Source organism: Caretta caretta, chromosome 9 (assembly GCF_965140235.1).
Source record: "Caretta caretta isolate rCarCar2 chromosome 9, rCarCar1.hap1, whole genome shotgun sequence".
Taxonomy (NCBI): domain Eukaryota; kingdom Metazoa; phylum Chordata; order Testudines; family Cheloniidae; genus Caretta; species Caretta caretta.
In genome coordinates, this window is record NC_134214.1 from 5,333,561 (window position 1) to 5,475,607 (window position 142,047).

The 142,047-nt window shown below is 50.8% G+C and overlaps 3 protein-coding genes and 1 pseudogene across 6 annotated transcripts; 1 reads left to right on the top strand and 3 right to left on the bottom strand.

The window, feature by feature from the left end:
- Positions 1–26,149: 26,149 nt before the first annotated feature.
- On the top strand, positions 26,150–96,536 carry MASP1 (MBL associated serine protease 1). 3 transcript variants are annotated; one of them, XM_048865494.2, is made up of 16 exons: positions 26,151–26,426; positions 29,420–29,645; positions 44,904–45,081; positions 46,981–47,112; positions 47,964–48,160; positions 48,851–48,998; positions 50,608–50,726; positions 51,775–51,853; positions 66,799–66,936; positions 70,055–70,129; positions 84,566–84,700; positions 87,984–88,097; positions 88,612–88,797; positions 89,995–90,062; positions 93,957–94,056; positions 95,728–96,536. In XM_048865494.2, exons 1-16 carry the CDS (start codon positions 26,422–26,424, stop codon positions 95,916–95,918), a joined length of 2,091 nt encoding a protein of 696 aa, XP_048721451.1. In that variant the 5' UTR covers positions 26,151–26,421; the 3' UTR covers positions 95,919–96,536. The 3 variants fall into 3 exon arrangements, with proteins under 3 accessions (XP_048721449.1, XP_048721451.1, XP_048721450.1); XM_048865492.2 differs by lacking the exons at positions 84,566–84,700; positions 87,984–88,097; positions 88,612–88,797; ... (1 more) ...; positions 93,957–94,056; positions 95,728–96,536 and adding an exon at positions 77,538–81,000 and having other exon boundaries at positions 26,150–26,426; XM_048865493.2 differs by lacking the exons at positions 66,799–66,936; positions 70,055–70,129; positions 84,566–84,700; ... (3 more) ...; positions 93,957–94,056; positions 95,728–96,536 and adding an exon at positions 57,151–57,620 and having other exon boundaries at positions 26,170–26,426.
- Positions 96,537–96,678: 142 nt separating this feature from the next.
- LOC125643208 (receptor-transporting protein 1) lies at positions 96,679–110,276 on the bottom strand. Of its 2 annotated transcripts, none has more exons than XM_075132052.1 (3): positions 110,005–110,276; positions 104,555–106,235; positions 96,679–98,024 (listed from the first exon to the last, which is right to left on the bottom strand). In XM_075132052.1, the coding sequence occupies exons 1-2, from the start codon at positions 110,163–110,165 to the stop codon at positions 105,710–105,712; spliced, it is 687 nt and encodes a 228-aa protein (XP_074988153.1). In that variant the 5' UTR covers positions 110,166–110,276; the 3' UTR covers positions 96,679–98,024; positions 104,555–105,709. The 2 variants fall into 2 exon arrangements, with proteins under 2 accessions (XP_074988153.1, XP_074988152.1); XM_075132051.1 differs by having other exon boundaries at positions 103,242–106,235.
- Positions 110,277–112,049: 1,773 nt separating this feature from the next.
- Positions 112,050–116,081, bottom strand: LOC125643207 (receptor-transporting protein 3-like; annotated as a pseudogene).
- A 1,956-nt stretch (positions 116,082–118,037) lies between these two features.
- Positions 118,038–121,819, bottom strand: LOC125643209 (receptor-transporting protein 3-like). The gene is made up of 2 exons (XM_048865501.1): positions 121,609–121,819; positions 118,038–118,727 (listed from the first exon to the last, which is right to left on the bottom strand). The coding sequence occupies exons 1-2, from the start codon at positions 121,752–121,754 to the stop codon at positions 118,175–118,177; spliced, it is 699 nt and encodes a 232-aa protein (XP_048721458.1). The 5' UTR covers positions 121,755–121,819; the 3' UTR covers positions 118,038–118,174.
- Positions 121,820–142,047: the final 20,228 nt, after the last annotated feature.

The window sequence follows — 142,047 nt, forward strand, 5'->3', positions numbered from 1 at the left end:
TATTGACAGAAAGGGTTCCGGAGGCTTAATAGCAGCCGCATGTTCTGACACCTCTGGGGCTAAGGGGTGAAATTAACCTCTGTGCAGAGGGCTAGCACAAAGTCTATCCATCGCCTGAGTCCGACATGCTGGGAAAAGGAGAGAGTTTGAACCCAGATCAGGATTCCGTCCTCTTCCCTCTCCTGTCTTCGCTTTGAAGCAGGGAGAGTCTGAGTGCGTCAGGATCTCACTCTCCTATTTCTTGCACCGTGCTCCCAACCGTGCCCCCGCTCATGTCTGTCACTCGAATGAATGTGCTATAATCACCCAGAGCTCAGAAAGTGTTTCTCTCTCAGGCGAAGGTAATGAGACCTGATTCCCCCAGCAGCCAGCAGCCGGAATACTAAAATCTGTGCACCCTGCATTCTGCTCTGGAACCATCGCAAAGAGGAACTCCAGCATCCAGGGGGGTATCGTCCTTCCTGGGCATCCAGCTGCAGCGCGCCCCATGGCTCTGTCTAAGCCACTTGGGCAACTGGAAATGAGCAGTATTGTAGACAGAGAACAGGGTAGCATGGAGGAAGAGGAAGTCACTGCTTAACCAAAGCAGTGGTCCATCCATTGCAACATCCACCTACCCGTGAAGGGAGACCTTACAAAACCAGAGCTCTAATTGGTCAAGTGGGACCAATTTGGGGGGAGGGATAGCTCAGTGGTTTGAGTATTGGCCTGCTAAACCCAGGGTTGTGAGTTCAATCCCTGAGGGGGCCATTTAGGGATCTGGGGCAAAAATTGGGGATTGGTCCTGCTCCAAGCAGGGGGTTGGACTAGATGACCTCCTGAGGTCCCTTCCAACCCTGATATTCTATGATTCTATGATTCACTTGCTAGAGCTGAAGAGACTCTAGTCAGCAGTGCTAGAGACAGAGCTCCCCGGCCCCGGGGACGATGGAAGGCCTCCTGTTACTCTGCAGCCCTTCTCTCTTGCACACACACCCCAGGCACACCAGGAATGGTACTAGCCTCCCTTGGGTTTTGGATCGAACCCTGAGGCCTGGAGAACAAAGAGGAGGAGACTGAAGGAATCTCCCAGTGCAAACATTGAGGACTTCATGTTCCACTCTGGTCACTTTCCCCGCATACAAGGTGCAAAGACAGCACTGATGAATCCGGCAGTTTGGAGCGGCGGAGTTGGGAGAGCCCCTCCCTGACTGTTGCCAAAGGGCTCGGGTACCCGTAGCAGGAACGCGGGCTTCATGGGGAGCAGTCGTTCCGCTAAGCAGAGCTGAAAGTCAGTGAGCTGCAGCCCCACAAGAGGGGCCGGACCCAAAGCCCACTGGCATGACCAGAAAGCTGCCAAGGCAAAGTCAGGAGTCCTGTGTTCTAAGCCCGGCTCTAGCCACTCTGTGGACAAATCACTTTTCTGCTCTGTTTCTCCTTCCACCCTTTGGCTGGCTTGTCTATTTAGATGGGAAGCTCTTTGGGGCAGAGTCTGTCTCTGGTTAGGTGTTTGTAGCGCACCTACCCGAATGGGGGCCCTGATCTCCCGTGGGCCCTCAGCGTGCTACTGGAATAAAAATCTTCCACTCACACATCACCAGGAGCTGCAGCAGAGGATGAGCAATGAAAGCATTAACTCCTGCGAACAGCACTAGAGAAATATCTGTCTGCCATAGCAGCAGCTTCATCCTTTATTTATGCACCAATCTCTTCTCTACAGATTCTCTTTTGAATTTTTCAGTGAGCCCCCTGGACGCCCCCATCACCCAGAGTGGTTTAAATTTTTACCGGTTTCCTCACACACATGTAGAGGCAGGAGGACTGTAATTAAAGCAGGCCAGAAGATTCAAAAATCAGGCCCCAGACAAGGAGATTTATTTTACCCTGATGGGAAATGCAAAAATGTCTGTTTTACAAGATGAAAATGACCATCCTGTTGGTCAACTCGGTGACCTACGAGAATTAGAACAGAAAAACAAAATTAGTTTTTCACTAAAATCGCTTAACAGACTTTCCGCCAAGGAGACTTGCTGTTAAAAACAAACTCCTAAAGGATGGCAGTTCCCATGGAGGGGCTACCAGGTTTTAAGAGGACACACAATAATACCACCTAGCTCTTACATACAGCTTTTCATCACTAGATCTCACACCACTAGTCACTCATTTCAATGTATTTATGTCCTCTGAACACACTTATAAAGTTGGACAGTGCCCAACTCTTATCCCCATTGCACTGATGGGAAACTAAGGCGCCAAGACTAAGAGACTTGCCCAAGGTCACACAGGAAAACTGTGGCAGAGAAGAGAACTGAACCCCAGTCCTAAACTGGTGCCTAACCCTGGGCCATCCTTCCTCTCTGATGTCCAAAAGTTCCTGAAAAGAGAGCTTAAAAATATAATAAATTAAGGTCAAGGTTTGCAAACTGACTAGTCACTTGGGGTGCTTCAACTTTCAGGTCCCCACTTGGGACACCTCAGAGGGCTCTGATTTTCATAAGGCAGATCTGCAGCACTTTCTGAAAACCGCGCCCCTTAAAGTGGCTCAAGCTGGACCACCCAAAATCACGAGTCACTAAGATCTTGGCCTAACCCTGTATTAGGTCCCATTCTGCAACTGGATCTGCTAGCACTGACTGCTCAATTTCCTGTACCCGTGTCACATGAGAACCTACAAGTCGTGTCGCCCTCTAGTGGCTGACCCCAGTAACTATAACAGCCTACCACTCACTTGCAGTTTGAGGAGTCCTCCTGTGGCAGGGACTTATGTATTTGAGCAGAAGGACCCAGGTTCAATCCCCAGGGACAACTGTGGGGTCTGTAGGTAGGTGGCCACGTGTCTCCTAGACACAGTCATGATGGCAAACCTATACTGAGGGCTCTGGGTGATCTGGTTGTTCATGTAAATAACCAGCACAACTCACTGACTTTGCTGAAGAAATTTACAAGAAATTTACATCGGATGAAGTGAGCTGTAGCTCACAAAAGCTTATGCTCAAATAAATTGGGTAGTCTCTAAGGTGCCACAAGTACTCCTTTTCTTTTTGCGAATACAGACTAACACGGCTGCTACTCTGAAACCATTTTCATCTTAGTTACCTCATTCTTATTCATTGTATTGCAGAGCTGCCAATGGGCTAGGGACTGTACAAATACGAAGCAAGGCAGAGCCCTGGCCCCAAAGAGCTTACGATATAAGAAGACAGGACAAAGGACGTATTATGAGCTCCATGGGGAAACCGAGGCACAGAGCGAGCGAACAAGTGACGTGTCCAAAGCCACACAGAGAATCTGTGGCAGAGCTGGACCTGAACCCCGAGTTCACAAGTCCCAGTGAAACGCAATAACTAGAAGACCCGCCTTTCCCCCCCATTCTAGAGCAACTTTGTTGAAGTAAGTGGGGTTACTCACAATTCAGTCCAGTCTCACGGAGATTAGAATCTGCCCCTTGTGTCTTTAATATCCTTCGAGCCTAGCCTGGCATTATAGACCTCCATCTCTCCGCATATATGGCAAGAAGACAGCAAGATAAAACAGCACTGACAGGTCCTAAAGACATGTCATCAGTCCCAGGGGGCACCGGGGGAGGGGGGGTTGCTTCAGGGGCAGAGAGGGAAAGTTTATTTGTTTTTTAACACACTGGAAGCTCTTTAATTGCACTAAGTTGTTTACCAAAGAAGGATGTAATTAAAAGTGAATGGATGTAATTTCTTTATCATCATGAATATTAATTAAAGATAAACACCGCATCAATATTAATTGAAGAGGGAATGGAAGATGAAAGGCAGGACTCGATCGGGGGCTGGCGTTTAAACCCTTGGCAAATGAAATTACCCAGAGACAAAGCAGAACAACAGAGACCTTCGGAACGAAAGGAGGCGCTGCCAGACTGGATCAGAGCCGTGGCCCATTGCGACGGAAGCGGAGCTGAAATGCGCAAGGCTTAGGAATAGCTATATCTTAATTCATGAGTATTGATAAGCAATATTGGTATGGGCTCTGTATAAGACCAGGTCAGTATATGGGGTTCTAAGGCTTTCCTGTGGGTATGCATTGTTCTAACTTGGATTGCGCTTAGTGGAATATTTGTTATACGCCTGTAATGCTTGTTTCCCATGGGAACTGTATAGGAAGGCAACACAATGGCTTCCCAGAATACCCACATACACACAAGAAAAATAGGGCGGGGGGGGGGTCTTGCTGATAGCTTCAAAGATGCTGGATCTTGTCTCCAGCACGCTGGAAAGCTGGGCTGGGAACTAGGGGGCAAAAGGAGACTAAAGAGTTAAAAAGGCACTCAGAGGGGGTGAAGAGGGTGGTCAGTTTCCCTTGTGAGCAGCTGTCTAGACAGACAGCCTGGGCCTCCCAGCCCCAGGGCATGGTGAGCCTTAGGGAAGAAGGAGGGATGCGTTCGCTATTGCTTTCAGAGGTCTTCACTGACGTGCTTTTGTCCTACATCAGTGATCCTTTGGTTTAAGGAAGCAGCTTGGTCGCTAAGTACAGCTGTCTTTGCCCCAGAAGGAAAGGAACTGCAGGGCCTGGGCCCAGGGCAGACCTGCTCTGGTGCTCACGGTTGCTACACAGGGGACTGCCACCCACCACCTGGTCTGAGAGTAGAAGAAGCCTGTGTTTCCACCCCAAGAAAGAAGTGATCGCCAAGGCCTGAGACCTAGCGGGGGCGCACTCAGAGTCCAGGAGGCGCAGTTAACACAGTAGCAGACACCCATCCAGTCCAATAACCTCTCTCTAAGAATGACCGGCATCAGCTGCTTCAGGGGAAGGTGCAAGAAACCCCCTACTAGACAGTTCTGGAATAACCTGCCCATGGGGTGAGTTTCTTCCTGACCCCCATTAGTAAGTGGTTGCCTTAGGCCCTGAAGCATGAAGGTTTCTATGTACTGTTCTGTATTTTTTCAGTTCTCCCTGGCTGTTCTCATTGGCCTTATCAAGGTCTCATTCTTTCCTGAATCCCACCAAGCCTTGGAGCTGCCACGGGCCAACCCAAACTACACTGGACAAGGCAACCCTAGTGCATTCACGCTCTGAGCACTGCTAACATCCCAGACAGGTCCAGGTAACCCAACCTTTCCCACGACTCCCACTGAGAAATGGCAGGCAGACAGTGGAAAAATGGATCCAAAGCCTGTTTCCTATGCACCATCCCCTTCTCTCCTCTCCTTTTTAAAAATCTTCACTTCTTAATTAATCTTCAGATCCTCATTTGAGTAACCAACACAACAGTGACAAAAATACATGGTCAATAGCCTAGTATAAGATCTATGTATCTCTTCTGGGTATATTAGCTAGCTGTTGCCTATGTATTTTGATTTCTTTATGAATTATTATATGTATTACAGTAGTCTCTAGATACCCCACTGTGGTAGGGGCTGTAAGTATACATCGCACACACAGATCTACATTAAAAGAACATTAAGGCAGCAAAGCCAAGCACTGCAAAGTTAGCAATGCCAGTTTACAGTTGTCTTTGAAATCTGAATTCCCCCCACTCAGATGCAAACCTAATACCAAGAGAAGGGTGTGGGGTGGGACACAAAGGAAGACAGAGAAGACATGAGGCTTTTTCCCTTACAACACTCTATGTTCCCAGCTTGTAACTAGCATCATCGTACAGCACAACGGAAGACAGAACAGCCCACACTCCCCCAGAGATCTCTCAAACCCCTTTGTCCTCCAGGTAGCTGTTTATATAGAACTTCCTGGGTTCCCCCTCTGATTGGGCCTTGGGACTGCAGCCCTGCCTCGTTACCCCACCCTGCATAGCTGAGTGAGATCTGGGGAGGGACTTAACCCCCTGATTGCTGGTAGGCAGCCTCCACACAGTTCCTTAACACTACAAGAAATCCCCAACCTTACAGAAATGGGCTAGGGGCTGAAAATGAAACTGACCGGGGGGAATTTCACCATTCAGACTATAGCCACAATCCTGTAATGAGCTCTGCACAGGCCCAGGGGGGAGCTGGGCTCTCCTTTGTCTGAGCTGTGCAGCTGAAGTCTTAACCTTTCTAGTCCCAAAGACAAAGGTGAGACTAGCCCAGTGCCCTGATTACATTTCAGTTCAGGCATCCACCGTCGTCTTCCTAAAATTCCCCTGTGACATTCTATACCTTGGGGGAGCGTCCTGTAACCCCCATATTCTTCATTTTTATACAATTGTGGTCTTACATATAAAGCATGCCTTGTAAGGTACCACGAGAAAGGTTATGATCTGTTGAAAGTCATTTCTCTCTCCATAGATGTGTATCATTGATGCATATGAAGTTATGAGAAGTGTGTTGTATGGTTGTCACTGAAACATGCTGTAAGTTGGGGAATCAGCCAGATATTAGCTCCCCAGAGGCAACAGCAAGGAAAGTCACCAACACCCAGGCAGGGTGTCAACCCATCAACAGCCATTGTCCAGCAAGGGAGCTACAATGCTATGACTCACCTGCATGAGCCACACCAGGGGAATTGCTCAACCTTGCCTGAAGACTCAACAATGCCTGCAGACAGGCCTGGACTTGTGCTCCCCAAGCACATGGGACTGAGGGTATAAAACTGAACACAGGGGGCCCATGCTGTGCCTTTCTCCTTCACCCACCTATGCTGCAAACAACAAGGACACTCTGAAGACTTCACCTGAGGGGACTGGCCCAGATTTCAAGGGTGAAACCTGTGTACTATGAACTGCAATATCCAGTAGGGTGAGAAAAACTGCTTAGTCTAGCTGTTGCCCAGTCTAATAGGGTTCAGAGTTTAGACTGCGTGGTTATATTTTATTTCTGTTGGTAACTAACTCTGACCTTTTGGCCTATCACTTAATAACACTTAAAATCTATCTTTTGAAGTCAATAAATTTGTTTAACTCTTTATCTTTACCAGTGAGTTTGTATGTCCACTTTCCATTGACGAAGTGGTGAACCAATTAATAAATCTGCACTGCCCATCTTGAGCAGTGCAAGACTGCATATTCCTGAGGTACAGTGCTGAGAGCTGGGGGGCTTTGGTTCTGGTGCCTTTCTCTGGGTGATTCATGAGTGAATCTGGGAGCATTCATGCAATCTAGCTGGGCATGGGATCTCCCCATGCAGTTGTGCTGGGTGATAACAGCACCTGGAGGGGTTTGCTGCTGGTCACTAGCAAGGCATTGTGAGAGACAACCCAGGCTGGAGAGAGTTCAGGGGGCACAGCAGTCCCACAGTTCCAGGATGCACCCCGGGGATCCCGTCCCATCCCCCTTCACTTTCCATCAGACACTGCTTTCTTCTTCCCTTCCTCTCTTAAAAGGTGCTGTGCTGCCATGTGTTGTTGTGCTCTGCCCCAGAAGTATCTGCATTTCAGGGATGGGTGAAATGATTACTGTATAAATCACTTTGAGATGAAAGCTGCTGTATAAACACAAAGTATTGATCTGTTATGATGGAATGTGCCACTGAGAATTCACTCCTGAAAGATGAGGGAAAACATCGCTCACCCTGAATAAAACCTGGAGCATCATCTATTACTATAAGCCACTAGATTGCCTTCAAGCTTGTTGTTTTTCTCTGCCTCTGAAATGCACTGTTAATCTTCGGTTTCATTTATATGTCATGCTTTTTATTTTGGAGGGGTGAGACACAACAAGCCTTGTGGCTTGAATGAGATTGTAAATACTGCACCGTGTCACATCGGGGACTATACGATAAATAATTACCTGCTACTAGATTTAATCAATGCAGAAAGGTCCTTAATATCAACCCAACGCGCCTGCCATCGGTTCTGTAATCCATAACACAACTTTTCCCCCCAGAACATGGTGTGGGTTGGCTGTAGTTCATAATGTTTCGCCTCAAGTTCCAATGACAGGCGGTTGGCGATCGTTTAATGGGTTATTAACGAGAAAGGAGCTGATGGCTTATCGATCATAGTCAGCAGCAAGCAGGCGAAAAGTCCTGCATGACGTATACGAGGAATGGCCATTTGCTGTCAGGTATGGAATAATACACGATGCTTCCTTGGACAAAAATGAACGGCATCCAGTTCATGTACAGTCCCTGACTTTTATTCATTCGTTTCCTATCCCACTCTTTGCCCGTCTATTCCCTCGATGCCTGGAGCTTTCATGGCTTTGTATTTTGCTTCAGGGGGAAAGTCAGTGAAAGGCTCACTAGAGGCTCTTAAGCAAAGTAAGCAGTCCTGGGAGAACAAGGAAGGACCTCTGGTGGCTCAGTCACTGGTTAAAAGATAGGAAACAATTGGGAGGAATAAATAGCCAGTTTTCACAATGGAGAGCGGGTCTTGTGCTGGTCAGTATGTTCATAAATGAGCTGAAAAGAGGGTGAACACTGAGGTGGCAAATTTCCCGGTGATGCAAAATGATTTAAGATAGTTAAGTCCAAAGCAGACTGCAAAGAGTTACCCACACAGAACTGGATGATGGGGCAACAAAATGGCAGGTGACATTCAACACTGGTAAGTGCAAAGTAATGCACATTGGAAAACATAATCCCAACTACGCATATATAAGAATGGGGTCTAAATTCGCTGTTAACATTCAAGAAAGAGATCTTGGAGTTATTGTGGATCGTGCTCTAGAAACTTCAGCTCACTGCACAACGGCTGTCAAAAAAGCAAACAGACTGTTAGGAACCATTAGGAAAGGGATAGATAATAAAATAGAAAATATCATAATGCCACAAAATAAATCCATGGTGCAGTTCTGGTCACTCCATATATATGAACTGAAAAAGGTTCAGAGAAAGGTAACAAAGATGATTGAGGGTATGGAACAGCTTCCATGTGAGGAAAGACTAAAAGCATTAGGGATGTTCAGCGCAGGAAAGAGATGACTAAGGGGGGATATGATAGAGATCTATACATTATGAATGGTGTGGAAAAAGTGAATAGAGAAGTGTTATTTATTCTTTCCCACAATACAAAAAACAGGGGTCACCTGATGAAATGAATAGGCAGGAGGTTTAATACAAACCAGAGGAAGTACTTTTCCCATGCAACACACAGTTAACCTGCGGAACTCATTGCCATGGGATGTTGTGATGGCCAAAAGTATAACTGGGTTCAAAAAAGAACTAGATAAGTTCATGGAGGATAGGTGCATAAATCATGGCGATTAGCTAAGGTGCTCAGGGATGCAACCCTAAACATCTGACTGCCAGAAGCTGGGAGGGGAAGACAGGTGTGAATCTTTTCAGTATTTCCCTGTTCTGTACACTGCCCAATTCTGGCACTGGCCACTGTCAGCAGACAGGATACTGGGCTAGATGGACCATATGTCTGACCCAGTATAGCCGTTCTTATGGTTTCAAAGGGTTAAATGGATTCAGTTCAATTAAACTGGGGGAGTTTCTTGTACCTCTGAGGACCAGGGTACCAGACCAGCTGTGGGGTGTGTTACTCTCTAGCTACCTGCTTCCACTCACAGCATTATAAGGAGTCTGTTCTGGAAAATGCATTTTATTCAAAAACTGATTAAAGATTTTTCTCAATTCATTTTTATTTATAGGCTTTTTCCTGGCTCCATCACCACCCTATCTGAGCATCTCCCATGCACTAGTGGGTTTATCCTCAGAGCACCACTCAGAGCTAGGGCAGTGCTGTTATCCCCATGTGACAGAGAGGGAAACTGAGGTAAGCTGAAGTTAAGTGACTTGTCTCCGGCCACACAAGGACTTGATGGCAGAGCTGGGAAATAAATCAAGCTCTCCTGCATCTCAGGGCAGTGCCCTAATGTGTCCCCAATTAGCAACATGGGTTTGGGAGCTTAGCTAAATATATCCCTATTTGAGCCAGGAAATGATGGGAACTCCACTGTGGGTTCTTAGCTAGTTCTGCTGCTACAGTGCAGTGCATTGTGGGTGCTGACCTGCAGAGATGCTCAGCCTAGGTCCCTCCTATCCATCCCTGCTGGTGGGCTAACTGCATGTGGTAAGCACTGATAAGCCAGTAGATCCACTCAACTAGCCTCCCTTTTGATATAGAAGGGTTCCCTACTAGATAAGGGGCCAGGGCTACTTAACTTGTAAGGGACCCAGGTTCCATTCCCATCTAAGCTACAAAATTTCTGAGTGACCTCTTGCCAGTAATTTAGGCCCACATCCTCAAAGATATTCAGGCTTTCAACTTCCATTGCAATCAGATCCACAGAGGCACTTAGATTTTTATTTCAATGGACATTAGGAACTTAAACAACAAGGAGTCCTTGTGGCACCTTAGAGACTAACAAATTTATTTGGGCATAAGCTTTCGTGGGCTAGAAACCACTTCATCAGATGCATGGAGTGGAAAATACATAAAAAGATGCACGTTGCCTTACCAAGTGTGAGGTCAGTCTAATGAGACAATTCAATTAACAGTAGGATACCAAGGGAGGAAAAATAACTTTTGAAGTGGTAATGAGAGTGGCCCATTTCAGACAGTTGACAAGAAGGTGTGAGTAACAGTAGGGGGAAATTAGTCTTTGTAATGACCTGTCCACTCCCAGTCTTTATTCAGGCCTAATGTGATGGTGTCCAGTTTGCAAATTAATTCCAGTTCTACAGTTTCACGTTGGAGTCTGTTTTTGACGGGTTTTTTGTTGAAGAATTGCCACTTTTAGGTGTGTTATTGAGGGACCAGGGAGATTGAAGTGTTCTCCTACTGGTTTTTGAATGTTATAATTCCTGATGTCAGATTTGTGTCCATTTATTCTTTTGCATAGAGACTGTCCAGTTTGGCCAATGTACATGGCAGAGGGGCATTGCTGGGTATGGGTTAGGGTTATAGGGTTATAGATCTGGGTCTTTGACTCTCTCTGCCTCAGTTTCCCATCTGCAAACTGGCACTGCCCTACCTCCCAAGGCCATGGGTGAGTACCAGGCACTCTGGGGCGGAAAGCCATATGAGCAGATAGATAGAACATTCCCTCTGTTAGTAAAACAGGTTCTAACATCCAGAGCTAGGGCCGTTGCCTTTGCATCAATGCACTCGCTGCATTACCAGAATCTAACTCATTACTGAGTAAAGTGCTTTGGGAGACCTTGACTGTGAAAGGCACTAATACATACAACTCACTGATTTTCTGCTCTCCTCGCTGACTAAATCTTGGCCAATTTGGTGCCTAAGGATCTGTAGTAAAGAGCAAATAAAGTGCACATGAGAAACACTCTGAAGACAGGACTGGAAGAAAGTTTGACATTCGAAAAAAGGAAATTTAAAAGAGTGAGACTGGAGGAAGCTGCTAAGAATGTTTCCGGGCACAGGCTGAGGAGGGGTGGGGTCAGAGCAGCCTGGGGAGGCAGATTAGGAAGAGTAGCTCCAGGGAAGGGTTATGATGCATCGTCAGAGTTTGCACATGAAGAATTTGAAGCTGGAACAGAGATTCTTAGCCCTTAACCAGGCTGTCTGGGCGACAGATCTCACAGCAGGGTGAGCACTGTTATTTCAAATCAGGGACCAGGAGGCCCAGTGAGACAGGAAAGGTTGCCCGGTGACTGGCAGAACTGGGAATTTTCCCCCATCCATGTGCCTCATCCCTGTTCTAAAGGGACCAGGCCTATTGATCCAGGGGGTGCAGTCTGTCTATCTAAGGTACATACACGGCCCCCATGACCTCAGCACCTCACAATCCTTAACGTATTTATCCTCACAACCCCCCAGCAGGCAGGCCAGGGCTCCCATCCCCATGGTACAGCTGGGGCTCAGAAGCACAGAGAGAACTAGGGCCAGATTTTCACCTAAAGGTGCAGACTGGCATTTTGGAAAACCCCTCTAGCTGCCAGGCTCTCGGTGGCTTATCCAGGGTCTCACACAAAATCTGCAGCAGAGCCAGGGGTGACGCCCCAATCTCTCAAGCACTAGGACCCCTGGACCATCCTCCCCGTCAAAGGCTGCCTGGCCAACTGCAACCGTGGCGTCTCTGCTGAGCATGCCAGTGAGGAGACCAGCGAGTGCTTCACAGAGACAGCAGGAACCTGAGCGAGACGCGAACGGCCAGGAACCTCCTGCCCTGGCGCCTGATTCCCCAGGGTACGGAGCGACCCACTGTCCTGCAGCTGCTACACAAGCAAAGGCAGTAGACAGGAGTGTCTGAAGAGCTGGAGATGTTTCAGCACCTGTAAATGGAGATAATGAGACTCATGTACTCTGGGGTCCGGGCCAGCCCTCTGATTATATGAATGGATGGATCTGAACCTCTCCCCTCACTTCAGAGGTGATGGGTGTGTCACATGACAGGGGACACGTGATCTCCCCTGGATTGGCAATATGGTCTCGGATTGGACATGTGACTTCCATGTGCCCTGCTACTAATCATCTTCCAACAGGTAACGAACAAGCCAGGGAGTCAGGATTGTTTTACGGCTTTGCTAGAATTTGGCTTAGTGACTAGGAGGAAATTAGCAGAACTCGTTAGTTCTTGAGTTGTAATTGACACCCCCTACCACCGGCTGGCTCCTCCTGGGAAGGGGAAGATGAGTGACGGGCAAAATGGGGAAATAAATACTACTGGCTTCAATCCCTGGCTTCAAAACCCAGGCCATCTCCCAGGCCCGGCCCGCACTGACTGGCTTTGTGGTCCCCTCTTTGAAAGTTCCATGACTCTTGAGTCTGTGCTGCTGACGCGAATGCTGGCACATGCAAGGCCGTGAAGCTCGTTAAGTCCCGCCGACGGCAGATCCGCTTTGAAAACACATCGGCTTTCGCAAGCCTCTGCTGAGCTTCTGCCCAGGAAGGTAACAGACATGGCAGGAGAGCGTTGGGTGTAGGGTCCTTCCGTCAAAGCCACAGTCACGTCAACTTGCATCAATGCCTCTGAGCCCTTCCTCAGCAGGCGCTATTGTGTCTCCTCCGGGCGGCTGGTTTCAGCTCCGAGGGGATGGAAGAACCGGGTTCAATCCCTGCTGATGTCTGCATGAATGCTGCTAAGCGGTGTGTGATCTTATCGCCCCCTTGTGGCTGGCCCCAGTGAGGCTAAGCTCCTGCTACCTGGGCACAGCTAATGGGATTACTCCTGCAGCTCAACTGGCGGGAGCTTGTGGCGAGGAAGGTCCCTGCTGATTACGGGTCTTGGCGGGCAGGGGGTCCTGGTGCATTAGGGAGGAGTAAAGCGCTTACAAGGGACCCAGCCGAATCTCTAGGCTGGAGATGCTTTGGGCACATGCCTGAACAGTGAGAACCGAACCCACAGAGGGTCTCCCATCCCTGACTCAGCAGCTCTCCAAATCAGCCAAGCCAGGGCCTCGGCACGCGGCGAAGGAACTGGGCTGTGCTCTCCAAGGGGCAGCCGCTCAGGTGAGACAGGAAGCCACGGTCCTGCCCAGGTGTGGCCATTCCTAACCCCAGGGCACTGGGGTATGCTGGTGCTGGCGGACACCGGGCTCGTGCTAGTGACTTCGCTGAGCTCCATTCTCCCCCTGCAGTTTCAACAGGACACGGTCTTCTTATTAACTTCCTGTCGTACGCTGCCACGTTGCATTGCACTTCAGCAGCATCCCCGTTCCACCCCAGAGGGGGCAGCGTTTCAGAAGCGAGCGGGACGTGATTCCTCCAAGTCGGGCTTGTGAAGCGCTTCGGAATGGAAGGTCCTGCACATGTGGAGGGCACGACTGTCGCTGTAACAGCGGGGCTCTCCTTCCCGGTCTCAGTTAAGAGTAACTTCTCCTGCTGACGGTGATGCTCACGTCTCCAGAGGGGGAGTCAAAGGCAGGGCTGAACCATTCAGGTGCCGGGAGTTTGCCTCCACGTTCCATCTCCTGAATCTGAAGCCACATGTCACGGTGACAGTTCAGCATGTGCCCGGCCCCCTTTATGTCTCTTTCCATACAGGCCACTTTGCTCAGAGGTGCTTACGCCATTCGGAAATGACACCAGCTGTTTTATACGCTGCCTATCAAAACCACAAGGGCCTGCTCCAGCCCCAGTCCTGTCGGAGCAGGCTTGTGACCAGTTCCCAGGTGCTTGAGGGCTAACAGCAAATGAGCCACTCAGGCCAGTGTGAAAGCCACACAGACCCACCCAGCGTCGCGGGAACCCTGTTGATTTCAATGGGGATCAATGTCTTCCATCGTGCTTCTAAGAGCCAAACATGACAGCTAGATCGTAATCTTTACCTGTGACGTTTTCCCAGCACCTCTCCCCATCTGGAGCCATCAGACAGCTCCCCCAAGCAGCCATGTTTCTCAGACCCAGAGATGGATCAAAGGTCACTTTGCAGCATGCCCCCCACTGCGGCGGTGTGGTCCCCAGTCCTGCAGAGTAAAGACCCGCCCAGCCCAGCCCAACCTCTCCATGTTCCAGGAGGGATTTCTGCCATGTGTTCTCCAGGGCCTCGCCCAGTTACATTTCAAATGTCCCAATGAGTGGGGCTCCCAGCACTTCCCTTGGGGGTCCAGTCAAGTGTGTAGCAGCTCATGCTGTTAGCAGCCATGCCACTGCACATGGACGAGATGGGAGGGGTCCCTCGTCTGTTCGCTGCCCAGCCTCCAAGACGTCTCTCTAAGCCTCCGCGGCACGACTCACAGTCGGAGAATGGGCGTCTTTGTCCCTCTCTGGTGGCTGCCCTTCGAGGATAAAAGTCTGCTACAGCCACCAGCAACACTAGTTACTCCTTCAAGTCAAGCATCAGCAGAGGCCTGTTCTTTCCGTCCTGAAGGTCGAGGGTTCAGGCCCGAGCGAGGACACAGGTGGCGTTAGTTATGCATACAGGCAGCTTCAGAATGGCAAGCCCTCCTGTGGTGGGAGGCTGAACCAGTCCCCTGGCTTAGCCAAAGGAAAGGCAGGGCAAACAAACTGTTGATCTAAACAGAGAGAGGGGTTTGACTAGCAACATCATGGTCTGCAGCCGGAAGTCGGTCCCTTGCAAATGCTGCGGCTTTGCTATCATCCCCTGACACCCGAGTAATTGCATCGGTCACGCCACGCTCTTCCACTGCCGCAATTTCACGGCTCCTCAGCTGCGGGAAATCGTTATGATTTGGGCTTGTCTTAAAGTATTAAGGCTCTTGGCGCTTCCCTTTAAAGGGATGTAGACGTGGGCGGGGAAGGGGCTGAGCAGGGAGGGGGGCGTCTCGCTCTGGCCCCCGGCCGAGCCCAGCACTCCACGGTAATACACTTTCAACGCAGACAAGGCACCATGCATCTCAGTGCATGGCAGGGAAGAGAAAGGAGCTGGGTGGGAAGCTTTGAGCCTGCCCCATGTGTTGCATTAGAGGAGAGGGAGGGAACTCGTGTGTCACAACCCAGGATTGCCTAGTGGTTACAACACTAGCCTATGACTTAGGTGACCTGGGTTCAATTCCCTGCTCTGCTAAAGACTTCCTGTGTGACCTGGGGCAAATCACATAGCCAGTCCGTGCCTCAGTTTCCCCTCTGTACAATGGGGTTGCTAGTACATTGAAGACTATGAGATACTCTGATGGCATGTAGTGTAGAAAGACAGGGGCGTTAGCCAGGTATTTGACCAAACTTAACTAAGAGGTGGCTGCCTCCTTGCTCCCTGGATGCCATCCTCTTGTTCACTTCCTGGCCTAAACCATCATGTGGCATTGCGCTGTTAAGCCGCTACCACCTTCCACCCCGGAATTAGCTCCATTAAGATTCTTCTCAGTAGGTACAAACCATAACAAATCTTTGGCCCCCAGGACCTAGCATTCGGTGTGTCTGCTGCCTCCCACAGCCACAGGGAATTGCACCATGGCAGTGGGAATAATTCAGCTCCCCCTGCTCCAAATCACAGGTTGCTGCCATTTGTGGTGAAGGAGAATCCCTTTCGACTCTTACCAGTGCAGGGCCTATGACACACATAGGTGAGAAAAGCTCCATGCCGGGCCCCCTACCAACACGGTTTTGCTGCAGAGGGTATTTTATCAAAGCACTCATTTAGAAAGAGTTTGCAAGGTTTGAAATTGCCTCTTTCCTTCACTGGGCTTCTCATGTCTGCAAAATCAGAGCCCTGCTAGATGGTGCAGGTCTGGCTAAGGAACTCCCCCTATACTCCTGGCAAGGAAGGGATTGAGAAAGTGCAGATGTACATACAGTTTATGTGTCTATTCTTACCCCAGCTGACCTGAGCAGTTTGCCAAACTCCAGCTGTTGCAGGTTGTTCCACCTTGGAGGAGAAATTGACAACGGAATGAGGTATTTTCTTCATTGCTATCTTGTTTATTTACAAGGACCCTATGAAGTTCCATTTCCCCGAACACAGGAGGAACCAAACAACAGGAGACAGTTTCCTTGCTCACAGCACCACCACCAGAAGCCCCCTCTCCGGGCTTCTCCCAGGACCACACACCATGCTTGTCCAGGTTGTGTCTGTCTCCTTCTCTGTCTCTCTGTTTGCTAGCTCCTCCTTCTCTTGCAATGTCTTGTCAAAGCACTCCTCCCACATAATTCAAATTTCTGGGCGAATTCCTCCTCCATATGCCTTTGTTTTAGGGGGTGCCTTGTCTGCTCCAGCTGTTTTAAACAGAGGGCGGTGCCCACAACCTCAGCGACGCTTCGCCCAATCTACAGAAATATGGCCAGATCTCCATCCTCTCGAAAAATCCCATGGACGTGAAAGGATTTAAATCTGGACAGGATAAGGCCCGTAGCTGGGGTCCGCTCCGATGGTAAGACCTGCTTGTTATCATCATCCTTCCAGAAGAGGGATAACACCTGGCTTAAATATTGGCACAAAGGAAGGGGTCCTCTGTGCTCAGTGGCAGGTAGCAGGCTGACGGAATCTCGGGAGACATAGTCACCCGTGTGAAGGCGCCACATGTGATCCTCTGCTTTATCAAAACATGACCCACCACTTTTCCAAGGCTTCCTTTCAGGCGGCCCCGCCCCATCCCGATCCTCAGCCACTCCACAAGCTCACGCTGATGAACTAGCAGGCATGGCCAGGCCTGTCTCCACAGTGCTGAAGCTAGGTGAACAATGCCCGCTGGGTTTTCCGCCTGGCTCCCTCCTGACTGCCCTCTGCCAGTTCCAAAGGCAAATGTGTCTGCTGTGATGTCCCTTCCCTGCTGACTGAGAAAGACCAGAGTGGGGCAAAGGAGCTGCGAGGGGGAAAGGAAGGATTGCAGATTTACACCCGTAGCCTGACAGAGCTAACGATCTTTTTACGGCCAAACTAAGCCTAGATGTGTTAGGAATAACTCCTGGGGTCTTGTGGACTGTTAGCAAGATATGAAACAGGGGCCGTCTAATCAATGCTGTGTGTTGCCTCAAAGCGTCACTGGTTTAAAGGACACTGGGTAGCATCTCGTCCTGGGGCTATTTGCATGGGAGGTGCAGGGCTGTGTAGTTGTCTCAGTGGGTTGCGAGGTTATGGGAGGGGCGCATGCATCTCGCAAGTCCCTAGCAATCAGTCCTTCTTTAAAATTCCAGGCTGATGAGTCCCCCTGGCAGAATGACTCATGGGGCCCTTTGCACCAAGCAAAAACCCATCCAGGCGCTACCCACTGCCTTGGCATCTTCATCAGAGAGAGCAGTTCGGCCTCACATCACAGCACTCAGCAATCCGACCCCGGGCGGCTGCCTAACATCCACCATTAGAAAGTGAGAGAGACCAGGTGGGAGAGGAAACAGCTTTAGCTGTTCTTCAGGCGGGAAGAGCTCCGTGGAGCTTGCAAGCTTGTCTCTTTCGCCAACAGAAGTTGGTCCAGTAAAAGATGTTTCCTCACCCGCCTTGTCTCTCTCATATCCTGGGACCAACACGGCTACAACAGCACTGCAAACAATATTAGAAAGTGAGACAGTTCACACAGTACATTTCAATCACATCTGTGACTGAGAAAAGCCTCTGTCATTACATTCACGAGAATAAACGCGACCAGGCAGATCGATCCTCATGCTTCAGGGCATAAGCTGGGGTCAGGAAGAAATTTCACCTATGCTCCACTATTGCTCAGTTGAGATGTGGAATTCCAATGCAACACGGTCAGACGCAGGTTATCAGACTGAGTGGCTCCTTGCGATGTCTCAGTGCGTAATTATACTGATTCTGCAAACAGTTCTCCTTTTAGGGTTCATCATGTTCTCTGCCCAGCTAACAGGGCACAGGGCATGAACCCAGGGGCTGGGCTAGACTCTCCCCAGGCTCAGAAGGCCAAGAGCAGGGCAAAGAGCTGGAGTGGATTTTGATCATTGCTGTGTGAATTAATGGAGAGCTGTGGAGGGATTTCTGCAGCAGCCTGCACTAAGCCCAGGGCAGGCCCAATGCAAGCTTCCCACAGGGGTGCCCTGTTGAATTCTGCCACACAGGATGTTCCAGGCTTTAAAGGTGCAGTAGCGCCCTGCAGTTTTTACTGCGCCATCTGTCGCCCTTACCTATCTGAATTCCTCCTGCAGGGTGAAGCTGTCACGGCGTGGGGAGCCGTGACACTGAGTTATGCCACTGGTGTCTTCAGGGCAAGGCGCGGTGTGTAATTGCAGCAGCTCCATGATGCTGGCCTGGGCATGTTTACATATGTGCTACAGCACCTCCTACTGGCTAGAATAAGTCAAGGGTTACAATTGCCTTCCACCCACTGAGCTATGAGGATTTGCAGTCCCTGGAGAGAGCCCTGTGTTTTCACTGCTAAAGGTTTGTGGTTTTTTACAAAGCTTGAGGTGTTTTGCTCTTGACTTGGTAAAGCCTATCTGAGCTCAAAAGTTCCCCATTGAGCAGGTAACCCCAAGCTCTTATGTCAGCAAGGGTACAATCCAACCCATCCGGATGGTAATGAATGCTACCTTTCACCCCCAAGGATCCCAAACTGCTTTACAAAACACCCATGTAAGAATCATTAGGCCCATCATGGGAATGCAGCCACCTCTGGGGTGGAAAGTGGCAGCTGTGAACAGCTGCCCGTAATGCTGCCCAACAGTTAAGGACTGGACGTGAAGGGTGCGCATTCCAGCTGAGGCCACAGGGGAACCCAGGGAGACAGAATGTAATGACTCGCACGGAAATGCAGCTCCACGAACACCCCCACTCTGACCCAACGGCCTCAGGTGCTGTGACCCTCAGATTTACATTGCCCCAGCAAGAGACAAGTCCAGCACCACCACATCCCTAGCCCCATGCCGGGGCATAGTTCACCAGCCCCACCGTTTTCCCTACGGCTCTCCCATCCACACACCGACCAGCCTCATCTCTGCTCAGCCTGGGAAATCCGACCAGAGCCCAGACCAAGGCGGGGTGACACCGGTGAGGTTTGGCCCTGAGAATGTTTTCACAGTCCGATTAGAAAGCACATGAAATGGGGGCACCCGGAGCAGCCCTGAGCCGGGACGGGTCAGGGTGAGACGCTCGCTTTCCTGGTGCGTAGGGAGGTGAGGACACCCTGGCTCTGCTAAAGAGAGATTAAAGTGCCATCTAGTGGGCAAAAGAAGCCCCTGCACCTCCACAAAAAGTTCACTGCCTCATGTCAAGCGCCCGCCGTTCTTGTTCCTGGTATTTTTAAAAGCAGCGCGGGCCTAGCACCCACCACAGTGACAAAGACAAGTTACAAACAGAGAGAAAACAGGTGACGTCCCTGGCCCCTCGTCTGCAGACAGTCAGAAGAGATGGCAGCAAACACGAGAGCTTGCTTTTCCTACCTGAACAGCCCGGTGAAAGGGGCTGGCTAGACAGCGCTGGGGGCTTGAATCCCAGCGTGACAGGGGCTGTATAAAGAGAGACTCGTGCCGAGAAGGTAGTTCGGGGTCTCTGCCTACCACACTACTCTGGCCCCCTTTCCCAGGGTACCCGAGCACCTCGCAGTCGGCAACGTGTGTAGCCTCATACCCGCCTGCGAGGTCGGGGGCTCTCCCCACGCTACGGCGAGACGCCGGCCTTGTCTGTGCTGCTGGAAAAGGTGCCGTTTTACCCCAGGGAAACGCATGCCTGAGGTAAACACTCACAGGCGGCGGGCCCCGTTCGTTCGGCCGCGAGGTGAACGGGGCAAGGGCCACGCTATTCGCCCACCAACGCTGCATTTGTCTTCCCCGTGGTTTTGCGCGCTCGCGTACGAAAGACGCAGCTGTTAGCCGTGAAGACAAGGCCTTTGTGACCTGCCCCAGCTCAGCCAGGAAGCCTGGGACAGAGCAAGGACTTGAACCCAATTCCTACTCTGGCGCTCTGATCACTAGGCCACCCTTCCTCGCTCTCATAATACAAGAAAAGGAGGCTAGAGCTGGAATCCTGCCCCCGTGACACTCACCCAGGCTACTTGTGCTCTCCGGGGTCACAACACGGAGGCTGTGCTGGTCATCCTGACGGAGGGCTGTGGATGGCGGTCGAATGCTCATGCGAGTATTGTTAGATCTGCCGGCCACCTTTGACGCTGTTCATGACGAGGCCCGTTCGGAATCCTGACCAGGACTTTGGACCCACCAGCGAAGCGACAGCACCCGAGGCGGTTTTGCAGTGAGCCCAGGATGTGCCGGGCCAGGGCTTTGGGAGTTTGATCAGTGCCGCGTGCAGGCAGGATCGGTGCTAGGGGGTCCCAGTGCCTCGGGAGTCACATTGGCTGGCTTCGCTCCCTCCTCCAAGGGCTGTGACATGCAGAGGCCCCTCCCGAGCGCCGTCTTGCAGGGAGCTCCGGGCCGCGGCTGGGAGAGATCAAGAGCTCCGCTGGGCAATGCGCCGATGACCCTGCCCTGTGGCTCCGGGAGCACGGGTGGTGCTGTGTGAGTGCCAGGGGAAAGGGGCACCAGGGTGGAAAACATCAAGGTCAGGCTTAGTCCAGGAGGAGAAATGATGAGGCCAGCAGGCAGAGGGGAACTCACCCCACGCAGCCCAGGGCAGGCCATGCCCAAGGGTCCCGTTGAACTCTTCACTGCTCATAGACAAGCAGAGGGCATCCCTGGTCAGCAAGGCTTTCCCCCATCTCCAAGGCTGGGCAGCTGCACCCTCCCCTCTCCAATGCCACCTACCCATGGAGATCCACATGCTGGCCACCACCTGGATGGACAGCTGCAATCTGCTCCGCCTTGGTCTGACCCATGGGCCACCTGCTGGGTGAGAGCACATCACGCGAATATTCTGCACCAGCTGCCAAGCCCAGACAGGGCCAGCCCCTTCCTGGGGCCCAGGGGCATCCTGATTGGACTAGGGGTGCAAAGCAGGATCTCCTGGGTGTGGAGCCAGGCCCCGGAACAGCAGCGGGGCAGAGAGTGGCTCAGCTGGAGCCCCCCACCCCCACTCCAGAACTTGGCAGCCCCCTCAGTGAGATCAGCCCCCTGGTGACATGAAGCCACGCCCAGATTCGCTGGACATACAGACGTCGACGAGTCTATTACGGAGCCCGCACCAACGCAGGGAAATGAGCAGCACTTGGGATTCGTGTGGGGGCTGGATAAGGAAAGTTTCGCACACTTCGGTTCCGTGGCCTCGTTAGGCCACAGCTCTCTACCTGCGCCACCAGGGGCCTCCTGGGCCAGGCCATTCCTTAGGAGAGCATCTGGGGCTGCCTGGCCACACCTTGCCCAGAACTCACCCAAAGTCAGGCTGCACCCTCATGGCATCTGCAGAGGGCCAGCCTCTCGGTTAGGAGCCTCCTCATGACCATAGGTGCTGCGCGTGGAGCAGCTGTGGTTGGTGGGTCAGGACGCAGGGGTGGCTGCAGAAGTCTGGAGGTCACCTTCCATCCTGGAGGGCAGGTGCAGCCGTCGCTGAGCTGCGTCATGTTCAAATAAAAGCATGTCTCTGGTACAATACTCGTGCTCTTCTCTTCGTGCCGAGAACAGTGGTGCCTAACATTACCCTCTCCCCACCGGGTCTAAACAATCAGGGCATGTGACTCATTTTTCCCCTCTACACAATCAGAAGAACACTCACACTCTCCTTCCTGCCAGGGTGCAGCAGGGAACAGGCAGAGGGAAAGGCAGGGCCACAACTGGTGTCGGTTGAAGTCAGCTGAGGATCTGTCCTAAGGCTCTTCTTATTAGGAGGACCTTGTTCTCCTCTCGCAGCAGGTTTGCCCAGTGCCCACAGTGATGTTGCACCTAATTTACACCATTGTCAGGGAGGGAGAAATCAGGCCCCAGAAGTTAAAGAAACGCCTGTGAAGAACAGCTGGATTTACTCAACAGTTTGCACTTGGAGCTGCAAACTGCGGTGCCCTTTTAATGAATCGAGTATCACAGGCCGGAGTCATGGGGTAATGAGCTTTTAACTACACACAGGAGTGACGCGTCATCCGGGCTTTTCTACAGTGGAACAGCTGAGTCAATTCAAAAGCTTGCATCCAGCTTGGAACTTTTTGCAGGCATGTGAGCTGCCGAAGGAATCTCAAGAGCAGCTTCTGCTCTCAGAAATGTTGCTTAAACAGCAATTGGAAAAAGAGACCTGCAAAGGGATGGGGTGGTGGGAATTGGCCCTGTGCATTTTTGTTTTTCTTTACAGTGGGTGATGAAGGCCTGGATGATTTAAAAACTATGTGTGGAGGCATCTACATGGTTCTTTACACGAGAAATGCACCTATCTTGTTTATTTGAGCAGACCCAAAGGAGGATTGGGAAACTAGTAGGATTATGACATGCCAGGAGCCAAGGAAGTGAAATAGGGTCTGATTGAGACAGGGAGTGATTTATATTCAGGCTGTTCCAAGTGCTCCTTTTTTATTACTGTCACTTAACTCAAATGTCCAATCAACACTTAGGAAAAAACTCTATTAAAGAGTCATCCAGGCCATTAAGGGCTGAGACAGCTGCTAAAATACATCTGTGTCCTCCAGCAAGACAAGGACAATAAGACTCCATATTTCTGGTATTTCTAAGATATTTAAGAAAAAATGGCCAAATTAGAAACAAGAATTGTCTGACTGGACCAGACCTGAGGTCCATCTATCTTAATATCCTGTTTCTGACAGGGCCCAGCACCAGATAATTCATAGGAATCATAGAAATGTAGGACTGGAAGGGGCAGGACTAAGTATTATTTAAACCATCCCTACCAGGCATTTGTCTAACCTGGTCTTAAAAACTTCCATTGACAGAGATTCCACAACCTCCTTAGGTCGTTTGTTCCAGTGCTTAACTACCCTTATAGTTAGGAAGTTTTTCTTAATGTCCAACCTAAATCTCCCTTGCTGCAATTTAAGCCCATTGCTTCTTTTCCTGTCCTCAGTGGCTAAGGAAAACAGTTTATCACCCTGCTCCTTGTAACAACCTTTTACGTACATGAAGACTGTTACCATGTCCCCCCTCGGTCTTGTGTTTGGCAGACTAAACAAACCCATTTTTTTCAATCTTTCCTCGTAAATCATGTTTTCTAGACCCCGTTAATCTTTTTTTTTTTTTTTCTTGCTCTCCTCTGGACTTTCTCCAGTTTCTCCACATCTTTCCCATACTGGTCACAATACTCCAGCTGAGGCCTTATCCATGCTGAAGGTGCAAGAAAGCTCGCAGTAGGCAGACGTAGGATAATTTGCCCCTGACATTTGGTCTCATCCTAACCCCTAGCAGTTACAGATTGGCTTAAACCCTGAAACAGGGTTAATATCCCTGCCAAAATTTTTGTTGGGTGCAGTGTTGTTGTAGCCATGTTGATCCCAGGAGATCAGAGACAAGGTGGGTGGAGTGTGGATCACACACCTGTAAAAATCCTTGTACAAAATATGCCTGGGGAGGTATCATTTGAAAACTACCAACACACTGCTCATAATATTGTCATGTAATGTATGTTCAAAAGGTGTATTAAGAGTTATGAACATAAGCTGAAATCATGACTGAAGTGTGTTTACCAGACAAGTCTGGGGAAAGAGGTAAACATACTTCTCAAAGATAAAGGACAAGTTGACACCTCTAGCCAGGTGTCATCAAAGTTGATTGGCAATCACCTGTCAATGGCCATTCTTTGGCAAGGAAGGGGGGCAGGAACAGATCGAGTTGCGTTTTAGCAAACAATATGGAACCTCTTTCACTATGAGACTCCGTGTCTCCTTCCTCACAGCTGGAATGAACTTTATTTGAGGGAACCCTCGGGAAAATGCATTTCAAAGGATGACTGGACTATAAAAGTGAGGGGCAAAACACCCCAGTTCATCTCTCTTTCACCTAAGAAGACAAAGGTACTAGCCCTTTGACTTTGGGGGGAGATTCTGGCCTGAGAATGGGGCCAGCCATGTTGCTGGGAACTGGTGATAAGGATTTTACCTTGAACCAAGTATATAGCTTGTTAAGTTTTAGCTACTAAGAAGTGTTTCATCTTGATTTTTCTTGTAACCATTGCTGACATTAATATCTTGTACTTGTACTCACTTAAAACCTACCTCTTTGCAGTTCAATAAACTTGTTTTATTTTTAACCTAAACCAATCCAGTGCTGTGTTTAAGGAGAACTGTTTGGGAACTCCAGTTAGAGTAGCACCCGTTACAGAGGCAGCAGATCATGAATATCTGAATTGTCTAGGAAAGCAAAAAACACATGCTTTGGGGGAAATTCAGGAGTGGGAGTGTGTTGAGGTCACTCTGCAGGCAGTAACCAAGGCTGGTGGAAGGGAGAATGTGGCTGGCATGTTGCTGACAGGCTGCTGGGGTCAGAGTTGCTGGTTCCAGGCTGTAGCTATACACGGATACTCAGGGGGTGACCTGCCTGCTGGCAGGCTGTTGTGAGTGGCCCAGGTGGAAGCTACAGCAGCAAAGCATCATGAGGCACCCCAGGTTGAAGGGCAGGTGGTGACACAACCCCCACACTGGTCTGTATTGCAGCTCATAGTGAGGTCATATCTTTTATTGGACCAACTTCTGTTGGTGAGAGAGACAAGCTGGCAGGCTTCCACAGAGCTCCTTTTCAGGTCTGGGAAACGTACTCAGGGATAGGTCCACACTGCAGTTAGACACCGCTGACCGGGGCTCGGGCTAAGGGGCCCTGGCTCTAGGATCCGGCAAGATGGGAGGGTTTGGGTGGGTTTCTAAGTAAAGACAGAATCCTGGTGCTTGTGTCATGATGACCTGTTAAAACTTCCTAAATAAACAGGCATTAGGAGGTAAATAGCAGCGACAGCTCCTCCCTCAGAGCCCCCAGCCGGGTTTTTGTGGTTTTACAATAACATTTTCCTATTTTAAAAGAAACACATGTTATTTCTTCCCCTGTGGCTGAAGAGGAGTCCCATACAAACAACAGAGGGCAGCAGTGAAACTGACAGCATACCAACTGCTGACAGGAAACATGGACAAAAGCAGAGCGAAATAGTTTCCTTCTTTCATTTATAATGATCTTGGAGGTCTCAAGGAGTTATAGAAGATGAAGGCCTTTCCTCCAGAAGTACAGGTCTTAAATCAACAGGTCCCCTCTGATTGCAGAGCCCCAGCCCTGCATCAGAGAGTTGGTGAAGTCCTGGAAGGTTTTAGAAACATGCTGTTTAGAATAAGTTGTGCCCACATATCTTCATTTCCCTGCCTGGTTGCTTTCCTTGCCTGGGTGTGTGTTTAACATGCTGCGTATGTACCCAGGCCTGCCTCTGGGTGTCTGCAGGATTTACGTTAACCGGATTAAGCAGACATCGGCAAATAGCTATTAAAATTTTACTCTGAAACTCTCAAAGAGCATCTTATCTGGCAGAGGAATGGGTGCTCCCTTTGATTCCTGGCTGACGGTCCCCTTGTTTGCACCCCATATAGATTTTGTTCCCTGTATGTGTTACAGGCAAGTCACTCCTTTTGTTCAGAGAAAGGGGGAAATGAATCCATTTAGGGTAGGAAAGCATTCATGGTTTTAGCTGTTTCTTTTAGAGATGTGTCTGAATCAAAGGCCTGCATCCCTGAGCTTTAAGGGGCTCTAAATCCAGAACCAAACCCAGATCTGAATGTTGCTGTTAACCCCAGAATGACAATCCTGAACCCAACCCCTTCTGAGCTTTGCGGGGGTTGGAAACCTGGATCTGAGCCTAGATCTGACTGTCGTGATTAGAATCTTTCTCTGAAACCAGATTGGAACCCCAAACTCTGAACTTTGGAGCTGTGGTGGGGAGAGGCTGAAATCTGGTCCCAAAAACCCATATCTGAATTCCAGCGCCCGGGCCCAAGTCTAATTTCAGTTATTTATTTTGGACAATTTTGTGTTTCATACATTCCCAGCTCATCTTGTGCTGGTGTCTTTGCAGCGCGCCCTGTTGAGAAGCAAATTTTAGCCATCTGGCACAGCAGCCTGGAAAAAAAACTTACAACACAAACACACACACACATACCCTTGCAGATTTAGAGACAAAAACCTAGCTGAGCCCTATGGCTTTTGTTGAAGTCCAGGAGACATCCCTGTGGAGTGAGAGGAGGGACTGTGAGAACAGCCTGGCTGAGTGGAGGACAGTTTCAGCACAGTCAGGTTTGTGTGTGTAGAACTGTAGCAGGCAGAGGAAGGCGTGACCTGCATGGAGAATGCCAGACAACTCCAGACACACACACACACACACAAATCTGTATTGAACAAAGATAAGGCAGACAGAGGAGCGTTTGGGACAAGACAGCCTATACCAAAAACACCCTCAGTGCAAGCAGATCAGAAAACACAAACAGCAGCAAAATGAGGTAAGTACCCATCTGGGAAACTGACAAGGGGATTCCCGTGCTAATTGGGCAGGGTTGAGGAGGGGATTTGCCTCTGGAAAATACTTTACTTTGAGGATTGCTTTTTTTTTATTGCTTAGTCTGTGAGGCAAGCAACAAATAAAACATTGCCCGCATCTCGACTCCATGCCAGGGCTGGGATTGCGTGCCAGAGTCCCCAGGAATTCTAGCTTATGACTCGCCATGCAGGCTGGCTTTTTTGGGTTGCAAAGAAATCGCGTGATATCATTGCCGCTGAGTGCTGTATTTACACAGGGTTCGCTGGGATTCTGAAATGTGTGAGTTTCAGCAGAGGTGTTACATACTGTACGTGTTTCTGTTTCTCTGTTCACACCAAAGTCACTTTTCTCCCTTTCCTGAGGATAAGACTTTCCTGGCATGGCAGAGAAGTTTGATCTTATTTTTCCTCCTCTGTTACTGAGCAAGCAAAGCAAAGACATAAGAGGCCAAATCTTGAGCTGGTGCAAAGTCGCATAGCTCCATCAAAGTCAAGGAGGCTTATACGGTTTACACCAGCTACGGATCTGCCCCCCCCCCAAATGTATTTCAACGAGAAGAGAAACAGATTTTTCCCTTCACACATTTTTGTGGTTTCGAAGAAGCCATCAAAAAGTTGTATGCTAAAACTCACTTGCGTTGAGAGAAAAATCGATCCAAATGTCTCAGTTCTCGTTACCTTTCTCTGCTTCTCAGCAAAACCTGAGGAAAGTGCCTGTGGTACACAAAACCACGGCCCTGCTTTTAAAAGGGCTCCATCAGGTTAAAAAGAATTCGTAGATACCATTTTAATTTCTTCACTGGCATAGCTAACTCCGACGCTGATCTTGCAAACATTTGTCCAGGCTTTGTGGATAAATAGTTCTGCTGCCTTTAATGGCTTCCGAACGTCAAAACCTGAGTGTCTAGTTTTTAAAACTGAAAAAATATTTTTAATGGATTTGACTTTTGACACGGTCCCTTTACTGTTGCACTTTATCCACTTGGATAATGGAACTAAACTGCTTCGGTTCTGGTCAGCTTCAAGCTGAATGTCTCATGCCAAGCAGACCTCCTGTTTTCACGGGTTTTGTTAAAAAAAAATACTTAATTATATTAGATTTTTGTGCCGGAAAAACGCACAAGACTGGACATCAGGATGGCTGGATTATCAGCATTAATTTCCTGGGACCTGAGACAGGCGAAGAATCCAAACTCTGTTGTGACTTCGGGCAAGTCACCTAGGCCCAGAACCGGACAGAAAGCCTGATACATGGGTGCTCACTTCCAGTGATTTCAGTAGAAATTAGGAGCCTACCTGCCTTTGAGGATCTGGGCCTTAACCTCTCTGGGCCTCAGTTTCCCCATCTGTAAAATGGGGATAATACCTACTCCCAAGAGAAAGAAAGAAAGAAGACTCACAAACAGAAAAGAGGGAAATGGATAAAAATTTAACTTTAGCCTCTCCCTACATAACATACACAATACGTCTATTGTAGTGCAGTTATGGAGATATAGTCACTTGGAGAGTCAGCACTGGTCTACACTGGGAACTTACATTGGCCTAGCTACGTCTCTCAAGGGCATGAGAAATCCACACCTCTGAGCGACGTAGTTATGTCGATCTAACTCCTGGTGTAGACAGCACTAGGTCAATGGCAGAATCCTTTCATTGACCTAGTTAGTGTCTGCCTTTGGATTACCTACACTGATGAGACAACCCATCCCGGCAGTGTAGGTAGTGTCTACAAACCCTCAGTGATCCAAGTTTAGTGAGATGAGGGTAAGTAGCAATAATAAGACTTAGCTGTTATACCCCTGATTCTTTCATTAAGCCTATTTTAAAAGCTCCATTATTTTATTAAACTTTCGCATGTTTATTCTTCCATTAAATTAACATTTCCTGAACAACGCAGCATTAGTTCGCAGGATACTTTGCTGCCCCCTGTCTGTTCCTCAGAAAGTGTTAGATACCCTAGGTTTGTGAGGAGGCCATGTGCAGAGATAGGAAATATTAAGCTGTAGATTGCACCTGTGTGCTATATCGTTCAAAGAGACTTGATTCCCTATTATATCCTTTGAGTCAGCACTGACATCCGCCCCCCAGCATGGGGACAGAGGACACTGTGATGCTTGGGCGCCCATCGGCTGAGTGAGATGAGGTCCCGACCACTTGTGTTCATTAACGATCCTAAACATTTCTCATCAGAGTCAGATTATTTGCCCCAGGATCTCACCAAATTCCCATTTGGAGTCATTACAATCTGCTTAAGGAAATCCCCCCATGGGGGAGCCATTCCTGGTTTCATAGAGTTCAAGGCCAGAAGGTACCACCAGGTCATCTTGTCTCACCTCCTGCCCAGCATAGACTGTTAAATCCCACCCGGCTACCCCTATCTTAAGCTCAAAGGGCGAGTCAACCTTTCCAGTGCCATGGGCTGGATGCTACTTGAGCAGGGCAGCGTCGTGGGCCACATGCAGAAATATGTGCTCTACAAAATGGCGGCCTACATGAGGCGTGACCTCGCGCATACAGTACATGGGAGGTCGCGCCACTCCGGGATGCCATTTTCGTAGAACAGGTCTGCTGAGGGGGCAGACACGTTCAGGGACTGGATGGAATCATTCCCTGGGCCAGATCTTGCCCACAGGCTGCCAGCTAGACTATCGCAGGAGACTAAACTGCATGCCACCAGGAGGGAACAGGAGAGACTGAGGTGTCACTAAGGCCCCTGCCCTGGCAGGGAATTGTTAAGTGAGACATGCCCCGGTGATTTTGGCAAGTGAACCACCATCCCATGCTGCAGAGGAAGGTGAAAAGAACCTCCTCACTTGCCATCCTGAAGCCATAGTGTACTGGTCCCAGGCACTTTTCAAAGTAGAACCACCCTGGAACGTGGGACAAACCAAGTAGATTGTGTCCTCGGTGGGTTTCAGCCTGGGGAAACATTAATTTGATCTTCATGTGTGTTTTGCAGGTACCTTTTGGCCTGGTCCCTTTGTGCCTTCCTATTTGGTAGTGCAGCTGCCATTGAGTTAACAGACATGTTTGGGGAGATCCAGTCCCCTAACTTCCCAGATTCCTACCCCAGTGACTCGGAAGTGACTTGGAATATTTCTGTGCCAGATGGATTTAGAATCAAGCTCTACTTCATGCATTTTGACCTGGAATCGTCCTACCTCTGTGAATATGACTACGTGAAGGTGAGATGCCCAAACGGCTCTGTGCCGTTGCTGTAGTGTGTCAACCCAAGAGCCAGGAGGGCATGCAGCTTGGCCGTGTTGGAGAGCTTAGTGTAGCAGCAGCGTGGGCGAGGAGCTTTTTTCATTCACAGGGCACAAGCGTTGCCTTGCCAAGTAGGAAACTAAGAGGGAGCTGAGTTGGCGCTTATCAGCCAATGGCAAAAGGGACAAAGGCAGATCAGGTGATGTTCTTTATTGGATTAACGAATATGTTGTGAAGAGGGACAGGCAGGATGTTCAGATACACGGCTTTGACCCAGAGTGTGAACCTGAACCCAAATGCCAGCACACCGTGATGCTCCCTAAGGAGAACCTGTGGTGGCAAATGTGCCAGGATCATGGCAGGTGGCAAAGATAATAAAGGCATGATGCCAAGGCCAGGAGCATGCATAGAAGATGCCTTTAATTTGGAAAGGTTTTTTCATGTGCCATGCCTCACATCTTGAAAGCTAAATGATCCTTGCAGGCTCCGCCTTACCCTCTAGTGAAGAAGAGTCCTGTATCCGATTCAAACTGTATCCAGTTCAAGTCACTAGCTATGGGCTTGAGCCACTACATTTGGATCTGGTCCCAGACTCTCCCAAAGGTCGTCAGACCTAAAGGTTTGGTCTGGTCCATTACAGGAGCAGGGATTGGCTGTTAAAGTTTGGGTCCAGACTTCCAGGCTGTCTTTTACAGTCATCCACATGGTAGGTAGGACTTTCTGGTTGACATCCCTCTGTGGGAGCTGTAACAACCCTGAGCAATCCAAGATTTCGGGCTGACACCTCCTCTGAAAGATAGCATCTCCAGCCACACCGCATTTCCTTACTACCGTCCTGGGGCAAAGAGATCAGTGCTGCCACGGAGCGCCACCTACTGGAGCAGCCAGTACAGACAAGCAAAACATTGGTAGGTAGCTCCCACTTTCTGTGCTGACCCTGGCCTATAGGACTGGACATACGTTACCATTACCGAAGGTTGTCAGTAGAGACGAGTCCAGTTCCAAACCCCGCCGATCATTGAGATGGGAGGAGCATGGATCTGGAGCTGAATTTCACGCCTTAGCCCCCATCTCTTGTTTCCAGCTCATTTAGATTGCTGCTTTGAGAAAACAAAACAAAACCATTTGTATTTTATTTTTTCTGCTTTAGTTGTTTTTTGAACTGTGCAGGCACTGTTTCCCTTACTAACAGCGCTCGCTGCTATTTGATTAGTCCTTTCTGCTTTTCCTGGCTTTCCTCCAAGAACAAAGGTCACAGACACATACATATATATATAACTTTACAAAAAAGCAATGAGCTTGAAGATAGAATTCATTGGAACCTCCCCAGTTCCAAGCATTACCCTTCACTCCCTCCCCCAACCCTCATGTTCTCATCATAACAATCCCTTTTATTTGCACCTGGTGCCATTTGGCAGCAGAACTCCTCTTGCTCCTGGGTTTCCATAAGAGGCTGGTATTTTTTACAGGGCTTTAGATCTCAGCTGTATAAATTTGCTCCAGGCTGAAATTTATCCTGCAAAGCCTCAGCCAGGGAATTACATTCTTGCTGTGAAACGCTCAGAAACATCCATCTGGCTGTTTTGATGGTGACCTGAAAACTATCCGTATGTATTTAGATGAAATAATTACAAAGTTCTGAGCCAAAGTGAGGAGAGTGTCCAAGTGGCTGTGCGAATCTATGGAGATTTCCAGCCTCGGTTCATCTCCCCAGCTTTTGTTAATATCGGTGGATTTTATGAAGGGGGCATATGCTCTAAAGGCCCATCGAACTGAGCGGGAGACTCTCCATTGATTTTGATGGATTTTGGACCAGTCAATAAGGCACTCTTCAAGGCACTCTACAACATCACCACTGCACAAACACCTGGGCTAATCCATTGTGACCATCATTGTAACACAGAAGAAAATCCTGGCTTGGGACAGGAAGAGGAAAGGTCAAGTGGTGCGTCAGCCATGTGCCTCTGTTTCCCAGAGGTCAACACAACTGAGGCCGAGAGTCATATTAGCCGACATGGGTCCTGATTGACAGCTGCTGAATTCAGGGCAAAGGATGAATCACCTCTGAGCCAATCAGAGAACATGTCCAAATCTCGGCTTCCTGACTGGCTCTTCAGAGGTGAATAATAACTTTTCCGGAGCTCTAAATCCATTCCGCATTTTAAAACAATAGTTGTAAAAACAATAAAGGAAGAACTTGCTCCCTCGCAAGGAATTGGCAAATTAGACTTGGGAACTGTGATGAGTCTAGTCAAGGGCACAAAGAATTCCTCCTACAAAGAGAGATTGAATAGATTGGGCTTGTTCACCTTAGAAAGGAGCCGTATCAGAGGGGCCAGGAGAAAAGTACAAGAAATTACACACATGCACAACAACATGACAGGAATGTTAAGGGAGCAATCTCGAGCCCTCAGAAGCTAAGAGATACCAGAATTAAAGTCTCCTGTGCAATCTTCATTCAGCCCCCCCCCCCCTTGTACATATGCATTATGAAACCATCTTTAATTGTATGAGCACGTACTATTCTTTCCAGAGGATCCCTGCCTTAATCAGTGCCCGGGATGGATGGTGCTCACTCTCTCTTTTCTTTTATCCTCATTGTTCAGTGGGTGGCCCCGGCCCTCACTTACTGCCCCCATCCAACTCTGCTCTGAAGACAGAATAATTCATTTCCTTGTGGGTTTTTCCATGGTGCTTATATCAAAGTGCTTCACAGACATTAATGGGTTTATTCTCCCAGCCTGCCTATGAGATAGGGCAGTGCTATTATCCTCATTTTACAAATGGGGAGCTGTGGTGCACAGGGACATTAAGGTCACAGGTCTTCACTAATTTGGGGTGGCCGATTTGAGCCCCCTAGGACCTGAGCTTTCAGAGTACTTAGCATTATACCACACTTTATATGGTCAGAGCATTGACTTCAGTTGTAGCTGTGAGTGCCCAGCGTTTCTATAAATCAGGCCCCAGCCTCTCAAGTCAGGCACCAAGAAAATGAGGAACCCATAGCTATGGCCACCTGTGAAAAGGCTGGTTTAAGTGACTTGCCCAGTATCACACAGGGACTCTATGGCAGAGGCAGGGACAGACTCCAATTCTCCAGCACAGCGTTCAGCATGAATCTGTCCCTTCTCTTCCAACTGGCCCCAGCCTCGTTCGCTGCACACCTTCCAGCTTCTGCAACGGCCGACAACAGCCTCTTGCCCTACAAAATCCTGATTCACCCCAGGTCTGTCCTGTCCCAAGCTCTCCCACCCCAGGTCTGCCTCTTTCCCCCCCTGCATTCGAGTCAGACAGCTTCCTCCACCACACTGGGACTATTCACAGAGTAAGGCCTAGTTTCAGAGTAGCAGCCGTGTTAGTCTGCGTCCACAAAAAGAACAGGAGTACTTTGTGGCACCTTACAGACTAAATCAATTTGTTAGTCTCTAAGGTGCCACAAGTACTCCTGTTCTTTTTTTTAGAGTAAGGCCTAGGTACTACTTAGTGGGAATGCGGTTATTGGATTGTGGTCCTCCTGGGAAAATCTGGCTCAGTTCCAGGCGAACCGGTGCCGATCAGGGGTGGTTTTGTGCACAGTTCCACCTGAGACTTAGGCCTTGTCTACACTACGGGGGGGGGGGGAGGGGGTCCATCTAAGTTACACAACTTCAGCTATGTGAATAATGTAGCTGAAGTCAATATACTTAGATCTACTTACCGCGGGGTCCACACTAGGCAACACTGACGGGAGACGCTCTCCCGTCGACTCCCCTTCCGCCTCTCGTTCAGGTGGAGTAAGTAAAGGAGTCGACGGGAGAGTGACCTGGGGTTGATTTAGCAGGTCAAGACCTGCTAAATCGACCTCCGATGCATCAATCACCGCACATTGATCCCTCAGTAAGCGTAGACAAGCCCTAAGCGAAATGCCTCAACTTCAGTGGAATTTCTCACCTCACTCAGACCCAGAAAATCAAAGTGGAGCTCCCAGGGATGTGACTCCGAAATAACAATAGGTTGGCATGATCTCCTGCGAACCAGACCAAGCAGCTTCACTCAGCTCAGGATAATAGACCTGGAGGCAGGGCAGCTTGAGATTCACTGGAACGAGAGTCAATGATATTCATTGTTTATGTCACCTCGAGGCTCTTTACAGGCAAATTGGGAAGAAACAGCCTCATCCCCAAGGAGCTTACTGTGCTGGGCTGAGGTTTTCAAATCTAACTCGGGGATCTAGACCCACAACTTCCATTCCTTTCGAGGGAGGGATTCTGCCAAAAGCCCGTACCTGGATTTGAAAATTTCAGCCTAAGGCCCCGTGTTCCTGCAGTTTTATGCCCTCAGCAGGGATCTCTGTCATAGGAGTCAGCCCAGCGGATTTAATAGCAGGATCAGGGCTGAGGTTAGACATTCCTGACATTGATTTTAATCTGGTAATTTCTTTATTATAATTAAAAGTGAACCCCTTGAATGAGTCGATTGCATCGCACTCTGCACATCACAAGCCTATGTAACCCACATCCTCCTTCCCCAGTCTTTGCATCAGCACTGATTCAGGAAATCACTTAAGCTAGGACTTAAGGCCCATTGATATCAGTGAGATTTTAGCATGTGCTTAAATGCTTTCTGGAATTAGGGGCTCAGTTTGCAACCCCCACATGTTGCATCGTGTATAAATGTAGACAGGACAAGGAGAGTCTCGGAGGGCTTGTCTAGCTATTCTGGAATTGCTCCACATGTGAACACTCTATTCCAGAATAAAAGTCACTCTGGATTGGGAATAACTTGTGCACTCACCAAATTTATTCTGCGAGAGCTATTCTGATCAATTTCCCCATGTAGACAAGCCCATACTGTGTGTTCATGCAGCACCCAACACAATGGAGCTCTGAACTTCTGGGTGGTGCTGTCACACTGACCGACAGAGGGGAGGGCGTGACTGTAAGGTAAAGTCAGGAGACTTTTCATTGTTGAGATCAGCCGTGTCTCGAGTGGCTGCAGATTTTGCATTCACAACTAGTTGCAGAGGCAGGAGAGGCTGATTAGCCAGGAAAGGCCAAGCCAAAGAAGGGAGCTTTTAGGAGCAGCTGAAGGAGAAAACAGAGGTGGTTAGTCACATTGGATCAGGGAAGCTGCTCAATAGGGGGCATCGTGAAAGAAGCCAGTATTTACATTGTGAAGAGAGTGGTCACTTTGGATGGGCTATTACCAGCAGGAGAGTGAGTTTGGGGGGGGGGGGGTGAGAAAACCTGGATTTGTGCTGGTAATGGCCCAACTTGATGATCACTTTAGATAAGCTATTACCAGCAGGAGAGTGAGTTTGTGTGTGTATGGGGGTGGGGGGGGGGGGGGGGGTGGGGGGAGAAAACCTGGATTTGTGCTGGAAATGGCCCACCTTGATTATCATGCACATTGTAGGGAGAGTGGTCACTTTGGATAAGCTATTACCAGCAGGAGAGTGAGTCTGTGTGTGTGGTTTTTGGAGGGGGGTGAGGGAGTGAGAGAACCTGGATTTGTGCTGGAAATGGCCCACCTGATGATCACTTTAGATAAGCTATTACCAGCAGGACAGTGGGGTGGGAGGAGGTATTGTTTCATATTCTCTGTATATATAAAGTCTGCTGCAGTTTCCACGGTATGCATCCGATGAAGTGAGCTGTAGCTCACGAAAGCTCATGCTCAAATAAATTGGTTAGTCTCTAAGGTGCCACAAGTACTCCTTTTCTCTTTGCGAAGACAGACTAACACGGCTGTTACTCTGAAACCTGTCATTGTGTTGTGATACTGACGTGATCCCCCTGAGGACTGCAGCTGCATTCAGGGCGTGGGCTGCAAAGGGTCAGCCTCATGTTGTTTGAGGTGCTGCGCTACAGACTCTGGGTTTGCCATCCCTAGCCCATAAGAAGAGGAAGGAACTGGTGGAGACCCTGCTCTTGAGAGATATCTGCAGTGAAGTATATTGCAAGACCACAGGCCAGGCTGGACTGTGGAAAGGCCAAATGGTGCCCCAGTTGCATGGTTTTAGAAGTGTGTATAACACTGCAGAGTGGATACATCTTGTGCTACGCTCAAGCCACACGATGCCATCTTGAGAGCATCAGTGAGTGCCCCTGTCCTGTACACATTTCCATGGAACTGCAACTTGCTGCCATAAAAGGGTCCCCGCAGATTTGTCTTTATCAGTGGTTGTTTCCCCGGCCCTGCGCTGTGCATGGCGTTTGGAGAGTCCCATGTACGGATTCCTCCACTCAGTGCTTGGACCACTGCAAAGGAACGTCTGGATATACTGGATATTGATGTAATCGACAACATTCCTAGAGAAGCTTTATCGCAATGTGTGGTCAGATTCATGACATTCAAAAAGGCCGTATTCCTGGCCAATCCAGATAGTGAAAATTCCCACAGCCTGGGAATATCCTCCAGTGACATACAGTCACTGTCCTGTGTCACTCACCCCTATTCACGTAGGTCACCAGCTTAAGTGTACAGTCAAGAGGATGGCCAGAACACCACTGCATCGGATTAATCCCTCCCTGCCAGAATGACCCCTTGAGACCCTTAGCAGCCAAGGTAAGACAGAGTTGCTCTGTCTTTATTACTGGCTCCAGCTTTGGAAATCTTTGCCCTCATCCCATTCTCCATTCCTGCCAGCCTGGGCTTGCAACGAGCGCAGATCAGCCAGTCCAGAGAACCTGGGTATGTATATAGGGGGAGACCCAGAGTACTTTTTAACATTTCCTAAACTGGGCTAAATGAACTGCTGGTGACATGGAATTGTGTCCTTCCACATTAATGGTGGATTTGTCCCTAACTGCCTAATTTGTATGTGCACATTTGCAAGCTAAAGTGCCTATAAGTACCGGCTTTGCACAATCACACGCATATTTTCAAGGACAATTTAGAAAACGTGGCCCATAAGATGCACATGAACCTAGAATCTTCATTCAACCCACCTGCTGGGCTAGTGCAGCAGCTGTGATCCCTGGCCAGCTCACCAGGAAACTCCAGATTTAACAGCCTGAGTGTCAAGAAAGAGACCTTGGAGTCATCAGGGAGAGTTCTCTGAAAACCTCTACTCCCTGTGCAGTGGCCGGTAAAAAAACAAACAGAATGTTTTGGGAACCAACAGGAAAGGGACAGATAATAAGACAGAAAATATCATAATGCCTCTGTATAAATCCATGGTACGCCCACACCTTGAAGACTGCGTGCAGTTCTGGTCACCCCCTTTCAGAAAAGATATATTAGAATTGCACAACATACAGAGAAGGGCAACAACAATGTTTGGGGGTGTGGAACAGCTTCCATGTGAGAGAGATTAATAAGACGGGGACTGGTCAGCTTGGAAAAGACACGACTAAGGGGGCATATGACAGAGGTCTATAAAATAATGACTGGTGTGGAGAAAAGTGAACAGGGAAGTGTTATTTACCCCTTCACATAACACAGGAACTAGGAGTCACCCAATGAAATTAACAGGCAGCAGGTTTAAAATAAACATAAGGAAGTATTTCTTCACACAACCCACAGTTAATCTGTGGAACTCATTGCCAGGGGATGCTGTGAAGACCAAAAGCATAAGCGGGTTCAAAAAAGAATAGATGAGTTCATGGAAGATAGGTCCATCAATGGCCCTTAGCCAAGATGGCCAGGCACACAGCCCCAAGCTCTGGGTGTCCCTAAACCTCCAACTGCCAGAGTGGGAGTGGACGACAGGGGATGGATCACTTGATAGTTGCCCTGTTCTGTTCATTCCCTCTGAAACACCTGGCACCAGCCACTGTCAGAAGACAGGATACTGGGCTAGATGGACTATTGGTCTGATCCAATATGGCCGTTCTTATGTCAGTGATTGGGATGTGGGTGGTCATGCCCAGTGGCTAGAGCAGGAGTCAGAAGTCAGAGCCCAGGCTCAGAGCTGGAGTGAGAGGCCAGATGCGAGAGCCCAGGGTCAGTGCCAAAGTCAGGAATTGGAACTGAGGGTCAGCATGGAGTCAGGCAAAGCAGGAGCAGGAGATATCACAACTGTGAGCAAGCGCATTAAGCAGCAGTTAAACGCTTCCTAACTCTTAGGGTAGGTAAGTCCTGAAACAGGTGACCCAGGAAGGCTGTAGAATCCCCATCATTGGAGGTTTTCAGGAATGGGCTGGACAAACACCTGTCAGGGATGGTCTAGGTATGCTTGGTCCTGCCTCAGTGCCCAGGACCAAACCAGATGACCTCTCGAGCTCCCTTCCAGCCCGACATTTCTAGGTTTTTATGGACAGAGACACAAACATCGAGCCAGAATCTGGAACCCTTCCGGGCGATGGCATTTTCCCACAGGACAAGGCCCACCTACTTAACGTGAGTAAGAGCTGCAGAGCCGGGCTCGCAGAAAAGACCAGCGTCCTCGCTGAAGGTATCTGCGACGCTTTATCTGCGATGGACTCCATCCCCTCCAGCACATGGCGCGGTGACAGGCCTCTGGCAGTAAAATAAACAGAAAGGTCACACTCCCTGGCTCATATTTGCTGCTGCTGCTGAGGACTGTATACTTTTTCGTAGATCATTTACATCCAGAGAGCTGGCTGGTAATTAAATCTCGGCTGTTTGTTTGGAGTCTCCCTGTCCGGGGTCATTATGTCAACATTTTCACTAGAGAAGATATGTCCCTTCGGGAAACATCAATTGCAGTGGAGAAATTCACTGCAAGAATACGCTGAACTTAATCCTGGTTTAAAAAACAGTAACATTCTCTCTATTGCATGTTAAATCCTCTTAAAAGTTGGACAACAAATGCCATTGGCCCCTTTACTATCTTTTCCAATTCAGTCAATCTCGCGTTCTTAGTTCAAAGCCATTTGCACCCAGATCAATCAGGAGGGTAATGATTTATGAGTCTACTCTGGCCTTTCTTCTTGGACAATTGCTGCGGGGTCCAAAAGAAATGAGGTCTCCTTGGGCACACACTGAATCAGGAGATGCAGCCCCTGCTCCCTCAGATTTCATATTCAAGGCCAGATCGTCCGCTGGTTTCAATCACCGTAGCTCCTTTGACTTAGCCAGAGCTACAATGGTTTTGTTGAGCACAGAGCCTGCCCTTCGTACGGCACCAGCGGAAGGATAACCAGGGCAATGACACCTTGCAGATCTGTTTTGAAATCCCCAAGTTAATGGAATTTTGTAAGCGCCAAATGGAATTTGTCTTTCCGCTCAGCACTGGAAATATCTGCAGCAGGAAAACAGCACAAAGCAGGCCGTCAAGAAATGCAGCCATCACTGCTTCCTTTGCCCTCCCAAGAATGCACTAATTGGACAGAGGAGAGCAAAACATACCACTTGTAATGTATCTAAACGGCTCATTAGGCAGAGCAATCCTAGGGCAGGGCTGAAGGCCCTCTGGGAACATGACAGCAGGAGGGGAGATCCCGACAGATTGGAAAGGGACACTCAGTAGTGTCTGCAGAGCTTCTCTGCTTTTACCGTGTACAGCCTTCTGGAATGAAATAAGCCACACGTTCCGTGGGGTCCTCACAACATTACCAAAGATGATTCTTGTTATTAGAGATGAGGCCAAGCGGGGACATGAGACCCAAGCCCCCTCGGTCTCAGCAGAAAGTCAGATCTGAAGGATGTAGGACAGGTTCTCCACTGCATCAGGACCAGAACAGTGGATCTACACCTCTCAAAGCTTTGAAGATAGTTGGGGCTCAGAACCAATGGTGGAGACCTACCTTCAGTCACAGTTTAAATCTGGCAGTTGGGAGGGGAGGTGTTGAATTGACATTTCAGCTGGTGTTCTCATCTCCTTGTGGGAGGGAGTTCCCCAGTCTACGTCCAACTCCTGGGAAGGTTCCTGTCTCTGACGCTTGTGACCCTCCCACTGCTGGCGGACGGATTCGTTGTTCCAGTCCAATGGAGCTGTGGTGGGAGATCACAGTTGCAGAGGGCGTGGTGTCTCTCCGGTAGCTACGGTCAATCCCACAGAGGGCTCTGAGTACTGGGGCAGAGGCCTGGGGAGGCAGAGCAGAGAGCAAAGTGCCCAGCTGATGCCTTCGCAGTGACTTGTGTCCACAAGCAGATGGGCTGCTGCGTTTTGTACCAGCCGGAGCTTTTTCCAGGAGCTAGCATTCTCCATATGCTGCCTCTGCCTTGTAGGCACCATACAGGGAGCATACAGATGGCTTTCTGCTTTGTGCGGCCGGCCCTGTCTGCAGCTGGCGTTTGCACTGGATCCGTCGGACCCGACGCCAGCGGAGAACTGCTCACCGTAATGTGATACGATATGTGCCCTGGTGCTGTGAGCAGGGGGGTCTGTGCCTGGAGTCTGGGTTAAATCGAGCCAGGGTTGTAGATCGGCTCCGCCTTTACATATTTGTCCTTCATTTAATCCAAATTCTAAAACTGTTGTGGTCCAAATGCTGCCCCCTTTCTCTGGGGGCTCTGGCCCAACTGAACCCGTGCCACTGCATGGCAGAAAGGGTGGGCTGTACGTGGGGCCTACGTCCCCAGTGAGCCAAGAGACAGGCTGCCACAGGGGCTCCCTGCACCCCAGGATTTGGAGGGGAGGAGCTAGACATGGGCTCCAAGAAGTGAGGCTGGGGCCCAGGGAGCACCACAGTGAAATCCTCCAGCCCAGGAAGGGGGATCGCACGAGTCCCCAGGGCTGCTGCTGCCTTGAGGCAACAGAAATGGCCAGGCAGAGCTGTCAGGGGAACGGATTCCAGGCCAAGCTCGCCACCCAGCCGCCACTGTGAGCCTGGCACCTCCCCCAGGTGCTGGGTTGCAGGCCTGGTACGAGGTGAGGAGGAAAGATTTTGCAGCTCTGCATGCTAGCGAGAGCTTTAGGAACACCTTGAAAGCTCCTGCCCGTCATGCTCACAGTTTCCACACGCACCCTCCTCACTCGTACAAACATAGCCCTGTCCAACTCACAACCCCCCACGTGCCCATTCCCCTGATGTCTGCAAATACACACACACACAATTGCCGCACACACTCATTCCCCTCCCTCGCACACACACACTCCTCACACACTCACTCGCCTCTCTCTCACACCTGTCACACTCCCAGACCCCTTCATTTTGTTGGTGCAGGCCCCTGTGTCACACCCACCCCGTCCGTATCCCAACAGAAACAGGAGCTCAGTCACTTGGCCGCCCATCCTCACATTCCCAGGACAGTCCAGATCGTCCAAACCCACCAGCATGCAGAGCCCTCTCCTCTGTGGGACATGGGGAGCCAGCCGTTCCAAACCCCAAGACCAGAGAACCCTCCAGAGGGAGGGAGATGGGAAGATCAGGGCAGCCGCAGTGCTGATCCATCCTCTGGCAATGAGGGACGGCTTCTTTAGTCCTCCCCTTAATAGAATTCACTTGGCATGAAAAGGAGCAGGGCTGGCACAAGCTGGGAAAGCAGCATTCCTCCACCACCCCCTCCCCCAGTGGGGGAAAGCAGGGGGGCTCTTCCTATTCAAATCTCCTCATAGGAACGCAGGCAGGGTGCTGCAAACAGCAGCTGGAGGAGGTTACAATGCCCAGGCCAGCATGGAGCTAGGAGCCGAGGGAGGGGACAAGCTGACAACACAACACCACAGCAACGGACCAAGATGGGCTGACTGCAGCGGCATTTATGTGGGGTCTCTCTCTGCTCTGTACAGCAGGCAATCTGCACCCACGCTGGTTTTCACTGAGGGTCTGGCAGCGTCATTCCCAGCATGGGTACGCGTACTCCCACCAGCCTGATGGAGCTAGCATACTAAAAATAGCAGTGTCACTCTGATCTGCACGGGCAGCCACCCCAGCCAAGATCCCAGGGACGTACTCTGGGTGGCTAGCCCCTTCCCGCAGAGCTCACACACGGATGTCTGCCCAAGATGGAAATTGTACCTCCAGCGCCAGTGAACTCCAGCAAAGGCGTATGAGACCTTATTCAGACGCGGATCCCCGGGGTATTAAACAATACCAGCCTACTGACATCCTGAACTGACAATAATTTTAAATGATTCATTTGTCCCCCTTCCGTGGAGAGATCACAAAGGGGAACATTTTCAAAAGCATCTAAAGTTCCATTTTCAAAAGTCACCTGCAGGACTTTCAGTGGGACTTGGGCATCTAAGCCTTTTGAAATTGGGAACCCAGGCTCCGAAGTCATTTCAGGTGCATTAGAAAACTTGACCCCAGTGCCTTTAGCAAACATAAATGAATTTAGCCTCCCCGTCCCACTGGGAGTCAGGAATTAGCTCCATTTTATGAGCAGGACGAAGAGGCACAGAGCGATTTACCCGAGATCAGAGGCAGAGCTAGAGCAGAACACAAGAGTCATCTCTCCTTTGCCACGACACCGACAACAAACCTCTTGGCGGTTAGGCAGCTGGTGGACTGAGATCACTCCCTCTGACATTGACCAGTATTGTTGCACTGTGGCCTTGGTCACCTCTCTCTGCCTGTATCCATCAGTATACTTAGGCTGTCAGCTCTGCGAGGCAGGGCGGGTCATTTCTGTTCTGTGTTTGTACCGCACCTTGCACAGTGGGGTCCTGGTCAAGGACTGGGGTGCCTATGTGCTACCACACTATGAATAAATAATAACAGTAATAATCACTTATATATGAAATAGAGCTGGCTGAACATATTCAGCTAAATGAAATTTCACTGAAATAGGCTGTTTCATCAAAGCTGAAATGTTTTGGAGAGACATATGGGTTCCAATGATCTTTTCATTAGAATGGTTTTGAGGTCCAATGCTCTTGGTTTATTTCTGAGCAGAGAGGGAGGGGGCAAGTGCCATTCTGACCCAATTCCATTTCGCGAAAAATGTTCAAAGGATTTTGGTTTTGTTCTGATGCCTAATGAAAACAAATTTCGAAACCCCGGGAGTCGTTGTGAAATGGCATTGTCCTATTGCTGTAGGTTCTAATCATCTCTGTGCATACCACATAGGTCCCAGGAGTTTAGCATGCAAGAACACAGGCATGCTAATTCAGAGGAGAAAGACTGGAGACTGGGCTGGGGTGGTGGTGGGGTACTTGGTCCCATCTGATTATTTAAAAAATCTCCCTGCCCCTGTTCCTAATTTCTCTTTCAGATGTTCAAAGTGAATGCAATTCCACAGGCTCCTGATGCAGTTCAGTTACTTATCACACTTTGCTCAGCTGAGACATAAAACTAGGCTGGTCAGTTTCACTTCAGTTCCTAGTCAGTTTCACTTTCTGGATCTCCTTCATAGGACAAAACCAGTTGTGATTGGGTCTCCAGCACTGCCGGGGAAGGGACATCCCAACAATCCCCCAAACGCTTCTCAATTCCATTTTTAAAAATAAGCCTGTAGAAATGTTTGGGGTGGTTTGTTTTTTTTAACACAATCTAAATGCTGGGCCTCCCTCTCCTTGATGGCCTCCTCGAATTTGCTGATTGGAGTTCCCTTGTCGCCCTGTTACTCGGCCTGTTTACACGGTCACTGGCCATCTCCTGGGGTTCTGAAGAGGCTCCGAGAACTAAGTGCAGAGAAAGGTGAGGCTGGGGCTGTGGAGCTGGTCAGCATGGAGGCAGGAGATGGGCGGGGGGAACCTTCCAGAGGCAAACAGCTGTGAATAGAAATTGCACACCTGGGCTCTAAGTTAACCTTCACATTCTCTCCTCCACAGTCTGTCCTGATTCCCCACTCTCCCAAAGCAGACTCACCTCCCCTTTTCTCTATGTGTAGCTGATATTACCAGGTCTTTTGGATGTCTCCTTCTGCCTGACCAGCTGGGTGAGGTAATATCTTTAGCGGGCCAACTGCTGTGGGTGAGAGAGACAAGCTTTCGCTCGGAAGACACGGAAATAACCCCTTGATTTCTGTCCAGGAATAGAACACACAGCAGTGTCCCTGACCCTGCATGTGTATGTCAAGCTGATGTCGCGTTATGTCGCTTCGATGTTGCGTCTTAGGGACAGAGGAATTACCACATTGCATCAGATCAATGGCCCAGCTAATGCTGTCCGTGAGAGTGGCCAGTACCAGCTGAGGTTTCAAACATCCATAGGGGACACTTATACAACAACCTGGGGTTAAGAAGAAGAGGAATCTTCTTCTTAACCCCAGGCAGCTGGCTTTTGCTGCAACGATATCATGAAAGATGCATGGCCATGATCTCTATGGGTGGGACAGCGAATGGGGGAAGTCTGCAGCATCCTTGCCAGCACAGGGCCTGGTAGGTGGTTAAGCAGAAGACTTCAGTCTTTAGGGATGTAAATCTGGCACCTTTCAATCTGGTGGCTCTTTGGCAACCATCGAGAAGGGAGTGTTGGTTTTTCTGTCTGCTTCTAAGTGAGTAGGTGCCTCCAGCATAAATGTGTAAGTGGCATCCGGATGTCAGGCTCCGCAGAGAGGTTAGAATCAAATGGCTCGTGGGGAGTGGGCTCTCTCTCCGTTCTCTGGTACACTAGCAGGGTTGGGGGTGAATGGAAGTTCATCCAAACGCTGTGCAGCTAAAGAGGAAGCTTCAGTCTTCAGCAGCGTCGATCTGACATTTCTCGCTAGCTCTTTATCAGCTAAAATGCAGATATATCTTTTTAAATAAAAATCATAACCCTCTGGAAACTATTTTTTTCATACCTCATGAGAGAGTCATTCCTCAGCTGTTCCTAAGCACTGGTAATTAAGACAACCTGCTGAACCATTTCAAGTGGTCACATGATAGATGGCACTTGACTCGCAGCCTAAGCTGCAGCAAACAGAATGTAAGTTAAATAGGAATGTAAGTTAAATAGTTATGTAGCTGCAAGATGGGCCTGGGCAGTGGGGCAAGCTACCAAGAGCTGTTGCAAAGATGCCAGCGTTGAAGTGCTTCCAAGCTCATCTGGTCTTCATCACTTGGAGATGCCTTACTCAATGTTCAACTGCACGTTACTGGGTTCAGCGGTGTTTACTTACCCAGCCGGGGAGAAAAATTGTCTTCACTACAGAAATTACTGGGTGAAGTCCTGTGGCTTGTGCTGTGTAGGGGGCGTCTCACTGGCTGATCATGGTGGGACCTTTGGGTCTTAGTGTCTATTAAATGGGTGGTTTAGGAAGAAATCTAACTTGACATGATACAGGATTGGCTAGAGACCTCACTGGAAGCTCTTCCACACCAAGTCAGTCTCCTCGTTGATGCCTTTGGTGCCCTGAGCCCTTTCCTATGAGTAGAGTGTCAATTGTGAATACCGTGCACCACGCTGGCTGAGCAGCTGAGCAGACTGGTGCGTCTCCAGCCATGCCTTGTGTTAACGGAGTCTTTCTTTGGCTTTTAATAGGTTGAGGCTGAAGACCAAGTCTTGGCAACTTTCTGTGGCAGGGAGACGACAGACACAGAGCAGGCCCCCGGGCAGCAGGTGGTCTTGTCTCCAAGTTCTTACATGGGCCTCACGTTCAGATCCGACTTCTCCAATGAGGAGCGCTTCACTGGCTTTGACGCCCATTACACAGCAGTGGGTAAGTAGCTCCTTTGCAGTGAAGTAGCAGGTACACTATGATACTGCTACAAACCTATAGCCCCTTAGGACTCCAAGGCTCTGAGGATGATGCAGAACTTCATGGCTCGAGAGGGGTAGAGTTCAGATCCTTCCGCTCCAAACGCACAGGCCCCTGCTTCTTGAACAAAGAGAATTTCCATCAGCTGTTAGCAGTGCAGGGCCTATGGTCACCGTGGAAAGTGCTGAGTATTAGCAGAGCCGGGGGTGACTTCCACTGAAGCTCAAGCAATCCCAAAGGAGTGCTTGGCAAATTGAGACATTTTCAGGGGGGTGCAGAAGGATGTGTGATGCCCACTGCCATGACATGTTGGCACACAGCAGAGGCTGCCCAAACCGCAGTCTGCAGGGCACTTGCTGGTGGCATGTGGAGAGTTGGCTGGGCACATGGTGCTGGTTTCTCTTCCCTGTTCCCAGCCACTGAATTGCATCAAAGACCGTTAAAGAGACTCACATTTTTTCCTAGTGTTGCTTTCAATGAGAACACTTTCTGTAGAGATGTTACGGCATTGTGAATGGCAGGTGAGGTGGTCTGGGAGTTTGCCAATGAGAGGAGAGGTGTCCAGGAGACAATCTCTGTATTAAGATGTGGTGCGCACTATGAACAAGCTTGAGATCCCCTGCTGGACAGCATACCAGTCCTCTCTCCTCCCACCCTGGCTCTCCATCATTCTCTTTTATTTATCCTCTTCTGATTTAGTCTTGACCCCTGCAGTGGCAAAGTCTGTTGCGTGCACCATGGGCTGGGTAATAACATGAGAGGACTTCATGTTTCTAAACCTAAACTGGCTCTTTATTAGGAGAACTATTTACAGAGATGCTCCAACTGCAGTTAGCATTCCAGCCATGTGCACACAGACTGACTTGGTGGCGTCTCTTTCTAACTCTTCCCCCACTGCAACCTCTACTCCTCCCTCCAAGTTCCAGGCAGGTTGCCACAGAGTAACTGCAGATTGTCAGGTCAGTGTCTGTCACTCCCCAAAGTGCCCCCAGATTCTGGGAATCGGGGCTTCAGGCTGATATACCAGCCCAGCTCCTACACTCCAAGACTGGCCCAGCATCACCTTTCCCTCTCATACTCAAAGGAATCCCCAGTGAGATTATCCTGCCCTCAGCCCTCAATTTTGGGGACCAGGCTTCAGACCCCTTAATCTACCCTTGCATCTCAGCTGCCATTTTGGTGAGGTGGAGAAGACTTTTAAGGGAAACCGTTCCATCTACCATTTATTGCTGCTTTGAGGGATTCTTACACCAGAGTGACATCATGCAGTTACTCCAGAATGATGCCAGTGTAGCTGAGAGCAGAATCTGGCCCTAAGTGTTTAGAAGGCAACACAAAGTGATCTGAGCACTGGGAGACGGAGGGAACAGACTAAGCATGACCCTTGTAACGCACAGAAAACACAGCCCTAGGGCCCCGGTCCCAGCAGTCGAATTTCTGCCCTGCGGGGGCACTCCATTGATAGATAGTGAGTTGCTATTGCAAACAAAACCCTCGCTTGCTGCTGGACGGTTGGGTGTGTCAGGCTGTAGGATCATAACTCTACGCCCCCCACCCCCTACGCGGTGGGGCAGGTGTACGGATTGCCATGGCAGGCCAGCTCCTCCTTTTCTCACACCAGTCAGCCCCGTGTTAACCCATCATGGGATGGTCAGATGTGGGCTTTTGCTTCAGCCCATTACGGATGAGCCATGAAATATGGACCAAAACTTCGTCGCCATTTGGTCCGAGTGCATCCTAGCTCCTCCTTGTTGCCTGTGTCTAAACGCCCCCTCAGGAGCAGTGCCGGGAGGAGTGGGGGGTGCTCCTGTCTTGATGCCTGTCTTTCTAAGGCTCTGCTCAACTCTTGCTCCCCTGCAGATGTGGACGAGTGCCTGGAAAAGAGCGATGAGGAGCTGGCCTGCGACCACAACTGCCACAATTACATCGGGGGGTACTACTGCTCCTGCCGATTTGGCTACATCCTGCACTCTGACAACAGGACCTGCAAAGGTACGGCCCAGCTCCGGGCTCTGCCAGAGACATCAGGCAGCTGGGACAGATCATGCCGCGCTCTCTGCCACACTTGGATCTTTAGCCCTTAGGGCAAATCTGCCCTCCCTGGCCTGTGTCTGCTTTCCCTGCCCACCCCCCAGCTGGGACTTGGGGAGCACGCTGGCCATGCACTCTCTGCTCAGAGTGCCCAAGTGGGTGCAGTCGGCCAGTGTGGCAGTGTGGCCGGTTCACCTCTGCTCTTGGCTTGTGCGACACCAAAATAAAGACTGACCTTGGCCCAAAGAATGCATTAGGACTGGCCGGTGCAGATTCCTGCACCGGAAGGGCTCAGCATGCTTGTTCTGAGCACATCTGTAAGGGGGCTCCCTGCACCCGAGCAGCCTGCAGGGGGCTATGGCAGGGAAGGGCCAGTGGATCCACAATGACACAGATCCACCAGCCAATCCTCCCGGGCATGGGTGAGGGTCGGAGCAGCGATGGGGGCTGTAACAGCTGAGCAGCCTGGGGATGGAGATGTCCTTCCCCGGATCCCAGTGGATCTCCCCTGCGGCCAGCACTTGTCCTCTCAGCAGCGTTGGGCCCGATTCCCTTCTGGCTCACACCAGCATAACTCCACTGGCATCGGTGGCCCCACTCCTGGTGGGTGCGGGTGTGCGTGAGATCAGGATCCGGTCCAGAGGCTCCCTGTCAGCTCAGTCAGGTGGAGGTGTTCTGAGGGGAGATTGCCCAGGGCTAGGAATAGGAGACAACGCTGGGACAGCAGGCCAGATTTTAACCCTGGGCTCCTTCCGGGACCCAGGGTCTAGCCCGGAGAGGCCGGTTGCTCAGGGTTCCCGTGTGCCTTTCAGTGGAGTGCAGCAGCAACCTCTTCACCCAGAGAAGTGGGGTGATCACCAGCGCCGACTTCCCCAGCCCCTATCCCAAGAGCTCCGACTGCCTGTACCGCATCGAGTTGGAGGAAGGCTTCCTCATCAGCCTGCAGTTCGAAGACAGCTTCGACATTGAGGACCACCCGGAGGTGTCCTGCCCCTACGATTACATCAAGGTGAGCTGGCTGGGCTGGCCCCAGCTCTGGGAGATCTCTGCGCATGACTCCCCCCACGTTACCTCAACTCCTAGCTCATCAGACCACCCGCGACCCAGGCCTAAGTGAGTACAGCCAGTGGGAGCAGAGCCTGCTTACAGCAGGGCTGAATATTTACCGCAGCTCCGCTCCGGACAGCTCCAGCTGAATTTAAGCCCTGCCTGCAAAACTAAAAGCCCACCACTGAAGATTTGCTCAGGTTTTACTCAGGCAAACTTCCTCATGCCATTCCGAGTACGAACAGAGCCCCAGCTCACCCCCTATTTGCAGCACCCCCTGCTAGTCCAGCACTGGTGCCCTCGCACCCCTTGCTTTGCCAGTGCACCCCATTCCTGAGCTATCACGTAGCACCATGGCTGGGTCAGTCCTGAGCATCTCATGGCGATCCCAGCTTGTGTGTGACCTTGAGAAGCCTTTGAGATTTGGGCAAACATTCACTGGAGACCAGTGAGAGGTGCCCCTTCTTGTTCCCCTCCCCCAAAGCCTTTCACAGAGGGTCTAAGACATATTTATATTGGCAAGGCCTCAGGGCATAGAGAGACCCACGCGCCAGCCTCAGGGTGTAGTGATACCCACACACCAGCCTCAGTGCGTAGTGAGCCCCCAGTGGATCCTAACTCTCTGCACCATCTCCTCTTGTTGCTCTGGCAGATTAAAGCTGGTCGGAAGGAGTTTGGCCCTTTCTGTGGGGAAAAATCCCCAGGACGTCTTGAAACCCAAAGCAATAGCGTTCAGATCCTGTTCCACAGCGACAGCTCAGGAGAGAACCAAGGGTGGAAGTTATCCTACACAGCAATCGGTAACTGCTCTGGCTTCTTCCCTTCACCGTGCACAGGGGGCTGGACCCTGCACATAGACACCAAGGCTCCACCTGGTCTAGAATCCTGTCTCTGACGATGGCCAAGGCCAGAGACTTCAGGCAAGAGATGGGATAGATCTTGCATAAGTAATTTAACTGAGCAATCCTGTTCTTTGGACGGGGACTTCTCCCTGAGCATGGCTGTGCCCTCAAACATGGGGACAGGGATCTCCCATGATCCTCACTAGTCAAGGTCACTGCACATGCTACTGCTATTCATACAAGCATCACCCCCTCTTTTTTGGACCTTACCAAGCTCTTTATTTACCTCACTAACATCCTGCGGCAGCGAGTTCCACAGGTTAACGCTGCAGGCTAAATGGGCTGCCTTTTTAGTTTCACAGCGTGCCCTCCCTTAATAATGCTGCTCTGTGCCATTGCCACAGCGGTCCTGAGCCAGGCCTGGGTAACAGTTTGAAGCCTGTGTGCAGCCTGCCCGGCAGCGCAGCCCGGACTGGCATGCAGGAGCCTGCTGGCCTGTAGGTGTAACCCGTCCACATTCCGCGCAGCACTCTGTCCCCCAGGCCCGCAGAAACAGGTGGCGGCAGCCTGGGCTAATACAGCTAGGTAGTGGTCTGAGCTTAGGAGAGGCTTATGCTTTTGGATCCAGAGGTTCCCAGGGTCAGTTTCTGCTACTGGCACCCCACCCAGGGGCGCAGCCTTGCACGGGGTGGCCCCCTGGGGGACCTGACCTTGGGTGTGTCTCTGAGGGGTTGTAAAGGCAGCAGCTCTGCTAGGCTAGCGGCGGGGAAGTGTTTGCTGGGCAGCGCCGAAGCCTGTCTCGCTGCACAGCTCCCGCTGGGGAATTCCCTGCTCCCTCCACTCCGGGACTCAGGCTTTCTCCAACACCAGCTCTTCCCCAGCCTTCACCCCCCACCCTAACCCTCCTCTTCTGCACGGTGCTGCCCAGGAGAGGTCACTGAGCCCATCCTAATCAGTGCTTGTGTCACGCCACCCCACAGCTGGGTTCCTTGCTTCCCCCATTGGCTTGCCCTGACCTCCCAGCTGGATGGATCAGTCACAGCCTGGTGCCCGGTGGGCCAATCACATTGCCGGCACAGCACAGCACGCCAGCTCACCCCGGGCATCAGCTTAGCTACAGGGGCGACCTCACTGACTGACCGACCTCGCTATCAAATATTTTTGCCACTTGGAAACCACCTTGATGTACCTGCCACTCACAGCAGCAGTGCCAGGCCTGGGGCCACTGGGAGGAACAGGATGTCTATGCTAAGTGTGCAGTCATCGGTCCTCGTTTCATCCAAAATACACAGCTATGTTCGAAAATAGCCAGGCCAGTAAGCAGGCAAGACACCTCGGGGGGGATTCCAAAGGCAACCCCATAGGAAGCAACAGTCTCTGTGCCCCCCGTGACATGCCCCTCTGCCTGCAGATCTGGCCCAGTGAGAATTGGTGGGAACTATTACCCTAATAAACAGCTGTGGGCCCTGGAATTCGGAGCAGCCTCCATTGGTTGGGGCGCCACCCTCACGCACCCTCGCCAGTCGGTCAGCATGGTCTTTCTTTGTTCCCCTCTCCCCCCTCAAAGGGAACCCGTGCCCACTGGTGCAGCCGCCAATCAACGGGAAAATCGAGCCCTCGCAGGCCAAGTACACTTTTAAGGACCAGGTGGTCATCAGCTGCAACACCGGCTACAACGTGCTAAAGGTACCAGAGCCACTGGCTTTGATGTGAGCGTTCAGGGCGCTGGGCCAGATTCTCTCCTCTCCTCCACCAGAGGAAACCTGGGGCCACTGGGGGGCGCTCCACCTGTCTGGCATTCGAGCCAGAGGCATGTCCGTATTTAAGGACGCCTACAATGTTCTATGGTAATGAGCCAAAGCACAGGAGGTCAGGCTAGATGATCGGATGGTCCCTTCAGCCCTAAACGCTCTGAAACTATCCCGGGATGGGCGTCGCTGCCAAAGGAGGCTGCAGCCGTGCTCTGGAGAAATTAATCAAACAAAAGCCCATCCAACTCTCCCGGAGCAAGAACTATCCACAAGGGCCCGATACACTTAGAGCCACAAACTAGCCACTAAAGAAGTGGGAGGAGAGAGAATACAGCATGTCCCCCAACCACCAGCTAAACCTCTCGCCCTCGCCAGCAAACTAACTACTTGCAAATAAGCCAGACGCGAGGCTTGGCGTCTCCCCAAGAGACGGAGGCACCTGGGGTGCTGCTCTGTCTGTGATTTCCTGCTACGCTCTCCCAAGCCAAGCAGGGCTGGTCCTTTGGTAGGTGACCTTCACGGAGTAGCTGGTGACTGAAGAAAATGCTGATGAATCAGTAGGTGGAACTCTTACCTCTGAATCAGTGCTGAGCCATCCTCGGCTCTACCTACCCCATCCCTGAGGCTTCATAAAATGACCTCTCTCTTTATATAATCCATCTCTAGCATCACTCCTATGTCCCAGTACACTAATACCCTATGATAGGCTGCTCCATCCTCCTGGCTAGGTTCTAATACTGCGCCCACTGCCGACATATTTGGAAAGAAACACATTTGTTTTCTAATTTTCTTTCAAACTCAATAAACGGAGGGGTTCTTAATGAAGAGGAAACTCTCTTTGTTACTGGCTTGCCCAGTGAGCAACGTCTCTTTACGGTGGATAGCTGGCCCGGTCAGGCCATTGGGAAGATGAGTCTTTGCAGTGGGAGGGGGAGGTCCTTTGGCTGCATGGATAATGGTTTTCGCTTGTCCCTTCTGCCCAGGATAACGTGGAGAGTGACTCCTTCCAGATCGAGTGTCTGAAGGACGGAACATGGAGCAACAAGATCCCCATCTGCAAAAGTAAGAAACCCTCCCCCCGACCACTGAACGCTATATGGAACTACTATGCCAGGCTCACAGAGTGCAATCCGCTGCTCAGAGGCACCTCACCAGCCAGGGTGGCTATTAATTATACCTCTGCAAAACCAGGTTGGCTCTTTCTCCTAAATGGAACAGGGTTTGTGCCCAATGCCACAGGTTGCCTGTTTATTTTTTTCCTTGAGTGACTTACTAATGTAATTGGATTTCCAAGCTGTTTGACCTTCTCACGTCTCAGACAGCCAAGCAAGCCCTAGCCTGGCTCATCTGAGAAAATCTTCAGCCAGTCATTAAGGGCCTGATCCAATGCCCGTTGACATCTGTGGGAAGGCTCCAGTTAACTTTGCTGGGAGCTGGATCAAGCCCAAAAGCTATTAGCAATGGGTGGGGGGGATATGGAAAGGTTCAGGTACCGATTAAGACCTTCTCAGAACTTCTTTCATCCACAAAATCTGGGTCAAGCTCTCAGCAGACAGTCTTTGTTGTGATCATTCCGCTCCTTCACTTCTACTCACGGCTGCAGGGAGCCAGCTGCCGAGTTCTGGTGTGAATCTGGACTTGTCCAAGTCTGGGGGATGTCTGGAGCTGGGCGGATGGATGTGGTTACTCTGCCCATTATAGACATAAGGACCGTTTGTAAAATCTGAATACAGATCTGAATTTCTTGCCAGTTTTGGGGGTGTCCAAAACCAGGGCTTTGGTGTGGTCCTGTCTCTACCCAGAACGAGACAATGCAGAGACAAATCAAACAAATTAGAAAAGTTGGCCAAATATTTTTTGCAAACCTCAAAAAGAAAAAGTTCCCTTTGAAAGAATGTGTGAAGACTCAGACCACGTCTACGCTACAGACTTTGGTCGACACAAGTTGCGTCGGTGTACAGTGCCGAAGTTAGTACATCGCCTGTGCACATGCATCCTGGCTGCTTGCACACAAGGGAGAGCTGGTAAGGTGCTCGCCAAGCTGGGGTCAGCGCCGTTCAAGGAAGTAGTTTTACTTCATCACCATCGTGGGGCGCTTATGTCAGCCAGAGACAAATTTGAGTGGAGACTCTTGCACAAATAGGTCCGCGCAAGGCGACTTATGTCAACCTAACTTTGCAGTGTAGACCAGGCCTCAGATCACTTCTTTGTCTTCTGACCCAGTTCCCCTGTCTCTGAAATCAAGCTAATGAAATGCACTATTTACACCTTCATCACAATCAATTTTTTCCTGCAAACCACTGACTTCTTTTCTCCAGCATGCACAGCTATGGCTCTCATCACTAATGTCTGCCTTTTGAATTAGCTTCCTGGTGTCCATGTCAGGAATGTATAGATTGCTTAAACCCAAATGTCCCTGCTCTCATGTCATCCACTGTTGGATCTTACAGAACAGGAATAGCTGCATCCCAGGGTTTGAGAACGCTGGGTGGTACCAGGCTGGCAGTCCAGGCTCACTCTTGTGCTGCAGTTGAAGCTAGAAAGGAACGGTAACGTTCCTCCGAATGATCAGCTGTGTGAAATGTTCAAGATTAAAAAATTAATGCCAGGGTAAGGAGCCTTTGACCTCAAGGTCATCGGTTCTGATCCAGCCCAGGTCAGAAGTAACCGAAAGGCATTATCATCTGACAGTGGCCAGTGTTAAATGAACTGGCAGAGTCCACCCCAGTGGCATACAGTGGCACATTTAGGCAGGCGCGCAGTTCTACACTTGTATGCAAAATGGTGTCCTCCATGCAGCACGACCTTGCACCTACGGCGCACGCAAGGTTATGCTGTGCGGAGAACGCCATTTTCTTCTAGCATCTTCTGTGCACACTTGGGGAGCAGACAGGAGTGCACAGCCAGTCCTGGGGCATGCGTTGCACATGCAGAGGGCACACCACTGGTCCACCCAGTTCCTAGCAGAGAAGTGTGTGCATTAAGAAAAACACCACCCCAAAAGGCAGTAGCTAGCACCCTAATGTTGGCAGTGTCAGCGTGGAGAGTGAACTCCCCTCTGTCCCCTCTAGGTGGTCTGTCAGGGGCCTGGTCCCCCTGCAGCTCCCCTTTGGGGTGCACCAGGGTCACGTCCTCTCTTGGGCTCTCATCGTCCAGGTCGTGGATGTTAACATCACCGGCCCAAAGACGGAAACCCAGCCCTCCGGCTGAGCTCCTCTGGAGTTCACCCCCACCGAGGTTAGAGGCAGAGAGAAAAAATGAAACAAACAAGTCCCAGACGAGCCCCCAGCCTCTCTTCCTTCAGGCAGTCTTGGGCTAGCCACAGTCTATCTCAATGTCCTCTGCGCGGCCACCAGAAAGGGTCTTGAGGTGATTGTTTATAGCCTGGCTCTCCTCTCATGGGGCCTGGACAGTCTGTGGTTATGGGAGCAGCCCCTGCCTTCCATCAGGCCTCTCCTTCAGAGCTGGAGACTTGAGGTCTGTCCTCGCCCCAGAGTAGCCTCCTGCTGAGCTCTCACGCCACTCCTGACAGGCCATGCAGGTATGGCCGGGCAGGGCGGGGTGAGCCCATAACCACTTCACCATCCCTTCCAGTCTGATACAGGGTTTGCACACCCCATCACACCGGCCCGGTCAGCGTGGAGGCACATGGGGCAGTGTGGGGGAAGCATGCACCAAGCTGGAGTTGATCTGTGACAAAGGGAGGACTTCAGCCTCCAGGGCAGTACATTCAGAACCGTCCAGTTTAACGCCTCTACGAAAACGAAGTACCGGTCCTCAAACACTGACAGTTTCCTGTATGCTCCAATGCATTGAACTGGCTGCCACCTATCCCAGAGCAGAGCAGAGCAGAGGGAAGGGTGGGGGAAGTCAGCCAGTCTCCCTCACTTGGCAACGACCACCCAGGACGTCTCGAAGAGTTCTGTAAAAGGAGATAAGGGGTTACCTTTCCTGCCATTGCACAATGTTCTACTCACACTGAGAGCAATGGCAGCCTGGCCTGAAAACCTTGTGGGACTCTTTGAACCTTGACCCTTAGCCCCTATCACCATCTATCGACCAAGCACACACTTGAGGAGAGAACATAAGAATGGCCACACTGGGTCAGACCAAAGGTCCATCTAGCCCAGTATCCTGTCTGCCGACATTGGCCAGTGCCAGGTGCCCCAGAGGCAATGAACAGAACAGGAAATCATCAAGTGATCCATCCCCTGTCGTCCATTCCCAGCTTCTGGCGAACAGAGGCTAGGGACACCATACCTGCCCATCCTGGCTAATAGCCATTGATGGACGTATCATCCATGAATTTATCTAGTTCTTTTTTGAACCCTGTTATAGTCTTGGCCTTCAAAACATCCTCTGGCAAAGAGTTCCACAGGTTGACTGTGCATTGTGTGAAGAAACACTCTGGTGGCTGACCAGAGGACCGAGGTAGGTTTTGTTGGTTATGGATGGAGGAGCTTCAGAAGGCTCTGGGAAGTTGTGCAGCTCAAAGAAGGCCCCTACATTTTGAAGGTTGACCTGAGCTTTTTTGCTTCAAAATCACAGTTGCAATCTCGTGGGTGTGGACTCTGTCCTAAGCTTTCCAGTACATCCAGCCTGTGACTAGGCTGGGCGTGCTGGGATGATTTAGTTGGGGATTGGTCCTGCTTTGAGCAGGGGGTTGGACTAGATGACCTCCTGAGGTCCCTTCCAACCCTGATATTCTATGATTCTATGATTTCCACTTCTGATCCCATACAAGCCCAGGAAGCTCATTCCCAGCCTTTGAACTTTGGTGGACCTCGGACCTGGATCCCGATTCAATCTTTGGAGTCTTGGGACCCATTCAGCTGATAAATCCAAACACCCATGTGAAATAATGGATCCAAATCCTGTGGCTTGGACCCTTCTGTAGCCATGAGGAAACATTGCCTGTCCCCCATCTACTCTCTCTCCACACACCCATGTATATCCAGGATAGGTTCCTATGATTCCACTCTCTTGCTAATCCATGCAGTTGCTCTGAGCTACAGATGCACATTTTGGATCTCATTCCTCTCTTGTGTTGGTGATGCCTGGGACCGGGGACAACGATGAGGACCCAGAAGTGCTGCTGGCTGGAGTTTTCCTGATCCACAACCTTCCCTTGCAAATATCATTGCGGGCGGGATCTTTATTTGAAAATAGAATCCTAGACTATCAGGGCTGGAAGGGACCTCAGGAGGTCATCTAGTCCAACCTCCTGCTCAAAGCAGGACCAATCCCCAATTTTTGCCCCAGATCCCTAAATGGCCCCTCAAAGATTGGACTCACAACCCTGAGTTTAGCAGGCCAAAGCTCAAACCACTGAGCTACCCCTCCCCCTAATACTACAGGCACCTACAGAACCCGCTGCACAGTGGTGTTTGTAAGGGTACATTTTGGTTTGCAAATCTCGCTGAGGATGGAAAGAGTGACACTGCTAGAATTGCTAAATATTATCATATCTCACGACATTGCCTTTGAAGCATGTGGCACAATTATTACAATTATTACTGGAAAATACAGAGGAATCCTCCTAATTCAATCAAACCTTGAGGTTCCAATTGCCCCATACCTATACCAGTCTCCCACAGATTTCACTGGAGTTCTGCTTGCACGGAGACTGAATAAAAACTAGAACTGGTTGGGGGGTTTTTCCGCACAGACTATTTTCCCCACCAGCTTTTGGACCAAAGAGAAATTGTCATCCAAATCTTGTTGAGGTTTCGTTGAAAAATTGAACCCCCCCCCCCCCCCGCCCCCAACTGACAGTTTTGGCTGTCAAAAAATGGGGGGGAGGGGCTGTTGTCAATTAAAATCCCTCCAAAGAAATAATCGATGAAAATGTTGCACAAAAATGAAACTCCCCCTCCGCCCAGAACATTTGGCGGTAAATACATATATTTTGGAACAAGCGCTAATAAACATTGATGGGGGAGCTGACTTGGGCCTGGTGAGGCAAGTTTCATTGGACCAGGAGCCAGCCACGCTGGTGCGGGTTGCATCCCACTGGGGAATTGAGCACAGTGAGGCCAAGGAGGACGCGTGAAATGAGAAAGCCCACTGAAGCAACAGAGGACAGTTACTCCGCTAAGGCAGGTTTCCCTTTAAGCGGGTTCCATTGCACTGCAGTGCCTATCGACCTTTAATAGAGATGGATCCCTGTGCAGCGCCCAGTCAGTGTGTATAACCCCAAGCTGCCTTTCACGCTTGCTGAATTGCTACCGTGTAGCATTAACTATTTCTGGTGTTATTGGGCTGTGTTTCCTGCATGAACTTTCTCTGCTCGGCCACTGATTCTGCTTTCTCTCTCTCTGCTTTCCTCTTCCCCCCTTTCTCCTCTGCTTTCGGTGCAGCTGCAGAAACAACCGACCACAGGCCAGAGAGAGGAGCTGAGCTGGACCAAGCGACAGCATGAGCCTGGGTGCCATCAAGCCGCACCCCTTAGAGTGGCCAGTGTCTCTGAGACGTGTCAGGGAGTCATTAGGGCTCCAGCGGGGCATCCCCACCCCCGTCACCCTTCCTGATCTGTATGGGACACAATGGAATCCATCGCTGCTGTAGGTATGGTGCCGTGCTCTGTTAACCCTTCCTGCCCGGCACACGCTTAACTCCCACTGGGTCTCCGGACAGGGAAAGAAAAACAAAACTGAAACGAATTCAAACGCTCAGGCCCCCGCCGGAAAAACAAATAACCCTCTCGGCTGCTGAGAGACATAACACAGGCCAGGGAGCTCGCATCCTGGCGGTCTTCATGGACAGGGCCTCTCCTCCCACTCCATCCCAGACCTGCGCCCCACCACAATGAAAGTCGTTCTGCACAGGTTGGCAGCCTCGTCTGTGCTTGTTTTGTTCAGTTGGTTTAATTTAACTCTGCTGCCTGGTCTCTCTGGGTAAATCTGGGGATCTGTTCCAGTGTAATGAATAAGAAACGTTCCTCCCTCTAGCTAAATAGCATGGGGCAAAAAAAACCAGGCTAGGCCAGCATGTTCCAGTGCACTTCAACCCCCCACCCCCAGCTCTTTGGGACTAAAAGGTGCTTTCAAGATAAATCCACAAGGAAGCAATCTGTGATCACAAGTCTCTTTAAGCTGCTTTTGCCTGCCCAAAGCCCTGACACGACTGGATGCCTCATGGCCCCATGTTGAGGGCTCCATCTCCTTGCCACCCATCCCAGATCTAGCAGAGACCTCCAGGGCCAGAGAGCACCGGCTGGAAGGAATTGTGGCAAGGGCTGCCATCATGCTCTTGGGGACAGAAAGGGGAAAAAAAACAGAGCAAGCCAGGGAAAGGAGCAGAGAAGTGGGGGAAGGGCTAGGTGGTCGTGACAGTGCATGGGCAGGGGAAGTGATGGGCTGCGGTGGAAATGAGTGGAGAGAGTGGATGAAGATGGGCTCTTGAGAGCTATGGGACCACATACACAGAGCCAGCCAAAGTCCATTGAAGTTGCTGGAAATCTTGGCTCAGGCCCATAGAGAGCAGGGCTTGGGGAGGAGAAACGCTGGGCTCGGGCAGGAGCCAGACCTTGCAGAAGGAGAGAGATCAGAGTGGGGGCTCCCAGGGCTGGACGCTGAAACAGTCTGAGAGTCAGCAGCACCCAAAAAGCAGCAGAGGGGAGGAGCTCGCAGCTGACGCAGAGAGGGGGAAAGAAAGAGAGGGGCCGGCGAGGAGAAGGCCAGGCCTGGCAGCGGGTGGGCAGCTGCAAATGGGGACTGGAGGCATTGAGCACAGTGCAGCAGGGCCCTGAAATAAAACGTGGGCGAAGAGAACGGCCGGCCTGAGGCAGAGAGGGGCCGGGCGGTGGAGGAGTGGGGCTAGCAGCCACGAGGGAGATACTGAGCATGAGGCTGTGGAGGCAGAGAGGGAGGAGCTGACCCAGAACAGGAAGAGAGGATCTAGCAGTGTGGAGATGCTGGTACCCAGGACGAGCGAACGCTGGGGACCCAAGAGCAGGGAGTGGCTGCAGCACCAGGCCCAGCTGAGAGCGGGGGCCAGGGGCCAGTGTCAGAAAATGGGGCCTGAGGAGGGACCTCCGTCACCAGGGGACACAGACCTGTGTCCCATCCAGACCCAGGCAAGGCACCGGAGAGTGGGGCTCCTCCCTCCAGTCCCAGCAGGGTGAATCACGTGGTAGCTTAAATGCAAACGGACACGGGTTTGTGGTTCATTCTCTGAGCAGCTTGGAGTGAATCCGTTCATAAAGCCCTGGAGGGCAGGGGACACGTGCCGGACGGCCCTGAGGTCTCCCAGAGCATGACATCATCTGCTCCTCAGCGTAGGCCTGCACTGCAGCTGGGAGGGTGCTCCCCAGCACACGGAGACGGGCCACGCTAGCTCTGCTCCAGCTTGTGCGCTTAAAAAGAGCCGTGTAGCTGGGGGTAGCACGACTAGCTGCCTCAGTACAAACCCGCCCAGTGCACGAGCTCCAGCAGCCGCTGGTGCAGCCTGGTCTGGATGGAAGGAATTACAGGCAGAGATCAGCTACAGGTGGGCTGTTTGCAGTCAGTGGCTAACCCACATCCCCAAGCACTGTGTGTCTTCTCCCCAGGTCGGAGCATTGCCGGGAGAAAACAAGGATCTGGAGTTGGGGCGGGAGAAGTGAAAGGAGGGCAAATGGACGGAAGGACTTGCAGTCCGGGTCTGAGTGGGACAAGGTACCCACACAATGCAGGGTCACTGTGGCAGGCACTGACTGGCCCCCGTGCCTTCAATCTCAGCAAAAAGGCCAAAGTTTGGATGGGCCGTGGGAGTATAAACTTAAGGTGGTCCCTTCGGGGCAGGGTCCAAGGACACTGGTGGGGTAACAGGGGGAAGCCAGCCCTCTCGTTGCCCATGCTGGACCTGTCCAGTCTCCAGGGCTGTCTCTCTGGTGCCTGCCAGTACTAGACTTGATTTTTTCATCACCAACACCAGCTGCTGCTGTAAAGACTGTGTCCCACCCCGAAAGCACGGAGCAGGGGAAGGTATTGCTAGAACTATTTGTACGTTCCCTGGAAGGAGCTGGGTGACCATTAGAAAGATGCCGTTTGGCAGGATAAAGCATAACATTTTAACAGTGAGAGTAACTAACCCCTGGAACCATTTGCCAAGAGGCGTGGGGGGATTCTCCATCACTGGCCATTTTTAAATCACATCTGGGTGTTTTTTCTAAAAGCTCTGCTCTAGGAATTATGCTGGGGCAGTTCTCTGGCCTGTGTCAGACAGGAGGTTGGACTAGAGGGAAGATCACAACTGTCCCTTCTGCTTTGGAATCTGTGAATCTATGATAGGACAAGCGTCTGGTGCATCAGCGATGCTGGCGTGAGCGCAGTCCCTGGGAAGCAGTAGCAGCATGTTCACCCCAGTCTTCCCAGTGCACACTTTTCCTGACGGCACATCAATCCTTGCTGGTCCTCCTGTCCTCTCAAGAACATGCAGCTGGCAGAAGACACTCAAACACAAATTAGCACCGATGAACCCTGGCAAATTTTGGCTTGATCAGCAATTTTATCAGGCGACTCCTCCTGAAGTTTTGCAAATGTTTCCTTCTCTCTGGTGTCGTGAGCCATGCCATGGCCTTCCTTCCCTCTACTGTAGCTTCCCTTCATCTGCCCCACATGGGAGGACCAGCAGATCCATCTTCTCTTCCCTGCTGTGGGGACCAGCAGCAGTAGACCCCCATGGAAAGAAAGCTACAGAATTCATAACTACCTTTGCTCCAGGCCACATTCACTGTCCTGGTCAAATCTATCTGTGAGAGCCCCACATACCTGGACATACCTGCTGTGGCCCCATCCCCTTTGCTCTGTTCCCAGGACTCTGCATCTGCTAGGTTGCTGAAAGAATGTTAGGAACCATTAGGAAAGAGATCGATAATAGGACAGAAAATATCATAATGCTACTGTATAAACCCATGGAACATCCACACCTTAAATACTGCGTGCAGTTCTGGTCAACCCAATCTCAAAAGAGATATAGTAGAATTAGAAAAAGTAGTGAAGGGAAACACAAATGATTAAGGGTATGGAACAGCTTCTGTATGAGGAGAGATTAAAGAGACTGGGACTGTTTAGCTAAGAAAAGAGACGACTAAGGGGATATGATAGAGGTCTATAAAAGCATGACTGGTGTGGAGAAATTGAATAAGGAAGTGTTACTTACCCCTTCACATAACTTAAGAAACAAGGGTCACCTAATGAAATTAACAAGCAGCAGGTTTAAAACAAGCATAAGGAAGTATCCTTCACACAATGTCCAGTCAGCCTGTGGAACTCATTGCCAGGGGATGTTGTGGCCAAAAGTATTAGTGGGTTCAAAAAAGAATTGATAAGCTCATGGAGGATAGGTCCATTAATGGCTATTAGTCAAGACAGTCAGGGATGGAACCTTATGCTCCGAGTGTCCCTAAAGCTCTGACTGCCAGAAGGTGGGATTGGATGGCCGGGGATGGCTCACTCAATAAATTGTTCTGTTCTGCTCATTTCCTCTGAAGCACCTGGCACCTGGCACAGTATCGGAAGACAGGATACTGGGCTAGATGGACCTTTGGTCTGACCAGCATGGTTGTTCTTAGGTTCCTGGGGGCTACACTGTGACATAAACCTCAGTAATATTTAAGGCCTGGAATCAGCATTACTGTGAAGCCTCAGAGAGCTCCCCAAAGGGGTAGTGCCAGGCGAGTAAAAAGGGGTCTTTGCATGACTGAGAATCAGGACCCTGGAGTTTAACTTCACTCCATACCGCCCCAACACCACCTCCCTGCAAAGACAGGCCTGAGGCAAACCCTCTCTGTACAAGTCACAAGGCGCAACATTTTCCATCCATATCCAGTGCAAATTCTCTTCATAACACAGGCACCTTGGAAGGCCAGGAATCAGGTCAGGTCATTCTTATGAAGAGTAGAAACAGCCACTGGGTCACAGGTTGTACCGACGCTCTCAACCAGTGGCAGCAGGGGGTGAGAGCAGGCATTGTGAGGGGTGAGCAGAGGAGAAGTAGATCCTGCCTGTAGAGTCTGCAGGTTTCAACGCCCTGAGAAGGCCACATCCTCAGCCCATTGCTGCCAGCACCACTACGCACCGCCCATCGTTCACGAGGAAGGCCTGTGACCCGGCCCATCTCTGGCAGCTTAAAGACCTTGCTAACGGGAGGCCTTTTCCCCACAGCGGGCAGCATGAGACTGAAAGGCGGAGGAAGATCATGATGATGGAGCAGAAGAAGCTGCCGCCACCTCTGGAAGACCATTGTCTCTCCATTCCTGACCCTCCCCTTTTGCTATCCATCTCAAGAGACCACAGTCTCTCCAACTGCAAACCCACCCTCAATGATTCATAACCAAGTCTGCTTGGGTGCCACTCAACTCTTGTGCAGTGTTTTGAAGCAAAGGCTCAGAGATTGGTGCATCTGAGTGTGCACAGGCCTGGAAGTACCGGCAGTCGAAGGCAGAGGCCCTGGAAATGGCATGACAGCATTACCGTCATGCCCAGTGCTAATAACTTGTGGAGGGCATTGATTGATACACGCTGGTAACTCCATAATGTTGTGCATACAGACACCTGAATGGCCAGGGCTGTCTGGGTTAGGGCTTTAGGGCTTTCCAGTCACAAAGAGCATAATCTGTAGTCTCAGCCCAGATGGCTTTGACATCCAGCAGTGCCCCAAGCAAAGGCAGAGCGGAGGAAGAAGGCAGAGTGTGTGTCTGTCTGGAGAGGGATGTTCGGACAATACCATCCTACCCCTCTTTGTCTGGTAATTCTTTTCCAAGAGGCTCATTGCACACCTGTAACTCAGAGCCTCTACCAAAAATCAATCGTGTGGAAGACTGAGCCAGTGCTCATTTCTGCCTGGGCCCTCAGCTCCCCCAGGCAGGTACCCGAGGCTCACCAGATAAAAGAGCTCTGATCTTAGTGACCTCACCACAGTTCTCGTAGCCAGTTTGGCAGTAGCCTGTGAAAGTTCTGTTCTGTGCAGCTTAGTAACTACAGGCTGTTCTCTGTGTGTACAGGGCCTAGTGCAATAAGAACATAAGAACGGCCAGACTGGGTCAGACCAAAAGGTCCATCCAGCCCAGTATCCTGTCTACCGACAGTGGCCAGTGCCAGGTGCCCCAGAGGGAGTGAACCTAACAGGTAATGATCAAGTGATCTCTCTCCTGCCATCCATCTCCACCCTCTGACAAACAGAGGCTAGGGACACCATTCCTTACTTATCCTGGCTAATAGCCATTAATGGACTTAACCTCCATGAATTTATCCAGTTCTCTTTTAAACCCTGTTATAGTCCTAGCCTTCCTAACCTCGTCAGGCAAGGAGTTCCACAGGTTGACTGTGCGCTGAGTGAAAAAGAACTTCCTTTTATTTGTTTTAAACCTGCTGCCCATTAATTTCATTTGGTGGCCCCAAGTTCTTATGAGAACAAGTAAATATGAGAACAAGGCTTGTTTAGCCTAACTAAAAGAAGGTTGAGGGGAGATATGATTGCTCTCTATAAATATATCAGAGGGATAAATACCAGAGAGGGAGAGGAATTATTTAAACTCAGTACCAATGTGGACACAAGAACAAATGGATATAAACTGGCCACTAGGAAATTTAGATTAGAAATTAGACGAAGGTTTCTAACCATCAGAGGAGTGAAGTTTTGGAATAGCCTTCCGAGGGAAGTAGTGGGGGCAAAAGATCTATCTTGCTTTAAGATTAAACTCGATAAGTTTATGGAGGAGATGGTATGATGGGATAACATGGTTTTGGTAATTAAATATTCATGGTAAATAGGCCCAATGGCCTGTGATGGGTTTTTAGATGGGGTAAGATCCAAGTTACCCGGGAAAGAATTTTCTGTAGTATCTGGCTGATGAATCTTGCCCATATGCTCAGGGTTTAGCTGATCGCCATATTTGGGGTCGGGAAGGAATTTTCCTCCAGGGCAGATTGGAAGGCCCTGGAGGTTTTTCGCCTTCCTCTGTAGCATGGGGCACGGGTCACTTGCTGGAGGATTCTCTGCTCCTTGAGGTCTTCAGACTACAATTTGAGGACTTCAATAGCACAGATATAGGTGTGAGGTCTTTTTTAGGAGTGGTGGGTGAAATTCTGTGGCCTGCATTGTGCAGGAGGTCAGACTAGATGATCATAATGGTCCCTTCTGGCCTAAATATCTATGAATCTATGAAATAACTTTTCCTTATTCACTTTCTCCACAGCACTCATGATTTTATAGACCTCTATCCTATCCCCCCTTAGGCTCCTCTTTTCCAAGCTGAAAAGTCCTAGCCTCTTTAATCTCTCCTCATATGGGACCCGTTCCAAACCCCTAATCATTTTAGTTGCCCTTTTCTGAACCTTTTCTAATGCCAGTATATCTTTTTTGAGATGATGCGGCCCTGGTTCGTGACTAGGGTTCCCAGGTGATACCATAATACACATAATAATAATTAACAACAACAGCATACGTTTCCCATGGGCTTTCTTATAACACCCCGGAGTTACTGCTTCTGGTCAGCAGGTCACCACAGACGTTGATTAGCCCCAGAGTCATGACAGCAGCCTCCGTTTCCAATCCAAATATGTTGCCACTTTAAAACATGACAAAGCCCCAGCCAGGAAGCTGCAAGAAAATAAAACGGCAGGGGAGGAAGTTTTGAAGTTTGTCCGGTTTTACCATGAAGATCCATTTTTCCCCTATGACGTCAGTTGCGTGACTCAGCACTCCCGACATCAAAAATGTAGCCTGTCGGCTGATTATTATTTATACAGTGCCAACAATGCGCTATGCAGCTCAGAGACAAATATGACGTCCTTGTCCGGAAGAATGGGCAGTCTTCTCAATTTGTAGAAGAATTTGCAGGGCTTGTCTTAACCTGCGTGTTAGCTCAAGGTATAACTTGAGTGTTGCCGCTACCCTGACTCCATCCACACACACAAATCTCTAGTTTAAGTTAAGTGGGGCTTTAAACCAGAGCTAGCTGACACATTTCAGGGGTGGTGGGAGCTCAAATCTTACTGCTGCTCCATCTAATGATGCAGTAGGCATGGGACTACAGCCGGTGTTAACACAACTCCTCAGCGGCTGACCCAATAGCGCTGTGTCGCTCCAGTGTTCTTTTGCAGCGTGGCCGCTCTCTCTCACCCTAAGCTAGCTCATAACTTCAGTGTGGTAACCGGCGCTAACGGTTGCAATGGAGACAAAACCTAAGTCTCTGATCCTTCAAACACTTCCTAGCTGGTGTGGTGCTTGCTAGGGGAGTAGTTCTGTTGGTTTCCGGTAGCGTTTGCAGGGCTGAGCTCTAGACAAAGTGAGGGATGGGGAACAACAAAAGCCCACGTTTAAGCAAAAGCATCAATCCAAGCAGCCATGTGAGTCAATGGACAGAGCACTGGGCTGGGATCCAGGACACGTGGGTTCTCTTCCTGTCTCTGACCCGACTTACTGAATGACTTTGTACCAGGTGTTTCCTGCCTCTCTTCACCTCCCCCCGAGTCTGTCCGTCTTCTATTCAGATTGTAAGCTCATCGGGGCAGGCAGCGTCTCTCACCCTGTGCTTGTACAGTGCCAAGCACAATGTAGGCTAAGGTGGCAGTAGGTGCTGCTGAAATAATAAATAGCCCATTGAGAGGATCTGAATTCACAGCACACCCTGCTTACTGCACCAAGTTGCCAGAGAATCTTTAAAGATCAAGTGGCCTTTTTCACAGGCTGTCTGTCCTATGAAAAAGGCAGTTGTAGGGGTTAGTATGAGCAGGGCCTGCCCTTTGAACGCCTCACCCTTGTGTTTATATCATTAGTTTGCTCTTGTGCTGGCTGTTACGTTCCTGGGGCTGCATTGCGCCTTCTAGTGATTAATTTGCTGCCTGACAATTCTAGGTATTTGTCTACCAGCAACTGTGTAGCTGGATAAAGCTACTGACGTGTTTATCATGGGATCCCCCCTTGTCTGGGCCCGGCTGGTCATGATTACACCAATGCCTGCCTTTCCCAGGCTCTGATGGGAATGAACACTCACCAGGAGGCAAGGCAAAGTGTAATAACTGAGTGTCTAAAAGCTGGTCAAATCTTTTGAGAACCCAACCCCAGCACAGGTTCCAGGTTCCCCATACAGTACTCAGTCCAGCAATGGCATGAACCCTTCGCACTCCATTCCCAGAGTTCCCGTGAAGCCATCAGAACCGCTTTGACATGTGTATCTGACCGGATAGCTCCTACTCACCTGTGCAGTATTCATTCCCTAACCAATAATATCGAGGGATTTTATGGTAACAAATCCATAGCTGCCTAGTGATTTTGGTTACAATGCACACCACAATGGCTCAGACTTTCACAGCAACAGCAGGGCTAGAACTCACATTCTCCTCATCCCAAAGGCCAGGCCCTACCACTGGAGCCAAAAGAGAATCTCCCTTAGCTATTAGCAGTATAATGCCTATGACACACAGCTGAGCAATCCTGGTTCCGTTCAGTGCAACACAAGGGTGAACATACACACTGGCTGGTTCATTGCATCAGTGACCTGGACTGGATTTGGTAAGACAGAGTCATCTCTGCTCACAGACTGACTGGAGTTACGGTTTATCACAGGAAACCATTGTCCTGCATAGGGATGGAGTAGGCAGACTCACAAAGGGAAGGGTTGGTTTGGGGCATAGTGCAAGGCATTGCGTGGTGAGGCTAAAGCGTGAAATCACGGCCTGTTGAAATCAATGCCAAAACTCCCATTGACTTCGACAGGGCCAGGAAGGAGCGAGTCCAATGGGAAAGGGCTGAGAGGGCCCGCTGGAAGGAAAGAGAAAGACGAGGAACTAAAGACAGATATACTTCTCCTCAGTGCCTGAAGGGTTAAAACCATCTCACGCGCACACATCCCCAGCTGCTGCCGACCTAGCTCTGGGGGAGCTGGCAGGCCAGCTGATATACAAACCCCTTTCAAACTCCCCCAGCCCTAGAGCCTTACCCGACAGAGGCAGCGGACAGAGCCTGCTAAGGCGGGATATGTACATATGCTACTAAAATCTCCTTTCCTCGTGGACTTTTAGTTGCGGACTGCAAAGCACCGGTGGAGCTGGAACACGGGTCCGTCACCTTCGCCACAAGGAACAATCTCACCACGTACCGGTCAGGGGTCCGGTACTCCTGCCAGCGACCCTACTATCAGATGGCCCCAAATATCACCGGTGAGGCCATCCGCCGCTGGGGAAGGGGCTGTGGCCACGCAAGTGGGGGTGGGGCTCTGAACAGGGAGAGCGTGCGGCATGCTCATTGCTGGGCTAGTCGATGTGCAGTAGGCTAGTGTTAATAATAAGCATATATCTGCAAAGATTGTGCAAATAATAATCTAGTGGGTATCTAAGTATCTATTACATATATTGGGCATAAGCTTTCGTGAGTAAAAAACCCCACTTCATCAGATGCATGGAGTGAAAATTACAGATACAGGCATAAATATACTGACACATGGAGAAGGGAGTTACCTCACAAGTGGGGAACCAGTGCTGACAAGGCCAATTCAGTCAGGGTGGATGTGGTCCCCTCCCAATAATTGATGAGGCAGTGTCAAGACCAAGAGAGGGAAAATTGCAGGGAAAACCTCCCTGGACATTCAACAACAGATTTAAAAGTAGCCATCCTCAACAAAAAAAACCTTCCAAAACAGACTTCAAAGAGAAACTGCAGAGCTACAATTCATTTGCAAACTTGACACCATTAATCTGGGCTTGAATAGGGCCTGGGAGAGGCTGGCTCACTACAGAAGCAATTTTCCCTCTTTTGGTCTTGACACCTCCTCATCAATTATTCGGAGGGGACCACATCCACTCGGACGGAATTGGCCTTGTCAGCACTGGTTCTCCACTTGTGAGGTGACTCCCCTCTCTTCATGTGCCAGTATATAGTTATGCCTGTATCTGTAATGTTCATTCCATGCATCTGAAGAAGTGGATTTTTTTTACCCACAAAAGCTTATGCCCAAATAAATCTGTTAGTCTTTAAGGTGCCAACGGACTCCTCGTTGTTTTTGTGGATACAGACTAACACGGCTGCCCCTCTGATATATTACACAGATTGACTCTGCCATGGCAGGGTCGAACTGGCCATGGTGCGCTGCGGAATCAGGGGCAGAAAGAGCGATTGAGATTTGATCTTGTTGCTAAAGGCAGAACAGACAGTTAAAGTGCAGTTGTTCTCTGCAAAGTGCCCCCTTGTTACTCGGCAGCCCTGTCCCCTGGGTGTGGCTCCGTCAGAAATACAGCTTTACGCCTGTTCGCTCTTGTTAGCCCTGCAGGACCAGTGCAGTTCCAGGAGCTGGATTTTACGCGACACAAGTGTTCACTAAATTGCGATTGCACAGCCCAATGGTGCCCTCAGTGGAAAACGGAGTCACACATCTGTATCCCAGAGCGGAGCGAGAAGGCAGCAGGGCTGCCAGGGTGTAGCGGAGGGAACATGAGGCTTGTCTGTGTGCAAAAGTTGCCCCAATTTCACTAAACCGGTGCAGAACCCTGGTGTATTTCAAATGCAGAGACACTCCTACTGATTTAACATCCGTCCATTGAGGCCAATCAGTATAAAGCACTGCGCTGCCAAACCCAGAGTGTGCATGTGAGAGGATCGCACCGATTGAACTAAATGGATTTCCAAACTGACTCAGTTAAATCAGGGCTGCAGCAGTGTGTGAACCAGCCCTCACTGGTGACTCAGGCCAGGCTGACCCCAGCCTGGCGCACGCATCTGCGGGGATGCTTGCCGGGGTAGCAGTTTGAAGAACTATGCTTTTCCTCACAACAGTGGATTGAAATGCTTTAGCCTAACTAATGTTAGTGGGCTCAGTGTCAGGAGATCTGGGGGGAACGTAACGGCCTGTGATATGCAGGAGGGCCAGACTAGCTGCTCTCCTGGTCCTATGGATTTGATACAGGGCCTGATCTACAGAAGATCTGAGGAGCCAGTGCTCCAGATGAAGTCAATGGGAGCTGGGGGAGCCTAGCACCCCTCCAGGTCAGGCCCCTGGAATCACCTAGAGACAATAAAATTGTCACAGGGTCGGCTGCTTCCTGAGCTCCCCCTCATGGCCAGAGGTGGACCTGCGGCGTTCTGCCTCTGTTTCCTTTCTTCAGGGCCCTTTAAGAACTCCGCACACAAACGCATCTCTAGCTCAGCCAAACCCCTCCTTGAGCCTGGATTTCTTACACTAACAAAATAATTCCCCAGACAGAGTTCTCAAATCCCTGTGAAGGCTGTCCTCCCAGTCATCCCACTGGGAGCTCCCAGGCCTTCCCTGCCTGGAGTCTGCTCACTCCCAGCAGCCACTCCCTGCCCTGGCAGGCCCCGGTCTCCCTCCAGCTTCACTCTGGCACCTCTTCCTACACAGCCCCACTCCTCAGCAGCTTCCTTAGAAAGGAACCCATGGATCCCTGCTTACATGTGCCTCCTGGGCTCCGAGGCCCCACAAGGGAGGGACCCAGAGCCCAGACTCCAACCGGAGCCTGAACCTCTACACTGCAATCTGATAGCCACACCGCCCCAGCCGGAGTCAGCTGCCCCGGACTGGCCGCAGCTTCAGCCTTGGGTCTTTGATTGCAGTTTAGAAATAGCCTTACTGTACAGTGGACAGAGCTCTGCTTCCATCGACAGCCAGGTATCATCTCAGCTACTCTCCCCTCTCACGGGGAGCGGTCTGCAGCGACAACAGGTTTGTAGCAGATCGAGCACCCCCCCGCATGTCCCTCCCAGACCCCGGTGCCCCTTACCATGGGGTTCTGCCCGCAGCAGCTGGGTCTCCCTTTCCAAGGGAACCCCTTCCCCCTAGGCCCACCTTGCCTGAGTGGCTACTGCCAGTCATCATCTAGCCCCCTTTCTCTGGAACAGACTGCAATCTGTACTGGCCACTCAGCATTGGTGAGGGGGTTGGACCAGCTGCCTCTGCCTCTCCCCAGGCTGCACCTCTGCAGCCCCAGTACCTCCTGAGGCCTTGAACAAGGCCTCAGCCTGGGGAGTTGCCAGGCTGGAGCTCCCCAGCTCCTCTTGCCCTTCCCTAGCTCTGCTCTGCTACAGGTACCCTGCTCCAAGGCAGCCAAATTCCACCTTCAGGGCACCTCCGCAAGCCCAGCATAGACTATGGCCCCTAGAATATATTTATGGCAACACCCCATAGGCTGTCTGTCAATATGCGTGGCTAACCCACAGCCAACGGTACATGCACCGGCTGCATGTGCAAACCCTGCATTCGGATAAGCAACAGGCAGCTGGTCATGCAGGCGCGTCTATGCTCCCAGCTAACGTTGTGCTCTCTTCCAGGCACGTACATCTGTGATGCTAAGGGGGTGTGGAAGAGCGAGGAGCTGGGGACCAAGCTGCCGTCTTGTCGACCAGGTACCTAGAGAGCTCTGGCATGGTGCACCACCAAACGAGCTGCCGTCTCGTAGCAGAGTTGCTTATGCCACGAGTCAGCCAATCCGGCATTCGCTCTCCAAGGGGTAACAGAGCATGATGCGATGGGTACACGTTGGGGAAGGTGGGGGTCCGTTCAGCACAGATCCGCTGACGTCACTCCATGGCTGGGGCAGCCCAATGCCTTCACTATGCAGGGGTGCCCCAGGCTGTGATCCACAGGTACGTCACCTTAGGAACACCTCAGCAGCAGGCAGGGACAGGGCGTATCCGCAGCGCTATACACAGGGGTTGAGGGGTCTTGTGGCTATAAAGGGCAGAGCAATGAGCAATAGCCATGTGTCACCGAGATGGGGCTGGATTCTGAACGCTCCAAAGTCCACAGGAGTTGAGCTCCAGCGGGCTGGTTCAGGGCCACCTCTAATGCCAGGTGGCCAAATCCTGCCCTGGAGGCCACTAGAGATGTCAGCGCAATTGCACTGGTGGAATTTGGCCCAGGATGTGCGGCACCTTAGAACCTGCCTCAAGCAGCCACCCAAGAGCCCAGCAAAAATCAGAAACCCAGCAGGGGCGGATCTTTAAATAACAGCCCAACAGCGTCCCCTCTGGGGGGTGCTATATTGTGCCCACTGAGATCTACTCCGACAGCACGCAGTGCTCCACAGACATTTACTGATTGGTCCCCACTAGGCCCCAGGTGAGAACTAGCCCCACTTTACAGCTGGGGACACTGAGGCTGAGCGGGTAAGGGACCGGCCCCAGGGGGCAGGGAGAGGCATTGTCAGAGGAGGGAATTAGGCTCAGCGGCTCCTAGGTACCGTGCCTGTAGTCAGACCGCCTCAGACAGTGGCTTAGGTGGCTGATTGCCTCGTGCCAGTGGCTGTTAATGCAGGTTCTCTCTGTGTATGCGCATCCAGGCTGCAGTATTTTAGGAACAATTAGAGCCTAGAGTCTGAGCCAGAGAGAGAGGAAGCAAAACCTCAGCTGGCTCATGGGTGAGGAAAGGCCCGTATCTGTTCCTCTCCCACCTTCACTCCTTCTCCAGCTCACTGGCCGGCTTTGTCTTTGAAAAAGAGAGAACCCCGACTCCTGCCCTCCCTCTGATCTGCACACACTGCTCACTCGTCTCTGGCAAGGATACCGCTTGCTGCAGTTACACTCCAGCCAAACGTGCCCTGCCTTACATGCGCCCACTATGGTGCATGCTGCTATCTCCTGGGACCCCGCAGGCCAGCAATGATACCTCTCAGTGGACATGAAAAAGGGAAACGTTCCCCTCTGCTCACAGCAGATGCAGCACTGGGCAGAGCGGTCTGCCCTTTAGAAACACCCTCCCCGCCTTTCCCTCTCCTCACAATGCACCTAGACCTGACCTGGAGCTGGGCAAATCCCAGCACATGGTTTCTGGGAATATTTGCTGGGACTCGTTCAAGAATCCCACACACCTTCAGCAGTCTTATCCCAAGAGCTTTTGTGGGGTTGGGATGCGCTGGCAGGAGTGTTTGTGGACAGCGAATTTCAAGGCCAAGTTATTCACAGTTATTCACTGAAACTGACCATTGCAGCCACATACCCCTGTTCAAAGTGTTTGCAACCTCCCCTTGTCGGGGAGGGCTCGACATAATACCATGGGACTTTGCTGGCAAACCACACCTAACCAAGAGAGTCCAGGTGTAGTACGTTTCAACGACACACCATACCCGGTCAATCCAGACAGAGCCCAAGCTGCAAAGTGAGGTTTGGCATCTGGATTTGGAACCCACCATTGCCTGGGATGTTTGGATCCCTCAGATCCTGGAACGCAGCCAGATGGTGGTGACTTCACTTTGCCCACTACCAGCTGAGCCAGGGTCCGACCTGTGACCTAGAGGTGAAAATGGAGCCTCGTGTCCTATTGCCATTCCTCTCCCTGAGCTACGCTCCACAGTCTCGTGGTGAAACAAACACAACCATGTTAATTTCAGCCCCATTCATAAAACTTATTTTCTTTTTACATTGTTAAATGGAAAAGGATAAAATTAGCCAGAACATGCGCCTCCCCGCCCCCCCAAGGTTCAAGGGTTTCAGGGCCAATGGAGAGTGAAGAGGATTGATTACTGTGTGTGTGTGTGTGTGTGTGTTTTAAGTACAATTATGGACCCCAATCCTGCACTTGGATCTGCATGGACAGATCTCTGGAGGGGTGCATGGATTTGATTGCAGGGTTGGGGCCAAGCCAGAGAATAAATGATATTGTGGCTCCATATTTATTCTCTCTTAACCACGCCCGAGGACACGGGAATTGCCAGCCCTGTTCAGCCCTGTGGCCCATCTAGTCCAGTAAACTGTTTCTACCAGTGGCCGTACCAGATGCTCCAAAGGATGGTTTGGGGGTTGGACTAGATGACCTTCTGGGGTCCCTTCCAACCCTGATATTCTATGATTCTATGGTGTGAGAACCCCCTAAGCTCTGACTATGGCAACCTCCTCTTTTCTGGCTGCTCCTTGCCCCCCTCCATTGTGCTCCGGCTCCAGATAACACGACTGGGAGCCTATGGTAACAAACATTTGGACTTGAGTCCTTGGTGCTTCTGTTGGGCTAGGGAATCAATACAGGCAGCCTTTGTGCGCCGCTTCCAGTGTTCCAGCTTCTGATCCCCGAGGGCAGCCAGGAGCGCATAGAGACTCGGGGGTAATGAAGCATGACAGCGGGGAGAAAGCTGTCCAAATATCTGCGGCAGTTCAGCTGTGGTTAGATTCCTCTCCCCCTTTGGCTCAAGCCAGTTGCCTATCACAACTAAACCCCATTCTCAGCCCCTGCTCTGCACCCCCTAACTGCCGATAGCAAGAGCACGTCCAGGGCTTTCCGTGTCTCTTATGTATTTTTATTAGAATCAATATTTGGCTAGAAGAGCTTCCTCTAAACGCATCCCATCGCCTTAGGAGAAAAGGCAGCTTCCCGGCAGCCTGACAGCTGGGATACAGGAAATGTTTGGCTAGGTGCATTTTATATTCCTGACAGTATTTGACATGGCAGGGAACCTAAACACACACAAGTAAATGTACACACGCGTGCACATGCTCGTACCACGCGTACACACACACGTGCATATACACGCACCCATACAAACACATGCATGCACACTTATACACACATACATGTACACATGCCTCTACATGTACATACACCTATGTGCACACATGCATGTACAGATGTAGCTGTAGATACACACCTACACGTACACACACACACACGTACATATTTCCGGGAGGTTTCATCTTTTCAAGTCAAGCTTTCCCCAATGCTAGATTTCAGACACAACAGTGTCACGCTGGTGTAACAAAATCGGCAGCACAGAGGAATGAAGCTGTTCCCGTCCCTGCTCCGTATTATGGGGCTCAGCGTTATTGTGCTTCCTTAATTGCTGGGGCCCTCTCCCAAAGAGGCAGAGCAGTCTACTGGATTGAGCATGTGGCTGTGAGCCATGAATCAACCTAATCATCTACTTATGTGGCCCCCCTCACTGAAGTCTGTGAGTGTCTGAATCTGTCACTGGCTTGCTCTGTGACCCACTTTCCCAGGCACCAGACAGAACCGCAGCGATCTGTCCTGTTGCTTTCCTTTATCTTCTCCACTCTGCCCCACTCCACGCCAGCCTCCCTCGGAATGCCTGGCTAGAAATCGAATTGCCAACTGTCTTCCTCTAGCGGGCATCTTTCCTTCCCAAACTGCGTGAAATAACAGTTAAGGGGATAATTCACAGGCCTGTGAGTAGCATATTAGGGCTCTTGGCAGACTGATTTGGGGCCTATTGACTACAGTGGGCTATGGATCAAGCTCTTAAAGCCAAGACTGTGCCGCTTGGCGGCCAAACTGATTTGCTTGCATGAGCCTGGCAAAGGGGAAGGTTGTTTGGTAGCCAAAAAAGTGGTGGGGGCTGGAGAGGAATAACTGCCAGAGGAGTCATTAAGGGAAGACAGCTGTGCTAGATGCATCAGAACACTGTGTACCTTCCAGACACCGTGCTCTGGAGAGAGCCGACCTAGCAGCCGGGTTTTCTTAAAGGACCCTTGTATCGAACAGACCTCGGGACAAGGAGCTGAGCCAGCGGTGAGAACATTTCCACCCGAAGCGGGTGCACTGAGAGAGAGCTAGAGTTCAGCTACGCTCCTGCAAGTCTGCAGCTCCACTGGCTTCCCGGAGAGCAGGAAGTGGCTGGATGGGGGTGTCACATGAGCGAGGATGGAGTCGAAATTGCACAAGAACGTCAGGCTTCCGCGGAATCAGACGTGTGATGCTGGAAGGGACCTCGAGAGGTCAGCTAGTCCAGAGACAGGACCGTGTAAACCTTCACCAACCCCAGCAGGTGTTGGTCCCACCTGTTCTTAAAATCCTCCGCTGACGGGGATTCCACAACCTCCCTTGGAAGCCTGTTCCAGAGCTTCACTGCCCTTAGAGTTAGAAAGCTTTTCCTAATATCTCACCTACATCTCCCTTGCTGCAGATTAAGCCCAGTACTTCTTGTCTTGCCTTCAGTGGCCAGGGAGAACCATTGATCCCGTCCTCTTCAGACCAGCCCTTCGCTTATTTGGAGACTGTGATCAGGTCCCGCCTCAGTCTTTTCTCAACGCTAAACATGCCCCATTTTTTTAACCTTCCCTCACAGGTCAGGGTTTCTAAACCCTTTCTCATATTTGTTGCTCTCCTCTGGACTCTCTCCAATTTGTCCACATCTTTTCTAAAGGGTGGTGCCCAGAACTGGACGCAGTCCTGCAATGGAGGCCTCACCAGTGCCGCATAGAGCGGGACAAATTACACTCCTGTTAATACCCCCCAGAATGACCTTAGCCCTTTTCGCGATTGCATCCCATTGGAGACTCAGTCCGTGTGTGATCCACTATAGTACCCCATATCCTTTTCCGTAGTGCTACTACCTAGCCAGTTATTCCCTGTTTTGTAGTTGCGCCTTTGAGTTTTCCTTTCTAAGTGTAGCACTCTGCTTTACTGGATTTCATTTGGCTGGTTTCGGACCAATTCTCCAATTTGTCACAGTCATTTTAAAGTCTGATCCTGGCCTCCAAAGTGCTTGCAACCCCTCCCAAGCTTGGTGTCATCTGCAGATTTTAAAGTCACACTCTCCATTCCACTATCCAAGTCACTAAAGAAAATATTGACCAATGCCAATTGACCAGACCCAGGACTGACCCCTGCAGGACTCCACTAGGTATGTCCTCCCAGTCTGAGGGTGAACCATTGGGCATGGTCTTTCAGCCACTTGGACATCCATCTAGACCACATCGCCCTAGTTTGCCTATGAGAATGTCATCTGGGACTGTGTCAAAAGCCTTACTATAGTTTCACTTAAGTCAAGATATATCATATCTATTATTTCCCCCCTATCCATCCACTAGATCAGCAAACCTTGGGCCTCTTGTTGTTAATATTTATTATTTCTCTCTTTTATTTTGCTGGATCAGGTCTTTATTTAGCATCAGTTTGCACCTGTCTTGTTAATAGCATCGATTAAAGCATTGGTTTTGAATGGCCATTTAAATTGCGACCCAGTTTGTCACTGAAACACAAGGGTCGGCCCTGCAGATCTAGAACACGTAAGACATGTAACCCGGGCCTGGTATTTTGGGGCCTTAGCGTAAGTGGGATGACACCCACCTACATGGACCACTGATAAGACTTGAGGCCTGGTGCTGTTCTCAGTGACACAGGAGCAAGGCCTGATTCAAGTCAACGGACTCCTTGCACACTTAAGGTTACACACAGGCTTAGCTGGATCAGAGCCTAACTTCTTCGAAATCAGCTGAGTTACATCAGTGCAGAACTGGTGCCAGAGAGATAGGGCTCAGCTTCCAGCATCAGCCCAGTAATATACAAAGTGCATTAGGAAACCTAATGCTTTTCCTTTGAGAGCTGCAAGAAAAGCAGTGATGTCTCTTGCGGGGAGAGAAGATGGCCACAGGTCTATGATGGGGGCAGAAGAAAGGATACTGGGTATAAGGGAGTCCATCCCATTAACTGAACCATGGGTCTTGGGATCAATTCAACTTCATCTACACAGGCATTGAATTCCAGCTTGACTTGCACAGCACGCTGATGGAAAAATCAGGGGTGGGGTCAAGTTCCATGGATCCCTCCATCCCAGCTCCTGGGTGGGGTGGGGATGGTGCAACTTGTTTTTGTTCTGTTTTGTTGCCAGCCTAGGCTAGAACCGAAGATCTTCCAATTCTGGGCGAGGTGCACTGGCAGTGGGACCCTTGCAGCCTTGTTTCAGTGTGTGTGTTGCGGGGGGGGGGACGGAGAGAGTTCAAACTCTCCCCCCCCTTCCCCTTCCCCATGAAGGTATTCTGGGCTTCAAAAGATGCAATGATGGATGGTGCTAGGCAGCATGCATCATTGCTGGTAGATTATGCCATGGGCCTATCTTTTCCGCCTAAGTAATGCTGATAATATGGCACATTGTAGGAAGGATGTGCTGTAGGAAGGCAATGTGTGATCAGAAATCCAAGAGGAAACACATGCATTGGTAATTCATTTAATTAAATACATCAATGACACAGGACCGAGGTCACCAAGGGAAAGCAGGATGACCTAGAGGAAGGACATAGGCAGAAGACCTGGTTCTAATTCTGGCTCTGCCACCAATTCACTGTCTAAATAGTGAAGACAGAAAAATAGGGGGAGGTGAAACTGAGGCACAAAGCGACTTGCCCAGGAGATCAATGGTAGAGGTAGGACTAGAACCCAGGTCTCCTGAGGCACATTCCAGTGCCCTGTCTACTGGACTGCTCAGACCTAGTGATGGAAGTAATCTGGCCCTAACTCCAAAGCCCACTGAAATCAATGGGCAGACCCAGCGTCTTCAGCAGACTCTGGGGCAACCCATATAGGCCCTGACTGACATTAACAGGAGCATAATAAGGCTAAGCAATTATGGTTATCACCACCACCCCTGCCACAACACTAGAGTAATGGACCATGGTACTCCATTAGGGGGTCCCTCCCAGCCCAAGCAATTCCACCAAGCTATGGAGCGAGTGACTATCTTTAGGGACTCCAAGAAGGTAGAAAAATGTATGTACCCATTTTCCAGACATAACAGAGAAGGCCCATTCAGGACATGGAATTGGGGTGCCCATGTCATTTAAAGATCAGCCTGCTCCATGCCCTGGTGTATATATTGTAGGAACCAAACCTGCAGAGGCAGACGGGGTTGGGTCTTTTCCAGCACAGATGTCCACGAGAACAAGGATTGGCCCCTGGGGACAGAAATAAGAGTATTTGGTTCTTAAGAGACCAATCCAAACTGGCATAATCTACTGGAGAATCGCCTTTCTGCTGTTTCCTGTGGAAGTGCTTGCCCCGTTAGATTAACTGTCCTGTCCTTTCTCTCACCAGTGTGTGGCCAGCCAGTTCGCCCTCTCCCCGGGATAATCAAGCGCATCATTGGAGGGCGGAACGCAGAGCCCGGCTTCTTCCCTTGGCAGGCCCTGATCGTAGTGGAGGACACGTCCAGGGTCCCCAACGACAAGTGGTTCGGCAGCGGGGCCCTCCTCTCTGACTCCTGGGTGCTAACGGCAGCTCACGTCCTCCGCTCCCAGCGCCGGGACAACACCATCATCCCAGTGTCCAAGGAACACGTCACAGTCTACCTGGGCCTACATGACGTGAGGAACAAGAAGGATGCCATCAACCGGACGGTGGAGGAGATCATCCTGCACGGGGGATTTGACATCCAGAACTACAACCATGACATCGCCCTGGTCAAGCTGAAGGAGAAGGTGATCATGGATGCCTACGTAATGCCAGTCTGCCTGCCCCAGTTTGAGCACGAGCTGGAAGGGCCTCACCCCAACACCTTGGGCCTGGTGGCTGGCTGGGGCATCTCCAACCCCAACATCACCGTGGACGAGATCATCAGCTCAGGGATGAGGACGCTGTCCGACATCCTGCAGTACGTCAAGCTGCCGGTGGTACTGCATGCCGAGTGCAAGACCAGCTACGAGTCCCGCTCGGGCAACTACAGCGTGACTGAGAATATGTTCTGTGCTGGCTATTATGAAGGGGGGAAGGACACCTGCCTGGGAGACAGCGGAGGAGCCTTCGTCATTCAGGACCCCAGGACCCAGAGGTGGGTGGCCCAAGGCCTGGTCTCGTGGGGTGGGCCAGAAGAGTGCGGAAGCAAGCAAGTGTACGGGGTGTACACCAAAGTGTCTAACTACGTGGACTGGGTGGGGGAGAAGATGGGATCCTCACACAGGTGGACATTCCTGGATCCTGAGCTGAAGAGATGAGCTCGCCCCAGCCAGCAGGCACGATTCTGGTCTTCTGCAACGCTCAGTCCCCTACAGCCTTATTTCACGAGGTTTGCTTGGCATCACGTTCCTTCATGTGCGGTCGTAGGAAACGTCCGCTCAGCGGCTCATGGGATGTGAGCTGGTGGACCTCAGCCAGGTTCCTTAGCGGGACAGGCATCCACGTCACCCAGAAGATACCTCCGCGGCTACCTGGCCCCTGTGCCGGCATCTGCGCAGAGGGGCCAAGGACTGGGTGGGGCTGTGGAGACTGACCTGCACCCTCACGCTTGCTGAGGGATGGTTCCTTCAGGTCAGGGTTGACGTACCCTCACGGGGGAAGCCGTGCCCTGCCGCTGCCTGACCTGCACCCCGCGCTGTGCAGAGAGGCCATCAGCACCCAGAGCTGTCAAGCCAGCACATTCCACCAGCACTACACCCACTTCTGAAATTCCCCCGGGGCGGGGAGAGGCAGGAAAGCCCAGCTGAAGTGACACAGGGCCCACAAAGCCCCTCACCCTGACTCCAGACAAAGAGCTCACCTCCTTGATAGCGATAACAGGGGAGGGGAGGGGGTTCTTGCTGATCTCTTTATCCTGCTTTATCTTCAAACCAAGCTCCCTTCAGCACCAGGCGGTCAGTGGTGTCCTAACATCAGTCCAGAATAAAGGCCATGGTTCCACCAGGGCTTCTGGCTAGGTCAAGGCACCAGAATCTGCCCTTAACTGACATGCATTTGGGGACGGGGGTCACTGACCAGAATTCAGAGTGAAACAAGATATCCCAGCTCTGTCCTCTGAGGCCAGATCCTGATATCGTTTACACTGGTGTAGATCCAGAGTCACTCCACTGACTTCAGCAACTCCTGGATTGATGTTCACCATCAGCTCCAAATCGAGCCCACCCAGTGCATGCTTTCCCTGCTGTTTCCGCCTCCATCTTCTCTGCGCTGAGACGCCACAGCTGCTAAACTCAGAGCTGGCTTTTCAGTGTGGACGCACAGGAGCAAAGGGTGTGAAATCCATCCTGCTCCCTTCCATTGGTGCCCTAGGCTGGAGTCTGGGTGGAGGTTTCCTTGCTCCCTTTCCTAGGATAGCATCAGTTCTTTAGCGATGATGAGGCTATGCCCACTACACCTGTGGCATGAGAAGCCTATAAGCACAGCACACAGAGGTTCAGTGATTGAGAGACCTCTGCACTGCACTACACCCAGGCTTTTCCGTCTTCCCCCTACAAAGCACAGACTGCCAAGCAATGGCCTGAGCTTCATCCCAGATGGGGAGAGTCCGGGTGCATTTCATGGCACTTACTACGCACGACCCTTTCCCTGTTCTAGAGTCCAGTGGGCCCCATTGTCCGCGCTGAGCGTGTGATGCTGTGACTTGCAGCGTGTGCGTTGGAGCTTAACACTATCAATGCCTGGTGAGAGGACGAATCCCTCTTGCTAGCAAACCCAGCTTGTTCTGAGAGCGAGATGGGCAGAGTATAAAGCAGAATAAAGCCAGGCAAAGGAGTTTCCACGCTACACGCACGCGCACTGCAATACAGTCTTCCCTCTCTTCCAGGGCTGTGTGGCTTGGCAGGCATTTGCAATCCTTTCCTTGCACTTCATTTCCAGTGGGGTATGCCCCATGTGAGTTCTGCTTTGAGTTGGAGGGTTCCCAAAGCCAAATCTCCCATGTTTCCCTTGGTTGCACATTGAAGCCACATAAAACTCCTGAGTTTGGATACCTTCAGCATGACTCCAAAAACTGACCCAGATTTGGGCAGAAGTCAACCCCAGGTTCACTGGAGACTTGTTTCTGGGTGTGGTGCATGTCACAGCTACTGGGCAAACGGCACTGCTGACCCCTCCTGGTCTCTGAGTGCCTCCCCCATCCTGAGCCTCAAGCCTCGAGTCGTCAGCTGGCATAGGGTGGAATCACGCGATTCTCCCTCTCTCAGACTGGGTCGGGACTACAGTCCCATTACGTTCAGCTCCTGCAATGGAGCGTGACGGTGGTACCCAGTGACCAGATGCCTCCTTAAAGCAAAGTGTTTATTTACAGCAAAAGCATTTCAGCGAAAGCGGCTCTTACAAACCAAAAAAACCACACTCTGTACATGTCTAGCTCGCCAGGTGTTTAAACTCTCTCCTCTGTGTACTTGTGAGCCCCCATGTACACTCACATAGCGATGCCGGTTAGTAAAACACGGAAGGGTAGCTGCTCTCTGATGGATACCTGCATATAGCTTCTGTTGGGCCAAACCTTACTATTCTGGCTTGTTTTTACTCAGACCTGGGGAGTTTTACCTGGGTATGGGGTGAGCAAACACTGAACTAGACCCTCAGGCTTTGACCCACAATCATTTAAGCAATGCAGATAGCAGCAAGAGGAGCGAGATCCTCCGGAGACCAAAGGAACATGTCTGTGGTACACACATGCTACGGCCTGTAATCCCGACTACGCCACGTAGTTAGAAGATATTATATTTTTTGTACTCTATTCTGTCAGCTGTCGAACGCTGCGTATGGACTGTCTGTATCATTCTTACCGGGAAGGAAATAAAGCCCTGGTATGAACAAAGCACGTGTCCTGGCAATCCACTGTTCTAACCAGGAGACTGCCGTCTGAGTGAAGTTCATGGGCATTCACCTGCAGTGTTGGGCTCCTCCCACTTCCACAACCTCAGGGCTTCTTCTTGATGTGCATCCCCTCCCAGTGCACTTGAGCCACGAGCTTTCTCCCTCCCAGTGCATTTGAGCCACGAGCTTTCTCCTCTTCTTAATCCAATCACAAAAATAATGCGCCAAAGCACGGGGAATAATGGGAAGGGTGAGGCTTACCAACGTCCAACCCCTGGGGCCACGGGCAACTAGCCATATGTGGATACACCTATTTGATCCCAGCAGACAATCCCTGCTCCCAAAGAGAAGCGAAACATCACTCCTGGGTCCTGCCAGCGTGCCCCTGGGTGGGGAATTCCTTCCTGACCCATGATCAGTTTAGCCCTGTGTGCATCAGTGGGATTCAACCTACCAATGACCAAGTGTCCTCTCCTTGCTGAGGACTGCAAAACAGGGAACGCGCTCCTCTGCATCGAGACCATCTTTGAGGTGTCTTCGGGCAGAGAGGAAGGAGCAGAGGAATGCATATGAAACAAGCAAATACCTCCATGCAAACATCCTTCTAATAAAGGAGAGAGAGGGACTATAGAGTATCAAACCTGGGGCTAACTAAAAGGCTGCTTTCAAAGTTTCTAAGTGGTCTGACAGCTTTTCATGCCATGCCGACCCATCCCCAGCTGCTGGCATGCACCGTGCCAATCCACCACCCCAGTCCTAGCTCTTGGAGTGCTGGTCCATCTTCCAGCATGGCTCATTCTTTGAGTGCAGTTCACCCCTCCTGCCCCCCCAGTGCCAGGCTGTAGCAGATCGAGCACTCACCACTACGGCGCCTCCTGCTGGTCAGTCCAGGAATTAGCTCTTTCCAGTCTCGGAGCGCCTCCTGCTGGCCGGTGTCTTGCCTGCCACTGGCTCCCCGTGTCCCTCCCAGACCCTGGTGCCCGTTCCTAGGAGTGCTGCCCCACAGTAGCACCCCCACACTCTGGGTCTCCCCTCCCAGGGGAACCCCCTCCCCCTAGGCCCACCTTACCTAAGTGGCTACTGCCAGTCATCATCTAGCCCCCTTTCCCTGGGGCAGACTGCAGTCTGTAATGGTCACTCATCATTGGCAAGGGGGTTGGACCAGCTGCCTCTGCTTTTCCCCAGGCTGTATCTCTGCAGCCCCAGTACCTCCTTAGGCCTTTAACAAGGCCTCAGCCTGGGGAGTTGCCAGGCTGGAGCTCCCCAGCTCCTCTTACCCTTCCCTAGCACTGGTCTGCTTCAGGTACCCTGTGCTCCCAGGCAGCCAGGTTCTTCTCACTCCAAAGCTAGGGAGAGACTAAGTGCCTTCTGGCCCTGCAGCTCTTTTATAGGGCCCGGCCTGGCCCTGATTGGCCACCTCTCAGCCTTTCCTTTTTGGCTTTCAGTCCCAGCCCGCTCCAAGGGCTGGCTTTTAACCCTTTCAGGGGCGGAGCGGGGTGACTACCCCACTACACAGGCCTTTGAGTCCCATCCCATCATTGCCAGTGAACAACACATACATGCTTCAGAGTCATACCATGGGAGACCATGGATCATGCACATACAGGATTTATGATCAGTGCGACACTGCATGGGCTAGGCTATAAGAACATAAGAACGGCCACACTGGGTCAGACAAAAGTCCATCCAACCCAGCGTCCTGTCTTCCTACAGTGGCCAGGGCCAGGTGCCCCAGAGGGAATGAACAGAACAGGTAATAAGCAAGTGATCCATCCCCTGTCGCCCATTCCCAGCCTCTGGCAAACAGAGGCTAGGGACACCATCCCTGCCCAGCCTGGCGAACAGCCATTGATGGACCTATCCTCCATAAATGTATCTAATTATTTTTTGAACCCTTTTATGGTCTTGGCCTTCACAACATCTTCTGGCAAAGAGTTCCACGGGTTGACTGGGCATTGTGTGAAGAAATACTTCCTTTTGCTTGTTTTAAACCTGCTGCCTGTTAATTTCATTGGGTGACCCCTAGTTCTTGTGTTATGAGAAGGAGTAAACAACACTTCCTTATTTACTTTCTCCACACCAGTCATGATTTTATAGACCTCTATCATATCCCCCCCTTATCATCTCTTTTCCAAGCTAAAAAGTCGCAGTCTTATTAATCTCGCCTCATACGGAAGCTTTTCCATACTCCTAATCATTGTTGTTGCCCTTTTCTGACCCTTTTCCAATTGCAATATACCTTTTTTGAGATGGGGCGGCCACATCTGCACGCAGTATTCAAGGTGTGGGCGTACCCTGGATTTATCTAGAGGCAACATGATATTTTCTGTCTTATTACCTATCCCTTTCTTAATGATTCCCAGCATTCTGTTTGCTTTTTTGACGGCCGCTGCACACGGAGTGGATGTTTTCAGAGAACTCTCCACAGTGACTCCAAGACTTTCAAGAGCTACTCAAGAGCTTTTTTAAGAGGGCCAGATCCTAAAGTCCTGTCTCAGTTTTGCTCATTCGAGGGGGGATTTTCCAGAGTATCTAAACTGCGCACTAAGTCCTGCCTGGCCTCTGGTTTGAGCCCAAGCCGCTCCTCTGTCCATACTCAAATCAGCCTGATTCAGGTCAACGAGCAAACAGGAGCGAGGCCCTAGATCCAGCTGCGGGGTGGGTCAGAACCCGAGTCATGCCGTGACTCTGGTCCTCGGCTGGTCATGCTGCAGGGCGGACGTAGGCCGAGCTGCAGGCCTGAGGCAGAAGGTCTGCATGGTGCAATAGAGACACGTTAGCATGGCTGTGAGACCCAGGTACGGCCATTGTAAACCCAGGTCTCCAGTGCAGCGTGGACACTCCAGCACAGTCTTGGAAACACCGAGTCCACAAGCCCGGGTCCCACAGCCCCTGGTGTACAACGCCATGTAAGACAAACTTTGAATGATTTACGAGTGTAAGTCCCCTTGACTTTCAGTGTTATTTGTGCTTCTAAGTCACTCGGTCACCTCTGGAACTCTCACCGCCTACTGCCATTGGCTTCCTTGGCAACGTGCCTGCATCAGAACCCAGCCAAGGGACTCAGGACTTGTCCCAAAGTGCAGCTACATTTTAAAAAAAACCCAAATCTATGGAATACGGGCTGCAAAGTGAGTTGCTCCATGAGCCTTTTCTCTCTGGAGGCCTGGGGTCCCCATTGGTTGCGTCTCAGGGATGCCAAGGGGCCATATTTTGCTCTGTGATAATCCAGTAACTCTCAGGTAACTCCATCACACTTACGCTGGATATATTTAGAGAAATGACATCAGATGCGGGGGAGGTGAACTGAGGGGGAAGGGGTCTTGGGAACTGTTTAGAATTCAACAGGAGATGATTTCTTGTTGATGTCTTGTAGTAACATCTGACTAAGCCGAATCCTGGGGTCCTGACGCAATCTTTACTCCGGTTTTACTCAAATTCCCAATAAAACCAGTGTAAACAACTGATCTGGGGATTTGCTTCCATCTATGCTAGAAAACTCGGTTTCTCAGGTGGGGTTTCACATATGTCTCTCTTGCGTCTGACCTTACTCCTTGCGGTTTCAGTGTGTGGGAAGCCAAAGTTTTCCAGGAGTTTGCTGGCTCGGATTTCCAACGGACGCTATGCCCAGCGGGGAGTATCTCCGTGGATCGCCATGCTGTATAGGGGATCGCAGCCCTTCTGCGGAGGCTCTCTGCTAGGTAAGAATCTCTTTGGTACTCGGCGTCATCTGGGCTGATGACTGGAGCGATAACGCTCTGATTCAACAGCTCGAAGAATTCAGAGGAAAATGAGCAAGCCCTGGTTGACTGGCGATTCGTATGGCACAGAGTAGAATCACATCTGGTTTGACACAATGCTATCCAGAGACCCTGGAGTGCATTGCATGAGTTAGACACTGACTGCTCAGTGTCCGTGGAGGGCTATGAAGCCATCACTATGTGCAATAGACCCCATGCAGCCTTGAAAAGTGGAGTTTGTTTTACCAGGAGAAGAAAATTCAGCTCAGACACAAGGGTTCTCCCCTGATCTCTTCAAACACGACATAGACGCCGGCTTCCTCCAGGCCCGGGGGGTGCTCAACCCCCCACTCCACCCCAGGCCCTGCCCCCACCCGACCCCTTCCCCCAAGCCCCCGCCCCCATCCCACCTCTTCCCTCCCCCGCTCCGCCCCAGACCCCATCCCCACCCCATCCCTTCCCCCAGCCCCCATCCTGCCCCATCTCTTCCTGCCCTGCCCTGCCCCTGCCCCGCCTCTTTCCCACCCAGTTCCGCCCCCTCCCCCCGGGGTGCCCCATCCCCACTCCTCCCCCTCCCTCCCAGAGCCTCCAGCACGCCAGGAAACAGCTGATCACGCCGGGCGATAGGTGCTGGGAGGCGGGGAGGCGCGGGGAGGTTCTGAGCGGTGTGGCAGCAAGTGGGCGGGAGGCGCTGGGGGGGCAAAAGGGGGAGCTGGCTGCCAGTGGGTGCTAAGCACCCACAAATCTTTTCCTGTGGGTGAAACACGACTTTAACTTCCAACCAGGCAGCCAGCAGAAGGGACAATTTAATACCTTATTCCAAAAAGGCATCTCTGGGACCCCCTCGTGCTGCCCTGGATCAGAAACGGGGGTGGTTTGGAGTCCACACATAAGACATGAACCCACCAATGACTGGCCCACTAGGCAAGAGTACTGTTAAGGAGCCATGCCCCTGGTATCTGATCACACACACTGCTGGGGGAATTGGCTATAAAGGAGACATAAGAACATAAGAACGGCCATAGTGGGTCAGACCAAAGGTCCATCTAGCCCAGTATCCTGTCCTCCGACAATGGCCAATGCCAGGTGCCCAAGCGGGACTGAACAGAACAGGGAATCATCAAGTGATCCATCCCCTGTCACCCATTCCCAGCCTCTGGCAAACAGAGGCTAGGGACACCATCCCTGCCCATTCTGGCCAATAGCAATTGATGGACCTATCCTCCATGAACTTACCAAGTTCTTTTTTGAACCCTGTTATAGTCTTGGCCTTCACAACATCCTCTGGCAAGGAGTTCCACAGGTTGACTGTGCGCTGTGTAAAAAAAATGCTACTTTTTAAGTAAAGATATGCTCTGCTTTAAACCTATGCTGCAGAGCCCGATCCTGCGTAGCACAGTCACTCCTACCGCCTGAAAGTGGGGAGGCCTAGGAGGGGAATGAGCACCTCCGAGCCGCATTAGCATGCGGAGGCCCAAGTGTCGGACCACGTCCGCTATGTCTAGTCCCTGTGCAGACCTTGCGCTCTTGCATGCCAAGGCCTGCGGATGGAGGGGGACTGAGCCCCTCTGTGCAGAAATCTCGGCCTCCTGCTTACCCTGCCTGGAGCTCACGCGTGGGCTCTGTCCCCAGTGGTGGGGGAGCACAATGACATAGTGCTGCCAGCTGGTTTCCTTGCAAAGACTCAAGGAACTCACCATCCCCCTACGAAATACCGACAGGAGTGGGGTGGCTGGGTTTGGTGGGTACCGCGGTGGGGCACAGGAGAGAGCCTCCTGCTGGGCAACGATGACTCCTGGGTTGTATTGATGGATCAGTGGCTCTCTGGCCACCTTCTTGCCATCGGTTTCTTTTGACCAGCCAGTAGTGGGTCTCAGGGCTCCCCTCCTGAAAGGCCCTGAGAGCTGGGACTCCCCTTAGGGTCAGTGGGCTTTGGCGGCCTCTCTCTTGTGCTCAGCCCCGGGCCCCAGGACTGTGGAGCAGCCCCTCTGGACATGGGGTGAAATTCAGCACGAGGTCTACCTCCCACATGAGCCCCAGTTCAACCAAGAGTCCAGCACATGGTTTCTTGGTCCCATTTGGACGTAAGCGGTGCCTGGCCCTGGTGCAGACCCCACGTACAGGTGTGAATGACCACCCCCGCCCCAGTGGAAGGAGTTCAGACGCCACAACCGCCCAGCCCTGGGGACCAAGAAACCTTTTGAAAGCAGCCGATGGCCTGGAGGACATCCAGTGTTTTCTCAGCATGGTGCTCCCCATGGAGCAGAGGTGTTGAGAGATGTAACTGATCTGTGTAAAGGGCCTGCAGACCCTTAGATAAAAGGTGCCGTGTACATTGTAAGCAGGGTTATTGTTAGAGAGGAGGTTGGGTGTTGTGAACTATCCCATGCGTGGGAACTGGGCTGGACGGGTGTTGTGAGCTATCCTGTGGGTGGGAACCGCTGTTCCCTCTAAGCTGTGCATGTGGGCGCACACACAGATCCTAAACCCTGCGTGCACGGCGAAACACCGCGTGCACAAAAATTTGCACAGAAGAAATTTTTTGCGCAGACGGCCTGTCATAAATAGAGGGAACACTGGTGGGAACTGGGCTGGGTGGGTGTTGTGAGCTATCCCGTGCGTGGGCACTGGGCTGGGTGGGTGTTGTGAGCTATCCCGTGCGTGAGCACTGGGCTGGGTGGGTGTTGTGAGCTATCCCGTGTGTGGGGACTGGGCTGGGTGGGTGTTGTGAGCTATCCCGTGCGTGGGGACTGGGCTGGGTGGGTGTTGTGAGCTATCCCGTGCGTGGGGACTGGGCTGGGTGGGTGTTGTGAGCTATCCCGTGTGTGGGGACTGGGCTGGGTGGGTGTTGTGAGCTATCCCGTTCGTGGGCACTGGGCTGGGTGAGTGTTGTGAGCTATCCCGTGCGTGGGCACTGGGCTGGGTGAGTGTTGTGAGCTATCCCGTGCGTGGGGACTGGGCTGGGTGGGTGTTCTGAGCTATCCCGTGCGTGGGCACTGGGCTGGGTGGGTGTTGTGAGCTATCCCGTGTGTGCGGACTGGGCTGGGTGGGTGTTGTGAGCTATCCCGTGCGTGGGGACTGGGCTGGGTGGGTGTTGTGAGCTATCCCGTGCGTGGGGACTGGGCTGGGTGGGTGTTGTGAGCTATCCCGTGTGTGGGGACTGGGCTGGGTGGGTGTTGTGAGCTATCCCATGCTTGGGGACTGGGCTGGACTGGACAGATGTTCTGACTCTTTTATGTTCTAGGAACCAAATGGATTGTCACTGCTGCTCACTGCCTCCACCAGGAACTGGAACTGGAGAACCCAGTTTTCCGCAGCTCGGATGCTGTCAGCCCTTCATCATTCAGCATAATCCTGGGTGAGTGACCAGCAATCAGCACTGCACACTGGCTCAAGGGGTGGCGATGGGGCAGAGACAGATCACTGACTACAAGTCCCTCCAGGCGGGCAGAAGTATGGTGCTCTCCCAAGATCCCATGGCCTGGGTAATTAAAGGCAAAGTGGACTCAGGCCAGCACCCTTTATGCCATTCCCCTGTGAAATTGCTGTGTGTGTCCTTGGTTCACACACTGGCTCACCACTTCCTCCAGGAACCTTTCAATATACAGTCTCTGATGTTCTCTGTGGCTCCTCTCTGCCCCTTCCTGCTGAACTGGGTTCCCTGCCATGGGAGCCCCACAAGCTAGCTGTGTCAGGATGATACATTATGTCTGCCAGGCACAAATTTGCTAGGACGTGTCCTGCTCTGAGCTATTTGCTTCTCCAAGCCCCCAAATGACTTTAATGGGAATTCACGCCCCTTTGGGAGGGTAGGGTGATGGCCTCTCATAACTGCACGTAGCCACCTCTCCCTGGCCCTTCTTCCTTCACAGGGAAACACCGGACTCTAAAGCAAGACGACACCGAGCAGCAGCTGCAGCCGAAGAACATCATCATCCACCCCTCCTACAGGGCGGCCACCTTTGAGTACGACATAGGCCTGGTGGAGCTGTCTGAGCAGGCGGTGCTGAATGACTACGTGATGCCGATTTGCTTTCCTGATGGTTCACACCACCAAGGCAAGAGCTGGCTCTTTCTCCTCGCCCACCCAGGGACAGTGCTGGGCCAGCTCCGAAACAGGCATCAAAACTTGCTACAGCTCTTGAGATTCAGGGACTGATCTTGCAGAGGTGCCAATCAGCTGGCAGCTCCCACTGCGAGCAGGCCATAAAGCCCAACTGCCGGGCTAAACACAGACCAAGGTGGATATGGTAACCAGAAGATATGTGCAAGACAGAGACCCCAAGGAGGGTGGAGAGGAAGTGCTTATGATGCCTCAAGGGGCTATTAGTGGGAGGCCACTGGGCAAAACTGATCCAAAGGCTAGAAAGATTTTCACGACAGCCAGCCTAGCTGTGAGGAGTTTGTTATGGGATGATGGCATTATCTCCCCAAGGAAGGTTTGGATGGTCCTTCATGTCAGTCACTGGACAAAGTGCTAGCAAATATGTGATAGGGACAATCTTGACTTGGGATCAGCACGGACTAAATGACCTAGAGGTGCCCAGCTCTGACCCATGTGATTCTTTGATCCAACCCCCAGAGTTTTTTCTCTCTCTCTGGTTCTCCTGGCTGCTGTGTTCTTTATCCCCTAGGCAAAGGAGACAGAGGACTGATCCAGCAGGCATCTCCTCTGCCTGAGACAGTCAGACACAGACTCTCTCAAGAACCGCTCGCCGTGTGTGTGAGCCTCACATCTCCCCAGGCAGCCTTCTCTCCCAAGACCTGCTTTGCTTGTGATCCTCACAGCACCTAGTTTCAGAAGAGGGGACTTACAAGCTAGGATCAGTGCCTCAGGCCAATATCAGAGCAGCTAAGTGGAAGGGCAATTACGGATGCAGCTGGCTGCATGAAAGGAATCTATACGCCTGCCCTGGACTCCTCTTGTACAACAAACCAGGCATGTTGGGTACAAAATCTGCTTCAAGGGAGATAACAGTTGCCTGGAGACAGGCCACTTCTGGGGTAGTGAAGGAATGGCTTAGAAAGATGCTAACACATAGACCGGTTTCAGAGTAGCAGCCATGTTAGTCTGTATCCACAAAAAGAACAGGAGGACTTAATTTGTTAGTCTCTAAGGTGCCACAAGTCCTCCTTTTCTTTTAACATGTAGACTGATTCACTGCCATGTTCAGCAGGGTCCAGTTAATAGCAGAATCCTCTTCCCACACCCGAGTATCTCTTTGCTAGCAAACTCTTCTTGATTTTGCTTTCAGATGCCATGGTCATTGTCAGCGGATGGGGGAAGCAATTCTTGCAAAAACGCCCTGAAGCCTTGATGGAGGTGAGAACTATTAACCTGAGAATAGCAGGATCTAGGGGCCTGAGCACAGGGGTGGGGTCCAGCGTCCTGCCTCTGACACAGGCCTCCTCTGTGACCTTGGGCATGTCACTTCCCCTCTTTGTGCCTCAGCTACCGCAGCTGTAAAATGAGGATGCTGGCGCTGGCCTCCTTCTCGGTAGCCAAGTGAGAGTTCAGGTTTGCCCAGTGCTGGGAGCTGAGCAGCACCACAGACACAGCAGGAAAGCCAGCAAGGGCTGCTGGAATCCTGGTAGTGCCTTGCCTGGAAAACTCTGCAGAAAAATGCACCTGTCTAAAGCCAGAGTGGGTCCAAACTCCATGCCTGTTGTGTACATTGCTGCCATCAAACAGCCACCAGGGCCTTGAACATGAGTAAACACACCACTCGGGCCTAGCATCATTTCTCCAAAATCACTGCATGCAGCCAGCGACCTGGGAGAAACCAACAGACACGTATGCAACCATTGAGCAACGAGCAAATAGGAGCGCTTTGCTCAACCGCTTCACTCGGCTACAAGGCATCGGGGGCTTTGATATATATCGATTGCGGACGACGCTGCCAGCAGCAGAGTCCAAAGGAGAAGCAGGTCAAACCTTCAGCATCAACTGGAGACGTGTAATATCAGCTGTGCTAATGGAATCCAAATGGCTTGGCTTTCTCTCCCTTTACAACAGGCTGTCCATGAACGCTGCATCCAATGGGAACATGGTATATTCTGCTAACCCTAGCCCCACCAGACCTCACCAAGGTTTCACCTCTTGCTTCAGTGTGATGTTAGTTTGCAGGTCAGCCCAGATGGCTCGTCCTTTTCCCAGTTATCCTTTTCCCAGACAAACCCCAACAGGAGGTGCTGGGGGACCTACAGGCAGATCTCATGGTGCCAGTTTAGCCCCGGAGCATAATTATTATTTGTCTGGATGATGATAGTGCCCACAATGTGGTCAAGGGCTCACCACACACACAGGAACATGTGGTCCTTGCCTTGAAGAGCTTAAAATTTAACGGCATGTCTCCACTGCAGTCGGAGGTCTGAGTGCAGTCATTGATTCGATTTCAAGGCCTGAAGGAACCCCTGTCATCACTTAGTCAGACCTCCTGTGTAACACGGGCCCTCGGACATCCCACAGATAACTCCAGTTTGAATTCAGCAATGTGAGCCTGTCCCCAGGGTTTCTGGCATGCTCACACAGCCCACGCTGTAGCCTACGCCGCTGCAGCTACACTGATATTCTTCACCAGGCTAGCAAGGGTAAAGCTAGCATGGGTCCGTCGACCTAATCTGGAGTCACACCTGGGATCGCAGTGTAGACATAACCTACAAAGTCAAGAAGAGCGCGGGAGACAATCAAGAATAGGTAGATTACACCTTTTGGCAAATACAGGGAGAGCCCATAATCATCCCCCTGGCAAGTAGGAGCCCCATTGTCCACCTCTTCACCTCACCACCTCTGCTTAGTAAGAGCAGCTGTGTCCTCGTGTCCCTTCCTGGTCCTAAGCTGTGTTTGCTCCCTGTTCCATCGTGCTTTGGGCCAGACTCTGTCGTCAAACACACGAGTGTGAATGGGAACTGCACACACGTGTCTGAGGGCAGGATTAGACCCTTTGCATGAAGGCATTCGGCGTGAACGCCCACTCCTGCCCTCTTCAAGTAGGACACGATAAGGAAGCTTTCAGTATACACAAGGAGCTGGGTCTTCTCCATCTCCAATTTCTATAGGTTAACTGCTACGGTTACAGGTGTATGCTCCACGCCGGCGTGTCGTGGTGGTCTGTCCCCCTCTGACAGTGGCTCGGCCACATAGCAATTAAGAAACCTGCTGCAGTGCTGAGTACGGGGGGAAGGCTCCTTTGGCTCAAGCAGCAGGCACCTTCACTTGGGGGTCCAGATGTTCCAGGTTCAATCCCTGTTTCCAACCCCCAGCCAAGGGTGTGTATCATAGAATCATAGAATCATAGAATATCAGGGTTGGAAGGGACCCCAGAAGGTCATCTAGTCCAACCCCCTGCTCAAAGCAGGACCAATTCCCAGTTAAATCATCCCAGCCAGGGCTTTGTCAAGCCTGACCTTAAAAACCTCTAAGGAAGGAGATTCTACCACCTCCCTAGGTAACGCATTCCAGTGTTTCACCACCCTCTTAGTGAAAAAGTTTTTCCTAATATCCAATCTAAACCTCCCCCACTGCAACTTGAGACTATTACTCCTCGTTCTGTCATCTGCTACAATTGAGAACAGTCTAGAGCCATCCTCTTTGGAACCCCCTCTCAGGTAGTTGAAAGCAGCTATCAAATCCCCCCTCATTCTTCTCTTCTGCAGGCTAAACAATCCCAGCTCCCTCAGCCTCTCCTCATAACTCATGTGTTCCAGTCCCCTAATCATTTTTGTTGCCCTTCGCTGGACTCTCTCCAATTTATCCACATCCTTCTTGAAGTGTGGGGCCCAAAACTGGACACAGTACTCCAGATGAGGCCTCACCAATGTCGAATAGAGGGGGACGATCACGTCCCTCGATCTGCTCGCTATGCCCCTACTTATACATCCCAAAATGCCATTGGCCTTCTTGGCAACAAGGGCACACTGCTGACTCATATCCAGCTTCTCGTCCACTGTCACCCCTAGGTCCTTTTCCGCAGAACTGCTGCCTAGCCATTCGGTCCCTAGTCTGTAGCTGTGCATTGGGTTCTTCCGTCCTAAGTGCAGGACCCTGCACTTATCCTTATTGAACCTCATCAGATTTCTTTTGGCCCAATCCTCCAATTTGTCTAGGTCTTTCTGTATCCTATCCCTCCCCTCCAGCGTATCTACCACTCCTCCCAGTTTAGTATCATCCGCAAATTTGCTGAGAGTGCAATCCACACCATCCTCCAGATCATTTATGAAGATATTGAACAAAACCGGCCCCAGGACCGACCCTTGGGGTACTCCACTTGATACCGGCTGCCAACTAGATATGGAGCCATTTATCACTACCCGTTGAGCCCGACAATCTAGCCAGCTTTCTACCCACCTTGTAGTGCATTCATCCAGCCCATACTTCCTTAACTTGCTGACAAGAATACCGTGGGAGACCGTGTCAAAAGCTTTGCTAAAGTCAAGAAACAATACATCCACTGCTTTCCCTTCATCCACAGAACCAGTAATCTCATCATAGAAGGCGATTAGATTAGTCAGGCATGACCTTCCCTTGGTGAATCCATGCTGGCTGTTCCTGATCACTTTCCTCTCATGCAAGTGCTTCAGGACTGATTCTTTGAGGACCTGCTCCATGTTATTGTATAACATAAAGCAATAGGGTGCTGCTAGACTAAAGGATGTTTGGGCTTATGTAGTTGTAGCTGTGTCAGTCCCAGCATATTAGAAAAAGAAGGCGGGCAAGGTGTTTGCAGAACTCAATTTTAATTTTTTTTATCATTTCAGTGGATAACATCGGTGTTTATTTACACGCTTTTTTTTCTCAATTTTTAGCCATTTAAATATTCACAGGTGGGAGAAATCATGGGGGCTTCAGGCAAAGGTGGAGATTAGACGATTATTTCTCGCCAGTTGAGGCTGAGATTCAAAAAGTTAAAGCTTTATAAACCATTACGATGCAAACTGTGACTATCAGGTGTCAACATTTTAGCCTCGACTCAAACGCTCACAGGTTCTCAAGCAGCATTCTTCTGACTTGGGCAATGTGTGAATTTCAGTTGCTCTCGACGGAAATATTTTTCCGTTGGTTTGCGTGTGTGCGGTTTGTGTGCCTACAGGGTGCGGTGTGTGACATTTAGTGACATTTACCACTACGAATCGGATCCTTCCAAGCCTGCGTAGATACAGCAGGGGCCCCCGCGAGCCAATGGGCACCTGGTAACGAAGTGTTTTTCCTGTCTTGCAGATTGAGATCCCGCTCACTGACCATGCGTTATGCCAGGAAGCCTATGCGAGGCTGCAGAAAAAGGTGACGGATGATATGATCTGCGCTGGAGAGAAAGAAGGTGCAGCTCCCTTCTATCCACAGCAGCTTTGGTGCAAGTGTGTCCTTCCATCCGCCCCAGTGGGCAGGTCTCACCCTCATGCTGGTAGACACCTGGCTAGGGGGTGAACTCTAAGGGGGACACAGGTCTTTACCAACTCCTCGTCCGAAGAGGGGGCAAGGGGCACGTCACCCTGTGGAGAGGCCAGCACGAGGCTTACGCGCCGCCCAGCAGAGCTTACGGTGGATTGAAGAGATGCACAGCCCTTGTGCTGACCCGCCGCGGGGTGTGACCCTTCAGCATGGCCCTGTCTGCTTCCCCCGAACAGGCTGTATCCATTAGGGGACGTGGATGGGGCTCTGTGCCCTCAGGCTGTGCTGAAGGGCTGGGGCCAGCAGGGGTCTCTGTCTCTCAGGGAAAGGGCAGTATTCCCAGGGTGCAGCCTGCAGCCCCCCACTCAGAGTCCGTGTCTGCCTCCCCAGAAGAGGAGGGAGACTGCAGCAGTGGGGGGAGGGAGCCAGATCCTGGCAGCCGAGACTGCCTCCACAGAGCCCCTCCTGCTTCCCATCCGGACAGATCCCGCTGCTGACTCTGGCCCTTCAGCTCAGCCGTGTCCAGTCCTTACACGCACCACAGGGTCATGCCCCACGCTTTGAAAATCTCTGACTAATGCAACCAAAAGTTATTGGGTTGTTGTCAGGAATCCCTGGGTGAGCTTCTCTGGCCTGCGTTGGATGAGACATCAGAACGGATGCTCACTGTCTGGCCTTACAGCCATGAACTCTGGGAAATTCTGCAGTGGGGATGGGCTTATGGACAGAGGTTCACGCCGCACAACTAGTGCAGGGGATTCAAAGGGGACGCAGCTTCCAGTTTGGTTCCGGACAGATAGATTCGCCCATACCATGCCAGGCCCGGTTTCCTGATAAGATGTGGTGACATCTTAACATCTGGTTTTCACATCTCCTTGAAACCAGTTTGAGAAGTTAACCCATCTTTTCTCCTGTGCTGGATGTCTTTGGATTGGGGTGACCAGATACCAAGTGTAAAAAATCGGGACGGTGGTGGGAAGTAATAAGTGTCTATATAAGACAAAGCCCCAAATATCGGGACTGTCCCTATAAATTCGGGACATCTGGTCACCCTGCTTTGCAGGAAACATCAAACCGAGGTCCTGGCCACATGTGGTCACTAAAGGATCTACGCTGGGGGGAGGGATAGCTCAGTGGTTTGAGCATTGGCCTGCTAAACCCAGGGTTGTGAGTCCAATCCTTGAGGAGGCCGTTTAGGGATCTGGAGCAAAAATTGGGGATTGGTCCTGCTTTGAGCAGGGGGTTGGACTAGATGACCTCTTGAGGTCCCTTCCAACCCTGATATTCTATGATCACTTTCCAGGGTGTTAACTCTGGTGTCCTGGCCAAATTTTAGGTTGGGTCATTCTGCCTCCCTCTAGTTCTCCTTTAGTTTCAACTAGGTCCAGAATTCTTCCTCCCTTCCCACCTTAAATCGCTTCTCAGCCTTGCTGTGCACTGCTAAAGAGTTGCCACATTCTCCACTCAGAGGTAGCTGCATTTTAGTGGGGGCACGTGGCTAACCCTGTCCGTAAAGTTGGAGTAGCAATTTGCAAAGTCTGCGGCGCGTTTGGGTCCCTTGGGCGCCACGGAAATGACCACCCTTCTCTTCTACCCACAGGAGGAAAAGATGCTTGTAGCGGAGATTCAGGGGGGCCCATGGTCACCTTAACCAACCAGAATAACCACTGGCAGCTGATTGGCACAGTGTCCTGGGGAGATGGATGCGGGCAGAATGATCGGTATGGAGTGTATTCCAATGTGTCCAAGAGCTTGGCCTGGATTAAGCAGGTCACTGGGGTGGAATATTGAATTCTCTGGCCTGCTCACAACCCTGGCTAGGTGAGAACAGCTGGGAGGAGTACCAAGTTTGCCAGTTCTGCAGCAGACAATTAAGTCGATGACACATCAATGGGTCGTTCCAATTTCTGCCAAAAAAGCCACCTCAGGGAGATGCCTTGCCTGCCTCAGAGTGTAAATTCCCTCAGGATATAGTGGTAGGAAAGGCTTAGACTGGATTCCTGCACCCACCTGAACTGACCTGTGACCTGAGCCCATCTCTGCAGCCAATCCTGCGGGGATAAGCCAATTTCCCCTTGGTTTCCAGGCACCAAGAGCCACGGACGGACCACTCTGCAATTCCATTGTAACTTCATTGACCAGGAAAGCACAGGATAAACCTGATGCCATAATCAATACTGCTGATTTAGACTGGGGGGGGGGGCCCGCCAGAGTTTGGGGTTTTACAAAACCCATGAGACTTTAAAAAAAAAATGGGGTTTCACAAACCGTCTCTGTTATGAAACACGGCAAAGGAAACTTTGCTCCTTAAACCAAATCATTATTTTTTAGACCATTGAATGTTTGTAAAAGTGCTTTGAATTAATTGTAGCCTATGCTATGCAAACAAAGGGCCCAATGCTGCAAATACTTAAGTATTCTCGACTGTGATGCTAATGGGAGCATTCAAAGTACGACGCCCAGTAATATTTCCAGGATCAACTCTGAGAAAGATGTATCAGAGGGGCCGCCGTGTTAGTCTGTATCCACAAAAACAACGAGGAGTCTGGTGGCACCTTAAAGACTAAGAGATTTATTTGGGCATAAGCTTTCGTGGGTAAAAAAAAACACTTCTTCAGATGCATGGAGTGAAAATTACAGATACAAGCCTGAGAAAGATACTCCTTCTCTGCCTCTGGGAATAGAGTGGTTGAAATTCACCCCTCTGTGTAAAGCCAGCACAAGATCTATGTCACATTTAAGTCATAAGTGGGACTTAGGTGGCATGTCCGGCTCTGCCCAGGGGTGAATTTCACCTAGGCAGAAGAATGTCTTTCAAAACATGCAGCCGCTCCGAATTCAGGATCTGCCAGACCAAAGGGTCCTGGACCCTTGGAAGTTTCAAGTTCTTCCTTCAGCGTACAACCAATGATCGCCGTGTGACTTCTCCATTCCCTCTCCCAGTGCCTTTGTTGTCTCTAGTAGGCAGCTGCGTCTTAGTAACCCACAGGTTAAACAGTGTTATCCTTTCAACACCCAGTATTCATACCAAAGGAAAGGTGAGGAGGGGTTTACAGCAAGCGGAACTTGGTCCAAATCCATGCCCTGATTCTGCCCCCCCTTCCCCCCGAAATCAGTAACAAAACTCCCCCTGAGCAGAGCAGCAGCCAGGTCAGACCCAGGCCTGCTGGAACACATAGGCCTGCTGGTGGCACCTAGCATTTGCACTTGAGGCGTTCCATGTCTGATACTCTAATTAAAGCCTCTTAAAATAAGGTGAGGCTGAGACAACCGGTGCCCACAGGACTGATCCAAAGCCCACTGAACTCAATAGACAGACGCCCATTTCCGTGGGCTTTGAACAGGCCCTAGGTCACCATTGCTCCTGCTGGGGGACGCTCACCAGTCAGGTACCAAAAGGCTGCAATGGTGACGATGTGCATAATAAAGCTCGCCACTCTGTCAGCTCTGCCAGCTTCCACATCTGCTTTTCCTGGCTTCATTTGCGCGGTCTGAAAGGTCCACCAGACCCAGGCGACTCAGTCCACAGCATGCAACCCAAACACTCAATGCTCCTTGCAAGATGCAACATGTAACGTGCAAAAACCACATCATGCACACAGACGATGTATGCAACATAGAGGGAACACAGTGCCTTGTGCAGCACTCCCATGCAACCTGTGTAATACTTGGGCTCGTATTCTCTCTTGCCTTTGAACTACCGTAAGGGTGGCCGTTTAGCTATTGCTCTTCTAGCATCGCTCAGGAAGGAAGATCGGAAGCAGGTCTCTACGATTGCACGTGAATAGGGTTTGTTAAAAATGACTCTGGCTTACGCCTTGCAGGTCGATTATTTAGAACCTTGAAACAGCCTTAAAGAAGCACTCGGCAGCCAGCCGGGAGGTAGCTGCAGGTAGGCTGCGAACAGAGAGAATAACAGAAATTAACAATGTGGCTGGGCAAGTAGCAAGCAGCTACCATCCCAGAAAAGTACATTTCACATCAAACTAGCTGAAAACCAGTCAGTCCCTCTACTTTCCTGCTAAGTCTTGAGTTGAGGGGTCAGCTCTCTGCCATAGAATGGGGAGTGGGCTGGACATTGACCTCTGGGAGACCCTGGTGATACAACCTTTCTGGCTGTCTTTCTCCCCTGAAGAAGGCAGGATGGGGGAGATAGCGGGGTGGGGGCTGGGGGGGAATTGCAGGTAGAAGGTTATTGGGTCACTTCCCAGAAAAGACAGTGGAAGGGAAGAATGGGGTGACCTGTTGTGGGGTGAGAGATCCCAGCTCAGCCAGGCAAAACCCCAAGCCAGGTGAGACTCACCCCCCACCTGCCCCTTTACAACACTCCACTCGGGTCTGTGATGCAGGGAGAGATGCATCTGAGTCTGAGCTCTGAGACGGGCACCACATGTCCCAGCCCTGACTCTGATCTCACTGGCACTGGCTTTCCCCTGGGGTGACCAAGAGCAGAATCGGGCCCCATATCTCCCCAAATCCCTGCAGCAAAGGCTCCTGAGGACCCTGAGGAGTGTTCAAAATCCAGATCTGCACCCAAACCTTGCCATATTTCAGGCTGGGTGGATTCGGCCTGCTGAGAGAGGTTCGAGCTGCAAAAACGGGATCCAAACACAGGCCTGGATCCAGGGGGCCAGACCTGGGGTGTTGATCCAGATTCATCTCTAGCAAAAGGAGTCCAGATTTTATTCAGAGGTACAGATCTGAAATAAACGCACTGATTTCAGTGGAGTCACTTCAGATTCACACCAGGGCAGAGGAGAGCCGGTGGCCTATAGCCCCATAGAGTGTATTTCACAGGCCTGAAAATCCTAGTTTGGAGGCCACAGGAAAGGGAACACTTTTTTTCTTAGGAAAGGGCAAAATGAAAGTCTGGCTCCTATAGCATCAACCACTGGGCTCTAGGATCTGCACTTCAACAGCTCCAGGGCAGCTCTCACCCAGCCAGAGCTGATGAATTGCTGCTACAAGAAAGAAAAGGAGGACTTGTGGCACCTTAGAGACTAACCAATTTATTTGAGCATAAGCTTTCATGAGCTACAGCTCACTTCATCGGATGCATACTGTGGAAAATACAGAAGATGTTCTTATACATACAAACCATGAAAAAATGGGTGTTTACCACTACGAAAGGTTTTCTCTCCCCCCACCCCACTCTCCTGCTGGTAATAGCTTATCTAAAGTGACCACTCTCTTTACAATGTGTATGATAATCAAGCTGGGCCATTTCCAGCACAAATCCATCCCGCCCCCACAAACCCACTCCTTTTCTTTTTGCGAATACAGACTAACACGGCTGTTACTCTGAAACCTGCTACAAGAAACGTTTCTTCCTCTCTCCTTTCATAGCTCTGCAGTTAATCACTGATGCTGGACACGGAGCCCATCTGGCCCACTTCCCTTTGTTCATTAAATGCACGGAGGTGCTGTCCTGGGCTTTGGTCCCTCTGTGCTCACCCAGCAGCTGATCATTGCAGGGCTAGAAAACAGGGCACAGAAGAGAAAAGGAAAAGCAGTGACAGACGCCACCTTTGCTGGCACCTCTTGACCTGTTGGCGGCACAAGACCTGTTCTGCAGCCAGAGGCCAGCTGATTCTGCGGAGAGCACTAGGCAGGCAGAGTCTGGCTGCTCCGTCCAGGGACGAGGACAAGGTCACTGGGATGGAGCATGTCCACTCGCTGACCCTGTGACCAACAAGGGTCAGGCACCCGCAGCTGTATGCTCCTTACGCACGGTGCGTACCACGGGCCGGCCCCTGTGTTCTGCCCACTGGACTCACTCAGTGACAGCCTCCAGACCTGCTACAACAAGGACAAGGAAGGGAGAATGGGTCAGCTGTGCGTACCACGCAGAAACTGCCGGGGGGCACCCCTGCTTGCTAGAGAGATATTGGCCCAGAGAAGCTGGGATACAGGGCACTACGCTGGGCTACTCCAGACCTAGCCTCAGGAGGAGAACCTGAGTGTGCGCTTGCTATCCCACCCTGCCATGCTGCTGGCCTAGGGGGAATAGCCAGCTGATCCCCGGGGCAGTAACTGACCCTTGCGTGCGAACACACACACAAGCTGTAACTGTGTTCCTCGACCATAGCAGAGGAGCTGGGTAACGGCATGGCTCTGCTGCAAAATTCAGCTCTGGATCTCCACCTCTATTATCGTGTAAACTCAGTCAAGGAAGAAGAAAGGGAATGACTATGGGAGATTTTTGAGCAGGAGGGGATGAAAGCTTTACTTCAAAAGAAACCAAATTCCTTTCCTGGGACATTTGCCAAAGGGAGTTGAATCTTAAAAGGGGGAGTTGGAAGGACTTAGAGCCAGATTCTGATCTCATGGACACCAGGGTAAAACCAGAGTTACTCAGATGAAGTCAATGGCACAAAGATACTGCCCTAAAAATGCCTACAGACAGACCGATTAAATTAGACAGAAAACCACTGCAAGGGTTGATTAGGTTTCCGCTGTTGCCGCTGAGTTCAGAATTGAATCATCTGTATTCCAGTTTGTGCTGGGAACTGTCCAAACACGTAGCAAGAGCCAGGCCCTGTGCTGAAGAGCTTGCAGTCTAGACAAAGAGTGGGACAAAGCAACGATCTTCATCCTTTCCCCAGAGAGAGTAAGTGACATGCCAAGGTCACACCAGGAGTCTGTGGCAGAGAAGCTACAACAACAGGAGGTTTTTTAAAATCTCCTTTTTATCTGAAGAAACATTTTTTTAGCAAAGAAAATGAGGGTCGGTACGTTTTGATAGCACCCATCCCAGGAATGCCACTGGGCACGGTGTGATTAGACTCGAGGCTGGTGCACACTGGAAGCCAACAGTCGGGGTGTTTCTTTGGAACAGACAGGGCGTTCCAAGCGGAGTCAAGGGGCATCACAACTAGCGCTAAGCAATGCTGTCATTACCAAACTCCCCCCCCCCCCGCCCCCTCAGAAGGTGGGGACGGGATGCAGCACAAACCCCACGACATCGGAGCTGGAGCAAAACCCTGGGCGGTCTGCTTTGCCTGGGGACTGTGGACGTCCCTCTCCTATTGACTGGAATGGAGAATCTGAGGCACAGCACCCGGTATTGTTCTGGGCGAGGGGGCTGGCCGGGCCTAGCCCCCCGAGCCGTTTAGTCCCAGACATTGTTCCAGCAGCCAAACCTCTGGACTGGGGAGTGGGGCTTTCCTGGCCTTTCCCCGCCAGTGGGAATGAACACTGGAGCACAAGTGGTGGGGCGTTTGGTCACCCTCTGTGCCTGGTGCAGCAAAGGAGGGGATGGAAGGTGAGCGTGGCTGAAATCAGCATCTGCTCCAAGCCCCTTCTTCCACTGAGGAACTCCGGGGAGTCTCCTAAAGCCAGAGGGGCCTCAGGTGCCAGGGGCCTACGTCAGAGCTCTTAGTGTGTCATTTCATTTCTGTCTCATCTGCACATACATGAGCAATCGGCCCATGTGCGAGAGAGAGTGTAGTGTCTGTGTGAGTGTGCATGTGTACCGGGACGGGCTCAGGAGACATCGATTCACACCCACAAACGCAACGGGAAACACGTTATTCATGGAAACGAGGAACACAGCTGCTCCTCCCCAACAAAAAAACCTCAGAAAAGTCCCCACTGCCAACATGGAGCTGGCTTGTGCTCTTGGTTGCAGTGGAATAGCTGAAATCATTGGCGCCAGTGGCCTTTCATCAGGGGTTACTTTTGCCCATTATGTTTCACTGGATGTGTATTTTTGACGCTCAATAGCTAAGAAACAGCGTCAACAAACACAGGAATCGTGGGAAGTCCCTGGCCACTTTTTAGCAGCCAAAAGGCCACTTTGGCTTGAAAGACAGAGTCACAGAAGAATTCAGCTTAGTTTGAATGCCCAACGGTGTGCACTGGGTTTAGTATAAAGCAAGCAGGATAATTAACTCTCAGTCACAGTAACTTTCTCACAGCTGAAAGAGTCCAGCAGAAATTTTCAAATACCTTGGCTGGCTAGTAGGTAAAATACAGAGGAGCACGGAGCTCGGGACTCTACCCTGGTTGCCCCAATGAGATTTCGGTAGCCTTTAAGTTAGGCCAGCCATATGTTTGACTAACTGCAGACTCGGTTGCTTCAGGCTGGATTCTGTGCAAGGCCCGAGGAATATTTCTGAGGATCTAGCTATCTAATTGAGTTTTGTACTACTGCCCACCATCGCAGCATGCGATCACTTTCCAAGTACCATCAATAGCAATAGCAAAGTCCAAAGTGGATTTTATGGCACTTCTCCCTTTTCAGGGCAAAAACTCAGGGATAGGGTTAACATTTGTTTCGATTTTACTAATTTCTATTTGGCTTTGGTTGGTAGGGGTCAGTTAGGCAGAAGGGGCAAAACTGAGATGAGAGAAGTAACATTCATTGCCTTGCACTTCAACAGCACAGACCCCGGGTGGAGATTTAACTGAACCAGGCTTCTCTAGGTTAAGTCTCAGAGTAGCAGTCGTGTTAGTCTGTATCCGCAAAAAGAAAAGGAGGGCTTGTGGCACCTTAGAGACTAACCCATTTATTTGAGCATAAGTGAATGCATCCGATGAAGTGAGATGTAGCGCACGAAAGCTTATGCTCAAATCCATTTGTGAGTCTCTAAGGTGCCACAAGTCCTGTTTTTAGGTTAAGTCTGTCCCTGCAGGGGGTTGGACTAGATGATCTCCTGAGGTCCCTTCCAACCCAGATATTCTATGATATGTGATTGAGTCAGTCGTAACCCAAAGGCAATGGGTGGTTTAAAGTGTTGTCTGGGAGGAATAAAATCTCAGGCTAAGGGTGCTGGGCGCCATCTGCAGGCACAGGCTCAGGGCAACACTTTGTTTGATAGGTTTCAGAGTGGCAGCCGTGTTAGTCTGTATAAGCAAAAAAACCAAGGAGTCCTTGTGGCACCTTAGAGACTAAGGCATAAGCTTTAGTTTTAAGGTTTGGCCCACGAAAGCTTATGCCCAAATAAATGTATTCGTCTCTAAGGTGCCACAAGGACTCCTCGTTTTTTTTTTACTTTGCTTGATGCCTCTCTCCTCTGGGTTCAGGACAGAGATTACTTTTCAGACCCAGCCTAACAGGGGGGGTGGGAGGGTGGGAATGGGGGCCTGCCAGGGGGAGGGCAGGAAACTCACCAGAAGAGCGCGTTGTGGGAGCGCCGCACAGTTGCACTAAGCAAGGCCATGCAGCAGCATCTCTGATTGCCTGTAGCAGGGAACGGTTACAAGCGAGGATTATCTATGCCCACCTCCTTGAGCCGAGTCAGCGCTGCACTTGGGATACAAGAGAGATGGCCAGAGCGGGAGCTTCAAAACATTGATTGCAACATCCTGAACTCCGGAAATGCCAGCGCTAAGGTCGCCCGTGCAGCTTTAATTCAGCTCCCTTGTGCCTATGAATTATGATAATGTAATTTACATGATTGGGCACTATATTTTCCCCAGGACCTCTGCTTCTTTCAGTGCACAAGACAGGTGGTTCTTGGAGAACGAAGCAGGCCTGAGAAGCGAATGAGGCTAGATAGCCCCTGCCTCATTTGGTAAAGAAGTTGGTGATGGGTGCGCCGATGCCCGCCCCCCTCAGCCAAGGGAGTGGAACCACTGAACCCAGGCCACAAAAGAAGCCTTAGAACTGTGGGTAAATTGTCTAGTCAGTCGCTTCACCACCCTTTGGTTCATTATGAAATCTACTCAAGAGACTAAACCATCAATGTCACTCAGGTTTATTAAGATGGTCTAGAGAAAGGTTCTATATGATTCCAGTCTCCGCAGAGCAGCCCCGTGCCATGTGTGCGCCCCAAAGTGACATCCCTAAATCCATCTTTTTATACCCTACTTATTTACCAGTGAAAGCTAGTATGTACATCACCTGAAACTGGATATCACTAATCAGCTTTTCACCTTGTTTGTTCCTGGTACCATAGTGTATCTTTTGTTCTTCTGACCACATGCATTCCAGGTATTAAGGGGCATGAGGACACCCTTTAGGCCTGTACCAGGATAAACAGGCTTGTCAGGGTAACTCCCTCTCGTTAGCTATGAGGCAATGCTCACATGTCCTGATCCCGACAGTTTGCACATCTACTTAAGCTAGGGTTAATTTCAGCTAATGAGAGGTGTTATTGGACACTTAGCATAAGTGAACAGGATCATAATAAAGTTACAGGCCAATCTGGGCTATATAACTGCTGTATTAATGCTTAATAATATATAGAAGCTTAAAGGCTTGGAACATGTATTGCGGGTGGTATTACCAGCATCTAATGTAAGTATGCTAGTCAGCATATATTAGTCAACAGGAACAACCTGTCTCAAGGGCAAACCGAAGAGTTGCTTCACTGTTAACCACAACATTACACATGTGGCTTTGTGACTACCCAACCTGCATTATGGCGTTTAAAGAGACAGCAACGGAGCTTCCCATCACCTTGGCTGTTTCAGTTACTCACTTTTTTTGAAAGAGACACAAAATTATTGATGGAACAATTCATTTCCTGCACAAGAGGAAAGAAGGGTGAGCAACACAGAAGGTAATTGACTGCATCGCAGCGAAGCCGTTGGTGTTATGAGTTGCACTGGGGGTCCGTATCATCTTTGTAAAAGTTGCATCCACAATTTTGGGCATGTTTAGTCTAGAGAAGAGGAGGCTGAGGGCGGATGTGATAACTCTCTTTAACTATGTCAAAGGCAAGAGGACGGTGATCAGTTGTTCTCCATGTTCACCGAGGGTAGGACAACAAGTAATAGGTTTTGTTGGCAGCAATGGTGATTTAGGTTGGATATCAGGAAAAACTTTAGGGACAGCTGGGCACTGGAACAGGTTACCAAGTGAGGCTGTGGAATCTCCATCACTGAAGGGTTTTAAAAGTAGGGTAGACAAACATCTATCCAAGATGGTCTAGGTTTACTTTATCCTGCCTTAGCATGGAGGGGGTGGGGGTAGACTAGATGACCTCTTGACTTCCCCTCCAGCATGACATTGCTATGATTCTCTTTTGAATTAGCTCATCTCCTTTGGCCCATCTTTCCTCAAATAGTTCAGTTGCTAAATCCAGTCTCTCTCCTGTTGTTCAGTTTTCAACGTCAAATGCCTTAAAAAACGGGAAGGTAACAGATAGAGCCAGCTGAACCAGTCGTCAAAAATCGTGTTCATTATTAAAGTAGCTCCTTTCTGGGTTCACGGATCCAACGTGTTGGTTATTTGGATTTGCCAAAGAGTCCAGACAAATAATTTCAGTCTCTGGGGCTGTTCACAAACCTCGTTTTAGCCATTTGTTACTCCTGGTGTGTGGCTGGCACCTGAGTCAGGTGGTAGTGTTTCTGCTCCTTGATTAGCCAACTGGAAGTTTTCAAACCAGAGAACAATAACGAGAGAAAAGAGAGGGATGAATGATGTAGTTCTGGTTGGAATTTTCAGACGCAGAATCACTCCCACCAGAATTCATGAAGTTTTTGGGGACTTTCAAAAATGTTCTTGAATACCCAGCAATTATTTACACACTCAGGTAAAATAAGTAATACAAATGCACCAATCAGAGCAAACCAAACTAGCTGACTATATTTGCAATTATTCATGAATCGGGGGGGGGGGGGGGTTACCCCCACTATTTGACTAGCTGTGGTATCCAACTGCTCATATAAATAAAAATCAAAATGCAAATAGTACAGAAAACGCAGCAAATCGTGTCTTGGGGTAAATTGTGTGATGGTAGCTGAACTGGTGGCATTGTGTCTTTGGATGTCCCATGGTACACTGTGTCTTTGGGTCTTCCATAATACATTGAGCGTTTGGGCCTCTGATGTATTCCCAACCGACAAGCCTCACAATGGTCACTCTGATGTGGTCCATAGTGCTGTCCTATCACTGTAACCTCGGATAACTGGGTGTGGTCCACGTACTCTCCATAGCATTTCTCTCTAATGCTGATGACCAAGTTCTCCAAGACCCTCTGGACGCTTTCCTCCTTGAAATCTGGCTCTTCTAACTTACCCTTGGAGCACTCATAACATTCTTGTCTAAAGACTCTCATCTTCACGCAACCTTTTCTCCTGTGCAGGTCCCGGTACATGTGGAACAGAATAACCACTTGAACTGATGCCCAGAAATGCTGGCACCATGAGCACTGGAAGCTAAAAAGAGGAAAGAGATATATCATGCATAGCGTGACCAGATGTCCCACTATTATCAGGACCATCCTGATATTAGAGGGTTTGTCTTATATAGGCAACTATTACCTCCCCCACCCCCCAAAAAAGTGTCTCCATGATTGGCAGCTCCAGCAGCTGCCTGTAGGTGTGGTCGAGCTGCTTGCCTGCAGACAGGAGGGGGTCCACTCCCCACCCTGCCTAAGCTCAGTATGGGGTTTGTAGATCCCATTACAGCAACCAACCAGCAGCGCCTGCTGGCAAACTCAAGGCTAATCAAAGCCATGGGGCCAACCTCGGATCTGGTGTAAGCAGGTGTAATGCTCACTGGGCTGTGTCCGCCACTGCTTTGCCTTATTTTTAATGCATTTCAGTGTAATTACAGATTCATAGATTCTCAGGCCAAAAGGGACCATTGTGATCATCTCGTCTGGCCTCCTGGGTAACTCAGGCCAGAGAACTGCCCTAAAATAATTCCTAGAGCAGAGCTTTTAGAAAAACATCCTGTCCTGATTTTAAAATGGCCACTGAGGAAGAATCCACCACGACCCTTGGTAAATTGTTCCAATGGTTAATTACTCCCAGTGTTAAAATTTTACGCCTTATTTCTAGTCTGAATTTCTCTAGCTTCAACTTCTAGCCATTGAGTCCTCTTAGACCTTTCTCTTCTAGATTGAAAGCCCATTATTAAATATTTGTTCCCCATGTAGATAGTTATAGACTGTAATCAAGTCACCTCTTAGCCTTCTCTCTGTTAAGCTAAATAGATTCATAGATACTAAGGTCAGAAGGGACCATTATGATCATCTAGTCTGACCTCCTGCACAACGCAGGCCACAGAATTTCACCCACCCACTCCTGCGAAAAACCTCTCACCTATGTCTGAGCTACTGAAGTCCTCAAATGGTGGTTTAAAGACTTCAATGAGCAGAGAATCCTCCAGCAAGTGACCCGTGCCCCATGCTACAGAGGAAGGCGAAAAACCTCCAGGGCCTCTTCCAATCTGCCCTGGAGGAAAATTCCTTCCCGACCCCAAATATGGTGATCAGCTAAACCCTGAGCATATGGGCAAGATTCACCAGCCAGATACTACAGAAAATTCTTTCCTGGGTAACTCAGATCCCACCCCGTCTAACATCACATCCCAGGCCATTAGGCCTATTTACTATGAAGATTTAATTACCAAAACCATGTTATCCCATCATACCATCTCCTCCATAAACTTATCGAGTTTAATCTTAAAGCCAGATAGATCTTTTGCCCCCACTGCTTCCCTTGGAAGGCTATTCCAAAACTTCACTCCTCTGATGGTTAGAAACCTTCATCTAATTTCAAGTCTAAACTTCCTGGTGGCCAGTTTATATCCATTTGTTCTTGTGTCCACATTGGTACTGAGCTTAAATAATTCCTCTTCCTCTCCGGTATTTATCCCTCTGATATATTTATAGAGAGCAATCATATCTCCCCTCAACCTTCTTTTAGTTAGGCTAAACAAGCCAAGCTCCTTGAGTCTCCTTTCATAAGAGAGGTTTTCCATTCCTCGGATCATCCTAGTAGCCCTTCTCTGTACCTGTTCCAGTTTGAATTCATCCTTCTTAAACATGGGAGACCAGAACTGCACACAGTATTCCAGGTGAGGTCTCACCAGTGCCTTGTATAATGGTACTAAAACCTCCTTATCTCTACTGGAAATACCTCGCCTGATCATCCCAAGACCACATTGCTCCCAAATCTTTTTACAATGAGGTAAAACCGAAGAAGCGCCTTGTATCAGGCACCATCGATGTCAGTCCAGCACCTTCCACCAGCACTAAGTGTACCAGAGGCTTTCACAACAATACATACCCTTGGGGCGGTACTGACCTGACTGCCAGCCAACTGGATATACAGCTATCCATATTCATACCATATCTACTTGATCAGCGAATCCTCAGCTGGTGGAAATTGACCTAGCTCCAGGACACCCAAAGGAGCCGAGGATCTGGTGGTCTTTGTTTTGCTATATATGACGAGAGAATTGCCCCCGGGTTCTATGAAATGTATTTGTCTTGGAGGCGTTTAAGCCATAACTTCAACATTGCACCAAGGGTTTGACAGTCAGTCAGTGCTGCCCATGGTGTCTAGCAGCGCTAAATGCTGCATAGGCAGGAATCAGACCTGACTGTGTTTGGAATTATTGATTTCTGTCTAAGGCAATGGTTTTCAAACCGCGGTGCCAGGACAGGCAGGAAGCCTGCCTTAGGCCGCTGCCCTGCTGACCAGGAGCCGCCCGAAGTAAGTCCGTGCCCCATCCTGCGCCCCAATCCTCTGCCCTAGCCCTGAGCCCCCCCCGAACCAGAAGCCCCTTCCTGCACCCCAAACCCGTCATCCCCGACCCCAGCCTGAAGCCTGCACCCCCATCCCAGAGCCCTGACCCCCTCCCACACCCCAACCCTCTGCCCCAGCCCTGAGCCCCCCCAAACCCAGAGCCCCCTCCTGCACCCCAAACCCCTCATCCCCAGCCCCAGCCTGAAGCCTGCACCCCCAGCCCAGAGCCCTGACCCCCTCCCGCAGCCCTGCCCCAATCCTGAGCCCTCCCCAAACCCAGAGTCCCCTCCTGCACCCCAAACCCCTCATCCCCAGCCCCATCTCGCAGCCCTCACCGCTGCATTCCAACCCTTTGCCCCAGCCCTGAGCCCTTCCACACCCCAAACCCCTCATCCCCAGCTCCGCTGGGTCACAGGCATCAACAATTTTCTTCAACTGGGTAGCCAGAAAAAAAGTTTGAAAACCACTGGCCCAAGGTACTTATCTGGCTCTCGTCACCATAGTAACTGGGCACCTCACAAGCTTTAAAGCATTTACACTCACAAGACCCCTGTGAGGCAGGGCAATGCTCTCACCCCCATTTTACAGATGGGAAACTGAGGCACAGAGTGACTAAGGCCCAGATCCTCAGACCTATTTAGCCAGGCAGGGGCTTGAACCCGGGTCCCCCAAACCTTTTGATAGTGCCATAACTACTGGAGCATTAGAAGGAGCGCCTCATCACTAGGCCCTGGGGACAGTCCTTAATTTGTGCCGGGCCTTGCTGCGGTTGAGCCCCAGCGCTTCTAGGCTCGGCAATCCATAGCCCCTGCGCCGCGGGGCTCCCGGCCACAGGCTCCAGCCACCCAGCTCCGAAGGCAGCCCCGTCGCCCGCAGCAGCGCAGAAGTCTGGGTGGCAACACACCGTGCCAGGCCATCCTTGTTCTGCACTGCTGCTGGCGACACCGCTGCCTTCAGAGCTGGGGGCCTGGCCGGCAGCCTCCGCTCTCCAACCGCCCAGCCAGTGCTTAACCTACGCTGGGGCTTGCCGAGGCTGGGCCCCAGCGCCTCTTTCATTGCAAATTAAGCCCTGCCGTGGGTTGCTGTCCTGGTGCTCTCTCTGTGTCCAGCAACTTTCAAGTAGCGTCAGAGAGAGAGACTGTAAAACCCAAACGAAAAACTACACTTCTAAAACAGGAGGAGTAGCAGCAGCTTTTGCAGAAACCGGGGGCGGGGGGAGGCAGGGGCGTGTGGTGGCTGAAACGGCAAACGCCTCTAAAAAAAGGAAACATTTTTGAAAGCGGGGGATGCATTTAAAGGCATAGTTCAGTCCATAGTTCATTACACGGATGCTACTGCGCCCCCATACACACACTGCATCCCTCACAAAAAATAGATCATTTGTCAATGACTAAGGAGGCGGTTGTATCAGTTGCTGTATCGGCCCCTATCAGCTGCTGCTCCTCACCTGGCAAATGCACGTTCTTGCAGTGATTTTTTCCAGCCAGGTCCCAAGTCATTGTAATCAAGGTTCTGTTGCACCTTTAAGTCCCAGTTGTCTTGTGGCTTCACCTCCTCTATCTTCTCATAAAACATTTCTCTCCAGGAATCCATGTTCAGCTTCTTCATCTCTCCTGATGTTCGTGTGGGGACACTCTAACGTGCGCTGAGTTACAAATGGAGTTGCAATTGTTTACTTCCCACTTCTATCTCATCACCTGCTGAGCGGCAGGGTGGGGATTTGAGTTCCTTCCCTGCTAGAGATACCGGATAACTTCTGTATGTGTGAGAAATGAAACTGAAAGGAGTTTTGTTTCCAAAGCCAATCTGGTTCTCCAGTTTCTGCCTGGGGTATATGATAAGGACTGTATTTCCGAGATGGGTGAATGCCTCCAAACGATGTGTGTGAGTAGTCACACAACAATGCAACCGATGAAGTGAGCTGTAGCTCACGAAAGCTTATGCTCAAATAAATTGGTTAGTCTCTAAGGTGCCACAAGTCCTCCTGTTCTTTTTGCAAATACAGACGAACACGGCTGCTACTCTGAAACCTGTCAAATAAAAAGCTGGATTGGCTTTGTTTTCCACATTGGCATTCAGATTCAGCTGAGCTGCGGCCATGTGAATACTGAGACAGACAGAAATGAAAACGGGACACAGACGTCAACCCAGGGCCTAGGTTTTTCCCATGTCATTGTGTCAGCATGCAAATGTCATGACATCTGGATTAAAGGTGGGCTCCTTCACTGCCCATGGCTGCTGACATGGGACAGACATGGGACAGACCCATGGAAGCAGGACCAGTCAGCCAGTCCCTGGTCAAGAACTCCTCCCGGGAAGTCTTTCTCCAGCACTCAGCCCTGCAGGACTGGGCCATTCTGTCACTTAGTCCTCCGGTTCTGAGCTGCTGCTACTAACTTTGTTCTATGGTTGTTCCTCAGCATCTCCTCTGGCGGTTCCTCCTCCCTCAACTCAATAAGTTGCCTCCACTTACATCAGCTCTGCATCTGAACGCCCACGTGTTGTATCGAGCCCAGAGCACTATCTGGGCTGATATCTCTTACTCCATCAAACCAAGACACTCCTAGCTAACCTTGGAAGGCATCGTGATCCCACCAACAGCCATCGTGGTTGCTATGTCAAGAACTTACACCTGGTCAAATGTAATCAGGCGGTTAACGCATTGAGAATACAGCCCTATGGGCAGATACTGGGAATGACGGTTCCCTGTGCTGGTGGCGCGTGATGGGGCAGACACATGCTATGCACAGTGGGGAGCCTTCACTTGTTCTCCAGTAGCTGAGAGGTTAATAGACCTTAGCGTGCTGTTAAGCGAATAGCTTTAGTTCCAGACTTTAGCCATTACGGTGTAGATGTGCCACGGATCTGTGGAGTCCCCACACCCCAGATCAGCAGCAGTGCTGTGAAGGCCAACCCTGCCCCCGGAGCCGTGACTGGCTAAAGGACGGGCAAGCAGGAGAAGCATCTCCTGACACCCCCAGCCTTGGCTGGCTAGAGAGCTGCCAGGACATCCTTCCCCTCTGATTGGAGGGTGGGTGTGACAGTCGTCTGTCGCAGTGGGTCTGCCATTCCAGGCTGCAGGAGAGGGCGTCTGCTGGCTGGACAAACCCAGCCCAACCAGAGCTGGGAGGGATGGTGGGGCAAGCCCAGGGCGTGTGGCCCCGTCAGCCTGCCCTGCACCTCAGAATGTGCCCGAACCCGGGACTGAGGCGCTGAGGCTGGAGGGATTGTGGAGGCTTTGAGTGTTGGATGGACATAGAGCTTCCTCTCAGGCATCTGGGATTTCTGTTACACTCCCACTGAATGGCTACGGTTTGCAATGACCCTGGGGTGCTGCCCCTGCTAATGAAGGTACTAGGATAGATCTGTGCACCAGGGCAATTGCTGGGTGAACGCCTGCCTCCCCAAAGGGTGTAGGGGTCACTCCACACTTCAGCAGAGAGGGAAGCTCCCCTGCTTCCACTGATATTTCAATTTAAATGTGATGCTTTATTGAACTGATACAATCAGGACAAAATACCAAAGCTAAGTATTGGTCTATTAACATGGAAAATACAGGAAGCAGGAGGAGGAACTGCTCTATCCAGAACAGGCCCTTCTATTGCAGACGCACTAAAATTCAGCGGGGGCCGTATTTCAACAGCGACGCAGACGGAGTTGCCTTTTCCGTGTTACGTATAAACCAAGCCAAGAAACTCCTTCATCTTCAGGCCACGGCTCTGCCCAGGATTCTGTTCGAGAGAAGGAAAAGCACGCTGCAAAGCAGGATGGGACCAATGATTGATAAGCAACCCCTCGTTTCCTGCCATGCAAACACCCAGGTATGTAATGCCCAAGAGGGCTGTAATTAAGGATCTAAACTCGCTGTCCTGTGAACATGGTCCATGCTTCTGGCCTGCTTTAGTGCCAAGCTCCTCCACTGGGGACTCTACTCAAATCTAGACCTACATCAGCCCCACTCCCATGGAAGGGGACAAGTTATCAGGGGATAGATTAACTCCTCGGGCCAGATGCTCAGCTGGTGAAATCAGCATAGCTTCACTGCAGCCAATGGAGCTACATGGCTCCTCTGGCTCCTGGCGTTTACCCCTCCCGCCACCCCAGAAGGGATCGGGGAGTGGTCCTCCAGTTCTGCAGATGATCCAGGATGCATCTTGCACACAAGAGCAGCTACTCTCAAGTCCAGCCTCCCCTGGGGCAGCAAAGCCCCCTCTGGGGTCCTACCCTTCCCCTCTCAGGGGGTACAAGGCATAGAGAGTATCTGACAGGGGCACAGGGCCCGATCTAATGCCCACTGGAGTCAGTGGGAGTCTTTCCATTCATTCCACTGGGCACTGGATCAGACCCACAGAGGGGGGCACAGGTGTCAACAAGAGGGGGCATAATGTGCCCTCCTGCTTTTGAGGAGGCCAGTTTTTTTTACAGTCCCTGTTTATTACCCTGGTGCATTACAAATGGACATTATCAGTCTCTCTAGAGCATTTCATGGTAACATTAAGCATATGGTGATTTCCCAGGCAAACGGCTTGAGCCAGATTTTTTTTTCTCCGTGAAAAAGGGAAGGTGCATTAGCAACCCATGTGGATAATATTAGGGAACCATTCTGAGCACTGAATTTCCTACTTCCCACCAAAAAGCACAGCAAGGATGAGCAAAGCAACCAGAACTGGTAACATATAACACAAGAGCTTCCAGTCGCTCTCTGTGTCTGTTCCCCGCCAAGCCAGCTGGCCAGGCTGAGAAGTTGCAGGCAGAGAAGCAGGGATAACGAATCTGTAGGTAAACAGATAACAGATCCCCAGAGCACATGCCTCACAATGGGTCGTGTCATGTGGCCCTTCCACATCTTCTTCGACTATGGGGCCAGCTAAATCACGGTTTTTGATGAACTCTTGGTAGCATTTCTCACGGATCTTCAGCACCAAGTCGTCCAGGATCCTCTCAATGTTCTCCTGGCTGAACGTGGGTGTCTCAAACTTCGCTCCATGGCACTTCTTAACTTCTGCCCACAGACCCTCATCTTTACCTGGCCCTGGCCCTGGCTCCAGTCCAGGTGCATGTGGAAGAGAATGAGCACTTGAGCCGATGGCCAGTGATGGGCACAGCTTGAGCACTGAAACCTACAGGGGGAAAGGAAAGGACATTTAACCCGCCGCCCACGCCAGCCCCCAAACTTAATGCTGAGAAAGACTCATCCACTGACATTGGGCTTGATCCTGCAAGGTGCTGAGCACCCCCAAACCCTGTTGCTGTCCATGCAAGCACCTCCCAGCAGCGCTCAGCACTCTGCAGGATCAAGTCCCTGTATGGCATAGTCATAACAGCATTCACTCACATTCACCTGCCCCTCTGAAGGATCATGCAGCAAAGTGTTGGACAAATTCATAGGGTTGCCAGCTTGGTAATAGTTAATAACTGAACACTCCAGCAGACGTGCCAGAGCCTCCCCTTCCCCGCCTCTTCCCCCTGAGGCCCCACCCCTGCCCCACTTATTCCCCCCCAAAGCCCTGCCTCCATCCACTCCTCTTCCCCCCCCCACACCCCCCAGATCAGGAGGGACTCGCTTGTGGAGCCGGGGCTGGGAGCTGCAGCTGCCCGATGAAGGGAGGAGGTGGCACCAGCTGAGCAGGGGCTGGAGAGGGTGATGACCCAGCGCCTCCCCGCCTCCCCTGCTCGCAGCAACGGGATTTGGGGTGTCTGGTCAGTAGATCTGACCAGACACTGTCAGGTCCCCTTTTTGACCGGACTGTCCGGTCGAAAACCCTACAAATTCAACATATTGGGTTTCAAAGCCGGCTCCAGTTGGACTGAATGGGAGTTTTGCCCATAATATCCAGACCTTTCTACAAACATTGCCAACTCAAAGAACTTCCCCAGAGGAAAGCTCCAATGCAATTAAGTTTCCGCCCCTAGTTCTAGATGGGCAAAGACTCCACTTACTAAACAATCAGAGTAAAACCCAGCCCCCGTTCCGCCTCGGGTTTCGCTGGGGAGAATAGTCCCTTCCTCTACATGGGTTCAGCATGCCCGGGGGTCACATTTCATGCAGCACACCCCCTGCAGCTTTCCAACTGGTTTCTAATGAACCCTTCCGAGCAGGACTGAGCCTAGAACTGAGGCACCTTCCAATTTACAGCTGAAGTCTAGGCTCATTAAGGAGCAGCCTCCAATCAGAATTTGTTTGCATCTGTGGATCAGTCTCTCGCCCATAACGAGAGATGAGCAAAAAATTCATTTGGAATCATTTATTCCACAGTTTTCCTCTCTCCTTCTCTTCATAGCCAGCAAGCAGAGCACGGTTGTCTTGACCGCTGCCTATCACACTGACCAATACTGGCTAAATTTTTCCTGATGCTGTCTGTATCCATCTGTTGTCTCTTGTCTTATACTTAGACTGTAAACTCTTTGGGGCAAGGACTGTCTTTGTTCTGTGGTCAGTTATGAAATTGAAGGCTGCATATATCCTGCAACAGTAAATTCACTGCTTCCGCCAGCTTTCTGCTTGTTTGCTAAACTACGGATGGAAATTCAAGGGAATTTGTTTAAATATGCCGTCTTGCTCTAACCACGACATCATTTCCACTTGTGAGAGGGGGGAGTCACAATTTCCTGCTCTACAGACTTTGACAGTGGTGGAAAATGCTAATTAACAGGAGGCAAATATTTAGTGCCCTCACGGTGACTCATCAACACTAATAGCTAGGTGCCGTACAGCTAAATCCCTTTTACACGTGTGTGCAGCGAACACAAGGACTAGCCCAATCGATCGTTCAATCGCAGCTAGTCCCAAATCTCTCACCTGCCCTCCCTGCTTCGCTCCCCACTAAAACTAATGCCGGGAGAAATTCACCTTAGAGCATGGGTGGCTGGTATGATAGGCCGGGGGAGACGACCTAAACCCAGGCTGTGGCATCACCCACGCTCCACCCCAAGGCCCCGTCCTCACTCCCCATCTCCCCCAAAGCCAGCGGCGGCTCAGCTCGGGCCGGTGGCCAGGGCTCAGGATGGTTTGCCCGGGGCTCCTCCTGCCACAGTGGGCGGGGAGGGGGCTCAGGGCTCTGGCAGGCAAGGGAGGAGAAAGGGACAGGAACGGGGGGCTAGCCTCCCCAAAGGCGGGGTTCCCGCGTCACCCATGCCTTTGCGCCTCATTCACGGCCCAGTTTGTCTGCTCCCCCTCACCTGGCGAATGCTTTTCTCTGCTAGTATAGGCGCCATCCGCGTTCTGGGTTTCGAGGACGGAGGTTATCCTCCACAGTGAGAGACCAGGTGTCGTCTGGCTTCTCCCATGCCATCTTCTGATCAAACATCCGCTGCCAGGCCTTCATCTTCTCACCTTCCCCTTTACAGCCTCTCTTGAGCAGCAGCATTTACTGTCTGAACCAGGAATGTGACTTATTTAAGGGGGGATGGGGGGGCTCCCGGGTCTGCAACCTTCCCCTCCTGCTCTGAGGAACAGCCTCGCACAGGCAGGCTCCTTTGCCTCCTTGCTACAGACTCAGGACCCTGGGTGTGGAACCAAGCTCAGGGCTTGTGAGAAACGAAACTGAAAGGGGAGCTGACGTGCTGCCGGTCTGCAGGACTGCCCTGCCCACAGGGATCAACTCCAGATTCAGCCCGGGGACCACACATCCCTGCTGGAAGTCCGCAGCTTTCTCGCCCCCTCGTACACACACAGCCACCCCACGTGGACAGGGCTCCGCAGATTGGGACAGGGCTCCCCACGTGGACAGGGCTCTGCGTCCCGCTGTATCCCAGCTGGCTTTGCCGCACTGACTCCCTCCGGCAGGCATCTATCTCCCTTTCCATAGGGTGGTGCTGCCACGTTGCTGCCACCAGGGGGTGCTGCTTCAGGGAGAAAGGGGAGGGACTTGCAGCCGGGGCAGATGGTCTCTGGATCAACGTTTGGTGGAGCGTGATGGGACAGACACATGCTATGCATGTGGGGTCTTGGGGCGCAGTGCAAGAGGAGCAGGCCGGGGCCCCTTCTGAGCATGGGCCCGGCTCCATGGAGCCACTGGAGCCATTGTAAACCCGGCACTGAGCAAAACTCTACAAACTGGGAGTCATCAGTGGAGAGGGAAAAGCCCAGCGGAGGGATCTGCTGTCAGGTCCCTAGAGGCCAGTTCTCAGGGGGGAACCCTGCATGCAGGCCTGGGACTCACCAGCTCCCCACACAGCCAGTCCTGCCCTTGCCCTGGCTGGCTCCAGACTGCCTCAAAAATGGCCTCTCCCCTTTCCTGAGCTCCCTGGGAAGGGCTTCTCACTCCCTATTGGTGCCAGGCAGACTCTGAGTCTGCCTTGGCTCCCCCTCCCTACCAGGGACAGTGCACCTCCCCCTGAGCTGCCAGCAGACCGAGCCCCAGGAATCTAGGTCATCTCCTTGGGGGTTACACTTGTAACACCGCCCTTTAAAGAAAAGGGTGCGGAGGAGAACTTGCCAGGGGGTTGCAGCAGACTTTCCAGCTGGCCCGTGGGACGGGGAGGTTTCCAGGACGTTTCATGGGAGTGCATCAGACCCTCGTTGAATTGAAAGGGCTCAAGGCCGGGCCAAGCAGCCTGACAGACAAAAGGCCTGAAGTTGTGAAACAGCTCCCAAGTGCGGGTGGGAAACGTTGTGTCGACAGTCACTGAAGTTACAGGCACCACGGAGGGTACCTAGACTCCTCGCGACTCGATTGCAGCCACATAGATATTTAACCTCAGGCAGCTTAGAAAATCATGCCCAAGGGGCAGGGGTTCCGCCGGCTCAAGAATCAATGAAGCCCTAAACGCTCCTTTGAACTCCTGAGGATCAGGTGAGCTAATTCAAAGGTCTTTTGCCTGACGTACCTTTTTCTGTTCTATTGCTCGGCTTCTCCAGGGCTGGATCCTGGGAAAGATTATGCGATAATTAAAGGGCAGTTCTACTCTGAAAAATGACCACGTAAAAAGGCCACTTAGAGGTCCTTAGCTACCATCCCTCAATGGCTCCTAGAGGAAATCTGCTCAGCTGGCCAATAAAAATATTTTTTCTAGCTCTCAGCCCAGTGCACACATTCCGCCCTACATAGACAGGTACATTATCTATTATTACTAGGCTTGGCAGAATTTGATTATTTATATAATTTTGGCAGGAAATAGCCACGGTTATTTTTAAGCATTTTTTTTTATTTTATTTTTATCTCTGTAAATTTTCACAGCTGCAAAACATAATGGCTTAGGCTTTTTCCCCCCCAAACATTTATTGATTTAAATTTTCATAGTTGTGGGAAATTATGAGGCAGGTGCGGGGTGGGGGGTCAGACAATAATTACTTCATGATAGACAATGCTGCAATTCAAAAAATTAACGCTTTTTAACCTTTAAAGCGCAAACTGTCAACATTGCCTGTCAAAATATACCAAGTAAATATCCTGAAATCAAATGCTAACAAGGCCCCAAGCAACATTTGTCTTACTTTGCCGATCGGTAAATTTCAATTACTGATGGAAATATTTTTGTATTGGTTTATGTGTGTGTGGTGGAAATTGACATTCACTGACATTTACAGAAAAAAATGTAATCTTTCCAAGCCCAATTATTACTCAGGTTATTACAGTTCAGTTATATTAGGGACAAGTATGAGTGTCGAATTTCCACTAGGTTTTGAGATAAAGCAGAACAAAAATGAGCACAGCCAAAAAAATGACCAAACAACAAATGTAGCAACAGCAGCGCCGCCCGTCACAGCTGCTCCCCGTGTTGCGGCTGCTCCCCATCTCTGCTTCGCTCCATTCCTCATGGGCAGGAGAGCTGCGTGGAAAAAGAGAAACAGCCCTAAAGAAGGTGTTGGCTGGTGCTTGGGCTTCATATTTCACGTAACAGATGCCCAGCTGGCAGGCTTCACAGTGGGAGCTTTCATGTGGCCCCATTATCTGAGCTTCCACGATGTTCTTGGACAGGCTGTTGGGACTGATGGCCTCTCTGTAGCATTTCCCGCGAATCTTCAGCATCAGGTTCTCCAGGACTCTCTCGATGTTCTCCTGGCTGAATTCAGGCAGTTCCAGTTTCGGCACGAGACACTTCTTGCACTCCTGTCTGAAGATTTTCATCTTCACCTGGCCCCGTCTCTGCTTCCGGTCCAGGTGCATGTGGAAGAGAATGTTCACCTGAGCTGAGTGCCACATATGCCAGCACTGTGAACACTGAAACCTAACAGGAGAAAGCAGGAGACAAAACTTAACCCAGATTCAAAGCCCTGAACCAGCTGCAGCTGCTAATCTGAGAACTCAGCCTCTGTCCCGCAGGAGGGATTCTGGAGCACTGTACACAGGAGGGGTCTATCGAGCGGTGTAGGAGCGCTATCTACTAGCACTGAGGATTGTACAGCACCGTTTATTAGTAGGTTCAATACAGCTGTCGTCGTTATGCCTTGCAGACGGTTTCCAGCATGAGTCCACTCTAAACAGGATGCTTCTGCTCCTCTGTACGATGGATATTGAGACCTGGTTTTGGCTACAGATGTTTGACGTTCAAATAGCTATGGGCTCTGGTGACCTCCAGGCCATCTCTCATGCTTCCCCGATTCCTAGAATTCCTTCCTGATCTGGAGCAGCAGCTATCGGATGCTGACGCAACACACAGCTTTTTGTAACGGCGACCCATGTGTGGTGACTAGGGCCAGGAAATAAAGAGCAGTCCGTTACCAGCCCCGCTGCATGTCATGCCCTCACTGCATCTTAGACCACAGCTCCCCTTGGCCACCTTCACACCCCTCCTCCAAACCTACTGCTTCAAGAAGGCTTTGGAGCTGTAGCCCCTCAGAGGTTTAAAAATAATAATGGTCGTGGTCATAAAAATCCCCTTTAGCCCCGTCTATTGAGAGTTTAAGCTTTCTAGGGGCAGAGATTCGTTGCTATATGGCTGAGAGTGCCTAGCCCAAGGGAGTGCAAGCTGACAGAGGCCTTTGGGTCCTATCACCATACAAATAACTGTACATCGCATGCGTTAGTGTCCTAAGTGACCACACGCTCATACTGTCCTCTCCCTCCTCTCTCCCTTTCCCGGCTCCTCCTTCTCCTCCTTAATTGAGATTGTAAGCTCTTTGGGGCAGGAATCTCACTTTCATTGTATTGTACAGCCCCATAGTGCTACCTAAGTAACATATAACTATCATCCAAGTGTTCAGTAGAACGAGGTATAGATTTAGCTGCTCCTGCATCCATATTTGCTCCCAGAATTCCTTCTGCAAGCCACTCCTTGGCGGCTGCCTGCCCACAGCAACCAGCCCCTGGCTCCAGCTGATCTTTCCATTGTTATATGGATCCAGGCTGACCCTTAGAATCTTCCTCTCCTTCTCAAGCCAGGATGGGCCCCACTGCCTGGAAATGCAGGCAAGGAACACAGAGGTGACGCTAGAGAAGTAAAGCGCCAGCAGCAAAGCCGACCCAGTCTGGGCTTGGTGGCTCCATAGGCGCCTACGAGGAGAGCAAGCTCAGCATAATTCAGCAGCAATAAAGCTTCAGGCCTGAAGCCCTGGGGATGGGGAAATAAACACAGCGGATGAAAATCAGCAGAATGAGTGGGCGGCGGCACTGGGTCAGATTTTGAGATGACACTGACGATGTCTAGAAGAGTCGAGGTGGGTGTAATTCACTGCTTCCTCCAGCCCCGTCCATGTGCATGACCCAGCCCTCCGCTGCCATCCCTGCATTGCCTGGCCTCACTCACCCACCCCCATTCTACCCCTCGGCCTTCTCATCTCCCTCCTTCCAGGCCAACCTCTTGGTCTCTCCCCACCCCCTCTTCCTCTGCCCCTTCTTAGCCCTCCCCTCTGTCACCTTCTCCCTCCCTGCTGGTACTTTCCAGCCGCTTCTCCCTCCCCGCCCATGGCTTTCTGTGGTCTGTGACGGGTCTAGCATGCTCCAGAGCACTAGATTATGATGATAAAAATCCAGCACCCAGATACTGCAATGATGGTCACACTGAAAATATTCAGGTAACTAGACATTGTTAGAACTGGTCAAATTATTCCTTAAGATTATTTGCAATGATTGAGCCCTATTTTCTGGTTAAAAGAAAAGGAGGACTTTTGGCACCTTAGAGACTAACCAATTTATTTGAGCATGAGCTTTCATGAGCTACACGAAGTGAGCTGTAGCTCACGAAAGCTTATGCTCAAATAAATTGGTTAGTCTCTAAGGTGCCACAAGTCCTCCTGTTCTTTTTGCGAATACAGACTAACACGGCTGCTACTCTGAAACCTGTCATTTTCTGGTTAGTGAATCATTCATAAACTGATCCTGCATTTGTTCATGGGCTTGCTATTTGTAAGGATTCACCAAATGCTTTGGGCTAATAGCCTTCAGCTTCTTCCGTTGTTGCCAAGCTGGCTCTTTAACTGGTCACCTGAGCCACATGGTATTGCTTCTCCTCCCTGATTGGATGACAAGCTTTCTAAAGCGGAGGATAACAAACGATGGAGTTCAGGTGTGAATTTTCAGGCAATGAATCAATTCACTGCTGCTACATTTCGTGCAACTCCTGGGTTTCGCAAACATTTTGATAAATGCCCACTAGTTGTGCAGACATGGACAAATATAGAATAATATGATCTCCCTTATCACAGGAAACGGAACTTGGAGCCTGTATTCACAAGAATATTAGCGAATAGAGCTTGCCGGAAAGTTCAAAAATGTCACCAAAAATAGTGCAAAAAATCCACAAAATTTGTCAGTAAACATCTCTTTGTTAGAGCCGATAAGTGATTCCTCCTGTCCTCCCTCCCCATGAAAAATTTTGAGGGAATGTCGAAAAACCAAAACATTTTCCGTTTGGGGCTTTGGGGGAAAACCCCCAAAGTTTTTTGAAAAACCAGCTGTTTTTCATGAAAATTTCCATTTGATCCAAAAAGCCGTTTCCCTTTGAATAATCATTTAGGGGGAAGATTTGTCACCAGCCCAAGTCTTTGTGAATTAATTCTTCCTTTACTATTCAACCAGCTCTTAACAGCCTATGGTAGTGCTATAGAAGGAAGATGCAGCTGCTCACAAAGCCCTTTGCTAACCGTGTTCTCCTGCTACCTACCCCTCACCTGGCAAACGCATATTGTTGCAGGAATTGCTTCCATCCAGGATCCCGGTCGTTGGACTGAAGGTTATAATCCGCCTTCAGAGTCCATGTGTCTCCTGGTTTCATCTGCCCAATCTTCTGAGAAAATATTTGCTGCCATATCTCCATGGTCCCAACTCATCTGCCTTTAGAGCTGGTTTTGTTTCTGGACTGTGACCGTGATCTGTTGAAGGGATCTGGACTGAAATTTAAGTCTCCTGGCTTGTGACTTCCACGGCTGTGGTGGGGGAAGAGACCTTTGCGGGTTGTTTTTCCTTTCCCCATGGCACAGAACCAAGTTTTGTGTTGCAAAGGTGGACCTTTGCTTCCAGACAAAGTCCCTGTGCTGAGTCACACCCAGAATGACTTTGCTCACACTGCTGGCACTCCGTGGCACAATTTGGCCAGGGCACAATTTGGCCACAACACAATATGGAGCAGCTCTCCCAAAGGAGCCTGCTGTTTTTGCACCTGTAGGACGGTAAATTAGTGGTGGTGCACACTGGTGGCTCTCTCTGTCAGTGTCTCTGTGCATCTCCCATGCCAACCCAGCACTCCGGCAAGTCTGGGTGTGCTTAGGAAGTGTCCTAGGGAGTGTTATCATTTGTGGAGTTCAAATGATAATGATTAAGCTAGTATCAGGATGTTTCTAATATCAGGATGTTTCTAGCCGCCCCCCCCCCCACATACATACAAAGGAGCTGGCTGCCTCCCAAATATATAGCAAGGACAGTTCTCTGCTCCAAAGCGGTATAAATAGACAACACACAGGGGAGGATTCAGGAAACGCAATTCACCTCATTCCTTGCTATTTTCATTTTGCTTTAACCCAGTTCCTATGTATTTGTTCACCCCAAACTAGGGTTTATAGTGTGTGTCCATAGGCAAATACTAGCCATTTGGTCCATCTCTCACCACTTCCCCCTATGACCTCCGCTCCCTATATCCACAGTCTTCCTCCCACAGCTTCTTAGGATCTTGTCCCATGCCCGCCAAAAATGCATTGCAAAGTTTCTTATAAGAATGTTGTTTGCATCTCGTGTTCATTTCCCCAGCCCCTCTTCTCCCCATGCCACAGTTTTGATCTTGCCCATCTCCTAGCCAGCCAAGGCAGCTTAAAGCAAAGCAGTAAACAAAGCAATGCCTCATTTAGTTACAGAGGAGAGAATTGCCTTACCCCAGCTCAGTTATGGCCATCGTGAGCCAAATTGTTTCTTAGGTTGTAAACTCTTCATAGAATCCTAGAATCCTAGAATATCAGGGTTGGAAGGGATCTCAGGAGGTCATCTAGTCCCACCCCCTGCTCAAAGCAGGACCAACCCCAACTAAATCATCCCAGCCAGGGCTTTGTCAAGCCTGACCTTAAAAACCTCTAAGGAAGGAGATTCCACCACCTCCCTAGGTAACGGATTCCAGTGTTTCACCACCCTCCTAGTGAAAAAGTTTTTCCTAATATCCAACCTAAACCTCCCCCACTGCAACTTGTGACCAGCAGCGGATTTACCATGTAACAAACCGTGCAGTGGCATGGGTCCCCGAATGACAGGGGGGCCCCCAAAATGCAGGACAAATCTCATCTGACAACCTGCCCCTGAGTCCCGGCTGGCGGTGCAGCAGGGCTCTGTGGCTGGTGGCCCCACGCTGCTCCCAGAAGCGGCCGGCTGCTGGAATGTCTCTGCGTACCCAAAGTGGCGGGGGAGGCAGCTCCATGCGCTGTCCCTGCCTCAGACAGCTTACGGAGACCCACTGTCCCCCTCCCCACAAGGGGCGCACAGAGATGGGCCAGCAGCAGGACTAAGGCAGCTCCCTGCCCACGTTGCCTCCCTCCCTCCACACCGCTCCCGGAAGCAGCCGGCATGTTCCTTCAGCCTCAGGGGGGGTGTGTATGTGTGTGTGTGTCTCCATGTGTTGCCCCCTCCCCGACTCCGCAGCTCCCATTGGCCGGGAACTCCGCAGCTCCCATTGGCCGGGAACTCCCTCCCCATGAAAAATTTTGAGGGAATGTCGAAAAACCAAAACATTTTCCGTTTGGGGCTTTGGGGGAAAATCCCAAAGTTTTTTGAAAAATCAGCTGTTTTTCATGAAAATTTCCATTTGATCCAAAGAGCCGTTTCCCTTCGAATAATCATTTAGGGGGAAGATTTGCCACCAGCCCGAGTCTTTGTGAATTAATTCTTCCTTTATTATTCAACCAGCTCTTAACAGCCTATGGTAGTGCTATGGAAGGAAGATGCAGCTGCTCACAAAGCTAACCCTGTTCTGGGAACTGGCTGGGAACTGCAGCCAATGGGAGCTGCGGGGTGATGCCTGTGGGCAGCAGCGTGCAGAGACCCGTGTGTCCCCCCCGCCCCACCTAGCCACTGCCAGAGGGGTGTGCCGGTCGCTTTGGGAGCTGTGCCCCCCAAGATAAATGCCAACCCCCTGCCCCAGCCCAAAGCTTGCACCCAGCACCCAAACTCCCTCCCAGAGCCTGACCCGCGCACTCCCTCCTGCACCCCAACCCCCTGCCCCAATCAAGGTACCTCACTTTATTGTCATTTACTTCCTATTACTTATAATATAGGAGGAGGATGAAGAAAAAAAGAATGAAAAATGGGTGGGGAGGGGAGATAAGAGAGAATGTTCTTTTTCTTGGCTGGGTCACCGGGGTGCGGGGGGCAAAAATGAAGCTGCGCACAGGGGCCCACTAACACTACATCTGCCACTGCTTGTGACTTCACATCTCAGCAGTGTTTTCCCCAGGGATTGAAATTAGCAGGGGTGTTCAAATTTACAGGGGGGGAGGTCAGGGCCAATGAGGGGTGAGACCGTGAGGGTGAAGGGGGGCTGTATGGCACCATAGTAAAACTGAAAAATGTTTCATGACTATTTTATTAGATTTAACTCATGTTTTAAAATCATCACACAAATTAAAGTTGGCGACTCAAGACTTCTATGAAGCACTAAGTCTACATCCTTCTTGGTTTCTTGTTATAATTTTGCACCCTCTGTTAATGAACTTCTTGACTGCAATGTGTTCATTTTTGGTGGCTTCTCATGTGTCCGGTACTTCCATTCCTTCCATTGTGTTAAGGAAAAGTTAGCACATGTGACTCCATTTTGGTTTGGGGCCCACCATTGTTTAAATGCCAGCACATCATACACCAGGAGGAGTGATCCTTAGATACTGAATCCCTGTGAAAATCCTCCTCCTTGTCTCCAACCTGCCTTGACTCCCAGTATCTGGTTTTTGTCAGTCTCTAACTCCCTGTCTCTTGGCCTTGATGTGAGGCCTCCCATCCTGATAATAAAGGTTACTGATGCATGGCTTTAGGACCATGCTGTGTAATTAACATACTGGTATAGCACGAGGAATGCACCAAGCAGGGATAGGTGGTAGATAAGACAAGGGTTTGTTTATTGGCTAAGGTTTCCGATGCACGAGGGCAACATGCTTTGCTAAAAAGTATATAACCTTTGTATAATCTGTGTTCAGGGGGGCACTACGCTCGAGCGTAATAAACTTAGTGTCTTTTGGGAACTCTGCAGTTGTGGACTTTGTTTATGTGCCTCAGCCTAGATTCGAACTGTGCGTGTCCTATCAGGTATAATTCGCAGCATTAGTGTGCGTGTCCTACCAGGTATAATTCACAGCAGTTGTGTGCGTGTCCTCTCAGGTGTAATTCGTAACAATTTTTGTTGAAGAATTGCCACTTTTAGGTCTGTAATCGAGTGACCAGAGTGATTGACATGTTCTCCTACTGATTTTTGAATGTTATAATTCTTGACATCTGATTTGTGTCCATTTATTCTTTTACGTAGAGACTGTCTGGTTTGGCCAATGTACATAGCAGAGGGGCATTGCTGGCACATGATGGCATCTATCACATTGGTAGATGTGCAGGTGAACGAGCCTCTGATAATGTGGCTGATGTGATTAGGCTCTATGATGGTGTCCCCTGAATAGATGTGTGGACACAGTTGGCAATGGGCTTTGTTGCAAGGATAGAGAAGCTGGATATGAGTCAGCAGTGTGCCCTTGTTGCCAAGAAGGCCAATGGCATTTTGGGATGTATAAGTAGGGGCATAGCGAGCAGATCGAGGGACGTGATCGTTCCCCTCTATTCAACATTGGTGAGGCCTCATCTGGAGTACTGTGTCCAGTTTTGGGCCCCACACTACAAGAAGGATGTGGATAAATTGGAAAAAGTCCAGCGAAGGGCAGCAAAAATGATTAGGGGTCTGGAACACATGACTTATGAGGAGAGGCTGAGGGAACTGGGATTGTTTAGTCTGCAGAAGAGAAGAATGAGGGGGGATTTGATAGCTGCTTTCAACTACCTGAGAGGTGGTTCCAGAGAGGATGGTTCTAGACTATTCTCAGTGGTAGAAGAGAACAGGACAAGGAGTAATGGTCTCAAGTTGCAGTGGGGGAGGTTTAGGTTGGATATTAGGAAAAACTTTTTCACTAGGAGAGTGGTGAAACACTGGAATACATTACCTAGGGAGGTGGTAGAATCTCCTTCCTTAGAAGTTTTTAAGGTCAGGCTTGACAAAGCCCTGGCTGGGATGATTTAATTGGGGATTGGTCCTGCTTTGAGCAGGGGGTTGGACTAGATGACCTCCTGAGGTCCCTTCCAACCCTGATATTCTATGATTCTATGATTCTATGATAGGTTCCTGGGTTAGTGGTTCTGTTCTGTGGTGTGTGGTTGCTGGTGAGTATTTGCTTCAGGTTGGGGGGCTGTTTGTAGGCAAGGACTGGCCTGTCTCCCAAGATCTGTGAGAGTGGTGGGTCGTCCTTCAGGATAGGTTGTAGATCCTTGATAACGCGTTGGAGAGGTTTTAGTTGGGGGCTGAAGGTGACGGCTAGTGGCATTCTGTTATTTTATTTGTTGGGCCTGTCCTGTAGTAGGTGACTTCTGGGTACTCTTCTGGCTCTGTCAATCTGGTTCTTCACTTCAGCAGGTGGGTATTATAGTTGTAAGAACGCTTGATAGAGATCTTGTAGGTGTTTGTCTGAGGGGTTGGAGCAAATGCGGTTGTATCGTAGAGCTTGGCTGTAGACAATGGATCGTGTGGTGTGGTCTGGATGAAAGCTGGAGGCATGTAGGTAGGAATAGCGGTCAGTAGGTTTCCGGTATAGGGTGATGTTTATGTGACCATCGCTTATTAGCACTGTAGTGTCCAGGAAGTGGATTTCTTGTGTGGACTGGTCCAGGCTGAGGTTGATGGTGGGATGGAAATTGTTGAAATCATCGTGGAATTCCTCAAGGGCTTCTTTTCCATGGGTCCAGATGATGAAGATGTCATCAATATAGCGCAAGTAGAGTAGGGGCATTAGGGGACAAGAGCTAAGGAAGCGTTGTTCTAAGTCAGCCATAAAAATGTTGACATACTGTGGGGCCATGTGGGTACCCATAGCAGTGCCACTGATTTGAAGGTATACATTGTCCCCAGTTTGAAATAGTTATGGGTGAGGACAAAGTCACAAAGTTCAGCCACCAGGTTTGCCGTGACATTATCAGGGATACTGTTCCTGACGGCTTGTAGTCCATCTTTTGTGTGGAATGTTGGTGTAGAGGGCTTCTACATCCATAGTGGCCAGGATGGTGTTTTCAGGAAGATCACCGATGGATTGTAGTTTCCTCAGGAAGTCAGTGGTGTCTCGAAGATGGCTGGGAGTGCTGGTAGCGTAGGGCCTGAGGAGGGAGTCTACATAGCCAGACAATCCTGCTGTCAGGGTGCCAATGCCTGAGATGATGGGGCGCCCAGGATTTCCAGGTTTATGGATCTTGGGTAGCAGATAGAATATTCCAGGTCGGGGTTCCAGGGGTGTGTCTGTGCAGATTTGATCTTGTGCTTTTTCAGGGAGTTTCTTGAGCAGATGATGTAGTTTCTTTTGGTAACTCTCAGTGGGATCAGAGGGTAATGGCCTGTAGAATCTGGTGTTGGAGAGCTGCCGAGCAGCCTCTTGTTCACATTCCGACCTATTCATGATGACAACAGCACCTCCTTTGTCAGCCTTTTTGATTATGATGTCAGAGTTGTTTCTGAGGCTGTGGATGGCATTGTGTTCTGCATGGCTGAGGTTATGGGGCAAGTGATGCTGCTTTTCCACAATTTCAGCCCATGCACGTCGGCGGAAGCACTCTATGTAGAAGTCCAGTCTGTTGTTTCAACCTTCAGGAGGAGTCCACCCAGAATCCTTCTTTTTGTAGTATTGGTAGGAAGGTCTCTGTGGGTTAGTGTGCTGTTCAGAGGTGTGTTGGAAATATTCCTTGAGTTGGACATGTCGAAAATAGGATTCTAGATCACCACAGAACTGTATCATGTTCAGCTGTAGTGGTCACTGAACAGAACAAAAGGCTCTTTATGGAGACTAATCAGCTCTGTCTTTAAACAGTGGAGAGGGGCAGGTCAAATGGTACTTGTGACTCAGGCCAACCATCAAGCAAAACACCTGTCCCCTGCCTCTCTCTTGATACCCTCAGTCAGCACAGGTCGAGTACAGTTCTGCTGCCCTTTACTCAGACAATAAGAACAATAACATTTCATTCCCCCACCCCCCCACATTCAGGTAATTTGTAAACCAACCCCAGCCAAAATCTATCACTTGGGCAAGGCAGCTCTGTTTGCTGGATACCTAGGTAGATTAGGTGTGAATGTAAATACAGTCTGGTCGTGAAGCCTTTCCCCCCAGCCCCCAGCTAATCACTAGCTGTCAGGGAGAGCTCATTTAGATTTTGCTTACACATCATCATTTGAAATTATTAGTTTGGCCAACATCACCTAAATGAATGCACTGACATTGTCATAAAAAACAACAGCTGTATAAGGAAGCTAGTCTATGTTCATACTTTTCAAATCTATTATACTTTTTCAGATACACGTATTTTTTTCATACACTTTATATGCTTTTAAAGTGTGTTTATGTTTCAATTTCAATTCAAATTTCCAAACAATCACTAAATTGGCAACACTGCATGTAACTAGTTCACAAAACTGGGGAGGTTGGGGAAATTCAGGGGGGTGCAGGGAAATCCCTGCATCTCAGTCAGACTCAGAACCATAAAGATCTAGGGACACAGGACTGGAAGAGATCCTCCTGTGTCATCGAGTCCAGCACCCGGCTACCACAGGCAGCCCTGTTATATAATCCCATTCATAAATGTACCAAGCTCCATCTTCAAACTAGCCAGGTGGTCCCCACCCCGCACTGGGGGCTGGTCCCAATCCTCACTCTTCAGCTGGTTAGAAACTTTGTTCTCATTTCCAGTCTAAATTTACTCAGAGCTGGGAAGGGGGACGTGGGGCAAATGCTCCGGGGCGTGGAAGCTGGGAAGGGAACATTGGGGAACAGACTCTATTGGCTGAGATAAGCTTTTAGAGATAAGCCCGACTGGTGTGAAGGGCTTCGAAATATGCTTGCTTGGAAACTAACCCAAATAAACATTGCATTGTCTCCGCTTCAGACTTCTGGTCTTTTGCTGCTTGCTCTCTGTGTGACAAGAACCAGGGAAGTGGGAGGGTTGAGGAAAGCCCTCTAACACACAGGCCTTCTCTTTCAGCAGCTTCTCCTTCCATATCAGCTATTTTTTGCTTTTGTTCAAGTTCTAGCTGCTGGTTTCCCACAATCCCACTGCAGGCATTTTCCCTGGGCCTGCTTCCTTATCACCGGCAATTAACAGATTTTTCAGTTCCTGCTCTGCAGTCTTTTGCTTAAAATACAACCCTCTCTGTAAGCACAATTCTTCCAGGCTTTTTCTGTCATGGGCCACTCACTGTAACTGATTTTTAACCCTTAAACTCTCCAATATCAAAATTAAATTTTGACAAGTGTGTGGTTCTGATCCAAAAACCCAATTAACCTGTGATAATGTGTATCCAAACACAACAACGCCACTGTGACCGGGGTCCTAGTGGGGGCCAGCTATGGTCACTCAATTAGGATGAACTGCAAAGAATGGGGCAGCCGAACCCCCAAAAGCTGGTGGATATTCCAATACTTAGATTCACCAAGCCAGCATAAAACAGCTTCTTTATTACCTTACTGGTTATTCAGACGTCCAAATAACACAGTTCCCTTAAAGTGATCCAGCCTCAGGCCTCCATCATATCCACGTCAAATATGATGAAAATTTTTGTAAATCTTATTTCATCATATAAAAGAAAAGGTTCTCCCAATCCCACATGATTGGACACGTTACCTCCCAGGTGAACAAATGTTTCAGATCTTACCCAAATACACGCTACAGCCAGTTCTTATTAACTAAATTAAAATTTATTAAAAAAACAAAAGAGAGTACGGTTAAAAGATCAATGTACATACAGACATGAGTTCAATTCATTGAGGTTCAGATTCACAGCAGAGATGGTGAGCTTTGTAGTTGCAAAGTGTTCCTTTAGAATTCAGTTCATAGGTTATAGTCCAATGTCCAAATCTCATATTCAAGGCCTACCAGCATAACTGGGACCTCAGTCTTCCGACTCAAACTTCCCCTGAGGAAGTCTAAGCAGATCTGAGATGACAGAATCAGGACCCAAGGATCTTTTATACAATTTCATGTCCTCTTTGACAAGTTGGGATTTGCTCAGGGAACAAAAGGTAATTAGGATGACTTTGAAGGAGGTCCATCGCCAGGGTACTTAGCTATACGAATTAACATAAGGCCATTTGCTTTTTCCTCCAGTACATTTCAAAGAGAGATGATGCTTTTTCCTCCACCATTCCCAGTACAGGTTTCAGTGTATTAGCTGTGTTAGTCTGTATTCGCAAAAAGAAAAGGAGTACTTGTGGCACCCTAGAGACTAACAAATTTATTTGAGCATAAGCTTTCGTGAGCTACAGCTCACTTCATCAGATGCATTCAGTGGAAAATATAGTGGGGAGATTTATATACATAGAGAAACCTTTTGTTGTGATAATCAAGGTGGGCCATTTCCCAGTACATTTCAAAGAGAGATGAATACCAAGATATCCCACGTTTACAATTCATTTAAATGCTAGGATCTTCTTTTGACCCCTGAATTATCAGAATTGTCGACCCTACTCATACATATGTAGATACACAAAAACACAAACATTATCTGCCCATGTGTCTTTTAAGGGTTATTTATTTTGCAGGATGTGTAACCCTTTCTAGCCATGCATCACAACAACAAATAATATTTAACAATCCTCAGTGGAAAAACTGTAACCAGTAATTATTGACTCAAACTGGTGGAAGGAATTTGTCCAGTAAACTATCTGACCAATCCTGCCTAATGCTCAGCTTTGGGATAGCTATAGCCACCTCCAATGAATGATACAGGGGCACCTACATCCCCTCCCCTCTCTGACTCTCTCTTGAGAGCTCCATGTTGGGAAATGCTGTTCTTGGGGGGAAAGAAAAGGAGGTTGGAGATTTTGTTTTGAGGGCTGGAGGCCTGGGAGAAGACAAAATTGCTGCATCTGGCAGCGTGGGAGCTGTTGTGGGACATAGAAGTAGGGCTTCTTTGGAGGATCTCCCAGGTGAAGGTGAGGGAAGCGGTACAAGACTGCTTCCTTCAGGGCATTTCCCAACTGCTATGGGGCAAAAGCTAACCACAGTAGGGATCAGTAACCAGCTCCACTTGTGCCTACCCCAGTCTCCCTGGCCCAGCGATCAGCCTAGCAATCTCCATAGCAGGGGCAGGGAGCTGCAGTGTTTTCTCTGCTCAGGGAGAGGCTGTTAACCCCTCGTGTGTCAATTACCTGCTGCTGCCAGCTCCCCATGCTCTGACTCATTTGCTACCAGAGCCTTTTCATGTGGTTACATCTAGTTCCTGAGCTGTTTTTGGAGGGAGCTGCACTGAAACAGACTTTCCATGTTTATAGCAGGGGCAGAGCCGTTTGTGGGCTGCTTTCTTTCTCCCTTTGTTTCCACTAAAGGCCAGACAAAACACACACACTCCTCCCTCCCCACCCCCGCTGCTCAGCCTGTTCCTTGAATTCACAATGACATAGGGTGACATTCCCATCTTCCACCCCACCCTGAGGCCCCCGCCGCAGTCTGGAGAGACTCCATGGATCACTCTGGAGTTATCGGGACATCCGTGTCACTGAGATGAGAACTTGGCCCAGACAGTGGAGTGTAAAATACCAGATGGGCGGGTGACAGGTCATTTTCACGAGCCCCCAGAGGACTCTTCCATTGGAGCTCAGACCCCACTACCAAATGGTAAACAGGGTGCAAAGATGGGCTGTGTCTTTCTTAGTGAGCGCTTACCCACTGGATCCACGGCTGATAAGCAAAGCACCGTGACCTTTGCAGCCGAGCTGTGAGCTCTAGACAGACGCTTCTTCCTCCTACAGTGGAAACTGATGTTCTCTTGAAGTTAAAACTCCTTGTGTCTGGGTGAGAACTTTAGTCACCTCTCACTCTCAAGCTGCCTGAGCTTAGCCAGGCAATACCCAGGCCATAGTGTTAATGCTGAGAACATATCAGAGAAGCAGATACTGAATGGGCTTGCCTTTGCAGGTGGATGGGTTTATCTAGCTCAAAGGCATTTGGATGTGGGGTCTGGGGGTCCCAGGTTACAATAATAAGAATATTAATAGTAATTTGCATGAGGAGAAGGGAGAGTGCTGGCCGTTTATCCATGGTCTATGTGGAAGCCCCACACAGAGCCACTCTCCTAGGGAACAGAGCCTGCCTTCAGCTGTGCCCAGAGCAGAACCCACAACTCAGCAAGGGTCAAGCCCGGGACATGAATTTCCACCCCTGATCCCAGCAGCAGAATCATGGGCCAATGGTCTCCTAGTGAACCATGAAGCGATCCCATCATGGGGAATGAAAGCCCCGGCCCCATAAGGATGAGAAGAGAAAACTGGCAACATTAAAGCACCAGTCACCTGTTCTTTGAATTTCTCTCACTGATCAGTCACATACAGGATTTTAGACTGCCATAGATTAGCATTAGTATTTATTTATATAACGTGTATATGGTGCTTTATAGTGTGCTGGACACTGCTGAACAAAGACATAGTCCCTGCCCCAGAGTGCTTGCAGGCTAACTTTATACACGACATTATTTATTAATTATTATTCATTATTAATTATTATTGTTGTTGTTAATTAATATTATTATTATTGTTATTATTATGTTAGCAGTGCACCTGGGAACCCCGATTACGGCTCGGGGCCCCATTGTGTCGGATGCAGATGTGAGTTGGTGTCATTAACGGGAGGAGAGGATGGATAAGGACATGGGGTCCAGCACTCAGAGCATGTGGTCACTTGGTTATGGTACCTGCCCATCTTCCTTCAGCGTTACTGGTTGAGATTTTCAGAGAAGGCTAGGGGATTTAGACACATACCTTCCATTTATTTTAATGGCAGATGTGCCCAAATCCTCTAGGATGGACTAAAAATCTCAGTCCAGTTTGAATGGTAGTAAAACATCTGTGAAGTTAGCCTGTCATGAGTGCATTGTAACTTTTCTTCCTTGTGCCCATACAAACCAGCCCCTTCAGCAGGAGCAATTGTGGTACAAGCAGAATAGCTTTTCCTCCTACCATCTGCTACAGCCATGGAGGAAGGAGCCCTGGTAATCAAGTCTATTATTTTCCCCCTCGGGTAGCTAGCTGGTCCCGAATGCCCTCTCATCTCCAAACCGATTATGAGAAATGTGCCTGTAGCAGATGTAAAGTAAACCAGCATCTCTTTCTAGCCCCTGCATGTGAAATGCGCCCCGCCTTAGAAAAACTGGTGTCATGGAAATCAGCCCTCACTGTATCACAGTAACAATACTCAGATCACAACTCCTCAAGTTCTGAGACTCCGGAGTCATCGCTGGGCTCTGCTCCCTTTATTAAAGTCTCTGATTTGCTATTACTAAAGGGGACTTTCCCATTACCTCCCCTGAGGCTGAAAGTGTGCTGACGTTCTAGTCCAATGCATACACACACCTACCAGCCCTGCCCGGGCACCCTGCCTCTTCCCGGCAGTCACTGTGGAAACAAAAGCGTGCTCTGCAGTACCAGCGCCTTGGTTGGTAGGATGCCACGCCAACACCTCCCTGATGGCTGCTCATCAGAATAAAGAGATTTTTAAGGCAGCAAACACCAGGCACAGCCCAGTGTGTAGCTCCCCTGCCTCATTCACACCCCCTGGAGCTGTTTGTGCTTAAACCAAGCGTCCACGTTAATCTAACCTCAGCTCTATTAATGAGGCAGGCTTCCTAGCTGACTGGGTGGAGCTGGGCCTCTCTTCTTCAGCTCACCCCACCATCTCTTCCTTCTCTCTTATCTGTCCTCCCCTTGGCTGCGGGGCAGAGCAGCCCACGGCCTCCAACAATCTTCCCCTCTCCGGGTCACCTTCGGCTCCCTCTCTCTCAGTGACCCGCCTCCTGCCCTGCAGCACCCAGTCATTCTCTGTTCCCTGTCCCAGACAAACAGATCACACCGCCCATCCTCTCGGGGGCTGCGGTATGAACTGCAGGCTCCCTGCATACACCCTCTGCCCCGGCTACCCCTCACGTCCAGTTTTCAAGGATCCCCCCTCTATGTCTCCATTTGAAGCGATGTCTACACTTATGGTGGGGATGTAGAGAGCAGGCCGTATTCATGTAGCTACATGCTACAGTGAAAGGCTCCGGTAGCGGGGAAAGGCTCCGGCAGAGGGGAGGCAACCACCGGACAATACGCTGCTAAAAATAGCAGCGTAGACATGAGAAGCACGGCTTGGGCATGTAGAGAGCTGGGTAGGGTACATACCCTGGCGTTCAGGCAGGTAGGGCACTCTATCCACTTATGCAGTGCCTCCCCGTCTACACTGCTATTTCCACCCACGCTGGCTGGGCGGGCAGTGTCTGTACTCTGCATGCTGCCCTAATCGTAGCTGTACTTGAGAGGAAGGCTGGTCGAGTGGTGATGGCACTGGGCTGGGGTGCAGGAGGCCTGGGCTCAATTTCCTGCTCTGCCACTGATGCCTGTGTGACCTTGGGCAAGTCCCTTAGTCTCTCTGTGCCTTGGTTCCCGCCCCCTGCCTCCCAGGGGCATCGGGAGGGTGAGTATGTTAGTGAAGAGCCCAGAGGGGGCCCATTAAGTAGCTAGATCTGCATGGTCCTTCAGTCCTCCTTGGTAAGGTACTGGGATGTAGACGCCAGAACAGGAACGCCGGCCTCATGTAACATAGGGCAGTGAACAGCTACCAGCTTACCCCCAAGCTAGGCTAAATTCATATTTGTGACCATGGAGGAAGGTTCTGCCAACCCTGTAAGCCATCCACTTCCCCCAAACTGTGTGGGATTTGAACTCTAAAGGAGGTAGGGGATGGGAATTAGGCCCAGACACTCACTGAACTGCAGAGATGAAATGTCAGCCCAGGGATCCTTGAGGTTTTAGAAGGGAAACAGAAGTGGGGGGAAAAGGGGGAACTGACGTGGTAGATACGCTGGAGGGGAGGGATAGGATACAGAAAGACCTAGACAAATTGGAGGATTGGGCCAAAAGAAATCTGATGAGGTTCAATAAGGATAAGTGCAGGGTCCTGCACTTAGGACGGAAGAACCCAATGCACAGCTACAGACTAGGGACCGAATGGCTAGGCAGCAGTTCTGCGGAAAAGGACCTAGGGGTGACAGTGGACGAGAAGCTGAATATGAGTCAGCAGTGTGCCCTTGTTGCCAAGAAGGCCAATGGCATTTTGGGATGTATAAGTAGGGGCATAGCGAGCAGATCGAGGGACGTGATCGTTCCCCTCTATTCGACATTGGTGAGGCCTCATCTGGAGTACTGTGTCCAGTTTTGGGCCCCACACTTCAAGAAGGATGTGGATAAATTGGAGAGAGTCCAGCGAAGGGCAACAAAAATGATTAGGGGACTGGAACACATGAGTTATGAGGAGAGGCTGAGGGAGCTGGGATTGTTTAGCCTGCAGAAGAGAAGAATGAGGGGGGATTTGATAGCTGCTTTCAACTACCTGAAAGGGGGTTCCAAAGAGGATGGCTCTAGACTGTTCTCAATGGTAGCAGATGACAGAACGAGGAGTAATGGTCTCAAGTTGCAGTGGGGGAGGTTTAGATTGGATATTAGGAAAAACTTTTTCATTAAGAGGGTGGTGAAACACTGGAATGCGTTACCTAGGGAGGTGGTAGAATCTCCTTCCTTAGAGGTTTTTAAGGTCAGGCTTGACAAAGCCCTGGCTGGGATGATTTAACTGGGAATTGGTCCTGCTTTGAGCAGGGGGTTGGACTAGATGACCTTCTGGGGTCCCTTCCAACCCTGATATTCTATGATTCTATGACGTAAAGGGGGGACAGAAAGCTGTGTATTGCTGGTATGGAAACCCTAAAAGCGATACCCACAAAGACAAACATCGGCGCCTCCTCTAGGAAAGTAGGGATCTGGCTGTTCCCTCAATGGCAGCACCCCAATGAGATGCTCCCTCCCTGGGGGACACCCCACTGAGACGTGCTTCCTTTCCAACCCCTGGAAGCTGGTGTATTTCCAGGACAGGATACTGCTGAGCCAGTTCAATCCAGCCACGTGCAGGGCTGATTCCTCAGTACTTAGGAAGGAAGGAAGGAAGCCACAGAACAATGAGATGCCAGAGCAAACTCAAAGCAAAACTAGAGAAAGCAAAACTAGTCAACAGGGAGGAAATGCAGACTGAATATAGCCCTGAAGCTTGCTCAGTGAAAGGCAGCCAAAGATCTCAAGTGGGGGAAAGATGGAGAAGACTTTCTGACAGAGGGAAATTTGAGAGAGAGAAACTGGTTAGGACAGGGGTCGGCAACCTTTCAGAAGTGGTGTGCCGAGTCTTCATTTATTCACTTTAATTTAAGGTTTCGCGTGCCTGTAATACATTTTAACATTTTTTAGAAGGTCTCTCTGTATAAGTCTATATATTATATAACTAAACTATTGTTGTATGTAAAGTAAACAAGGTTTTCAAAATGTTTAAGAAGCTTCATTTAAAATTAAATTAAAATGTTGATCTTACGCCGCCGGCCCACTCAGCCCGCTGCCAGCCCAGGGTTCCGTTCACCTAAACTGGCAGCAGGCTGAGTGGGGCCTGCGACCAGGACCCGGGCTGGCAAGGGGCCAGCAGCCAGAACCCCAGACCGGCCGTGGGCTGAGCGGGGCCGGCAGCTGGGACCGCAGACCGGCAGTGGGCTGAGCGGAGCCGGCGGCTGGGACCCCAGACCGGCAGTGAGCTGAGCAGCTCTCGGGTTCCATCCGCCGGCTCCTGCCAGCCAGGGTCCCAGCTGCCGGCCCCACTCAGCCTGCTGCTGGTCTGGGATCCCGGCCCTGCCCACATAGAGTGGATACCTACCTTCTCCCTGGTTCTAGCCCATTCTCTTCCTCTCTCTGCACTGAGCTGAGGGTGGGAGAGCACTGAGCACAGGGCTGAGGGTGAAGGAGCAGGCTGGGGGTTGCGGTGTAGGGTCTGGCCAGGAGGTAGAATGAGGGAGGGGGCTCAGGGTTGGGGCAGGAGGTTTGGGTGTGGAGGGCTTACCTGGGCAGCTCCCATTTGGTGCGAGGGGTGCAGGCAGGAATGGGGGGGGGGTGCAGAAGCTCCTGTTTGGTGCTCAGGGTGGGGGTGAGAATGTGGGGGGTGCAAGAGTCAGGGCAAGGGGTGTGGGGGGTGCTGGAGTCAAGGCTGGGGTTGTGGGGGAGTGCAGGGGTCAGGGCAGAGGGCTGGGGGTGTATGAGGGGGGTCCAGGAGTCAGGGCAGAGGGCCGGGGTGTGGGGGGGGGTGCAGAAGTCAGGGCATGAGAGCTGGGGGTGTGCGGGGGGGTCAGGGCAGAGGGCTGGGGATGTGGTGTGGGCTAGGGTCGTGGGGGTGCTCCCAGCCCCCTGCCCAGAGCGGCTCACGGCAGGGGGCTGGAGGGGATATGCCCTGATTCCCCCCTCCCCCCTTCCCCACGGCCCCATTCCCACCTCTTCTCCGCCTCCCCCCCAGAGCAGCGAGGAGCGCGCTGTGGCTCCGCTTCTCTCTCCCCCTCCCTCGCCAGGGCCGTCAGCTGATGGGCGGCAGGGAGGGAGAGGAGGAGGGGCAGGAACAGTATGGGGGGGGAAGGGGGGAGCCTTGCCTGCCCTGCAGCAGCAGCCGGCAGGACCAAGCTTCTTCACCCTGCCCCCACAGGGGTGGGGGGGTGAAGAGGCGGAGAAGAGCAGGCCAGGGCGGGCAGGATTTTTAATGGCTCGCTGCTGCCTGCCGGGGTCCCGGCCTGGGTTCGGCAGCGGGCTGAGCGGGGCCGGCAGCTGGGACCCGGCAGGCAGAAGCGTGCCATTAAAAATCGGCTCGTGTGCCGTGTTTGGCACGCGTGCCATAGGTTGCTGACCCCTGGGTTAGGAGGTGCCAGCTGACAGCATGCAGGTGAACGTATCCATAGATCCACTGATTATTACTGCATAGGACCTTCCAGTTTACTGCTTGTCCAGATGCAGGGATGGGAGCCTTATTTCTCAACTTTAGGTCATCATCATAAGCCCCAGAGTGGCCATCAGCCATTATCCCAGTGAGAGCTTCCAGTCCATGGCTCATGCTTAGCCACCTAGGGACAGGCCCAGCTCTGGATCCCAATGGTCCCAGGATGCCTGCTTTGTCCTTCCGTAGCAGAACCTTCCATCCACGGATCTCAAAGCCCTTTAGAAACATTAATGAAGGCTCACAGTACCCACTTGAGCAGGGACGTCTGTTCACCAGCACACGGCAGCATATTCCCAATCAGGATGAAAGCAAATTTGGAAAACACGGAAACTTCTAAACAAACCAAAATCCCCTAGTGTCAGACCTCTAATCAGGAGTAACTCCACTGAAGTCAGAGACGGGTCACCCATCCAAACAAGAGCCAGAGGAGGGGAGCAGGCAATTTGGTCACCCCTGGAGGAGACCCTCTATGCTGGAGATGGGTGTGATGGCTCCTCCTGAGACCTACCAATGTAGGCAAAACTGAAGGTAGGGGAAATGGGGGGAGGAGACTGGGGTCATGTTGAGAAGGTTGGCGGCGAGGGGCGGGAGTCTCTTAACAAAGTCTCAGCTCATGTTTGGCCAAGGAGTAGAGGGAGGTTCAAGGCAGGGCTTTGGAGCTGTGCTCCGGCTCCGCTCCAGCTCCAGGCAAAAACCTGCCGTTCCACTGCTCCAGAGCTGCTCCATGCTTCAGCTCCAGGCTCTGCTCCAAAGCCCTGGTTCAAGGGGACTTCATTGCAGTGAACCAGTGAGCTCAGCCCTAGCTGGGGGAAAGTGTTTATCCCAGCTGGTGGGAGAATGACGCAGCAAGACTGAGTGTGCCTGGACCTGGCCCAGTTGTCAGAGCAGCGCCAGGTATTGGTGGTCGGAAGTGGTTGCTCTAACTGACAGCCCAAGGTACACAGGAAAAGGAGAGCTGCTCTGGAGACCACACTTACCACACTGATGCAAACCATTCACTTGTAGCAGGCCTGTTTGGCAATCAGCAAGAGGAAGACCCAAGCCTGTCATGGCCATATGTGGAGTACTGGGAGTAGCCACAGATAGCTCCAGTGGCCCGCTGTCCAGCACAGGGACACCAGCAGCTTTCTCTCCACTCAGTTTGTCTGTGAGAGTTTCAGAGAAGCGTGTGTGTGTGTGAGATCTACTGTGTTATTAGACTATGCCATGGTCTCTCTTGGGAAGTGGTGGAATCCCAACTGCTCCTCTGCCAAGCACTGGAGAACATACTGTCAGGAGCAGTGCTTAATTTGTAATGAAAGAGGTGCCAGGGCTCAAGCAATTGTTTCACTTTCATAACTGACACAACGAGCCCAGAGGTGCCGGGGCTCTGAACTGCCAGGCCCAGAGGTGCCGGGGCTCAGCTCTGGCATGCCCTGGCACAAATTAAGCACTGGTCAGGCGCAATTTTGCTTAAACTACTGGCATAGGCTGGAGCGAATTCAGTGGGCCTGATTCCTCACTGATGTACCCAGTGCTTAATTTGTGCCAGGGCATTCCAGAGCTGAGCCCCAGCACCTCTGGGCCTGGCAGCTCATAGCCCCGGCACCTCTGGGCCTGGCAGTTCAGAGCCCCGGCACCTCTGGGCCTGGCAGTTCAGAGCCCCGGCACCTCTGGACCTGGCAGTTCATAGCCCCGGCACCTCTGGTCCTGGCAGTTCAGCGCCCCGGCACCTCTGGGCCCAGGAGTTCATAGCCCCAGCACCTCTGGGCTCGCCGTGTCAGTTATGCAAGTAAAAAAATTGCTTGAGCCCTGACACCTCTTACATTACAAATTAAGCGCTGGATGTCCCTTGTCTGTAGACACTAGACTGTGCCAGGTATAAATGTTGACCCAAGGCACCAGTGGCAGCAGTTCTCAAACTGTGGCTCAGGACCTCAAAGTGGGTCACAACCCCATTTTAATGGGGTTGCCAGGGCTACTATTAGACTTGCTGGGGCCTGGCGCTGAAGCCCAACCCCCACCGCCCAGGGCCAAAGCTGAATCCTAGAATACCAGGGTTGGAAGGGACCTCAGGAGGTCATCTAGTCCAACCCCCTGCTCAAAGCAGGGCCAATCCCCAATTTTTGCCTCCAATCCCTAAATGGCCCCCTCAAGGATTGAACTCACAACTCTGGGTTTAGCAGGCCAATGCTCAAAGCACCGAGCTATCCCTCCCCACCAAGAGCGTCAACTCTGGGTGGCGGGCTCAGGTTAGAGGCCCCTTGCCTGGGGCCAAAGCCCTTAGGCTTCAGCTTTGGCCCCCCCTACCCGGGGCAGAGAGGCTCAAGCGTTGGCCTGGGCCCCCCTACCCAGGGCGGCAGGGCTTGGGTTGCCTCAGGCGCGCCGTGATTTTTGTTATCAGAAGCGGGTTGCGGAGCAATGAACTCTGAGAACTCTTATGCTAGCACAATGGACAGTCAAATCCACTGCGTTATCGCTCCCTGTCATTTAATGTCGGTGGGCCCGAGTCTCCTCTCACGGACAGCAGCGTGAACCGGGCGTAACTCCTCCGGAGGCAGTGCGGCGACACTGCAGTGAAGCCGTAGTGAGGCCAGCCTCAGGCCCGGCTCTAACGCCGCTGCAATCCAAACGGTGACACCTCACAGAGCTGGAGGGCGGTGCAGTGGTGACTCAGGTTAGTCATTCTAGATGCAAAACTCTTTCTCCACAGCCGAAACCTAATCCCACCAAAACCACAGAGCCCACCCTGTCTTATCTCTGTTCCTAGAAAGACCAACCAGCCAGTTTAGCAAAGTGAACGTTCCTGAAAGGCCAGAGGTCTCCCTGCTACCAAACTGCAGCCTGCTGGCATCTTCGACCTTTGCATGGCCTGTAGGCAACTTCTGTCCGCTGGGAAAGCCAAGCTGATAAACGGGGGTGGGGAGGTGACCTTGCAGCATTAGCCTTTCCCCTCTGGAGGATCCACGACCAAGCTTGCCTTAGGATCATAAGTGAAAATGAGTTTGCTGGGGCTCAGCTTAGTGCAGGGTGGACACAGCAACTCTTACCCGGCCATTCAATACTGTTGCCAGCCTGTCCTCTAAAGACCTGCAGAACTGGAGCAGCAGGGGGCGCTGAAGGTCAGGAGTGAGGGCGTCAGCAGAGCTGTGTGCAGGGGACCACAGGACTGCGATAGCACTGGGGGCTGCCCGCCCATCGTGCCAGGGCAGAGCTGGAGAGGGCCAGGATTAGACCAGCAGGGGGTGCTGAGGAGCATCAGCAGAGTTCTGTGTGAGGGAGGCCGAGCTCCTTGTCTTTCGGGTGCCCCACCTGTGCAGCAGTTGCAGGCTCTCCAGAGAGATGTTTGGTGTGGAACCTCCTGCTGAACGGCCAGCAGCTCTGCAGGCGAACGGCCCCTGGCCCTGGGGAGCCCGCGTGGAAAATGACAATGTGCCTGAACCTCCCGTACTGATTTTCTCGGTTTCGTGTGAAGTGGAACTGGAGCTGCCTGCACGAACATCCTCTCCATGATCTCCTGCTGGAGGGGGAGCCAACGAGGGGGCCTGCTCCTGTTCTGAGAATGAGCAAAGCCCCGTCCCCACAACCCCCTTCCACCCCCTCGGCCCTTCCTTCCCTTCCTCTTTCTCGTTTCCTTCACAGCCTCAATGCCCAACGGCAGTCGCAGCCCATGGCCTGGGAAGGAAGATTATGAGCTCAACGCACGCCCGTGCTCAGCCTGAGCGGAGAGCAAGACTGGGTGAAAGAAGAGGGTCAGATTGTGGCCTGCATCGGGTGCAGAGCCGCACCGGCCCAGGGGAGCTCTAGGAAAGATTACCCCGCTGGTGTCCCTCCTGACATGCCATGAGCTCGCCCACCGACGCACCTTGAGGAGGACCCCACCTGCTCTCCACGGCACATCCTATAGGCTCTGCTGGCTGGTGCGAATGGGAATGGCCCATGGTCTTGCCTCTTCCCTGCCCTTTCCTTAACGTTTTCCTATTTCTATGACTGTGGGGCTTCTGGGTGCCAGTTGGGATGGGAGGCCATGTTATGCCGGGTGCTGGACAGACCTGGCTCCT

Excerpts from the sequence above, each read along its gene's own strand:
- MASP1 (XM_048865492.2), top strand. Across the intron at positions 48,161-48,850 it reads GCCCCTACGATTACATCAAG|ATTAAAGCTGGTCGGAAGGA; the intron begins GTGAGCTGGCTG and ends TTGCTCTGGCAG. Across the intron at positions 70,130-77,537 it reads GCTGCCGTCTTGTCGACCAG|TGTGTGGCCAGCCAGTTCGC; the intron begins GTACCTAGAGAG and ends TTCTCTCACCAG.
- LOC125643208 (XM_075132052.1), bottom strand. The coding sequence starts at position 110,165 with ATGAAGAAGCTGAACATGGATTCCTGGAGAGAAATGTTTTATGAGAAG. Across the intron at positions 106,236-110,004 it reads CAAGAACGTGCATTTGCCAG|CTTCCAGTGCTCATGGTGCC; the intron begins GTGAGGAGCAGC and ends TCCTCTTTTTAG.
- LOC125643209 (XM_048865501.1), bottom strand. The coding sequence starts at position 121,754 with ATGGAGATATGGCAGCAAATATTTTCTCAGAAGATTGGGCAGATGAAA. Across the intron at positions 118,728-121,608 it reads CAACAATATGCGTTTGCCAG|GTTTCAGTGTTCACAGTGCT; the intron begins GTGAGGGGTAGG and ends TTCTCCTGTTAG.